This window comes from Scomber japonicus, chromosome 1 (assembly GCF_027409825.1).
Source record: "Scomber japonicus isolate fScoJap1 chromosome 1, fScoJap1.pri, whole genome shotgun sequence".
Classification (NCBI taxonomy): Eukaryota; Metazoa; Chordata; class Actinopteri; order Scombriformes; family Scombridae; genus Scomber; species Scomber japonicus.
The window spans coordinates 36889327-37031010 of record NC_070578.1 but is presented as its reverse complement, the minus strand read 5'-3'; the positions used below and the strand labels follow the sequence as shown (position 1 = coordinate 37031010).

At 41.3% G+C, this 141684-nt stretch overlaps 7 protein-coding genes across 9 annotated transcripts; 2 read left to right on the top strand and 5 right to left on the bottom strand.

Annotated features, from left to right (window-relative positions):
* Positions 1 to 11011: 11011 nt before the first annotated feature.
* kiaa0895l lies at positions 11012 to 24651 on the top strand. Its single transcript, XM_053314796.1, has 7 exons — positions 11012 to 11184; positions 13311 to 14074; positions 16066 to 16209; positions 18854 to 18986; positions 22412 to 22717; positions 24095 to 24192; positions 24360 to 24651. Exons 2-7 carry the CDS (start codon positions 13349 to 13351, stop codon positions 24519 to 24521), a joined length of 1569 nt encoding a protein of 522 aa, XP_053170771.1. The 5' UTR covers positions 11012 to 11184; positions 13311 to 13348; the 3' UTR covers positions 24522 to 24651.
* A 7811-nt stretch (positions 24652 to 32462) lies between these two features.
* LOC128354993 (casein kinase II subunit alpha'-like) lies at positions 32463 to 54691 on the bottom strand. The gene is made up of 13 exons (XM_053315131.1): positions 54500 to 54691; positions 49322 to 49698; positions 47534 to 47645; positions 46449 to 46550; positions 45779 to 45829; positions 45524 to 45583; positions 44217 to 44300; positions 42754 to 42864; positions 41045 to 41146; positions 39024 to 39124; positions 38020 to 38168; positions 34371 to 34458; positions 32463 to 32995 (listed from the first exon to the last, which is right to left on the bottom strand). The coding sequence occupies exons 2-12, from the start codon at positions 49426 to 49428 to the stop codon at positions 34385 to 34387; spliced, it is 1053 nt and encodes a 350-aa protein (XP_053171106.1). The 5' UTR covers positions 49429 to 49698; positions 54500 to 54691; the 3' UTR covers positions 32463 to 32995; positions 34371 to 34384.
* Positions 54692 to 61814: 7123 nt separating this feature from the next.
* Positions 61815 to 65438, bottom strand: LOC128354332 (zinc finger protein 319). Its single transcript, XM_053314603.1, has 2 exons — positions 65271 to 65438; positions 61815 to 64226 (listed from the first exon to the last, which is right to left on the bottom strand). Exon 2 carries the CDS (start codon positions 64069 to 64071, stop codon positions 62293 to 62295), a length of 1779 nt encoding a protein of 592 aa, XP_053170578.1. The 5' UTR covers positions 64072 to 64226; positions 65271 to 65438; the 3' UTR covers positions 61815 to 62292.
* Positions 65439 to 75320: 9882 nt separating this feature from the next.
* jph3a (junctophilin 3a) lies at positions 75321 to 107209 on the bottom strand. 3 transcript variants are annotated; one of them, XM_053344128.1, is made up of 6 exons: positions 106828 to 107209; positions 86443 to 87223; positions 84624 to 84752; positions 79782 to 79797; positions 78482 to 79720; positions 75321 to 75401 (listed from the first exon to the last, which is right to left on the bottom strand). In XM_053344128.1, exons 1-6 carry the CDS (start codon positions 107207 to 107209, stop codon positions 75321 to 75323), a joined length of 2628 nt encoding a protein of 875 aa, XP_053200103.1. The 3 variants fall into 3 exon arrangements, with proteins under 3 accessions (XP_053200103.1, XP_053200174.1, XP_053200032.1); XM_053344199.1 differs by lacking the exon at positions 79782 to 79797 and having other exon boundaries at positions 78482 to 78860; positions 79248 to 79728; positions 84628 to 84752; XM_053344057.1 differs by lacking the exon at positions 79782 to 79797 and having other exon boundaries at positions 78482 to 79728; positions 84628 to 84752.
* Positions 107210 to 115886: 8677 nt separating this feature from the next.
* Positions 115887 to 118886, bottom strand: LOC128364638 (fucolectin-1-like). The gene is made up of 5 exons (XM_053325243.1): positions 118823 to 118886; positions 118002 to 118287; positions 117575 to 117729; positions 116224 to 116506; positions 115887 to 116038 (listed from the first exon to the last, which is right to left on the bottom strand). Exons 1-5 carry the CDS (start codon positions 118884 to 118886, stop codon positions 115888 to 115890), a joined length of 939 nt encoding a protein of 312 aa, XP_053181218.1. The 3' UTR covers position 115887.
* A 4074-nt stretch (positions 118887 to 122960) lies between these two features.
* psmd13 (proteasome 26S subunit, non-ATPase 13) lies at positions 122961 to 132487 on the bottom strand. The gene is made up of 13 exons (XM_053315085.1): positions 132309 to 132487; positions 130301 to 130379; positions 129310 to 129344; positions 129109 to 129164; positions 128980 to 129023; positions 128806 to 128892; positions 126610 to 126781; positions 126421 to 126500; positions 125727 to 125852; positions 125276 to 125338; positions 124477 to 124557; positions 124091 to 124207; positions 122961 to 123282 (listed from the first exon to the last, which is right to left on the bottom strand). Exons 1-13 carry the CDS (start codon positions 132407 to 132409, stop codon positions 123187 to 123189), a joined length of 1137 nt encoding a protein of 378 aa, XP_053171060.1. The 5' UTR covers positions 132410 to 132487; the 3' UTR covers positions 122961 to 123186.
* An 894-nt stretch (positions 132488 to 133381) lies between these two features.
* On the top strand, positions 133382 to 139880 carry sirt3 (sirtuin 3). The gene is made up of 8 exons (XM_053315096.1): positions 133382 to 133654; positions 133758 to 133812; positions 135030 to 135227; positions 136043 to 136275; positions 136733 to 136833; positions 137565 to 137726; positions 138673 to 138888; positions 139828 to 139880. Exons 1-8 carry the CDS (start codon positions 133558 to 133560, stop codon positions 139852 to 139854), a joined length of 1089 nt encoding a protein of 362 aa, XP_053171071.1. The 5' UTR covers positions 133382 to 133557; the 3' UTR covers positions 139855 to 139880.
* Positions 139881 to 141684: the final 1804 nt, after the last annotated feature.

Here is a 141684-nt window from a genome sequence, read left to right as displayed (position 1 = left end):
CCTTCCTCCCTCCTTTCCTTCCATCCTCCTCCCTTCCTTCTTCCTTCCTTCCTTCACTCCTTCCATCCTTTCTTCCTTCCTTCCTCCCTCCCTCCTTTCCTTCTTTCTTCCTCCTTTCCTTCCATCTTCATCCCTTCCATCCTTCCTTCCTCCCTCCTTTCTTTCCTTCTTCCTCCCTTCCTTCTTCCTTCCTTCTATCCTTCCTTCCTTCCTCCCTCCTTTCCTTCCATCCTCCTCCCTTCCTTCTTCCTTCCTTCCTTCACTCCTTCCATCCTTTCTTCCTTCCTTCCTCCCTCCCTCCTTTCCTTCTTTCTTCCTCCTTTCCTTCCATCTTCATCCCTTCCATCCTTCCTTCCTCCCTCCTTTCCTTCCTTCTTCCTCCTGTCCTTCCTTCCTTCTCATGATTACAGTCATCTTCCTCCAGGTGTCTGGCTTCTACTTTACAACCTTTTCATATCTAAGCCATCTAAACATTTTCCAAAAACTGATAAAGGCTACAACTTTATCAGGACTTTTTTCTGCCGTTTGACCTGAATGTGGAATTCATGATAACGGGTGCGGGTCGTAGAAATGTGGAGATGGTAAAAATATGAACCATTCAAGATTCAAGAACTTTATTTGCCATTTGTGCTAACACACATAGGAGAGAGTCAAGTCAAGTTAAAAAGAAAATATACTTCTATAGAAATAAAAAGAAAGTGCATAAAGCCCTATATATATATATATTGTAAATTGTACAGGTATATTTTTAAACGTTCTCTCTGATCCCCCTTCTTTCCTTCCATCCATACAACAACAACACACACACACACACACACCCACGCAGGATAGATAGACAGGCAGATGCATCCAGACGACACCAAGTCTTCAATTTAGAAAATCTCAAACAATTTCAGATCGGGGACACTAGGTTTTTTTTAGTCGTAGTCAATTGTCAGAATTTTGAGTCAAACAGGCTTCTGCTTACCTTATTTTTGGCCGGCCTGTGTCCCGTTTCTTCTTTGTTGAGAAAGTTGATCGAATTCTGTTTTTTATTGCTCTTTCTGCATCCCGGACGAGCCCCCAATTGTTGAAGCCCCCCTTGACTGGCTTCCCCGAAGTTGGTTGATGCAGAAAGAAGCACTCAGAAGACCGGAGTTGTTCAGAAAAACACCTGTTTATTACGCTGTATGCATAAAGCGGAGAACACTCAAATACACAGTGCAACAGCACTTCCCCTTACACCAGAGTGTTCTGGTAAGCAGTTCGCTATTTCCCGTTTTTATACACAGTTCCGCGCTCCCCCGCCTTTACCCAGGCACGGACTGGTAATCTGGCATACCGGGCAAATGCCCGGTGGGCCGACGTGCTATTTGGGCCGGTCGGACTGGCAATTAGGCAGAGGTCTAGACCGGCCGAACACGCCAAATAGATCACAGCGGCCCCTAGTGGCACTGACGCGGCCCACTCTCTCTTGCATGCTGAACAAGTTCCCAACGCGTTTCTAGGTTTAATGTCTCTTATGATTTTGCATGCAGTCCTTAACACTGTTGACCTGATTGGTATTTATACCACACATACCTGTATACATCATAGTCATGGTGTATTTCAAGTTTTACATCAGCCTGCTTTACTTTTGAAGGGAAATTTCTTGTTATGATTTTAAAAAATGTTCATGGTTTGAAATAAAACAAATCTACTGGTATTTTGTATTTGGATGTTTGAGAAAATTAAAATGAAGCAATGCCTTCTTGGAATTTCATGGCAGTGTAGTAAATCGCGTCTGCGCATTTGTGTGTTGGAAGTTGGACTAATGGTGGTCAAGTCATTCAGTAGATTGGTTGTGGTGGTGATTATACGATTAACTGGTTAGAAAAAATGAATAGAGGCACTAAGCGACAGAAAGGGGGAGCGGAGAAAAAGAGAGACAAGATCAAGAAAGCGCTGCTGTTTGAGGGTGAAAAATGCGCCAAATCGGATTCATTTTTTTGTTGCGGAAAAGAGCAGGCTCCTTCGCAATTTGTTAACTGCATGACGGTAAGACAAATGTTTTTATTATGGAGCGGCTGGCTCTAACAATCTATTCATAATGGTTTATTTGTGCATTGATATGACAAATTTCTTATGCAGTTGTTGAAAGTATGGGAGTTTATCTGCACCATCATTGGGGCTATCAAAAATGCTTCTCTTTCCGTGCGTTGGGTCTGCATCTGCGAGTTGGGCCGCTTGTGGGTGCAAATGCCAGGGCCGTTTTTTTAACCCAGTCCGTCACTGCCTTTACCCTATTGTTTACCACAGCAACAACATAATCAATCTTATCATCTATGCACATTTTCATATCAGCTTCTTTGCACATGTTGTTTTCCTCTCGTCGGACGACTCTTTCGTAAGATTGGTTCCACTTTTCTCTTGAAGTGTGTTGATCTTGTCATGGTATCTGCACTTTCAATCGCACCCTGCCATATCCTGTTTTCCCGAGAACTGCACTTATAGAACTTACTAACATCTTTGCATATTAGCATATCAACATCCTTGCACCTGTTATCTTGCTTTCACAAGAAGCCTCTTCGTATGGTTGGTTCTTCTTTCTCTCGAAGTCGAGCGCAGTTCTTGAGCAAGACGTCCTGTACCTGCACAACAACAGCTCAAGCATTTCTGCAAGTCATCCTGGCTTCTGGCAGTACGCACTTATATGCTGAGTCAAGTTGCACAAGTTTTGTACACGTGTCTGTACTAGCTAGTTATGTAAGCGCTGCCTTGTATAGTGGCATTAATGCAAGCTTATAATATCAAAAACCTGAGACTATCTTATTCTCTCACTGGCAGCGTCTTTTAGTGAAGCATCAGTGTTAGAGCAGCATGTTACTGTTGTAGCTGCTGGAGGTGGAGCTAGTTTATACTACTTTATATACAGTTAGCTAGTTTACACTACTTTATATACAGTTAGCTAGTTTACACTACTTTATATACAGTTAGCTAGTTTACACTACTTTATATACAGTTAGCTAGTTTATACTACTTTATATACAGTTAGCTAGTTTACACTACTTTATATACAGTAAGCTAGTTTATACTACTTTATATACAGTTAGCTAGTTTAAGCAGAAGTTCAGAGTAGTTTATTTCAATATATGTTAATTCATATGTTGCCTTCAATACTTACAACAATGAAAGGCTTTGGCAGTCAGTAGTGATGCAGCAGATAAGATTCCAAACACATTCATTTGTATTTGTGTAATGTGGTTAACGTGTGCGTGTGTTTGCATGGAGAGCAGGGATGCATGAACAGAACTCTACAGTCTGTAAAACAAATGTGAAGTTGAAAGCATGAGGGCTAAAGGAGAGTTTGAGATTGCTGAATCAAGATAACGATTCGGTATTCAAGATTACTTTACTATTATTCTGTTTCTCCCAGACCAATTCAAACAAACTTAACTATGAATCCTAGAAATATCCCCAAATATAAAGAAGTACACAAATGTATAAAAGTCTTAAAATAGTAGTAATGGTTTCATCCCTCTGATTGATATATTATTATATATGACATCATTAGATTATTAATAGTGAAGCATCAGTGTTAGAGCAGCATGTTACTGTTGTAGCTGCTGAAGGTGGAGCTAGTTTATACTACTTTATATACGGTTAGCTAGTTTATACTACTTTATATACAGTTAGCTAGTTTATACTACTTTATGTACAGTTAGCTAGTTTACATTACTTTATATACAGTTAGCTAGTTTACACTACTTTATATACAGTTAGCTAGTTTACACTACTTTATATACAGTTAGCTAGTTTATACTACTTTATGTACAGTTAGCTAGTTTACACTACTTTATATACAGTTAGCTAGTTTATACTACTTTATATACAGTTAGCTAGTTTATACTACTTTATATACGGTTAGCTAGTTTATACTACTTTATATACAGTTAGCTAGTTTATACTACTTTATGTACAGTTAGCTAGTTTACATTACTTTATATACAGTTAGCTAGTTTATACTACTTTATATACAGCTAGCTAGTTTATACTACTTTATATACAGTTAGCTAGTTTATACTACTTTATATACGATTAGCTAGTTTATACTACTTTATATACAGTTAGCTAGTTTACACTACTTTATATATAGTTAGCTAGTTTACTACTTTATATACAGTTAGCTAGTTTACACTACTTTATATACAGTTAGCTAGTTTATACTACTTTATATACAGTTAGCTAGTTTATACTACTTTATATACAGTTAGCTAGTTTATACTACTTTATATACAGTTAGCTAGTTTACATTACTTTATATACAGTTAGCTAGTTTATACTACTTTATATACAGCTAGCTAGTTTATACTACTTTATGTACAGTTAGCTAGTTTATACTACTTTATATACAGTTAGCTAGTTTACACTACTGTATATACAGCTAGCTAGTTTACACTACTTTATATACAGTTAGCTAGTTTACACTACTTTATATACGATTAGCTAGTTTATACTACTTTATATACGGTTAGCTAGTTTACACTACTTTATATACAGTTAGCTAGTTTATACTACTTTATATACGATTAGCTAGTTTATACTACTTTATATACGGTTAGCTAGTTTACACTACTTTATATACAGTTAGCTAGTTTATACTACTTTATATACAGTTAGCTAGTTTACACTACTTTATATACAGTTAGCTAGTTTACACTACTTTATATACAGTTAGCTAGTTTAGTTACACAAGTTTCCCCTCAAATCCTTTAACCATCTCTTTTGACTGTTCCTTCCTTCCTTCCTTCCTTCCTTCCTCCCTCTTTCTTTAATTGTTCTTACGTTCTTCCCCTCCTTCCCTCTTTCTTTGCTCCCTTCCTCCTCTCCTTCCTTCCTTCCTTCCTCCTTTCCTTCCTTCCTCAATCCTTCCTTCCTTCTTTCCTCCCTTCTTTCCTTTCCTCCCTTCCTTCTCTCCTTACTTCCTTCCTCTTTTCCTCCCTGCCTCCCTCCTTACTCCTTTCCTTCCTTCCTTCCTTCCTTCCTTGCTCCTGTCCTTCCTTCTGCTCTTCCTTCCTTAACACTTAGGACAACAGGAGGGTTGTCAGTCTATTCTGTTATATATAATATCTGTTTTATTTGTCATCTGATTTCTTTGGGTTTTAAATCTTTAACTCAACTTAGTTCCTTTTTAAATGTAAGCTCCTTTTTAGCATGTCTGTGCCCTGCCTTAGTGCTGTTTGCTTTTTTATCAAGCTGTATAAATATAAAATAAACTTGAAACTTGAGAAAGCAGGTTCGTCAGGTTTAAATTCACCTCAGAGAGTTTCACAAACTGTACAACATTCAACAACCAGTCACACTTGTTCATTGGTATCCTGGGCACCAACTGGCAGCGTCTTTAAACCACAAGACTGTTCAGCTATGAGGAAGAAGAGACTCAGCGGAGAGGAGTAGGCGATTCCCTCAGGCTGCTTGGCTCTGGATCAAAGGACAGAGGTTGCAAAGGTGAGTCAGTAAAACACCTGACACCTGTTTGACACCTCCCCCATCCGCCACACACCAGGGGACAGAAGTCAAACTCCGTGTGCACACAGGTGTGTTGGTTGTGTACTTTCTCTCCAGCATCGGCTTCATTCACAGGTGTCTCGTGGTTACACCAGCTGACGTGGACAGACCTTTAAAACAGGACGCTGAAGCTGCCTGTGGGATTATTAACAGGGTTGGGTCTTAAATCAGTGATAAAACGCACTGACAGTCATTTTTACAACCCTAACCTCATTAGGTGGTTGATTATTAATCTTCCACTGTATTGATTATTTCTCTTATTGCTGTTTTTGGGGCTCTTTATGTTTTATTTATTATTTATTTTATTTTGATAGGTACATTTCATATCCACAAAGCACCAATATCAAAAACAACCCCATAATTTAAATAATTTTTAATTGAAATAAAATATTATTTTGAGTCTTTATACTGTATTAAAAGTAAGAAAGATTTGATGTTATCCAAATGTATTCAGAATATATCTTTCTAATTAAGGTCTGGCAGAGTGTGGAACTGAAAATGATAAATAGAGTAATCTGATTCTGAATCATTTAAAGTAAATGGGTTTACGGTATAATTACTGTACTGTATGTAACACAATATTGATTCAATTTTCAGTATACACATCCATACCAACAGGGATTTCAGCTGCTCTATGAGAAATCCAATAACAGAATCTATACTTTAATGAATGGAAGTTCGGGGAAGGAAGGAATGTTGGGAAGAAAAGGCAAAAATGTTGTTGTCAAAATAAAATTTAAAAAAAAGCTTGAGTTAGAGTTAAACTTCTAGACATACAGTGTAAGCCACACAGCTTCCCCTGCGCTCACACACGGTGTTAGCTGTCCAGCAGTGAGCACTACAAGACCTGAATAGACACACTGTAACACAAAACTGGCTTTTTTCTGAACTCTGAAACACAGGAGGGTTTTTTCTTCATTTTTTAATATTTAACATGTTACTGAATACATATATTGCTGTTTTTAATTCTTTAAAATCAATATGTTTTTATATATTTAGTAAATAAATCATGATGTGGGTTTTTTTTGAAACACACATGGATTTAAATGGCGTCACAGTACCAATTAAACCCACTTTATTCATCAAATATCTTTATTTTATATTCCAAAATCTACATGAACTAATGAATACATTTTACAATGAGAGATAAATGTTGCTTTATAAGAAATTATCTCCCTTATAAATCATGTCAGTAACCATGAAACACAGCTGGACTTAGTTTTTGGTGCTTAATGGGAACATTTACCCTAACAGCTGAAACCTTCCTAACACTGTAACAGTCACAATGAAGCACTTTTATAACAATGATCATGTTATTCTTGTTGTTTTCATTCAGTGCCGTAGGCCTAACTTTTAATAATGTGACCCAACCAGTCTGATCTGATCAAAGAGGAAGAGGAGAGAGTTGAAAACCAGCCAAGGGAAAGTTAGTTACTTAAAATAAGCAGCAGTTCAGAGTAGTTTATTTCAATATATGTTAATTCATATGTTGCCTTCAATACTTACAACAGTGAAAGGCTTTGGTGCTGCAGTCAGTAACGATGAAGCAGATAAGACTAAAAACACATTAACTTGTATTTGTGTAATGTGGTTAACGTGTGCGTGTGTTTGCATGGAGAGCAGGGATGCATGAACACAACTCTACAGTCTGTAAAACAAATGTGAAGTTGAAAGCATGAGGGCTAAAGGAGAGTTTGAGATTGCTGAATCAAGATAACGATTCAGTATTCAAGATTACTTTACTGTTATTTCTCAGTACTCGCATACAGTGAAATTAAGTTCTGTTTCTCCCAGACCAATTCAAACAAACTTAACTATGAATCCTAGAAATATCTCCACATATAAAGAAGTACACAAATGTATAAAAGTCTTAAAATAGTAGTAATGGTTTCATCCCTCTGATTGATATATTATTATATATGACATCATTAGATTATTAATAGTGAAGCATCAGTGTTAGAGCAGCATGTTACTGTTGTAGCTGCTGAAGGTGGAGCTAGTTTATACTACTTTATATACAGTTAGCTAGTTTATACTACTTTATATACAGTTAGCTAGTTTATACTACTTTATATACAGTTAGCTAGTTTACACTACTTTATATACAGTTAGCTAGTTTACATTACTTTATATACAGTTAGCTAGTTTACTACTTTATATACAGTTAGCTAGTTTATACTACTTTATATACAGTTAGCTAGTTTATACTACTTTATATACAGTTAGCTAGTTTATACTACTTTATATACAGTTAGCTAGTTTACACTACTTTATATACAGTTAGCTAGTTTATACTACTTTATATACAGTTAGCTAGTTTATACTACTTTATATACAGTTAGCTAGTTTACACTACTTTATATACAGTTAGCTAGTTTACACTACTTTATATACAGTTAGCTAGTTTATACTACTTTATATACAGTTAGCTAGTTTACACTACTTTATATACAGTTAGCTAGTTTATACTACTTTATATACAGTTAGCTAGTTTACACTACTTTATATACAGTTAGCTAGTTTATACTACTTTATATACAGTTAGCTAGTTTACACTACTTTATATACAGTTAGCTAGTTTATACTACTTTATATACAGTTAGCTAGTTTACACTACTTTATATACAGTTAGCTAGTTTATACTACTTTATATACAGTTAGCTAGTTTACACTACTTTATATACGGTTAGCTGGTTTACACTACTTTATATACAGTTAGCTAGTTTAGTCCAGTGGTTCCCAACCTAGGGGTCGAGGCCCTCCAAAGGGTCAGCAGATGAATGTGAGGGCTGGTGAGATGATTAATGGGAGAGGAAAGAAGAAAAAACAAAGTTCTGATACACAAATGTGTTTTCAGTTTTTGGACTTTTTCTCTAATCTTTGATTTTTGCTGAAATATTGGATCATTTGAACATTTATTGAAATGAAAGCATGTGAGAAGTTTAGAGGGAAAAATCAGTATTTGGTGGAGCTGTTAACAACTCATAGACATCTGAAATGTGAGCCGACTACACACTGCTTTCTGGTTTCATCTTTAACAATGTGTTGTATTTTAAAAGCTTGTTATATTATCCATTGTGTCAAATCAACTTCATTGGCTCCCTATCAAATCATGTATTGACTTTAAGATTCTGCTCCTCACTTTCAAGGCCCTTCGTGACCTCGCACCGTCGTATCTCTCTACACACCCTCCAGCTCACTGCTCTATCTGCCAGCTTAACCACGATGAGGTCAAGAGCTCTCAGCCGATCTGGCCGCCCCGTATTTGAACTTCCTCTCACCAGATATTTCACACTTATGACTCTGTCTCCACCTTTAAATCTCGCCTGAAAACGCACTGACTATATGATCACATTCATCATGTTTAACTATGGTACCATTGTACTGACTTCTACTTCAGTGTTTGCTGATGTTATGATGTTTGATGTGTCTTGTAAAGTGTCTTTGAGTGCTTTTTAAGTGCGCCTATAAATAAAATACATTATTATTATTAAATCTTCATCTGAAAAGTAACTAAAGCTGTCAAATAAATGTATAGAATAGAATAGAAAGCCTTTATTGTCATTGTACAAGATATACAATGAGATTTGGAGAGCTACATCTGAAAAAAATGCTCAGTAGTCAACAGAGATGTATAGTAACGAAGTAGAACTACTTCACTACTCTACTTAAGTACTGAAATGCTGTATCTGTACTCTACTGGAGTATTATTTTTTTCTCCTACTTCCACTTTTACTTCAGTACATATTTTCGATGAGTTTAGTACTTTTACTCCGATACATTTTTTATGTGCTGCATCGTTACTCGTTAGTCTACCGCCTCGTTCAGAGTTTATGGTTGCTATAACAACCGTTGCATCCAATTTTACTGTGGCGCGAACAAGATCTACATGACGTAATGTGTGCAAAGGGTGAGAAGACCGCTCGTTCTGCTCCCTGCTCAGCCTCTTTCGCTCTGCTGCCTGCCTGCCTGCGTCGAGAGTAAGTGCTTTGAACCAGAGATGGAAGAACCAGAAACAACACCTTCAACTTCACGTGATCGTGGTGGTGGCGGTGAGGAAGAAGACCACCCCTGGCCCTACTTACAGTCCATGTTTTCATTCGCCGGAGTGAAAGACAATTCATATAAAATGAAGTGCCTACTCTGCCTCCCGAGAGATTGCACCTGCACGCGCACACACATAAAAACGCACACTCATTCATACACAAACACACCCACACGCATACAAACACGCAAACACACATATAAAAACACACACACAGAGACACACAAGCACGCACACAGTTTAAGAAGGGGAAAAGTTGTAGAGAAAAAAAGAGAGGGGAGGGATGCTTTAAATGGAGAGGGGACATGCTTGATCTGTTTGTTCACAAAGAGTTAAGCCCAGTGTTTTCAGGTGTTCCAATCACTTTTTGTTTTTACATATGACATTTGTATTTGTATGTGGCCTACTGGCCTTTGAGATTTTTTTAACAAGTTGAGGATGAAAAGAAAATGTGTAATGTTTGAAGTGATGGGAGATGCTTTAAAGGGGGAAGGGACATACTTGCCCCTTTACTTGCCAATACATATTTTTTTGTTCAAAAGAGTTAAGCTCAATGTTTTAAGGTGCTCTTGTACATTACAGCCAAACATTTGGAATAATATAAACAATATGATTTTCACACTTTCGACTGATTTCTTTAATAACTACATTACACAATAGTTTTACTTTTACTTTCAGTACTTGAGTAGTAATTTTAAAAATAAACTACTTGCAATACTTAAGTACAAAACATGTTTAATACTTTAGTACTTCCACTTAAGTACGGTGCTTAAAGAGCACTTCTACTTCTACTCAAGTCACTTTTTTGATAGAGTACTTGTACTTCTACTCAAGTCTGGATCGCTAGTACTTTATACATGTCTGGTAGTCAACAACACAAACAGTAAAAAACAACCAGCAGGACAGACAACATGCACAATCACACAAGGGGAATAAATAGTTTAATAATAAGGTGTAAAAACAAGAGAATGATGTAAAAATATGTAAATGAAATAAAGAGTATTGCACATTTAAGTAGTCTGAATATTGCACTTCAGTCAGAGCAGACTCTACCAGCTCAGAAAAATAATAAACAGGGGAAATAAAAAAAACTAACGAAACACAAAAAATATATATATTTAAAAATATAGAAATATCTATATTGCCCACTGGTGTTGTCAGCTACGTTCAGCAATATATATTGAATAATATTTTAAATAACATACAAATCTGAGCAGAAATAGCATCCATAACATTTTATTTATTCATTTTTTCTCAATAAACTTTATTTTCATTTCCATAATATACAAAAAACTCTCTTCTTTTTAACATCCATAACATTTCGGAGGTGAACCGGGGCCATCTGACGTGATGAGGTCACCACTACTACGCCGTCGAGGTTCGTGCGTGATTACGTCGTATCCGGCGTAACGCGTCATATCTTCCAACACAACCTCCGTTTCCTGGCCGGCCCGGGCAGCAGCCTCAGGCCCCGCTGCACGCTGTACAGTTACCCGCATATCATCTCCATCCTCCGGCCCAGAGACAACCAAGCAGCTCCCCCCTCTGCCCAGTCTGTGTGGAGCTGCAGCCGACATGAGTCCATGAAAAGACCCTCCCTGGAAGAGCTGCTGGTGAGTGTTACTGACACTTTATAATGTTTATTTTGGTGTTTGTGTTTAATTTAGAGGAGAAAAAAATCACTGCAAACTGTCTCTGATGTTTGTTCTGGTGTCTTTATGTTCATCACTGCAAATTATTAGATGTTTGTTCTTTTATGTTCATCACTGGAGACTGTTAGATGTTTGTTCTGGTGTCTTTATGTTCATCACTACAAACTGTGTGTTAGATATTTGTTCTGGTGTCTTTATTACGGTGGTCAGGAGGTTCAAACCAAGATTACAACATGTGAAACACTTTTACAAAGCTTGAGACACATTTACATTTTTGGAAAACATTTTTAAATATCATAAAACAAAATGACATCACCGTAACAAATGGGAGTCTTTAGGGAGTGAAAATAAAGATGTTTTAAGGTGTGACGCTGTGGTTAATGTCTAGTTTACTTGATTAGAACTATGTAAAGATCATGGTTTGGGTTAAAATGAAGGAAGGGAGGAAGGTAAGGGAGGAAGGAAGGAAGGAAGGAAAGAAGGACAGAGGGAAGGAAGGAAGGAGAGAAGGAAATGAGGAGGGAGGAAGGGAAGACGGGAGAACAGAAGGAAGGGTGGAAAGGAGGAAGGAAGGGAGGAAGGAAGGAAAGAAGGACAGAGGAAAGGAAGGAGGGAAGGAAAGAAGGAGGGAGGAAGGAAGAAAGGAAAAGTGGAAGGAAGCTGTGGTTAATCTGTCTAGTTTACTTGATTAGAACTATGTAAAGATCATGGTTTGGGTTAAAGTCATCAATGGAGATATGCAACCTTTGTTGTCATGGCAACAGTGAACACCACAATTAATTGACATGAGCAAGATTAAGTTGATTAGAGTTTCTAAATGTCGGTTTGGATTATTTTTCGATTAATTGCCCAGCCCTACGTTCATCACTGCAAACTGTGTCCAGATGTTTGTTCTGGTGTCTTTATGTTCATCACTGCCTCTTTTTTTTTTTTTACTCATCATGGACAGTCCAGCTTTCCTGTTGTCTGTCTCTCTGATGTCTGTCTCTGTGTGTCTCTCTGTGTGTGTCCTCCACTATCACAGACAGTCTGACACTAACTCTTGACACGCTGCCCAGCTGCTGTCCGTCATTTTCTCAGCCAGCTCTAATCGCATTAAAAGCAAGCAAATCAGTGATGCCAACCCCCATTTTTCCTTTCTCTTTTCACACTCACACACTCACCGCTAGCACCAGCAGAGAGAAAAGCAGTATATATATTAACCTCTTCCCACGTTGGATCCATTAAAATGTCTGAATCACTCCCAAAAGTTTAATGTGGCAGTGTTAGAAATACTCCAGAGCAGCTGGTTTTTGAAGTAAGGGGGTGTAAATCAGAAAAGTTTATTCATGATATTGTAATGATTCGATGTTTGCCAAAGTTTGATTGTCGATTCGATCTGATTCAGGAGTTTCTATTTATATCAAATCACACAAAAAAACTGAAATATCATTTGATGTTGGTATTTCTAAAGCTCAACCAGACATTTAAATGATTCCTGTTCACTATAACGTGCCACATTTTGATATATTGAGCTTTAAAATCACTGTTTTATTATCTGCCTTTATCCAATTAGTCATTATATCCACATTACTGATGATAACTTATTAAAAATCTCATTGTGTAAATATTTTGTGAAAGCACCAATAGTCATCTCTACAATATTGTCACAATATTGATATTGAGGTATTTGGTTAAAAATATCGTGATTAGGGCTGTCAAACAATTATTATTTTTTAATCGAGATTAATCGCAGAATTTCCATAGTTAATCGCGTTTTGAATTGCATGTTTAAAATCCTGTTATTTTACATTTCAAGGCAGTTTTAAGCCCATAATGTAAAGCATTTCTTACCAGAGTGTCTTAACTGGGAATCAATCACGGCTCTGCTGCGACTCCCACACTCCAAAATGGTCCTTTGGTGGAGCTGAGGCTGGCTTGGCTGCACCTGGGTGTTTAGCGTGGAGGCGCTAACTCAAACTCGGATTGTGTTCATGTTGTTGTACTATCGAAAATCCTCAATAAACACAATGTAAAAAAAACAAAAATCATGGTCTCTGGTGTCCCTCTTGGAGTTGTTTACGTTCATCTTTCTTCTCTGTTCTCAGCGTTGGGGTCGGAGCTAGCTGCAGTCTGAGGCGTGGTGATGGTGTTGGACTCAGGAGAAGTCTTCATGGATCAGGTTGAGGGTAAGAGCGTCGGGAGCAGCAGGGAACCGGGCAACCGAGTCCCCAAAACCACTGCCACCAATCCCAGACCGCCGGCCAGAAGGAGCAATGTCGCCAAGAAGGAGAAAGAGAAAGAGAAAGTGTCCCACAACGGACTTCCTGCCCAGACCAACAGCAGCGGCCAGCTAGTAGAGAGGAGGTCATCGTCATTAAAAGGCGGCGCCACACCCAGACCGCCCCTCCGCCGCCCTCTCAGCCTGGAGATGACCCCCCAGCGCCTGCGGGGGTCTCAGGAGCAGATGGCGGACAGGCGGATCGTGCAGCCTCCGTGGCGCAGCGGTTCGGCGGCCCCTTCGCCTCCGGCTCGCAGCCTTACCAGCCCCAGCCTGGGAGCGGGCGGCTGGATGCGCCGCAGCGAGAGCACCTGCTCCGTCAACTACTCCCTGGGGCTCCGAGCCGGCAGGGGCCAAATGAGACCGGCCACGTCCCTGCCGCACATCGCTAAGGGGACGGGGAGCACGACGATGCCCGGATCCGCCAGGCCCTGTCTGCTGGTCGCACTGCGGCCTCTGAACTTGGAGCAGGAGAAGCAGGCGTTCTTCCAGTCGGACTACAAGTACGAGCCGCAGTTTGAGTACGCTCAGCCTGAGCCGAGGAGCGTGCTGGAGAAGTACAGAGAGGGATCGGGACTCTTCCTCGAACAGGTACGTCAAGATCAAAGACCGATGGTGATGATGATGATGTTGGTGATGACGACAGTGATGATGGTGATGGTGGTGACTATCCCCTTTACTAAGGAGGCCCAGGGCCGTCACAGTGATGATGATGATCATGATGGTGATGACGACGGTGATGATGGTGGTGATGGTGATGATGGTGATGACGACGGTGATGATGGTGATGGTGGTGATGATGATCATGATGCTGATGATGCTGGTTGTGATGATGACGATGGTGTGGTGGTGGTGATGTGATGATGGTGATGTTTCTGTAGTCCTGTAGGCGGTCGGGATGATGGTGATGATGATGATGATGATGATGATGGTGATGATGGCGATGTTTCTGTCGTCCTGCAGGCGGTCGGGATGATGATGGTGAAGATGGTAATGATTGTAATAATGGTGATGATTGAGATGATGATGATGATGACAGTGATGATGGTGAGGATGGTGATGGTGGTGATGATGGTGATGATCATGATGCTGATGATGCTGGTTGTGATGATGGTGATGATTGAGATGATGGTGGTGGTGGTGGTGATGTGATGATGATGATGATGATGGTGATGATGGCGATGATGATGATGATGGTGATAATGATGGTGGTGGTGATGTGATGATGATGGCGATGATGGTGATGTTTCTGTCGTCCTGCAGGCGGTCGGGATGATGATGATGATGATAGTGATGATGGTAATGATGGTGATGATTGAGATGATGATAGTGGTGGTGGTGGTGATGGTGGTGATGATGGTGGTGATGATGATGATGATGGTGATGATGGTGATGGTGGTGTTTCTGTCATGCTGCAGGCGGTCGGGATGATGATGATGATGTAATGATGGTGATGATTGAGATGATGGTGATGATGGTGTGATGATGGTGATGGTGGTGATGATGGTGATGATTGAGATGATGATGGTGATGGTGATGATGGTGATAGTGGTGGCGATGGTGATGATGGTGGTGGTGGTGGTGGTGGTGATGATGGGATGATGTAATGATGGTGATGATTGAGATGATGATGGTGATGATGATGATAGTGATGGTGGTGATGATGATAGTGATGGTGGTGATGATGATGGTGGTGATGTTTCTGTCGTCCTGCAGGCGGTCGGGATGATGATGATGGTGATGATGGTAATGATGGTAATAATGGTGATGATTGAGATGATGATGATGACGGTGGTGATGGTGATGAGGATGGTGATGGTGGTGATGATCATGATGCTGATGATGCTGGTTGTGATGATTGAGATGATGATGATGGTGGTGGTGATGATGATGATGATGATGGTGATGATGGCGATGATAATGGTGGTGATGTTTCTGTTGTCCTGCAGGCAGTCGGGATGATGATGATGATGATAGTGATGATGGTAATGATGGTGATGATTGAGATGATGATGGTGATGATGATGGTGATGGTGGTGTTTCTGTCATGCTGCAGGCGGTCGGGATGATGATGATGTGATGGTGATGATGGTGGTGGTGGTGATGATGATGGGATGATGTAATGATGGTGATGATTGAGATGATGATGGTGGTGATGATGGTGTGATGATGGTGGTGGTGATGATGATGATGATGATAGTGATGATGGTGATGATTGAGATGATGATGGTGATGGTGGTGTTTCTGTCATGCTGCAGTCGGTCGGGATGATGATGATGTGATGGTGATGATTGAGATGATGATGGTGATGGTGATGATGATGATGGTGGTGGTGGTGATGGGATGATGTAATGATGGTGATGATTGAGATGATGATGGTGATGATGATGATAGTGATGGTGGTGATGATGGTGGTGATGATGATGGTGATGTTTCTGTCGTCCTGCAGGCGGTCGGGATGATGATGATGGTGATGATTGAGATGGTGATGATGGTGATGATGGCGGTGTTTCTGTCATGCTGCAGGCGGTCGGGATGATGATAATGATGGTGATGATGATGATGTTTCTGTCCTCTTGCAGGCGGTCGGGATCATGGAGTGCGTCCTGAAGAAGTTTGCCTCCTATGAGAACTTCGAGGATGTGACGGGCGGCAACGTGCTCCCTAAAAGTCAAGTCTGGGCTGCCGTGCGTAAATACCTGCAGAAGGAAGGCTGCGTGGGAGAGGTGAGCTCAGACTGGAGCTGAATAATCATCCAGACTTTAATCTGTGTGTAAAAAGAGAAGAGTGGGAGGGAGGAAGCTTTTGGTTTTTATTTATAGTTTTTCATCATATACCAAAAAACCCCTCACCACATCCTAGTAAGGGAGAAAAATGAAAATAACAAAATAAAAATAGATTTTTTTACTTCATTGTGAGACAGGAGATTAATCTCGAGAGATCGATTAATCTGCGATTAATCGAGAGAGAGATTAATCTCGAGAGAGAGATTAATCTGAGATTAATCGAGAGAGAGATTAATCTCGAGAGAGAGATTAATCTGCGATTAATCGAGAGAGAGATTAATCTCGAGAGAGAGATTAATCTGCGATTAATCGAGAGAGAGATTAATCTCGAGAGAGAGATTAATCTGCGATTAATCGAGAGAGAGATTAATCTCGAGAGAGAGATTAATCTGCGATTAATCGAGAGAGAGATTAATCTGCGATTAATCGAGAGAGAGATTAATCTCGAGAGAGAGATTAATCTGCGATTAATCTCGAGAGAGATTAATCTCGAGAGAGATTTTTCTGCGATTAATCTCGATTAAAAAAATTAATCGTTTGACTGCACTAGTTTTAACCCTTTAGATTTAAACTAAACCACATGGAGACACAAGAAACCCTCATTAACCCAGTTTGTTTTTACACCGACATAAACAACGACCGAGCCTGAAGAACTAAACCTGTTTAACTGTCTGCTTCAGGTCTTAGTTTAAAAACACATTTAGGGAGTTACGAGCCTTTACTACTACAGACTTCATCACCTCCCAGTAAATAAACAAATCATCAGGAATCAGGTCTTCAAACAGAATCAGGTTCTTCTGAACGAGGAGCGGGCTCTCGTAGTGTTTGCAGGTCTGTTAGTTTTAGTTAATGCGCCAGCAGGATGTTGACTCTGCCGTCACATGACACGACGCTCCAGTAGAAAGCAAACAAGGGTCTCCTCCCCCTAACAACAAAGACACGGGAGTGGTCTATTGTGTGTGTGTGTCTGTCTCTCTGTGTGTGTGTCTCTCTCTCTCTCTTTCTCTGTGTGTGTGTGTGTCTCTCTCTCTCTTTCTCTCTGTGTGTGTGTGTCTCTCTTTCTCTCTCTCTGTGTGTGTCTCTCTCTCTGTGTGTGTGTGTCTCTCTCTCTCTGTGTGTGTGTGTGTCTCTCTCTCTCTTTCTCTCTCTCTGTGTGTGTCTCTCTCTCTGTGTGTGTGTGTCTCTCTCTCTGTGTGTGTGTGTCTCTCTCTCTCTGTGTGTGTGTCTCTCTCTCTCTCTCTGTGTGTCTCTCTCTGTGTGTGTGTGTGTGTGTGTGTGTCTGTGTGTCTCTCTCTCTCTGTGTGTGTGTGTCTCTCTCTCTCTGTGTGTGTGCCTCTCTCTCTCTCTGTGTGTCTCTCTCTGTGTGTGTGTGTGTGTGTCTCTCTCTGTGTGTGTGTGTGTGTGTGTGTGTGTGTGTGTCTTTGTGACTATGTGTGTGAGACTAACCCCTCTCTGCAGGTCTCTGAAAAGGCCAAAACAAAAAACATTCCTGTTCTGCAGTGTTGAGAATCAGCACATTTATTACTGGAGCTCAAAGAATTCATCCATTTGTCCAAAAATTATTATTTTCTTATCAAGCTTTTTAAATTGGACTGAGATTTTAAGGTGAGCTCAAGAGAAACTTTGCTCCTTCAGCTGAAGAAGACGAGTTCAAAACCTAAAACATATGGAGATACAAGAAATATAAATATAAGAAATTGCAGCCATTATGGTTATTTAACTTTTTACATCAGAAATACAGATTTTTAGACATATAGTCGTTTGTACATAGAAGCAGCTGTATGAACATGTAATTACATATATACACACTTTACATCAATGTACCCAAGTATACATATAAAAATAATAATAAATAAATATATCAACCCAAAAAACCCCCAGAAACACACACACACACACACACACACACACACACACACACACACTCAGAACAAGAGTGCTCCTCCTATTTTAACAAATGGTAATCTATATAATCTAGAGTTAAATACTTCCAATATACTTAAATTACAACAAGTACTAAAATAGGAAAATCATTTTTTTCCTATTTGGGAACTGCGTTAATCCCAGAAGTTATTCAGTCTGGTATGGTTACACCACTTAGACATTTTTACCATAATCCTCTAATATATTCTCTCAAAATGGATTAAAAGCAGAAATTTTGATCCACAAATAAAGGATGTGTGAAAGTTATTCATACGTTTATAAAACACACCTCCGAGTCCTCTGTACTCTCAGCTATCGGACATATTGACACACAAACCTGAGACGGCTATAAAACCATTAATGAGAACAGTAGCAGCGGTTATTTGATCCGTTTGTTTGCGCTGTAATTATAGCTTTAGTGCAAATAATACAAACACAATGGACTCATAGGAAGATGAAGGAAGTGTCTGTTTAAACTGACACTGATGAATATGATGATGATCTCCTTTATGTTTGCTCTGGTGTTTCATGTCATGTGTTACAGCTTCTCCGCCTGTGCTCAGATTCATTCCAGCAGTCTAGAGAAAGGAAGCGTAACTTGATCTGTGTCTGTGTGTGTCTGTGTGTGTGTCTGTGTGTGTCCGTGTGTGTGTGTGTCCAGGTCGTGGTGCGCCTGTCTGACGAGCTGCTGTCTCAGGCCGTCATGGTGGTGGAGAGCTGTCGTCCCACTCTGACCATCAACCTGGCCGGAGCTCGACAGCACTGGCTGGAGGGGATGCTGAGACATGAAATAGGTGGGAGCAGATATTCATATAGTTACGGTAATAAGTATAAGTCCACAATTTGTAAGTATGTCTTAAAGCGATAGTTCGGCGTAATTTCGACCTAGCGTCATATGCACCATGAGGTCTATGTAAACCCCACCTCAACCATTTATTTTCATTTGGTCGGAAAATAGTGGAGTACAGGCGCTAACGGGACCACCTGTGTATCTGGTACATGACCCCACTAATAATGTCTGGATTGTTATCAAACTTCTACAGTAGTACAAATAGGGTCTTTACTCATAAATCGATGCATTGGAAAGTTTATAAGTACACCAGGAGTTTATTAAAATAACACTTACCTGGTGGCTTTTACTCTACTGCTACTGCTAAAGCTGTAAACATTGTTGAAATATCGTGTGATCACTGAAATACTGCAAGGTCTCGCAAAGCACATCTAGAGATCTGTGCGTGATCGCGCCATATTTCAACAATGTTGAAATAGCAGCTTTAGCAGTAGCAGCAGAGTAAAAGCCACCAGGTAAGTGTTATTTTAATAAACTCCTGGTGTACTTACAAACTTTCCAATGCATCGATTTATGAGTAAAGAGTCTATTAGTACTACTGTAGAAGTTTGATAACAATCCAGGCATTATTAGTGGGGTCATTTACCAGATACACTGGTGGTCCCGTTAGCGCCTGTACTAAGCCATTCGGCTGATGGCTCTAACTCCTAATTTCCGACCAAATGAAAATAAACTGCTGAGGCGCTGATTAGATAGACCTAATTAAATCTTGCTGTAATGATTCCTCCTGTTCATACTGACCATTAGAAGATCCTTCATAATAAACTTACAATGGACGTGATGGAGGACTAAATCCACAGTCCTCCTCCTGTGTGAAAAAAAAAGTATTTAAAAGTTGATGTGAAGCTAATATGAAGCTTCAGTGTCCAAATGAGTCAAATCTTCATCTTCTATGTTTCAGCGTTACAGTGTTTTTAGTAGCAAAGTCTTTTTGTTACTATACTTCCACCACAGCTCAACAGGAAACACTAAGAGGGAATCTGATGCTAAAAAGAATGTAAATGTGGCTGATTTCACAATACCAGACAATCCAAAATCCTCCCCCACCTGAGATTGTCTGAGGATTTCTAAACGCGGTGTAGTTAAATGACTGCAAACAAACCTAATTCCACACAGTGATTAGCGCATTTAAAAGTAGACGTGAAGCTTATATTGAGCTTCAGCAGTCTGAGTTAGTCATATCAAGTGATATCTGACACATTTACAGTCTTTTCAGCATCAGATTCCCTCTTAGTGTTTCCTGTTGAGCTGTGGTGGAAGTATAGTAACCAAAGCTGCGTTCACACTTCAAGCCAAAATCCGATCTTTAGCCAATCTAGATTGGAACCGGATGTCTCTTATGAAGTCTGAACAGTCATAAATCACATGAGATCTGATTTTTGTAAACCAGATTGAAACTACCTTTGGGAGGTAGTTTCAAATCTCATGTGGACAGATGTGTCTGAGTCTGAACAACTCCAAACACTCATATTGGATTTGACTGTCCGTGACGTCTCTCTACGTCTCTACGCTACGTCACTCTATGCGAGACCAGACCCGCCTATTCCAGTTGTTGTTGCTAGGTGATATCACTGGAGGACTTATTCCAGTTGTTGTTGCTAGGTGATATCACTGGAGGACTTATTCCAGTTGTTGTTGCTAGGTGATATCACTGGAGGCAATGGAGGACGTCGAAAACATCAGTCCAGATTCAAACCAGATTCTTAATCTTTGGGGAGATGGCTCGGTTCAAGCGAAGCTCGAGGTTTTGTTGTTGCTGTCACTGTCGCAATTATATGACCTCACACAATACACACTAGATGACGCCTCCGCTCTGACGACGTTGCCATGGCAACCTGTCAGATTGGTCATTAATGTGGCCCAGTCTGAACAGAGCCAAATCCAAGTTGGACACTTGCTAAAAACAATGTGGACAGTCAGGCCTAAAAATCCGATTTGAGAAGGAATCCGATTTGAATCAGATTTGCCTGCAGTCTGAACGCAGCCTAAAAGACTTTGGTACTAAAAACACTGTAACGTTGAAACATAGAAGACTTGATTTGACTCATTTTGAACAGCTGAAGCTTCATATTTCCACATTTATTTTGCACAGAAGGACGACTGTGGGTTTAGTCCTCCATCGCTTCCATTATAAGTGCATTATGAAGAGATCTTCTAATGGTCATGGTATTCTGGTCATTGATGTTTTTGGAGCTGAATGGGAGCAAATCTCAGCAGTCAGGCCTGAACATCTGGAGTAAAGTCTGAATTCAGATGAGTGGAGGGTGTGAGAGCAGCAGATTAATGTCCAACAGTCACATAATGTGGGTCATTTAGCTTCAAGCCTTCATAAAAAAGAGAGAGAGAGAGAAACAGTTTGAAGGCAAATAAAAAATGAATGTATTGTAACAAAGAGCTTAAACTGCATAATGCACTGAGATGTGGCAACAGGTAGAGTAAATAGTGAAGGGTGTGTGTCTGTTTAAAGGAGGTGAGGTTTGAACGGCACGATGTCAAACAAACGAGGAAGGTAAAGTATTTATGGTGTGTGTGGATCGCAGCTTCTTGCTACATAAAAACAAATAAAACACTGTGAAGCTTGATTTTTTTCATTTTCCTCCCAGTGAGGTTTTGATTACTCTGCTGTCAAATGTGAGATTATTATCTGGGTCGGTTCAGTCATCTACAGGGGGGGAAAAACTGACCTGATGTCTATAAATACCCCCCAAAATATCAAAATATGCAGAATACAAGAACTTTCACAGCTTTTTAAAGTTTTTAACCCTTTACATACTGTTCAATTCTGATTCATAATTAGTCTTTATACCAATTCCCATTCATAAATTCCCCATCAGTCTTTAATAAATGTTTGATTAAAAGACATTCACAATCACTATTTTATGGTCTCTTATTTTTAGCTTGAAATTGAATGACTTCTCCTTAAACCAGGGGTGTCAAACATGCGGCCCGTGGGCCAGAACCGGCCTGCTGAGGGGTGCAATCCGGCCCACTTTCCTTCCTGGGTTCTTTTCCTTCCTTCCGTCTGTCCTTCCTACCTTTTTCCTTCTGTCCTTCCTCCCTCCTGGAAGGGAGGGAGGAAGGAAGGAAAGAGAGAAGGGGGGAAGGAAGGAAGAAGGAAGGAAAGGAGGGAGGAAGGAATGAAAGAGAGAAGGAGGGAAGGAAAGGAGGGAGGAAAGAGAGAAGGAAGGAAAGGAGGGAGGGAGGAAGGAAGAAGGAAAGAAAGAGGGAGGAAGGAAAGAGAAGGAAGGAAGAAGGAAGGAAAGGAGGGAGGAAAGAGAGAAGGAGGGAGGAAAGAGGGAAAGAAGAAGGAGGGAAGGAACAAGGAAAGAAGGAAGGAAGGGTTAAATATTACTCTATTAATTTCTTCAGGCACACATTATCTACGAGGAGTGAACAACAATCTGCAGCCGTGGGCCACCACAGAAGGCAGGAAGCAGTACGGCCTCAAACCGGCCAACCCCACCGAGGAGGGTCTGGCCAGCCTGCACAGCGTGTTGCTACGGAAACAGCCCTACCTGTGGCGTGCGGCTCTGCTGTACTACACGGTTTACCACGCCACCAGCATGAGCTTCAGCCAGCTCTTCAGTCACATCTCACGCTTCGTCCAGGACCCGGACGTCCGCTGGGAGTACTGTCTGCGAGCCAAGAGGGGACAGACGGACACCTCGCAGCCTGGTGAAATCTCACACACACACAAACACACACACATTCCCCATCACTTCAGAGGACATTATATTGACCTTAAACATACCTAAATCTAACCATTACCTCATATAATCTTAACTTTAAGCCAAGTATTCAGTCTAAAATTAATGATTTACGTTATGTGAACTTGCTTTTTGGCGAGTCCCCAAAACATCAGTAAAACAAGCACAAACACACACACACATTCATGTTCATGTTGTCACTTCAGAGGACATTACATTAATCTTCACCCTAAAATTAATGATTTATAATAAGGAGAGTTGCTTTTTGTCCCCTTAAAGGAGACGAGTCCCCAAAACATGAGTAAAACAAGCACACACACACACACACATTCATGTTTCCATCACTTCCGAGGACATGAATCTTGACCATAACCACCACATGTCTAACTCCAACCCTAACCTTAATATAAACTTAACTTTACACAAAGTCTTCACCCTAAAATTAATGATTTGTAATAAGGAGCGTTGCTTTTTGTCCCCATAAAGTAGACGAGTCCCCAAAACATTGACTTTCATTTATGTCCTGGAGATTCACTCTAACCAAACTCTAATTCTTACCCTAAATTTGATTGATTTACGTTATGTGGACTTGCTTTTTGGTGAGTCCCCACATGTCACTGTATTATCTATGTCCCCAAAACATGAGTAAAACAAGCACACACACACACACACACACACATTCATGTTTCCATCACTTCAGAGGACATTAACCTTAACCATAACCACTACATGTCTAACTCTAATCCCTAACCTTAATATAAATTTAACTTTACACAAAGCCTTCACCCTAAAATTAATGATTAATGACTCTAACTAAACTCTAATTCTAACTAAATTTGATTGATTTACGTTATGAGAACTCGTTATTTGGCGAGTCCCCACATGTCACTGTGTTATTAATGTTCCTGAAACATGAGTAACGCAAGTACACACCCACACACACACATTGTGAACAGTGATACAAAGGTAACACGGCTGTAGAGAAAGTATTAGATTCTCATTAGATGTGGTCTGGTCTCTTTCCAACTCCCTTGACTTTAATTTAACACCTCGGTCTCACGTCTAATTAAACTTCTGAGTCACTTTTCCGCAAAACTCACGACTGAGTGCTGTCAGATTAATATGAAGACCAACACTGTTATAACTTAAATTTCTCAATCAGCATCTTATTCTGCACAAAATCAGTTTAATAAAGTAAGAAACTGTGAATTTTATCAGCTCAGTATATAAAACAAACTTTTCCTTCACGTTAAAAATCTTACAAACTTACAAACACTGTAATAACCGGACCAGCACGTCGTGTCTTATCTTCATGCCTCCTGTATGCTGCGTGTTTCTGGTCCAGGTTGCTTCAGTAAAGATCAGGTCTACCTGGACGGGATTCTCCGGATTCTTCGGCATCGAAGGAACATCGACTTCAAGATGTTGACCTCCTTAGGAAAGGTCAGTGTCACTAATTTAAACCCTATTTTAACACATACAGATACGCAGCTCAGTAGGTAAACTTTATTTCTATAACGAGGTGTTTCACAGCTGCATATAAAATACAGTATTACTAAATTTTAGGAATGGTCAAACATGATAATGATAAAACCTCTTTACCTGCGCAGGTGTCTTTCGAAGACGTAGAGAGGCTTCGACATCTGGCTGTGCTCACCCGGACCAGAATCCCACACTTCATGCGAGACCAGGTGCGTTACCTGCAGCACCTGGATCACATCGTCGCCGTAAACGAACTGGACGATTCGTCGCTGCAAGAACTGCTACCTTGACCTCCTTTAACCAGAGGACGCCGGTACACGGACTGTATCATGTGGTGCCCCCCCCTCCCTTTCCCCTCTCCTCCTCTTCCCCCCTTCCTTGATATATCACTTAAAAATATCAGTATTATCAATGCTTTATTTGAGCGATTTTTTTTTTTTTTTTTTTTGTAAAACTTGAATGATAACGAACAAAAAGGGACGTACACACTAACACCTCTATCTACATTTTCACTCTTGTCCAGTGCATGTCTATGTGGCTTTTTCACAGAGCCAAGTACAGTTCAAGTGCTCCCCCTCCCCTCTTTTCCTCCTCCAAAAAAAACCCCTAACCTCCCCCTAAACCCCCCCCCCCCTTTACTCCCACTATGACGTTACCTCAATACTCTACGATGTAACCAACATTATATATGTAGACTCATACATAATCACTGCATTCAAACGCCTGTACAGGACGACGCTAACATGTCACGTACAGATTCAAACATTCATAACCACTTCGCTTTATTTATGCAATTTATTTAAGTTTTTTTTTTTTTTTACTTTCGAGCAAACAAAACTGAATGTCTCTCTGGTATTAGCTTTATACCTTTTACTCCTTTTTGTAGACGCCATTGTTTTAATGCCTTAGATTGTTTGCATTTTTTTTAAAAAAAAGGACACCAAGGACACACCATCTCAAAACTCTTCTTTGACGGGGGGGTGGGGTGATAACTGAGGCCATGAATCTTTAACATATCAAGTGCCAGTGGACTCAGTGAAGTATTAAAAAAATATATCAGTGTTACTAAGAAGATAATCAGCTGTCTTAATAGTGTCCTTGGTGGTCTTTTGGATATCAGTAAAAGCTACTGTGATGTGATGTGACCCGTCCACCCGAGCTCCCCCTCTCTGCGCAGCAACCAAACTTTCTTTTGCAACAGTTAAAGGAATAGTTTGACCTTTTGTTTTATTTTATTACGACGCGCACTTATTCGATTTCTTGCCGATTTTTTTAGATGAGAGGATTGTCCATATCTGTTAGTTCAGGATGTAGCTGAAGCAAGCAGAGAGGCTAAGAAACTGTTTAAAAATGTAAAATCAACAGTTGAAATAAAACCCCGAACAGCAATTAACTGATCGTAGCTTAGCAACCGTTACATGGCACGAAAAGCCTGTTAGCCTTTTAAATTTTCTCAGATGATGAAGCTTTAGTTAACAGAGATACTCTTAATTTAAAGAGGTTCATATATTTTTCTTCTTGTCACGATAACTACTTTTATCGGATGATATATTGTCTCAGAAATAATCGCAATAAACGATATTATCGTCATTATAATATCGATAATATCATAATAATAATGTAAAGAGGGGCGGGGGTGGGATTAGGTTGTTTAGTAGTAAAGTAGCCACAGGAGAACAAAATCGCAAAATCAACATGATTAAAGGAACACAAATACATTTTGGAAGTAGATAAAAAAAAATGTATTAGAGGGCATGAATTCAGTGATTGGGACTATAATTAATGATTCATTCGAAAATATGACTTTTCACGAGAAGACCTGTCATAACTACTTTTACTGTTGGTTAGTTACTGTTGCTATGCTTGCTAAACTAGTGTAGGCCTGTCACAATAACTACTTTTATTGGACAATATATTGTCTCAGAAATAACCGCGATAAACAATATTATTGTCATTTGAATTTCAGTTAATACCACTGATATAATGATAATATGATAGCATAATGGGATTGTAGAGTGGGCGCTACACTTCAGTAAAAACCCAGACTGCCATTGTGTTTGGGGACTCCGTGATTCCGGAATTGTGTCGTGATTCCGGAATCGCGGCCAATTCCGGAATCATGGAAATCTTAGGGCCCTATATTATGTTTGGGGACAGAGTTATTTACCTTTAATTCTTCTGCAGTCTCCACTCAGGACGAGCACAGTGAGGAATGGAGGACACTACTCACTTAGCCAATGTGACATGAATAGCCTCTTAGCTGCTAATGTCAAGTGTGGCAATACTGAGGTCAAAGGTCATGTCCATGTATCATATGTTAAGTCCATATATAGACATGATGATGCTGATAATTACGTTCGATAAGTCGATAATTATTAAGAAAGGGCTACAGTACACTTGGATGTTCAGCGATTCACCGTACAGAATAATGTATGTTCAGAGTTTAGTTTCATAAGTTAAAGAGAGAGTTACAAATGCTTAATTAATGGTCAACACTATAAATGATTCACTACTTCCACTACAAGTTAATCTGTGAATAAGTTAGCTTGCCGAAATCAACAAACTGACAAAAGTAACATTAGCTTTGTAAAATCTGAGCTGTTTAACATTAAATAGTTAAAATGGTCAACATGTCTGACCTTTTACACGCTTTACATTTCACGGAATAAAATAAAACACTAAACCTCAAACTACAAAACGTTTATTACGATAATGTTAAAACTAAATTACCGAGCATCTGCTTAAAATGACAAGTTATTCAGATCATTTATAAGCATGCAGAGCAATAATAATAATTTAAAAAGAGGAGAATATCAATGAGAATGTAATAATAAGTTGCTATTTTTTACATCTCAGAACAGCTGTTTTCTCTTATTTGTAGTCTTCATGCTAAAGCTAAGCTAACGGCCTGCTGGCTGTATTATCAGATTAGTTTTTTAGCTTTTGCCCTCATGAAATATAAGTTTTTAGGGGCATTTTTGATAATTTATCCTGTATTTCTGTTTTGTGTGACAGACCCATATATTCAAATGGCAGTTGAATTTATAATGCAAGAACATTTAATGGCAATATTTAATGGTTATAATTAGTTACAGATGATATTTTACCCATTTAATGCTTAAATATTAACGAGTTGCACTTTCAATACAAGCAAAGCCTATTTTAGCCTTTAACTGTTTATATTACGAAGGTTTAATTCTACATTTTTAACCGTTTTCTGCTCATTTCAGACCCTGCTAACGTACAGAAATGTGTGTGGTATCAATCTTCTCATCTAACTCGGCAAGACAGATACTAAGATTATCGTCCAAAAAATGTCAAACTACTCCTTTAACACGTAGATATAAAGTGCCAAGTGGCATCGTTAATCCACTGTTGGGCTCTTCGATTAGCAGCCAAACTCGGCCAGTCACTGTGTCGGTCACTGGCCGAGGAGGAAGTGGGGGTGTTGTGGCTTCGTGCCTTCGATGGGTGTCGAGCTCATCTGCTGTAGCTAGCCGTGTGTTTGTAGGCTGCTTTTTACTGTTTTTCGACACTTCAGATGTCAAGTCAGGGCATTCATTTTGGGCCAAGCCGCAAAAAAAAAAAAAAAAAAAAAAACAAAAACAAAAACAACAATCCAGGTCACGGCACGGAGGATGTGAGCGAAGCATCACAGCCGGCCCCAGTTTTTAACTTTAAAGAAAAAACACTTGACCAAAATGTGAACTCTGAATATCTGTGATGCATTTTGAAAACAACAGATTTAACGTGTAATAATAATTGAAAAAAAAAAAAAAGGGAAAAAAAAACACAGAAGGAAAATGTTTACAATTTTAGCCATTTGGTAAGCAGATGTGTTTTAAATTTGGGCAGGTTGTCGTCTGCTGACCTCATCGGCTTTCAAACCCGAGTGGTGAAGACGAAACCTCCGCCGGGATTCGCCGAAACGAATGCACCTATTTGTAACGCACGAATGTTGCACAAGTGTTTTATGTTCTGGAAAAACACCTTGAATTTCCAGTTTATTTATTAAAAAGTACACACACTAGATGAAGTCTCTGCTTCTGTTTCATGACGCACCAAAAAACAAGCTAACAGACTTTTTATTTTGACTTTATTGCATCTTCACCTTCTTTTAAATGCTAATTACAGTGAATTTGGATCCTGTCACTCTTATTGGAGATGTCAGAATTATGATTATTGTGTGTTAGAGACTGACGTTTAACCTACTGTTTAAATTAATTCAGCAGGAAATTTGTCATAACTATAAACTGACCAAAAGTCCTTCATGAGCTTGTACGATATTTATATTAAAACCATTTTTTTTTTACTGACTTATGACTATTAAACTATGAAGAGTTCTTTTGACTATTTACTTGTATCTTGTAGGAAAACACAGACTTTGAAGCGTTGACCACGTTGAGCTAACACATATCTGATGCAACAGTACATAAATAACAGGAAACCAGAAAAAAGCGGAATATGTTTTTCTTTTAAAAGCCAGACCAGACAAGCTAATGTATTCACACTTCACCACAGATGAAAAACAGAAACAGTCTGGACACAAAAACTACTGAAGAAATAGAAATGTAATTTCCTCTATTGTGAAGAGGGTTATAGGGTTGCATCAAACTGACCACAAATAGCACAACATGAGAAACCTTATTGACACAGACTACAGAACAGATGCATATCGTTTTGAAACGTTGACTGCGTCTAGCTAACGCATACATCTGAGTTAACTGTATATAAATAACATGGAACCAAAAAATACTGAATAAGTCCAGCGGATTCTCACTTTACCCTAAATCAAGAACAGGAACATGGCAGTCTGACCGCCATTGATAATAACTGGTAAGTAAAAAATGTCACTTCTTCTTTCTTTCTTTTTTTTTTTTTTTTTGAGAGGAAATAAAACTTCAAGCCTTTTACGGGCAATGAAGACGAGCAGATGGACGGACAACAGGAAACCAGATAAAGATGAACGTGTTCCTTTTAAAAAAGCCAGATAACACTTTACCATAAGTTTAGAACAAATGTGTAGAAACCTGGACTGATAACAAAAGGTAACACTTCTCTCTGTTGTGAGCAAAGAACACGTCAAAATGTTCCCCAAATTAGCCCAACAGGAATAACGTTAGCAACAAATGCTACAAAGCAGATGGCCATTTATGGGCATCTGAGAAGGTAAAAAAAACTATTTGACTTATTAGGTATGTCATGTCTAGCTAACAAGATATCTTCTATAACAGGACATACATAACAGGAAACCAGATAAAGCTGAAAGTGTTCCTGTAAGATGCCAGATAAGCTAACAGATTCACACTTTACAACAAGTTTAGAACAAATGTGTAGAAACCTGGACTGATAACAAAAGGTAACACTTCTCTCTGTTGTGAGCTAAGAACACGTCAAACTGTTCCCCAAATTAGCCCAACAGGAATAACGTTAGCAACAAAAGGCTACGAAGCAGGTGGCCATTTATGGGCGTCTGAGAAGAGCAGCTCTTCAGTAAGGTAGAAAAAAACTGTTTGACTTATTAGGTACGTCATGTCTAGCTAACAAGATATCTGATGTAACAGGACATGAATAACAGGAAACCAGATAATGAATAAGCTGAATAAGTTCCCTTTAAAAGCCAGATAAGCTAACGGATTCACACTTTACCACAAGTTTAGAACAAACATGTAGAAACCTGTACTGATAACAAAAGGTAACACTTCTCTCTGTTGTGAGCAAAGAACACATCAAACTGTTCCCCAAATTAGCCCAACATGAACAACGTTAGCAACAAATGCTATGAAGCAGGTGGCTGAGAAGAGCAGCTCTTCAGTAAGGTAGAAAAAAAACAGTTTGACTTATTAGGTACGTCATGTCTAGCTAACAAGATATCTGATGTAACAGGACATGAATAACAGGAAACCAGATAAAGCTGAATAACTTCCCTTTAAAAGGCCAGACAGTGTTATCAGTCTGTATTCAATTGATAACATTACAAATAAATCTTTATTTGTTGTTTACTTTTAAACGTCATCCTCCGTCAGAGTGCGCACACCTCCCAGACCAACTGTAAGCGTTGCCATGGTGATGTTATCGTTTGAAAAACCACAACTCTAAAAGAGTGACGAGTTTTACTGCTGCAGCTGGCTTATAGAGACGAGTCATCAGATGCTTCAGACTATAAACTGATGTGTTTATTATTTATCATTATTATCATCAGATGCTTCAGACCGACTATAAACTGTCTGAAATTTGTTTATTATTATTATTTATTATCATTATTATCATCAGATGCTTCAGACAGACTATAAACTGTCTGAAATGTGCTGCTGTTTTTAAAGAGAAGCAGAAATCTCCTGCTATAATCTATAAAAACAGTAAATGAATGTTCTTTACAGTTTTCTTTTATAGCATGTGAACATTTTTAAAGCTCAATATATCAAAATGTGGTGCTTTATAGTGAACAGGAGGTCTATGTGTATATATATTAAAACAAGAATAGGTTCATTTTCATTTAAATGTCTGGTTGAGCTCAGAAATAAAAGGCATAAAAATGATATTTGAGTTGCTTTTAGTGATTTTGATATGAACGGAAGTGATTGTGTTAAATCAGCATGTGATAACGTCCCATATTGATCTCTGGCTCCCGAATCTAAATCCTATCGTGGCCAACATCGACTCGTTGTCCATTGAATATTACTCAGTCCCAAATACTCTTCATCAGAGCTGTCGCTGTGCTCAAATAGACTACTGCACCCGAGTCGTGCTTCAACATCAGTTTGGTCTGTAGATCAATTCAATGCCATCCTGTGCTTGACGCCGCTGTTTATAGGACGTTATAGTTCATAAGAGCATAAGACGCTCATCGTTATGACCACGGGGTCCAGGACTTCTTCCACTCGTACCACTGCTCTATTCCCATGTCGTATAGGCTGAAATGCGTACGCCATTGGATTTATCACAAACTCAGTTGGTCTTTCAAGTTCATCTTCTTCCATTTTCCAAATTCAGTGTGCTCAACCCGGTTCAGTAACGCTTCACTGTCTTCACTGACCCACAGAACCAACCGTGACGTAGACAGTGACGTCATTACAAAATGTCGGCTCGCTGGCTAGATAACCAGGTAGAAATTACGAAATAAATGTGTTGTATTTATGGCTTTAGCAACTTTTTTGATTCAGATTTTCGGCAGGGTGTTTTTTATAACGTACTTTTTCACCACCAGTGCCAAAATATGCCCGTTTCACTTCCACTTTAAGGCTGATTTATGCTTCTGCGTCGGACTGATGGCGTAGCTACTTGTAGCCCTCTGCGTCGACCCCTACGCCGTAGCCTGACGTGCACCTCCAAAAAATCCTAACTACGCGTCACGGCAACGCGGACCGCAAGGGCTGTGATTGGTCCGGTCAAAGCGTCAGTTCCTCCGGCAGTTGCTTTATTCATTAATAATGAACAAAAGGTATGTGCTTTCTGTTATTAGCGCACATAGAGCAATGCTACATGCTACTGTGACCGGGAGATAAACAAGGATACAGATAGAGACTCCTCTGAAACCACACACACACACACACACACACACATACATACAGTCACACCCCCTAGCAACACATTACTGTTATAGTTATTGTTCTTAGTGTGGACGGCCCTTTGCATACCTATAATCATATCCAGATCCAACCTCTCTCTGTATTTTACTGGTAATAGGACACACTGGTGTATAAGACGCTTCCCACTTTTAAATGAAGAAATATTGCGTTAAAAGGTCCATCTTATACATATAAGTATATCAGCTTTTTACAGTAGATGTGGGGAAAGTGTTGCAGTTTCTCCATGTAGGTCTGTCACAATAATAATAGTAAGCATGTCTATATATGGACTTATCGTATGATACATGGACATGACCTTTGACCTCAGTATTGCCACACTTCACATTAGCAGCTAAGAGACTATTCATGTCACATTGGCTAAGTGAGTAGTGTCCTCCATTCCTCACTGTGCTCGTCCTGAGTGGAACGTGACACACTGGTGTATAAGATGCACACACCTCACTTTTAAATGATCAAATATTGCGTTAAAGGTGCGACTTACACACCATTTTTTACGCTATCTGACATTAAACAACGGGAAACCAGAGAAAGCTTAAAAAGGTCAGACCAGCTAATTCACACTTTATTGTAACTTAAGAACAGGAACGCAGCAGTCTGGACTCGACGTCGTGAGGAAATAACACTTCAACACACACCTTTTTGGGTTTTTTTGTTTTTTAAATAAAAATGGTTTATTCTCTTTCAATATAGCTTTTGTTCAATCCATAGCAGAAAAGAGCCTCCATGTCACTCAGTGCTAATACCTGGAACTGGATCTCAGGTCACCGCCGTGTCGTAATGACGGACAAACGTCTGTACAGCACGACACCGGCTCGATAACGGATCCAACAGTCACTTTGCTCATTTTTAAAAACAGGTTGAGGGAGATGTTGGGAGGAAGAGGAGGATGAGGAAGGAGGAACAAGGTGGAGGAGGAAGAAGAGGAGGAAGAGGAGGAGGAGGAGGAGGGGAGTCAGATCTGATTTCAGACCCGATTCGTCTGTGACTCGGATCGAGCAGCGTTTAAAGATTCCCTGGGCTTTTTTGTTGGGATAAGTTTTTTAAATCCGTGCTTGTTTGTTTTTTGTTTTTTTATATGCTGCAAAAATTGACATCTTGCTCCAGTATGGCTGTTGATGTGGAGACAGAGGTTTCTGCCACGAAAAGGTCACAAGTTGAGGTAACAAAGATTCTTCCTGAACAGAGAGGAGAGAGAAAACACAGAGAAGTTAGAGTTAAAAAAAAATAAATACATATAGTACATCTATGTAAGTTTATTGTTGATAGACATCATATGCTCAGGAAGTTTAGTAATGTGGTTCACGCCTGGGCTATCAGATCTGAGTTACCACTGTGAGAAAGACGTCTGACTCTATTTAAACCTCACATAGCATCTTTGCCTCACATCTACAACCCTCCAGCGCCCTCTTGGGGACACTTTTGGTTTTTACTCTTCATGTTTTAAACCAGTAGTCAGGTTTTCCTCTCTGTAATGATTCCTCCTGTTCATACTGACTATTATAAGATCTCCTTCAAATGTGATTTCAGTGGAAATGATGGAGGACTAAATCCACATCTAAAAAGTCTCTGATCAGCTTCTATTGAGCTTCATCAGTGTGAGTTACTATAGTTACTATGGTAACAGTGTGAGTTAGTCATATCAAGTGATATCTGACACATTTACAGTCTTTTTAGCATCAGATTCCCTCTTAGTGTTTCCTGTTGAGCTGTGGTGGAAGTATAGTAACAAAAAGACTTTGCTACTAAAAACACTGTAACGCTGAAACATAGAAGATGAAGATTTGACTTATTTGGACGCTGATATTAGCTTCAGATTAAACTTTTAAATAGACTTTTCCACAGAAGGAGGACTGTGGGTTTAGTCCTCATCACTTCCATTATAAGTTTATTATGAAGGATCTTCTAATGGTCAGTATGAACAGGAGGAATCATTACAGCATGAAAAACAACTTTAATGTCCATTTGGGCTCCTGACTGAAGTTTTAAGACTGAGAACTTGTCCTTTAACCCTCCTGTCGTCCTCGAATCAAGGAAGGAAGGAAGGGAGGAAAAGAAAGAACGAAGGAAGGAAGGAAGGAAAGGAGGGAGGAAGGCAGGAAAAGAAAGAAGGACAGCAGGAAAGAAAGGAAGGAAGGATGGAGGAAAGAATGAAGAATGGCAGGAGGGAGGGAGGAAAAAGGAAGGAGAGAGAAAGGAAAATAAGAAGGAAGGAAGGACAGAGGAAAGAAGGAAGGGAGGAAGGTAGGGGGGAGGAAAGAAAGGGAGGGAGGGAGAGAGAAAGGAAAAGAAAGAAAGAGAGAAAGAGGGAGGAAGGGAAGGAAGGACAGATGGAAGGAAGGAATGAAAGAATGAAGGAAGGAAAGAAAGAAAGAGGGAGGAAGGGAAGGAAGGACAGATGGAAGGAAGGAATGAAAGAATGAAGGAAGGAAGGGAGGAAGGAAAGAAGGAACAGTCAAAACAGATGGGGTCAATTTGACCCGGGAGGACGACAGGAAGGTTAAGAAGAGGAGAGAATAATCACAGCGATGTTGAGACTCGGTGTGTGTTTACCTGCTCTCTGGTTATCATGTTGCATTCGAGCTGCTTATTGCCTTTGTGCCGTCTGTGTTGGCGTTTGCGTGTTCCTTCACCACTGGATCTAAAAAAGACAAAACGCTCACCGTCACTTTCATCTCCATCATCATCATCATCATCATCATCAGTAAAAAGGACAAATTCATTCACATTAACGACACACAGTCAGTTTATCTGGTAACAGCGGGGGGGTCAAACTCATTTTAGTTCAAGGGCCACATACAGCCAAATTTGATCTCATGTGGGCCGGACCAATAAAAACATGGAAGGATGGATGGACGGACGGACGGACAGAAGGAAGGAAAGAAAAGGGATTAGGAAGGTAAGGAAGGAGGGAAGGAAAGACAAAAGGAAGGAAGGAAGGAAGGAAAAGAAGATGAAGAAAAGATGGAAGGACGGAGGGAAGGAAACAAAGACGGAAAGAAGTAAGAAAGGAAAAGAATACAAGGAAGGAAGGAAAGGAAGGAAAAGGGATAAGGAAGGAAAGGAAGAAAGGAAAAGAAGACAAGGAAGGAAGGAAAAGAAGATGAAGGAAAGATGGAAGGAAGGAAGGACAGAGTGAAGGAAACAAAGAAGTAAGAAAGGGAGGAAGGAAAGAAGGACAGATGACAGAAGGGGAGAAAAGAAAAGAAGATGAAGGAAAGATGGAAGGAAGGAAGGACGGAGGGAAGGAAACAAAGAAGGAAAGAAGTAAGAAAGGGAGAAAGGAAAGAAGGACAGATGACAGGAGGGAAGGAAAGAAAAGAAGACAGGAAGGAAAGTGAGCCGGATTGGACGCCTTGGCGGGCCGGTTCTGGCCCACGGGTCTCATGTTTGACACCCCTGAAGTACAGTATGTCTGAAGGCTCCACATGTGTTTGTTTTATCAGGCTGTGATGGAAAGTCTCATCAGGTGTGGCATGTCTGCGTGGTGGTACGGCCATCTCTCTCTTCAAGTCAAGTCTAAACTTAACCGTCTGGTCCAGGCAGCAGTGAAAGTGAAAGTGAAAGGGAGGGCTGAAAACAAGAGTCTGTCCTCGGACTGGCACAGAGAGCTTCTTCCGATTCGGCCCACATCCTCAATCCAGAATACCAACTGTTACCATCCGGTGAACGTTACAGGACCCCCATATGCAAGTTTAACAGATTTAAGTATTCATTCATCCCTTCCTCCATTAGAATAATAAATAGTCAAATTGTCCCCGTCTGTTTTGACTGTTCCTTCTTCCTTCCTTCTGTCTGTCTGTCCTTCCTCCCTCCCTCCTTCCTTCCTTCTTTCCTCTGTCCTTCTTTCCTTCCTCCCTTCCTTCCTTCCTTCTTTCCTCTGTCCTTTCCTTCCTCCCTTCCTTCCTCTTTTCTTTTCTAACTCCCTCCTATCTTCTTTCCTTTCCGTCCTCCCTTCCTTCATTCCTTCTTTCCGTCTGTCCTTCCTTCCTCCCTCCATCTCTCTTTCTTTCCTTCCTCCCTTTTTTCCCCTGTCCTTCTTTCCTTCCTCCTTCTTTTCTTTTCTCCCTCACTCCTACCTTCTTGCCTCTGTCCTTCCTTTCCTTCCTCCCTTCCTTCTTTCCTTTCCTCCCTTCCTTCATTCATTCTTTCGTTCCTCCCTCCCTCCATCTCTCTTTCTTTCCTTCCTCCCTTTTTCCCCCCTGTCCTTCTTTCCTTCCCCCTTCTTTTCTTTTCTCCCTCACTCCTACCTTCTTGCCTCTGTCCTTCCTTTCCTTCCTCCCTTCCTTCTTTCCTTTCCTCCCTTCCTTCATTCATTCTTTCCTTCCTTCCTCCCTTCTTTCCCCTGTCCTTCTTTCCTTCCTTCTTCTTTTCTTTTCTCCCTCACTCCTACCTTCTTGCCTCTGTCCTTCCTTCCCTTCCTCCTTTCCTTCTTTCCTTTCCTCCCTTCCTTCATTCATTCTTTCCTTCCTTCCTCCCTCCATCTCTCTTTCTTTCCTTCCTTCCTTTCCTTCCTCCCTTCTTTCCTTTCATCCCTTCCATCATTCCTTCCTTCCATCTTTCTTTCCTTCCTTCCTCCCTCCCTCCCATCTTTCTTTCCTTCCTTCCTTCCTTGATGCGAGGACGACAGGAAGGTTAAAGTTTCTAACCAACTCTCACAACCTTTCCTCAGAAAGTTCCGCCATTGTTATTTCTTCTTCGTGTCTCACCAGAGCTACGTATCGAGTAGTTCATTAGAATAATAAATAGTCAAATTGTCCCCGTCTGTTTTGACTGTTCCTTCTGTCTGTCCTTCCTCCCTCCTTCCTTCCTTCCTCTGTCCTTCTTTCCTTCCTCCCTTCCTCTTTTCTTTTCTCACTCCCTCCTACCTTCTTTCCTTTCCGTCCTCCCTTCATTCTTTCCTTCCTTCCTCCCTCCCTCCATCTCTCTTTCTTTCCTTCCTTCCTTCCTTCTTCTTTTCTTTTCTCCCTCACTCCTACCTTCTTGCCTCCATCCTTCCTTTCCTTCCTCCCTTCCTTCCTTCTTTCCTTTCCTCCCTTCCATCATTCCTTCCTTCCATCTTTCTTTCTTTCCTTTCTTCCTTCCTTGATGCGAGGACAACAGGAAGGTTAAAGTTTCTAACCAACTCTCACAACCTTTCCTCAAAAAGTTCCTCCATTGTTATTTTTTCTTCATGTCTCACTAGAGCTACGTATCGAGTAGTCCATTAGAATAATAAATAAGATTTTGTAAACAGGGTGAGGTGCATTGCTGTCATGTTGATGCTGCTCTGATCGGTGTAACCCCCTGTGGGAATGTGCAATATGTGTACTTATTATATTTATGTATTCATTGAGTCAACAGCTAGCATTATATCACTTATTGTTGTGCAAATGTGCAACTTTACTTTTATTTCCTTTGTTCTTTTAACTATGGCGGCAGTGGTCTCAGCACTTAGAGCCCAAGACAAATTTACCTTCGGGGATTTAACGTTGAGCATAAATGGGCCTTAAGAAGATTTTTACGGAGGCAGTGAATGTTGAGGGAGGAATTTCGGTCGCAGCTTTACTCGCCGACTACAATTCACGTTCAGCGGTTTGTTGCTATGGTGACAGTCGTATAATTGACGTCATGTTCGACTTTCTGTGCCCAGGTTCGGAGCGATCACACTCGTCAAACAAACCTGGGGAAATGAGAACTATTTATTCTATTTTATTGTATTTGTTTTGATGTTTTCAATGTATCTTTTTTTTCTCCACTGTAACTTTTAATAAACCCTTTGTCTTATTCTCTCTTATTTTACTTCTTTATTTAATTATCTTATTTATTTATTTTACTTTGTATCATTCTTATTCTCTCTTGCATGCATAAGTCTCATTTTTTGTCTTCATTGTGATTCAAATAAAGTAAATTGAGAACATTTCGGAGTAGAAACGTCTGTGGTTTATAAATGAAAAGTTACTGGTGTATTCAAATAAACCTTTAAACCTTTACGGACATCAATAAGATAAATTCACGTACGAATTAATGAAAATAACGCCTCCCTCCCTCCAGCGTGTAAAGACCTTTATATCCTGGAGACTCAACTTAACTGCTGATTGATTTAATTCCCCTACACACATATTAACACAATCTAAAAACAATATGAATATAAATTAGTTAAAATACACAAAGATTAAAAAGGTCTATTCATATAATGAGTTGTTTTCCAGGTGCGACTCACAGAAGTACGGGTGCTGCATGGCCTCGGCTGCCGTCAGCCTCTGTTGGTGATCGTAGCGCAGCAGCTTGTCCAGCAGGTCCAGAGCCTCCGGACTCACCAGGTGCTGGTTCTCCGTCTGGATGAACTGCTCCCAACGCTTCCGTGTTTGTCTGGAAAACACACACAAGAATAACCCCGGCTTTTAATTACTTCTAGTTTTATTATATTATATAAGAATGGTTATATAATACAAGTAAAGTTATTATTATATTTGTTTTGATGTTTTAAAATGTTCTTTTATTATTATCGTGATCTGCTGTAATGTGCTGTTTCTACCACTAGGGGGCATAAACAAGTGTTTATGAATGAGGACAACAGGTCAAAGTTAAAGCAATGGTTCAGTTTATTTTATGCTGCTGCTTCGTAGCGCCTCCAACAATGAAGCTCAGTTTGAATACATTTAACCCTCCTGTTGTCCTCGAGTCAAGGAAGGAAAGGAGGAAGAAAGAAGGAAAGGAGGAAGGAAGGGAAGGGAGCATGGAGGAAAGAAGGAAGGAAAGGAGGAAGGAAGGGAAGAAAGAGGAAGGAAGGAGGGAGGGAGGAAAGGAAAAAAGGAAGGGAAGAAAGGAAAGGAGGTAGGAGGGTGGGAGGAGAAAGGAAAAGAAGAAAGAAGGACAGAGGAAAGAAGGGAGGGAGGAAGGAAGGAAGGGGGGAAGGAGGGTGGGAGGAGAAAGGAAAAGAAGGACAGAGGAAAGAAGGGAGGGAGGAAGGTGGGGGGAGGAAAGAAGGAGAGAGCAAGGAAAGAAGGAAGGAGAGAGGAAGGAAAGAAGGAAGGGAGGAAGGAAAGGAAGGATGGAGGAAAGAAGGCAGAAAGGGAGGAAGGAGGGTGGGAAGAGAAAGGAAAAGAGGAAAGAAGGAGAGAGGCAGGAAAGAAGGAGGGAGGGAGGAAGGAAAGGAAAGAAGGGAGGGAGGAAAGAAGGAAACGTTAAGTTTATCTTCCCCCCCGCCTCGCCGCTGATACTCACTGTCCCAGCAGGTCTTTGAAACGAGTGTCCAGTTCTATGTGATATTTGTGCAGGTAGCCGAAAAGCTCGTCGGTGCCCAGGACCTTAGCGATGCGCACCAGCTGGGACGGAAAACAGATAACAAGCAACATTTAATACACCAGTTATATTTATCTCATATTCATTTTATTACAATTATTAAATCTAATATGTCATTTAATACATCATACAAGCAGCAGGGAAGACAAAATATTAAAGAAATTAAAGACTTCTTAATACTTTAACCTTCCTGTTGTCCTCAGGTCAAGGAAGGACAGAAGGACGGACAGGAGCAAGGAAGGAAAGGAGGAAGGAGGAAAAGAGGAGGTGAGGAAGGAATCAAAGGAGTAAGCACAAAAAGAGGAAGAAATTTAGGAGAGAAGGAAGGGAGGAAGGAGGGAAGGAAGGAAGGAAGGAAAGGAGTAAGGAGGGAGGAAGGAAAGGAGTAAGGACGAAAAGAGGAAGAAATTTAGGAGAGAAGGAAAGGAGGAAGGAAGGAAGGAAGGAAGGATGGAAGGAAGGAAAGGAGTAAGGACAAAAAGAGGAAGGAAGGAAAGAAAGAAAGGAGGGATGGACGAAGGAAGCAAGGAAGGATGGAAGGTGGAGGGAGCAAAGAAAAAGGGGAGGAGGGGAAGAAGGAAGGAAGGAACAGTCAAAAGAGAGATGGGGTCAATTTGACCCGTGAGGAAGACGATAGGAGGATTAAGGAAGTTTTTTTTTATTTGAGTGCCAGCAACATGTTTTAATCTTCCATTGAGAGGAAGATGGATGAGTACGGGACGTTAGGTTACCTGGTCATAGTTACGTTACCTGGTCATAGTTACGTTACGTTACCTGGTCATAGTTACGTTACCTGGTCATAGTTACGTTACGTTACCTGGTCATAGTTACGTTACGTTACCTGGTCATAGTTACGTTACGTTACCTGGTCATAGTTGTCGTAGTTACGTTACCTGGTCATAGTTACGTTACGTTACCTGGTCATAGTTACGTTACGTTACCTGGTCATAGTTACGTTACGTTACCTGGTCATAGTTACGTTACCTGGTCATAGTTACGTTACGTTACCTGGTCATAGTTACGTTACGTTACCTGGTCATAGTTACGTTACGTTACCTGGTCATAGTTACGTTACGTTACCTGGTCATAGTTACGTTACCTGGTCATAGTTACGTTACGTTACCTGGTCATAGTTACGTTACGTTACGTTACCTGGTCATAGTTACGTTACGTTACCTGGTCATAGTTACGTTACGTTACCTGGTCATAGTTACGTTAGGTTACCTGGTCATAGTTACGTTACCTGGTCATAGTTACGTTACGTTACCTGGTCATAGTTACGTTACGTTAGGTTACCTGGTCATAGTTACGTTACCTGGTCATAGTTACGTTACGTTACCTGGTCATAGTTACGTTACGTTACCTGGTCATAGTTACGTTAGGTTACCTGGTCATAGTTACGTTACGTTACCTGGTCATAGTTACGTTACGTTACTTGGTCATAGTTACGTTACGTTACCTGGTCATAGTTACGTTATGTTACCTGGTCATAGTTACGTTACCTGGTCATAGTTACGTTACCTGGTCATAGTTACGTTACGTTACCTGGTCATAGTTACGTTACCTGGTCATAGTTACGTTACTTTACTTGGTCATAGTTACGTTACGTTACCTGGTCATAGTTACGTTACCTGGTCATAGTTACGTTAGGTTACCTGGTCATAGTTACGTTACGTTACCTGGTCATAGTTACGTTACGTTACCTGGTCATAGTTACGTTACGTTACTTGGTCATAGTTACGTTAGGTTACCTGATCATAGTTACGTTACGTTACTTGGTCATAGTTACGCTAGGTTACCTGATCATAGTTACGTTACGTTACCTGGTCATAGTTACGCTAGGTTACCTGATCATAGTTACGTTACGTTACCTGGTCATAGTTACGTTACGTTACCTGGTCATAGTTACGTTACGTTACTTGGTCATAGTTACGTTACGTTACCTGGTCATAGTTGTCCTGGCCGTGAAAAAAAGGTTCCTTCAGAAAGATCATGCTGGCCAACATACAGCCTAGACTCCACATGTCCAAACTATAGTCATACATCTGTAGAGGGGGGGGAAACAAAGGATGATGTCATAGAGTGAGGATGATGTCATACAGGGTTCCGGCAGCTTAATGCAAGTTCAATTCAAGACTTTTTTAATGTCACTTGAAATGAAATTGAAGACCAACAACAGAATCAAAACAAACGCGTCCTTGTTAGCATCTGCAACAAGCTGCTCTGAAATGTACGGGGCTATTCCAAACTTGCTGATGTAGGCCGTCTTGTCGGAACCGCACGCAAACGAGTGGGCATTATCAGAGTCTGGGAACATTGAGCGGAATAATGGCGCTTTTCCACTACACAGTTCCAGCACGACTCGGCTCGACTCGTTTTTTTTTACGTCTCCACTAGGGATAGTACCTGGTACCTGCTACTTTTTTAGTACCTGCTCTGCTGAGGTTCCAAGCGAGCCGAGCCGATACAAAATGTGACATCATCAGACTGCCGGCCGCTGATTGGTCAGAAGAGTTGTCGCTGGAAGAGTCATGAGCCGTTCCACACAAGAATCAAACCCGCCATTTTTAAATACCGGCAACAGCGTTACAGCGATTCGGTTTCTCTTCTCTTTGCTTTATGTGTGACAGAAAGACACATACAGCAGCAAGTACACCATCGCCTCCATGTCCTCCATTGTTTATGTGTTTGTGTCGCGTATAAAACGAAGTCACGGCAATTTTGCGGAGCCGTTGCTATGATGACCCCGCCCATGTTGAGTAGGTACTTCTCTGTAATGGAAAAGGTCGTTCCTGGAATCGAGTCGAGTCGTGCTGGAACTGTGTAGTGGAAAAAGCGCCATAAGTCTCCAACTCCCTCATTTGAGTTATATGACTGGTGTTTTGTCGCGGTGTTCAGACACCACAGTACCTCTGCTTTCAGCGTAGGGTTGGACCTGAACATTGTCCAGAGATTTGGTGCTGCTGTTCCGGTTGTTGATATCGGAGAAGGGGCTGGAGGCACGGTAGAGACGAGAGTGGAACAGAACTGGGAAATACCTGGCGTTTGTTGACAGCTTGATTTTGAGGCTTTGTGTTTCGCTCTGTGCACGTGGGACTCCACTGCCTTGATTCCCATCGTGCCGAGTTTAAAACATTTCTTGCACAAAATGCACTGTACCTCGTATAAAGTGCCTGGTACCGGTTTCAGGCATCCACAAAATTCTTTATTGGACAGCCAATTCTCATTAAATTTACACTTTCCCATACTGTGGCACTGCTACCGGAATGACGTGGGAGTTTGGGAGCCGCAAACGCATCACTGTTTTGTTGGTTCCGCTCTCGTGACTACTATTCGGCAAATTATTATTAAAAAATAAATAAATGTTACCGATTATTTTTAGAATTGAGACTAATTATACTGTCATAAAATCCTACTTACCATGTGTTAACATTTTTAAGACTTTTGAAAGATTGATTTATGACATTTTAATGCCAATTAAGGCCTTATTTTAAGATTAATGAATTCAATGCTTTTTAAGACTTTTTAAGGATCCGTGGGAACCATGAGTGAGGATGATGTCATACAGTGAGGATTATGATGATGATGATGATGATGATGATGGTGATTCAGATGAAGATAAAACACCAGGGAAGTGTTTGTGGTTCAGTACCTGATAGTCCACTAGCAGCTCCGGGCCTTTGAAATAGCGAGAGGCAACCCTCACGTTGTATTCCTGAGCGGGATGGTAAAATTCTGCCAAACCCCAATCTATAAGACGCAGCTGTGGAGAGAAAAAAAAAAACTAATTTAATATCTTTTTAAAGACCTTGACAGAGAAAATGTAGGTTACACTGCTTGAAATCCATCTGATATTAATATAAATATAAATATTAACAGGGATGTTTTTGTATCTCCATATAAAAATATAAGTAAAATCACATTTAGTAGTGTTTTTTAAAAAAGCATTTTAATTTGAAATTCAGTTTTTTTTTTTTATTACAATTTTCTGGGAATTGTTAATTTTGACAATACTCACACACTCACAGAGTCGGTTATATTTGTAATGAAAGCAGGCATCATCTTTAAAATTTAAGACTTACCATAGTTGAAAATAAGACTTTTTTTTTAAATGACCTTTTATTTTGAAAATCCTTCCTAAAGACTTAATCATCTGATATTAATATAAATGTAAATATTAACAGGGATGTTTTTGTGTCTCCATATAAAAATATACATAAAAATCACATTTAGTATAGTAGTGTTTTTTTTAAAAAGCATTTTAATTTGAAATTCAATTTTTTTTTAATTACAATTTGCTGGGAATTGTTAATTTTGACAATACTCTAAAAGAAGAAACTCTCTCACTCAAGCATCATCTTTAAAATTTAAGACTAACCATCGTTTAAAATAAGACTTTTTGACCTTTTATTCTGAAAATCCAATATAAGACTTAATGCATCAAACTGGTTTTACATCACAGAGTAAAAATGCTGCTATTCTTTTTTTATTCACTTTTTCTGAAGGAAAGAAAAATGTCAATTTCAGGAGTCAAATTGTCCAGTTAAATTTATATCAATGACTCATAACGACCAGATTAATACCATTTGTTGTTCTTGTAAGATTTAAATGTTCATTTATTTTTAAGATGTTTTGAAGATTATAGCTGAATTAGTTTGATTATAATATTAGTAGCATTTCAATCAATTTGAGTGCTGGTTAATGCTTTTATTTTGAAGGTACTGGGCAGCTTGGACAGACAGTATGAAGCGAGAGGGGCATGATATAAAGATTTTCGAAATTCAATATCAAAACTTGGGACTTTAAAATAGATGAGTAGAGATGAATAAAAGAAAACTAACCACCAAAAACTACCAAATGTGGCTCCATCTTTTCCCTGTGTAAGCTTTATTCCCTATAGATGCCTCAGTGGACGTTTGATTTTGAGTTATTTTATTTTCTTATTTTTTTTTATTTTATTTTGAAGGGACAAATTGCCACTACACCTACAGATGTATTTTCTTCCTTTCTCTATTATTCAGCACTTGTTAGACTTCTCTAAATAATAAAAATAGACCCAAACACTCATCATGTTGGTATTTCTCCTCCTTCAGTGTGTGAGAGGCTCGGCCGTACCTTTCTCATCTGGTGGTCGATCATCACGTTGTGCGGCTTCACGTCCCTGTGCATGATGCCCATACTGTGACAGTAGTCCAGAGCCTGCATAATTTGCATAATTTTTAACCAAAAGTAAGACTGAATGCTGCTGAAAATGTCAAATGGTGTAACCACATCATCATCACCTACAGTGTATTTAAGTGGACTTATACTAATAATGATCCTTCCTTCCTTCCTTCCTCCATCCCTCCTTCCTTCCTTCCTTCCTTCTTTCTCCCTTCCTCCCTCCTTTCCTTCCTTCATTCATTCATTCATTCCTTCCTCCCTCCCTCATTCATTCCTTCTCTTTCCCTTCCTTCCTCCCTCCTTTCCTTCCCTCCTTCCTACCTTCCTCTTTTCCTTTCTTTCTCCCTCCTTCCTTCCTTCCTTCCGTCCTTCCATCCTTTCTCCCTTCCTCCCTCCTTCTTTCCTTCCCTCCTTCCTCACTTCCTTCCTTCCTCCCACTCCTCCCTTCATTCATTCATTCCCTTCCTTCCTCCCTCCTTCTTTCCTTCCCTCCTTCCTACCTTCCTCTTTTCCTTTCTCCCTTCCTCCCTCCTTCTTTCCTTCCCTCCTTTCTTCCATCCCTCCTTCCTCACTTCCTTCCTTCCTCCCTCCCTCCCTTCATTCATTCATTCCCTTCCTTCCTCCCTCCTCCTTTCCTTCCCTCCTTCCTACCTTCCTCTTTTCCTTTCTCCCTTCCTCCCTCCTTCTTTCCTTCCCTCCTTTCTTCCATCCCTCCTTCCTCACTTCCTTCCTTCCTCCCTCCCTCCCTTCATTCATTCATTCCCTTCCTCCCTCCCTCCTTCTTTCCTTCCCTCCTTCCTACCTTCCTCTTTTCCTTTCTCCCTCCTTCCTTCCTTCCTCCCTCCCTCCCTCCCTCCCTTCCTTCCTCCCTCCTTCTTTCCTTCCCTCCTTCCTACCTTCCTCTTTTCCTTTCTCCCTCCTTCCTTCCTTCCTCCCTCCCTCCCTCCCTTCCTTCATTCCTTCCTTTGTCCATTCCTTCTCTTTTTCCCTTCCTTTCTCCCTCCTTCCTTCCTTCCTCCCTCCTTCCCTTCCTCCATTCCTTCTCTCTTTCCCTTCCTTTCTCCCTCCTTCCTTCCAGAAATTTGATGTGTGCAAGTTATTCATACTTCAAGTTATTTTCACATTTGAACCCCTTTAAATTTAAACTAAACCACATTAACACAGAAAAAACCTCATTGACCCAAATATAAGATAAAAAATGTTGAATAAAAACATTTAAATAAAATAAACAGAAGAAAAAGAAGAAGATGTTTTTTTACCTTGAGAAGCTCATACATGTAGTAACGGATATCATAGTCTGTCAGCTTCTGGTAAAGCTCCTGAGGGACAAATGGAAGACGTATGAAAAGTTGATCACATGACGTCAGCGGACATGTACTACAGTAACTGCCGGGTTATGCTTTGTATTAATGATGGATATCGATGCCTGGTGCATGGATGGTAAAACTCGCTGGTAGTAGTTCTGCGTGTATGAAACTTTTTCGGCCAAACTAACTAACAAAAAAAAAAAGTACCTTAAAATCTGTGTTATTGATGCACTCAAAGACAAGCGCTGGTGTTCTGGACTGCGAAGAGAGGACAAACACGAAGGCTTAAAAAACTCAGGTAGGTGGAGATCTTTATCATACACACACTAAGGCTGCTCAATTAATCGAAATTTGATCATGATTACGATTTAGGGGCCAAATGATCTCAAAACTAATAAAATCGAGGGGAAACGATTTTTAATAATAATGAGATAGGATTTTATTTTGAAAAGCTTAGACAGGAAGTGGCTGCAGCACCGTTAGTTTGACAGAAGCTGAAACACACGGTGAAATGTTTTTAACTGTAAATAAAAGTGCAGAGTTTCCAGCCTGCGTCAGACGATGCTGAGTTTACTGACTAATTATTAAAAACCAGGAAGTGATGTGTGAACTGTCGTCATGGTAACCCGCTCAGCTCTAATATCCCTGCACATTTTCTGCTGTGTGTTGCGTTAAGCGGCAGATAAGAGACTTTTTAATAATCGTAATTATGATTTTTTCCATAATCGAGCAGCCCTAATTTACACACACACACAGACACAGACACAGACACACACACACACACACACACACACACACACAGTTACAAGCATGGACTGGATTATAACTGCTGGCGTGCCGACATGCAGGAGGAGGAAGTGACCCCCCCCCCACTCACCACCGGGTCTTTGACGGTGTCCACGAGGCGGATGATGTTGGTCCCTCCGCGCAAGTTTTCAAGAATCTTAATTTCACGTTTGATCTTCTTCTTCTTGACGGGCTGCGGGAGAAAAAGTTTAAAACACAGCGAGGATCTGTTAATATACAGCAGGGAAAAGACCAAACTCTTCACTATCTAAGCTGTATTTGTAGTTGGTTGTTGCTTCTTTCTCCCTCCCTGTAATCATTCCTCCTGTTCATACTGACTATTAAAAGATCTGCTTCAAATGTGATTTCAATGTAAAGTGATGGAGGACTGAATCATTATAAAGTCTTTGATCAGCTTCTACTGAGCTTCATCAGTGTGAGTTACTATAGTTATTATAGTTACTATGGTAACAGTGTGAGTTAGTCATATCAAGTGATATCTGACACATTTACCTTTGTGTCGTCCTCCTGGGTCAAATTGACCCCATCTGTTTTGACTGTTCCTTCCTTCCTTCCTTCCTCCCTCCCTCCTTCCTACCTTCCTTCCCCCACTCCCTCCTCCCTTCCTTCCTCCTTTCTTTCCTTCTTCCTCCCTCCCTTCCTCCCTTCTGTCCTCCTTTCCTTCCCTCCTGCCTCCTTCCTCCCTTCCGTCCTCCTTCTTCCTTCTTTCTCCCTTCCTTCCTCCTTCCTCCCTTCCTAACTTCCTTCCTTGACTCGAGGACAACAGGAGGGTTAAATACATATTTTTTAGCACAGAAGGAGGACTGTGGGTTTAGTCCTCCATCACTTCCATTATAAGTTTATTATGAAGGATCTTCTAATGGTCAGTATGAGCAGGAGGAATCATTACAGCAAGAAAAACAACTTTAATGTTCATTTAGGCTCCTGACTGTTGGTTTAAGGCTGAGAACTCGTCCTTTAAGAAGAGGAGAGAATCTGTTTTTTAGCAAAAAGCTGACCATACTTGTGAAAACTATTGAATATAACTTTTTTAATTTAAATCTAGGAGAATCACAGAGCTGTTGAGATTCGGGGGAAACAACACTGTGTGGATTTACCATGAACTATAATCACCACAAACATTATAAACACATAAATAAGAAATAAAAAACTCACTTTGAGGATTTTCACCACCACTTTTTCATTGTTGGTCACATTTATGGCCTCGAATACTTCGCTGTACTTCCCTCGACCCAACTTACGCACCAGCTGATAGTTGTCTTGATTGCTGGAGAGAGAGAAAAAAGAGAAAAGAGAAAAAAAGAGTGGAAGAAAGAAGAAGAAGAGAGAAAATTCAATGTTTAATAAACATGTTTGGACTGTAGGAGAAGTTTCAGCCTTTTATATAACAATTATTATTATTAAAGGATGAGTTCAAACATTTTTTCAAGTGTGTGTTTTATATTCTGTTAAATCTGGCTTTCAATTGAATTTTATTTTAGGGAAGCAGCTCGCTAAATATTTTTAAAAGAAAGCTACAAACTAAAAGCTAACCTCTTCATTTTAGCCTTTAACAGCTTTTCTATCCGTCATCTTCACACTGATGCATTTCTTTTCATATGTTGTATTTTACATATTGTATTTATTCTATGATTTAGCTACTTGTACTATAATATTACGTACTACTTTTACTTGTTTAACATTGTTTAATGCTATTTTAATATGAAGCACTTGGTGTATGTAAAGCACTCTGAGCTGAAGTTCTTGTATGAATCATTATTATTATTATTATTATTATTATGCAACTAAGAAAACCTCCACTGACTAATCAGGTTTATTCGTGCACATTAAACTTCCTGCAGAACATCTATAATGTGATATAATGTTTGTCTTTTACCTCCAAACAGTTTTATTTAAAAGTCTCTGATCAGCTTCTATTGAGCTTCATTAGTGTGAGTTAGTCATATCAAGTGATATCTGACACATTTACAGTCTTAGTGTTTCCCTGTTGAGCTGTGGTGGTAAACTATCCATCAAAATGTCCCAGAGCTCAAGTTGACACATCTAAATGAAGTCCACAATCAAAAGATCTTCGTTTAAATATCACACAAGATCATCGAAGAACAAAAAAAGCTTCAAACTGAACCTGGAGACAAGAAATGGACTAAAAATGTAATCTCTATGTGTTTGTAACTGTATCTTCCTGTTCATGCATTTTAACTGTATATAGGTGATTTAAACACATTATAAAGTCTCTGATCAGCTTCTATTGAGCTTCATCAGTGTGAGTTACTATAGTTATTATAGTTACTATGGTAACAGTGTGAGTTACTATAGTTATTATAGTTACTATGGTAACAGTGTGAGTTAGTCATATCAAGTGATATCTGACACATTTACAGTCTTTTTAGCATCAGATTCCCTCTTAGTGTTTCCTTCCTTCCTTCCTCCCTCATGTCCTTCCCTTTTCCTTCCTTCCTCCCTCCCTCCCTCATTTCCTTCCCTCCTTTCCTTCCTTCCCTTCCTTCTTCCTTCCTCCCCCCTTTCCTCCCTCCCTCCTTTCCTTCCTCCTTCCCTTTACTCCCTCCTTTCCTTCCTTCCCTCATGTCCTTCCTTTTTCCTTCCCTTCAAGACCAACAGGAGGATCTGATCAGCTTCTATTGAGCTTCAACAGTGTGAGTTACTATAGTTATTATAGTTACTATGGTAACAGTGAGTTAGTCATATCAAGTGATATCTGACACATTTACAGTCTTTTTAGCATCAGATTCCCTCTTAGTGTTTCCTGTTGAGCTGTGGTGGAAGTATAGTAACAAAAAGACTTTGCTACTAAAAACACTGTAACGCTGAAACATAGAAGATGAAGATGAAGACTCATTTGGACGCTGAAGCTTCATATTAGCTTCAGATTAAACTTTTAAATCCTTTTTTTTTTAAAGCACAGGAGGAGGACAGTGGGTTTACCTCCAGTTTGGCACGTGTGCGTCATAGTCCCAGTATTCTCTGTTCTTCTGTGTGTTGACATCGGTGTAAACCCGAGCCTTGCTGCTGGCCGGCGTTGATCCGGGCATCGCTAGCTTTGAGGCTCCGTGTCGAGGACCTTGGCCTAACGCTGAATACCTCTCGGCCCGGTACTGGAAGGCGGAGCAGCGACTCTCCACGATATGCGGCTCTAAGACCTCTGTGCCGTGCTTACCATTGGCTTTGGCTGCTTGTGCTTTGTGATGAAAGGCGTCAGGCCGGTCTGACGCAGCTGCGGTGCAGACGGAGAGCGCGACGATGACGGAGTGCGTGAAGCCCCTGAGGAGGAAGTTAGGCAGGAAGGGATGAAGACCCGCCAGCTGCAGGAAGACAAGAGGAGAGGAGAGAGAGTTAGAGTTAGAGAGAGAGAGGAGGGAGAGAGTTAGAGAGAGAGAGTTAGAGAGAGAGGGGAGGGAGAGAGAGAGAGAGAGAGAGAGAGAGGGAGAGAGGGGAGGGAGAGAGAGAGGAGGAGAGAGGAAGAGGGAGAGAGAGAAAGAGGAAGAGAGAGAGAGAGAGAGAGAGAGAGAGAGAGAGAGAGAGAGAGAGAGAGAGAGAGAGAGAGAGAGAGAGAGAGAGAGAGAGAGAGAGAGAGAGAGAGAGAGAGGAGAGAAATGCAAATAAAAAGGATGCAACAACAGTGTAGATGGCTTCCAGACTACAACAGACCAGGTCCAGCTGTCAGACCTGGACTACATCATCAGGGAGACTCTTTAAACCCAGTTTCTAAGTCTGGGAAAATATTTTATTATGAGAACAGAATTTAGTGTGATTTCACTGCTTTTCTTCACTCTGAAAACACAACTTTTTAACACTCAGCAGTGTTTCCTCCCTCCACTCCGATATGTGGTGGATAAAAACTAGACTTTACCGATATCCGATCACGTCTTCTTTGTCCACGCTCCTTTTCTTAACCCTCCTGTTGTCCTCAAGTTAAGGAAGGAAAGGAGGAAGAAGGAAGAAAAGGAGGGAAGAAGGAAGGGAGGAAATGAAGGAAGGGAGGAAAGGAAGGAAGGATGGAAAGGAGGGAGGAAGGATGTGAGGAAATAAGGAAGGAAGGGAGGGAGAAGGAAAGGAGGGAGGGAGGAAAGGAAGAAGGAAGAGGAGAAAGGAAAGGAAGGAAGGACGGAGGAAATAAGGAAGGGATGGAGAAAGGAAAAGAGGAAGGCAGGAGGGACGGAGGAAAGGAGGGAGGGAGTGAGGAAGTAAGGGAGGAAAGGAAGAAGGAAGATAATAAAGGAAAGGAAGGAAGGATGGAGGCTATAAGGAAGGAAGGAAGGAAAGAAAGAGAGAAGGAGGGAGGGAGGAAGGACAGACAGAAGGAAGGAAGGGAGGAAAGAAGTAAAAGTCAAAACAGAAGGGGTCAATTTGACCTGGGAGGACTACACGAAGGTTGTGGTGTTGAAACATTTAGCAGATGCTTCCCCACGAGGTTCTTTAGTGTTTTATCTGTCTGCCCACAACACCCACATGTTTGTTTGAATCCGACAGCTCATGATTTAAGATTCAAAAAACTTTATTGTCCGTCACATCGTTTCAGCTCCAACATGTACGGCTGTGATTTGAGAAATTGAAGATTTGGAGTAAAGAAGGAGAAAAAGAAGTGAAATCCTGCTGCTATAGTTAGTTGATGTAGAAGCTTTGGTTGCTAAGGTGGTTGCTAAGGGCTGTGTTCCGTGGTTGCTAAGGTGGTTGCTAAAGGCTGTGTTCCGTGGTTGCTAAGGTGGTTGTTAAAGGCTGTGTTCCGTGGTTGCTAAGGTGGTTGCTAAAGGCTGTGTTCCGTTGTTGCTAAAGGCTGTGTTCCGTGGTTGCTAAGGTGGTTGCTAAGGGCTGTGTTCCGTGGTTGCTAAGGTGGTTGCTAAGGGCTGTGTTCCGTGGTTGCTAAAGGCTGTGTTCCGTTGTTGCTAAAGGCTGTGTTCCGTGGTTGCTAAGGTGGTTGCTAAAGGCTGTGTTCCGTGGTTGCTAAGGTGGTTGCTAAGGGCTGTGTTCCGTGGTTGCTAAGGTGGTTGCTAAAGGCTGTGTTCCGTGGTTGCTAAGGGGGGCCTTAAAGAGACAGGAGCTAAAACAGCGTGTTTCAGACAGAGGCTGAACTGAGCGGCTGCATAAAAGGACCAGTAGAAGATAAATAGGAGTTTTTAACTGGAAATCATGTAAATATATTCCAGTAGAGACACAGATTATTAATATAGAGCTGGAGATGAAACTTAATAGTCAGTCTTCAAAACTAACGGTCGGATTCAAACAAACATGTCGGTGGTGTGGAACTTCTTCAGAGTAAATGAGATAAAACACAAACCATCTGCAACCTATCCTTCCTTCCCTCCTTCCTTCCTTCTTCCTTCCATTCCTCCCGTCCTTCCTTTCCTCCCTTCCTTCTTTCTTTCCTTCCTTCCTTCCTTCCTTCCCTCTTTTTTTCCTCCCCCCTACCGTCCTCCTTCCCTTCTTTCCTCCCTTCCTTCTGTCCTTTCTTTCCTTCCTTCCTTCCTCCCTCCCTCCTTCCTCCCTTCCTTTCCTCCCTCCCTCCTTCCCCCCTACCTTCCTCCTTCCCTTCTTTCCTTCCTTCCTTCCCTCCTCCCTTCCTTCCTTCCTTACCTCCTTCCTCCCTCAGATAAAACACAAGCCATCTGCAATCTATGCAACGGGAGCATCTGCAAAAAGTTTCAACACGACAATGACAACATTGATCGGATCGGTGAATTAAGACATTACAGCCGATCTCACTAATTGCATAAAATGCCAAATATCAGCCGATCAAAACACTGACGGGGGGGGGGGGGGGGGGGGGGGGGGGGTTAGGGTTAGTAAATGTTGGTTTTGTTAGATGTGATTATGAGGTGGCCTTTTTGGAGATGACCAATCATCATTTAACCCTCCTGTCGTCCTCCCGGGTCAAATTGACCCCATCTGTTTTGACTGTTCCTTCCTTCCTTCTTCCATCCCCCTTTCTTCCTTCCTTCCCCTTTCTGTTCTCCCTCCCTCCTTCTCTCTTTCCTTCCTTCTTTCCTCTTTTCTTTTATCCCTCCCTCCTACCTTCCTTATTTCCTCCGTCTTACCTTCCTTCCTTCCTCCTTTCCGTCCTTCTTCCTCCCTCCTTTCCTTCCTTCCTTCTTCCCTCCCTCCTTCTTTCCTTTCCTTCCTCCCTCCCTCCCTCCTTCTTTCCTCCCTTCCTGCTTTCCTCTGTCCTTCTTTCCTTCCTCACTCCCTTCCTCTTTTCTTTTCTGGAACTAATAATTATTTTCATTATCAATTAACATGTCAATGATTTTCTTGATTAATGAGTCTATAAAATGTTAGTAAGCGTTTCCTAAAGCTCGAGCTGATGTTCTTAAATGTCTTGTTTTGTCCAGACACAAACAATCAACAACCAATAAACACATTTAATAATTTATTTCTTTAAATGATTAATCAATTATTAAAATAGTTGTCCTCTTCTGCTAATCGACTACTCTGTTAAACTTAATGTTGCAGCTCTAATCTGTCATTTCCATAGCAAGACTAAATTATTATGCAGACTGCAGTCTAAACGATAATACTTAATGGTTTAATTAATCATTTTACCAATAAAATATCCAAAAATGTAAGGAAAAACCCAAAGATATTAGTTTAATAACATGTATGACAAAGAAAAGCATCAAATCCTCACATTTGAGAAGCTGCAGCCTGCAAATTTTGGGCTTTTCATCTAGAAAAAATATATCAAATATCAATAATAGCTGCCAATAATTGACTAATCGTTGCAGCTCTGCTAAAAAATATTGATTTATTGATAATAATAAAAAATTATCCAACAACTATTCTGATAATCAAAAAATGATTTTATTCCATTAACTATTAAAGTGATTAAATTATTGTATTATTGTTGTTGTCGTTATCATCATGACCATTTCATGTCATTATAGGTATCATTCATGACTACTAATATAATTACGTCTTATAATTGGGGATGATGAATAGAGGAATTATGTTTTATGTTTAGTTTTTTCTCTCGTTTTTCTTTCATTTCTTCATTTGTCTTTGACTGGTGCATGTCTTTCATTTTGTCTTTTTTTTAATTTACATGTTCGAAATAAACTAAATAAAAATAAAATTAAAATAAGTCATTTTATTTTTAAGGATAAATACTAAATACATGCTGGTTGAAGCTTGTAAAATGTGCCAAAGTGTTAAATAGGTGATAGAAAAGTCACATTTTGCTGCTTTTCTTACATTTGAACCAACATCTGGATGACAGAAAAACACAATATATTTAAGATCTGTCACATTTGTCCCACACTGGTGTAAAATATCTCGCATGCAGAATAAAACACTAGTTTAACAGATGTTACGTTCAATTTCGTCTCCCTATCAGAATCAGCTCTTTTATCAATACTATTAATGATCATTTCTGTCACGACACAGGCTCCCAAAGGCCATTTCCACCCACCAAAAACCTAATATTTTACCAAACAACTATTCTGATAATCAAATTATGATTTTGTAATTTTATTTATAGGGGGAAAATACTAAACACGTGCTGGTTGCATCTTGTTAAATGTGCTGAAGTGTCAGATTAGTGACAGAAAAAGTCAAATGTTGCTGTTTTTCCTTACATCTAAACCAACATCTGGATAAAAAAACCCCAATGCATTTAAAGATTGGTCAAATCTGTCCCACACTGGTGTAAAATATAACATCCAATAAAACACTAGCCTAACAGGTGTTACGTTATATTTCGTCTCCCTGTCAGAATCAGCTCTTTTATCAATACTATTAATGATGATTTCTGTCCCCGGGGCCATTTCCACCCACCAAAACCTACTGTTATACAAACCTAAAAACCATGTTAACATTATACACACATTTATACACATTATTTACTAATTCCTATAAAGCTATCTCCAAATTAAAACCTCTAATTCCTTCATCTTTTCCGACCCCTGCACACAGCTAGCTTAATAACCTAGCTTCACTTAGCATGAATAAAAACATCAAACTCATAAAAAAGAAAGCAGCAAGATACATAAATATATACATTGTTAGATTCGTATGATTGTGTACATTGAACATGTGTCGATAAAACACAGTTAATCCCAGTAGAAATAGTGAAATAGTGAAATGTTTAAGGGTTAAAGTTAGCCGGCTAACCTCGTCTTAGCTCCGCAGCAGCAGCCTCCTCTTCCTCACTGTTCCCTCCTCTTCCTCCTCTCAGGGTTAGAGATACTGTGTGTGTGATGATGTCTAATTAATCCAAATTAGATATGGTGGTGGTGAGACATCTAGCAGCAGAGGTTTTTAGGTTTTATAGCAAAGAAAACAGGAGGGTCTTCCTTTCTGCGGTAAACATCACCCGGAAGTGAATCAAATAGCTCGGTGACCTGAAAATCCATAACCGGCTAATGATCGATTAATAACCGACTGTGACGTGAAATAACACAATGATGGAAAGTAACTGAGATAATTTTGAGGTACTTGTGGTTTACCTTAATATTTATATGTTATGCTATTTAATACTTACACTCCACATAAGTACTGCAGTATTATGAGTGATGTAGTATGCAGTATTACAGTAAAAGTACTACAGTATTATGAGTGATGTAGTATGCAGTATTACAGTAAAAGTACTGCAGTATTATGAGTGATGTAGTATGCAGTATTACAGTAAAAGTACTGCAGTATTATGAGTGATGTAGTATGCAGTATTACAGTAAAAGTACTGCAGTATTATGAGTGATGTAGTATGCAGTATTACAGTAAAAGTACTGCAGTATTATGAGTGATGTAGTATGCAGTATTACAGTTAAAGTACTGCAGTATTATGAGTGATGTAGTATGCAGTATTACAGTAAAAGTACTGCAGTATTATGAGTGATGTAGTATGCAGTATTACAGTAAAAGTACTGCAGTATTATGAGTGATGTAGTATGCAGTATTACAGTAAAAGTACTGCAGTATTATGAGTGATGTAGTATGCAGTATTACAGTAAAAGTACTGCAGTATTATAGTGATGTAGTATGCAGTATTACAGTAAAAGTACTGCAGTATTATGAGTGATGTAGTATGCAGTATTACAGTTAAAGTACTGCAGTATTATGAGTGATGTAGTATGCAGTATTACAGTAAAAGTACTGCAGTATTATGAGTGATGTAGTATGCAGTATTACAGTAAAAGTACTGCAGTATTATGAGTGATGTAGTATGCAGTATTACAGTAAAAGTACTGCAGTATTATGAGTGATGTAGTATGCAGTATTACAGTAAAAGTACTGCAGTATTATGAGTCATGTAGTATGCAGTATTACAGTAAAAGTACTGCAGTATTATGAGTCATGTAGTATGCAGTATTACAGTAAAAGTACTGCAGTATTATAGTGATGTAGTATGCAGTATTACAGTAAAAGTAGTGATATATTATTATATATGACATCATTAGATTATTAATAGTGAAGCATCAGTGTTAGAGCAGCATGGTACTGTTGCAGCTGCTGGAGGTGGAGCTAGTTTATACTACTTTATATACGGTTAGCTAGTTTATACTACTTTATATACAGTTAGCTAGTTTATACTACTTTATATACAGTTAGCTAGTTTACACTACTTTATAGACAGTTAGCTAGTTTACACTACTTTATATACAGTTAGCTAGTTTACACTACTTTATATACAGTTAGCTAGTTTATACTACTTTATATACAGTTAGCTAGTTTATACTACTTTATATACAGTTAGCTAGTTTATACTACTTTATATACAGTTAGCTAGATTACACTACTTTATATACAGTTAGCTAGTTTATCTTACTTTATATACAGTTAGCTAGTTTATACTACTTTATATACAGTTAGCTAGATTACACTACTTTATATATAGTTAGCTAGTTTACACTACTTTATATACAGTTAGCTAGTTTATACTACTTTATATACAGTTAGCTAGATTACACTACTTTATATACAGTTAGCTAGTTTACACTACTTTATATACAGTTAGCTAGTTTATACTACTTTATATACAGTTAGCTAGTTTATACTACTTTATATACAGTTAGCTAGTTTACACTACTTTATATACAGTTAGCTAGTTTATACTACTTTATATACAGTTAGCTGGTTTAGTCCAGTGGTTCCCAACCTAGGGGTGGGGCCCCTCCAAAGGGTCAGCAGATAAATGTGAGGGCTGGTGAGATGATTAATGGGAGAGGAAAGAAGAAAAAACAAAGTTCTGATACACAAATGTTGTGTTTTCAGTTTTTGGACTTTTTCTCTAATCTTTGATTTTTGCTGAAATATTGGATCATTTGAACATTTACTGAAATAAAACCATATGAGGGATTTAGAGGGAAATATTGTACTTTCTACTCCACTACTATTTGACAGCTTTAGTTACTTTTCAGATGAAGATTTGACACAATGGATAATATAACAAGCTTTTAAAATACAACACATCGTTAAAGATGAAACCAGCTTCCTCTCTCTTAAAAAGTCTTCCTCGTGGCTCTTGCAGTCTTGTTTTGTATTTGCATTTTAAATTTGATAATGAGGCCAAATGATCAAATATGTGGTTAATGTGTAGCAGACACACAGAGCTCTACACCTTCTGGACCAGATCAGGGCAGAGCTGGACTGTGCTGGTACTGCTCCGGGTTGTTTTGTACCCATCTGTAGAAACTCCCAGAAGACTCTCAGCTCTTTTAAATCTGAAGCCTGATAATACCTCACACTGCACTGTAACCTTTATCTTCTCCTGTTGTATCTGTCTTATTCTACTTTAGCTTAATTTTACCCCTCCTGTTGTCTTCAGGTCAAGGAAGGACAGGAAGAAGGGAGGAAGGGAGGAAGGAAAGGAAGGAAGGAAAGAAAGGAGCAAGGAGGAAACGAGGAAGGAAGGAAGGAAGGAAATGAGTCAGGAGGAAAGGAGGAAGGAAGGAAGAAAAGGAGTAAGGAGGGAGGGAGGGAGGAAGGAAGGAAGGAAGGAAAGGAGGGAGGAAGGAAAGAAGGAACGAAGGAAGGAAAGGAAAGGAGTAAGGAGAGAGGGAGGAAGGCGGAAGGAAGGAGGGAAGGAAGGAAAGGAGGAAGGAAGGAAGAAAAGGAGGAAAAGAGGAAAGAAGGAAGGAAGGAAGGAAAGGAGTAAGGAGAGAGGGAGGAAAGGAGGACGGAAGGAGGGAAGGAAAGGAGTAAGGATGCAATGAGGAAAGAAGTATGGAAGGAAGGGAAGAACTAAGGAAAAATTAAAGAAAGAGGGAGGAAGGAAGGAACAGTCAAAAAGAGACAGGGTCAATTTGACCCAGGAGGACGACAGGAGGGTTAAACGTATTTAAACATCATTTTAAATTTTCCTTCTTGCCTTTTATTTCTTTCTTTCTTTGCCTCGTTAGTATCTTCCAGGGCTGAGAGCAGATGGTGTACCTGCGTCTGCTCATTTCAGATTACAAAGTGATCTGACGGAGCTGTTTGAAGTCTCCCAGAGAGGTTCGGTCCAAATCTGTTAATAGCATAAATCAACTGTGTGACTGTCCAAAGGAGGAGTCCCCTCGCTGCTTTATTAATGATAACCTACAAACACAAAACTCTGAAAAGCTGCTGTGAGACTCATTTTCTGCTATTGATTGTTAGGAAGGATGGATAATTGTCAAGGAAGGAAAGAAGGACAGAGGAAAAAGGGAAAGGGAGGAAGATAGGGGGGAGGAAAGAAAGAGATAAGGAGGAGGAAGGAAGGAATGAAGAGAGGAAGGAAAGAAGGAGGATCCTTCTTTCCTTCCTCTCTTCTTTCCTTCCTTCCTCTCTTCTTTCCTCTGTCCTTCATTCCATCCTTCCTGTTATCCTTTCTCCCTCCTTCCTTCCTTCCTTCTTTCCTCCCTCCCTCCTTCTCTCTTTCTTTCCTCCCTCCCTCTCCCTCCTACCTTCCTTCCACCTTTCCTTCTTTCCTCTGTCCTTCTTTCCTCCCTTCTTCTTTTCCTTTCTCCCTCCCTCTCCTATGTTCCTTCCTTCTTTCCTCCGTCTTTCCGTCTTTCCTTTCCTTCCTTCCTTCCCTCCTTCCTTCCTCCCTTCCTTCTTTCCTCCGTCCTTGATTCTTTCCTTTCCTCCCTTCCTCCCTCCGTTCGTTCCTTCCTCCCTTCCTTCTTTCCTCCGTCCTTGATTCTTTCCTTTCCTCCCTTCCTCCCTCCGTTCGTTCCTTCCTCCCTCTCTCCTTTCCTTCCTTCCTTCCTTCTTCCCTCCTCCCTTCATCCCTTCCTTCCTTGACTCGAGGACAACAGGAGGGTTAAAGTGATACCCATCGTGTGAATAGAAGCATTAAATTGGATAAAATGCGTCCACTCCTCCACATGGCAGTGGGCCAATGACACGCCTCATTAAATCCAAGAAGGCTTGTGTTGATTGGCTGTGAACTAGTCCGTATAAATACTCATATTACTGCAGGTATTGATTGACGGGAGTCGTTTCGATACTATTTGGTATCTATTTTTTTCGGTTCATACTTTAACCCTTAAACAGACAGCGTGCACCAGGAGATACAGACTCTTTAACCTTCCTGTTGTCCTCCCGGGTCCTTCCTCTGTCCTTCCTTCCTTCCTTCCTTCCTTCCTTCCTTCCTTCCTTCATCTGTCCGTCCTTCCTTCCTTCCCTCCTTCTGTCCTTTCTTCCTTCCTTCATCTGTCCTTCCTTCCTTCCTCCCTCCTTTCCTTCCTTCTTCCTCCATCCTTTCCTTCCTTATTCCCTCCTTTCCTTCCTACCTTCCTCCCTCCTTCCTTTCCTTCCTTATTCCTCCCTCCTTTCCTTCCTTATTCCCTCCTTTCCTTCCTACCTTCCTTCCTTCCTCCCTCCTTCCTTTCCTTCCTTCTTCCTCCCTTCCTTCCCGTCCTCCCTCCTTTCCTTCCTTATTTCCTCCTTTCCTTCCTACCTTCCTCCCTCCTTCCTTTCCTTCCTTCTTCCTCCCTTGCTTCCCTTCCTTCCTCCTTTCCTTCCTTCTTCTGTCCTTTCCTTCCTTCCTTCCTTCTTTCCTTCATTCCTTCCTTACTTGAGGTGCAAATGACATAACTAGTAAGGTCTGTTTAAGGGTTAAAGGTATTGAGTACTGATACCCAGACCTAACAGGCAGGTTGAGATTGGAGCCTTTCTTTCTCAAAACTGAATTAAAAGCTGCAAGTAACTGAATTATATGTAAAACGTCTCTCATGACATCATAGAGCACAAATTCACCCTGTCCGTTTTGAATGTTCCTTCTTTCCTCCCTCCCTCCCTTCCTTCTTCTCTCTTTCCTTCCTTCCTCCCTCCCTCTTTCTTTCCTTCTTCCTTCCCTCTTTCTTTCTTTCCTTCTTCCTTCCCTCCTTCTCTCTTTGGAGGGAAGGAAGGAGGAAAGAAAGAAGGAGGGAAGGAAGAAGGAAATTCCTTCCCTCCTTCTTTCCTTCCTCCCTCTTTCTTCCCTCCTTCTTTCTTTCCTCCCTCCCTCTTTCCTTCTTCCTTCCCTCCTTCTCTTTCTTTCCTCCCTCCCTCCTTCTTTCCTTCCTTCCTCCCTCCCTCCTTCTCTTTCTTTCCTCCCTCCCTCCTTCTCTCTTTCTTTCCTCCCTCCCTCCTTTCCTTCTTCCTTCCCTCCTTCTTTCTTTCCTCCCTCTTTTCCTTCTTCCTTCCCTCCTTCTCTCTTTCTTTCCTCCCTCCCTCCTTTCCTTCTTCCTTCCCTCCTTCTCTTTCTTTCCTCCCTCCCTCCTTTACTTCTCTTCCTTCCTCCCTCCTTCTTCCTTCCCTCCCTCCTTCTCTTTCTTTCCTCCCTCCTTTACTTCCCTTCCTTCCCTCCTTCTATTTTTCTTTCCTCCCTCCCTCCCTCCTTCCTTCCTCTCTCCCTCCTTTCCTTCCTTCCTTAACTCAAGGACAACAGGAGGGTTAAACAGATTTGTGCTTCAAAATGTGGTTCAGACACTCTTCCATAAAGTATCTAAGGGTTAAAAAGACCTTAATTAATTAACTACAGTCATTATGAAGACTTCAGGAACGTGTGAGAATCATTATTTTAAACTATTCTTATAAAAACCTTTTCCAGCCTTCCAGACAGCCGAGAACAATCTGAACGAGCTGCTGTGATAAAAACAATGTAGACCTTCGTTTCCATAAGGGTGGTTTATTTTACTTGTCTGTATACAGTATGAACAGGAGTCTATATTGATATCCATATGTGTAAATCCAACGCTCATTTACACTCCTTCCTTCCTTCCTCCCTCCTCCTCTTCATCATCATCAACCTCATATCACATCGGAGGCTTTTTGAAGCAGACTCACCAGGACTTCAACACACAGTCTCCGTCCATCGTCCATCCCAACCCCCCCCCCCCTTCCCTCCCTCCCTCCCTCCCTCACACACTGTTATTCCCTTTGTCCGTGATTTCATTTCTTTCTTTCTTTCGTTCTTTTTTTTTTTTTAAATATACTGCAAAGATTGTACAGAATATAGAAATCCACACAGTAAACTAAAAGTACACACATTTCCCCCCCTCTCTCCCTCCCTCCCTCCCTCCCCTCCCCTCTTTCTTTTTCCTCCCCGGCATCATTAAACAACACATAAGTTGCAACTTTGAGGCTATTGGGATTAAAATCTGCTGAAGTCTGGACCAGGAGGAGGTTTGAATCCTGTGAGGATTATTAACAAGGCCAAATCTTCCACAAAAAAACAAAAAAAAATAAAATACTTATTTTTAAATCTATCGCACAGTAACTAATGCTGCTAATTTGTGGCAAAGTGAGAAATATAATGCTTATAATGAAGTTTTTTTTTTCTTCTCTTCTCTTCTTCTTCTTCTTTCTTCCTCAGGGTTAAACTTTTCAATGTAATCCAACTCCAAGTGAAACTAAAAGTGCTCGCAAAATAGCAAGCATTCATTCATAGTGAATACAAAAGCAGGTAACATAAGCACTATACAGTTTTTCAATGTTTTACATAAGCATATACACACAATCTATAATAACAGAGTAGACTATGCCATTAATCAGTAGTCATAAATATTACATTGTGCATGTTCTATTGCACAGGTCAAGTGTTTGTATGACACGATAGGTATGGGTTAGTTACCTATACACGTCATTTGTTTTAATACAAAGATGCAACGACACAGATTTCATAGGACACAGGCTATACATTTTTCACAAATCCACTTTTTTCATTTTTTCTTCTTCTTCTTCTTCTTCTTCTTCTTAGGATGTTTTTTTCCTAAATAAATCAAACCTATAATACAATAGTGATATTAAAGTGTGATAAATATTCATGCACAAACAGATGATAACTACCTAAAAGGATCTAAGTAATGTTGAAAAAAGATACTGCTGCACGAGCCGGCCGCTGTGTTTTTACGGGATGGGATGGGAGGAGGGTTGTTTGTCTTTTTCGTTCCAGGTTTTATATACTTGGATGTGAAAATTTTAACCAGAAAAAAAAAAGACAGAGAAAAAATGAGTGATTGATTTAAAAAAAAAAAAAAAAAAAAAAAAAAAAAGGCACATGGATTTTTAGAGGAGTTTTACACATGAGCACACACACGTACGTATCCGACGACTGTCTGGAGGTTCTCGCCGACTTTCTCAACAACAGAATCAACAGTTACAAAAAACAGACGATCACATGCAACCACAGAAGAAGGTCCCAACACTCAGTACTAAACAAAATCAAGATCTTGCCACATTTTTACATCACAAGCCTTTTTTCATTCAGTTCTGTTCAAGTTTTTTATAGTTTGAAACTAAATAAAGGGTTCCTAATCCCTCCTATCGATTTTAGGGTGTTTTGCCTTTTTACTCAAAGAACAATGAGGATGATTTAAAGTCTTAACTTACTAAAAATTATTAAACATAATTAGCGGGTGCATGTTAGAAACTAGAAATGGGAGAGCGGAGGCTGGCACACGTTACTTTCAGGGCGAATGTCATGTCTGCTGCCCCATGGACTGACAGAGCAGTGTAATTCATGGGATGCAGGGAGCTTCGGGGAAACTCTCCCCTTCGGCGGTGTGCTGCACCGTGTGCTCCTGCAGCGCCGTGAGGTCGACAAAGCGCTCGCCGCACCACACGCACTTAAACTGCGTCTCCCGCGAGTGCACGCTCTGATGCTTGGCCAAGTGCTCGCGCTGCTTGAAACTCTTGTCGCAGCTGGCGCACTTGAAAGGTTTCTCCCCGGTGTGAACGCGGCGGTGGCGCTGCAGCTCCGACGAGTACCTGAAGCGCTTTTCACAGTCGGGACACTTCAGCGGCTTCTCGCGGGTCGGGTCGCAGCGGTGCTGAACGAACTCGGAGGACGACACGAAGCGCTTGTCGCACAGCGAGCACTTCAGCGGCTTCTCTGTGCAGTGCGAGTTTTGGTGGCGCTGCAGAGTTGAATTCTTTTTGTATCCTTTGCCACACACGTCACACTTGTAGGGCTTCTCCACTTCGCCGCCGCATTTGTGCCGCAGCAGTTCTCCCGACTGGCTGAACGACTTCTGGCAGGACGCACACTTGAACAGACTCTCCATGCCGTGAACCTGCTGGTGGTAGAGCAGGTGGGATGGCTGCAGGAACCCTTTATCGCACAGGTTACACTTAAAAGGGCGATCGGCCGGGTTTTTGTGAGTACGCCGGTGGCGAACGAGGGCGTACTGCTGCTTGAAGCTCATCTGGCACTCCTCGCACTGGAAAGGTCGCTCCTCTGAGTGGGTGCGTTCATGCTGCCGCAGGTCAGACGGGCGCTTGAAGCTCTTTCCGCAGGAGCCGCAGCGGAAAGGCCGTTCCCCTTCTGGCTGGCATTGATGGTGCAAGAGCTCAGATGACTCCTTAAAGTGCATCTCACACAAATTACACTTGAAAAGGTGCTCGCCCGAGTGAGCGTACATGTGCCGTACGAGGTGAGAGCGGTGCTTGAAGCTCTTCTCGCACACAGCGCACTTGTACGGCCGCTCAGAACTGTGCGTACGCTGGTGGTGCGCCAGGTGGGAAGACTGGCTGAAGCTTTTATCACATGTGTCACATTTGTATGGCTTCTCACCAGTGTGTACTCTTTCGTGGCGGGTCAGCTCTGACAAATGCCGGAAGGATTTATGGCACACGGAGCACTTGTATGGCCTGTCGGGTGCAGAGGCCTCAAACGTAGGAGGAGACGAGGCACTGATGGCCGCACCGCCACCGGACGTCTCACCGGTGGAGGGCTGCTGGGGATTGGCAGCCGACGAGGTCGGGGTGACGTTTCCAGAGCCGGGTCGGTAGGTCTTCTCACAGATGGAGCACTTCATCGGGTTGTTGCCGTTGCCGTGCGAGTTGTGATGCTGCGCCAAAGACGTGAGTAACGAGAAGCCCATCTTACACACGCCGCACACGAACGGCTTCTGCTCCACCTGCACACACTGATGCTCCAGGAGGTCCGTCGCCTGGCTGAAGATCTTCATACACTGCGTGCACTGGAAGGATCGGTCTTGGTTCACCATGCACTGATGCTCATGAGGGTTGGCCAGGTGAGATATATCATGGCCACAGGCTCCACACTTGTGCCCTCTCTCGCCCCCTACCTGCAAGGAGGGCTGCTGGGCTTGCACAGCGTGCTGCTGGCCATGCTGGGTCTGCTGCAGCGAGGTATCTGGCTGCAGGACGACTCCATACACAGTGCAGCCCAGAGGGTTGTCGGCCCCTGGGGGGAGCGTGTGCACTACAGAAGGTGGAGCCACTGCATGCTGCTGCTGCTGCTGCCACGCCTCCGTCATCCTTCCACTTCGCATGCAGGGATTCAGTGCGCAGGAGATGTGCGGGGAGTTTCAGTGCCCAACTTAAGACGATGGATGTGGTTTTTAAAGTCTAACCAGAAAACACACAGAGAGAGGAGCCGAGTGCTTTTTCTGTGATTACACACGTCCTCAGAGATAGCCGTAAACACCTGCAGGGAAAAACAACAACAAAAACAACTCAGTAAACAAGCAGATAAATGAGATGTTGCTTTTTCTTTGCAGGATGTGAAAGTGCAGAGCTGCTGTTTCCAAACCAGAGTTAATGTCACTGAAACAAACAGAAACAGCAGCTTATAAACATTACTGTCTGCTGACTTCATCTCAGCCGAGGGGGGAAGGTAACTTATAATAAAGTTATCTACTGTCAGATTGATGTGTCTGTTTGCTTATAATGTGATAAGTACAGGAATAAAAAAAAGTCGACCAGCTAAAACTCAGCTGGAGCAAGAAAAAAAAAGCATATCTCGATACATGTCAAAAAATTAAATAATGTGTAAATACCATAATATCACATATTATCTAAAATGCACGTAATAAAGGTGACATGTATACATCCTTAATAAGAAAACCCCTCTTAGCTGCAGAGCTCCATCAAGGGAGAGGGGAAAAAAAACAGAGAAACGGGCTCCGTCTATTTCCTGAAATGCAAATCTGAGCACCTAGCATTTTAGCTTTAACTGGGGCTCAATTTATCAGTTTAATCTCTTAAATACGAACAACGACACTGATATAAATGCTCCACACACACTCATTGATAGAGACAGTAGATGATATAATGTGTTTTAATGGGTTTAGTTTCTATTGCAGGATGTAGTTGGCTACACCGACATTAGCTTCTGCAGCTAAAACAACCGGACTTCCTTTTTTAAAACGACTACAGCTTCTTTTTTCTGCACATTAGAGATATAAATGCAAATATGAACAGTACACATGTTGGTTGCGTGTCACAATACGCTGCAGGAATGAACCAGATGATTTACAACAAGGTCAAAAAAAGGGGAAAAAACACACCAGGAATTAACCGGAGTCTATCACCATGAAAGCCTTAAAAACGGACCTCAGATCAGACTTCGGGCCTCCTGCACACACCGAGCCTCTCACATCTGCACACACACACATACACATACATATATACACACACGTACACACACATTAAAACACACACACCTCCTCTATAAAATAACACAACTCACCCGAGCGTCCTTTTTTCTTGCATCCAAGCCTCGTAGTCGACAATCTTCGGTGTGTTTTTTTTTAGGGGGCTATGGAGGACTGGTGGTGGAGGTGGAGGGGATGTGTTGGGTGAAGCCGGACGCCATCCTCCTGCAGACGGACGGACACCGGAAGCCGCCACGCAGAGAGCTGAGCTGCCTCCCCGCTGCAGCCGAGCAGGAGAGGAGAAGCACGAAGATGGTTAGGCAGGAGGTGGATGAGGATAAAGATGAGGATAAAAACAGGCTACCCGAGTTTGTTAGATATGCAATTCAGATAAACACAAGAGGTGAAAGCGAGCTGGTAGGATATTAGGAAATTATATGTATTAAATGTGACACTAGGGGGCGCTGTTTCACCCGGTGGATGCATGTAAATACCAAACACTGACTCTCTTCTCCTCTAACATGCAGTTTTAAAAAAATATATATATGTATTTTCTACTTTTAACTCCAGTTCATTCATTTGACAGTTTTAGTTTCCTTTTAAGAGAAATGCATTTAAACAAACACAAGCTGGTAGGATATTAGGAAATTATATGTATTAAATGTGCCAGTAGGGGGCGCTGTTTCACCCCGTTTGTGCATGTACACTGACTCTCTTCTCCTCCAAACTGCAGTTTATTTTAATATTTTATCTTCTCTACTTTCTACTACTCTGACTGTATTTGACAGCTTTAGTTACCTACAAGATAAATGCATTTAAACAAACACAAAAGGTGAAAGAGAGCTGGTAGGATATTAGGAAATTATATGTATTAAATATGCCAGTAGGGGGCGCTGTTTCACCCGATGTATGCATATAAACACAGACTCTCTTCTCCTCTAACCTGCAGTTTATTTTAATATTTTATCTTCTCTACTTTTGTACTACTCTGAATTTAGTTACTTTTAAGATAAATGCATTTAAACAAACAAAAGGTGAAAGAGAGCTGGTAGGATATTAGGAAATGATATGTATTAAATATGCCAGTAGGGGGCACTGTTTCACTCTCTTCTCTAAACTGCAGTTTATTTAAATATTTTATCTTTTCTACTTTCTACTCAACTACATTTATTTGACAGTTTTAGTTACCTATAAGATAAATGCATTTAAACAAACACAAGAGGTGAAAGAGAGCTGGTAGGATATTAGGAAATTATATTGATTAAATGTGCCAGTAGGGGGCGCTGTTTCACCCGGTGTGTGCATATAAATACACTGACTCTCTTCTTCTCTAACCAGCAGTTTATTTTAATATTTTATCTTCTCTACTTTTGTACTACTCTGAATTCAGTTACTTTTAAGATAAATGCCTTTAAATAAACACTAAAGGTGAAAGAGAGCTGGTGAGATATTAGGAAATTATATGTATTAAATGTGACAGTAGGGGGCGCTGTTTCACTCTCTTCTCCTCTAACCTTCAGTTTATTTTAATATTTTATCTTCTCTATTTTCTACTACTCTGACTGTATTTGACAGCTTTAGTTACCTACAAGAGAAATGCATTTAAACAAACACAAAAGATGAAAGAGAGCTGGTTAGATATTAAGAAATTATATGTATTATATATGCCAGTAGGGGGCGCTGTTTCACCCCGTTTGTGCATGTACACTGACTCTCTTCTCCTCCAAACTGCAGTTTATTTTAATATTTTATCTTCTCTACTTTCTACTACTCCTGAATTTAATTACTCTTAAGATAAATGCATTTAAACAAACACAAAAGGTGAAAGAGAGCTGGTAGGATATTAGGAAATGATATGTATTAAATATGCCAGTAGGGGGCGCTGTTTCACCCGGTATATGCATGTGAATACACTGACTCTCTAACCTTCAGTTTATTTTAATATTTTATCTTCTCTATTTTCTACTACTCTGAATTTATTTGACAGCTGTAGTAACTTTTAAGAGAAATGCATTTAAACAAACACTAAAGGTGAAAGAGAGCTGGTTAGATATTAAGAAATGATATGTATTAAATGTGCCAGTAGGGGGCGCTGTTTCACCCGGTATATGCGTGTAAACACAGACTCTCTTCTCCTCCAATCTGCAGTTTATTTTAAGATTTTATCTTCTCTACTTTCTACTACTCTGAATTTATTTGACAGCTTTAGTCACTTTTAAGAGAAATTCATTTAAACAAACACAAGCTGGTGAGATATTAGTAAAATTATTAAATGTGCCAGTAGGGGGCGCTGTTTCACTCTCTTCTCCTCTAAACTGCAGTTTATTTAAATATATTTTCTTCTCTACTTTCTACTCTACTACATTTATTTGACAGTTTTAGTTACTTGTAAGACAGCTCCAGGTTTTTTGGAAATGCATTCAAACAAACACAAGCTGGTGAGATATTAAACAGATATTAGACATATGTATTAAATATACCACTAGGAGGCGCTGTTTCACCCGGTTTGTGCATGTAAACACTGACTCTCTTCTCCTCTAGCCTGCAGTTTATTTTAATATTTTATATTCTCTACTTTTACTGTAGTAGGACTTATAATGGAGTATTTTTACATTGTCTTGCTATTTTTTACTGAAGTAAAGGGTCTGAATACTTCTTCCACCATTTAAGTACTACCCTAGAATTTAAACAAATGTAAGTCTGTAGCCGTACTATATTATACAGAATCACAGCGAGAACAATCACTCACCCAGCTTTTTTCTCCTGTTAAACAATAGGAAGCTTCATATTAGCTTCAGATCAACTTTTAAATACATTTTTGCACAGACGGAGGACTGTGGATTTTGTCCTGCATCACTTACATTGTAAGAGCATTATAAAGGGATCTTCTAATGGTCAGTGTGAACAGGAGGAATCATTACAGCAAGAAAAACAGGTTCAATGCTAATTTGGGTTCAGAATGTTGTTTTAAGGAAGACTTGGAAAACTGTAAACCTGTCCTTATAAATTCTTTGGTTGTGGAAATCCTCATACACCTTAACCCTCCTGTTGTCCTCAGGTCAAGGAAGGAAGGGAGGAAAGAAGGAGTGAGGAAGGGAGGAAAAAGGGAAGGAAGGAAGGGAATAAGGGGGGAGGGAGGGAGGAAAAGAGGAAGGAAGTAAGGAGACAAGGAAGGGAGGAAAAGAGGAAGGAAGTAAGGAGAGAAGGAAGGAAGGAATGAGGAAGGAAGGAAGGAAGTGAGTAAGGAAGGAAGGAGGAAAAGAGGAAGGAAATATGGAAGGAGGAGGGAGCAAATAAAGAGGGAAGGAGGGGAAGAATGAAAGAAAAATTAAAGAAAGGGAGGAGGAAGGAAGGAAGGAAGGGAGGGAGGGAGGGAAGATGGAAGGAAAGAAAGAAGGAACAGTCAAAAGAGATGGGGTTAATTTGACCCGGGAGGACAACAGAAGGGTTAAAGTAAAGGGCGTGTCTTTATTTGAATGATAATGCTCAGCCTGACTGAACGACCTCTGAGGTTTCAACCTAACAGGAAACTACAGTTTCATTGTAGTTTGGTGTCAATAGGTGTGCAGTCAAAGGCTAGAGGGATCACTTTTATTTGTTTGACAGATTTCCAATGAGCACTGTCTTCCTGTTGAGTTATAAACTTCATCAAAATTTGATATTTTACATGTGGATCTAATTTTCTGGTTATTATGCTTTTTAGTTAGTTAAGGTGATGTGGAATATATCTCAGTGGTTTCTATATTGTAGGATGGATTCATGTTGTAAAGTTAAAGTCTGTCTGTTGGGTCTTGTCTTCATGTTTCAATGATAAAATCTTAATTTTCACGCAGCACTTTTATTTTTACAATGTCTCTTTAATCAGAGCTCAGTGGTTTGATCGCCGTGAGCGTGTTGCCTTCACTTACCTCCATTATTCAGTACAGCTGTTGAACTCAAGATGTTTATTTCCTGTGAACAATAACTTGGCGATAGAGAGGCTCCAATAAGAGAGGTGAGGGTCCAGTCATTTTTCAACTCCTTCCCACTCAGGATAAAAAGGTCAATGTACAGTTACTTTATTGTAAAACACAGAAACACCATAAAAAACAAACTAATCTTTAACATCACACTGTCTGACTAATGTTTAATGTCAGCACTGAGTTGGTTGTCATGTTAAAGTTTTATATCAGTTACAAAAGTTGTTAAGACTGAAGATATAATGATATTAACCCAGTGTTACTAAAATATAACCTGCTTAAATATAACCCAGTAATACTTTTAAACAAGCTATATTAACCATAAATGATTGAGGTTAATTTAGCCATTAATGGCCAATAATATTAATAGACTGTACTCCATAAAACTAGATGTCCAAATATTTATGGTATTATTTATTATACTTACTCAATGTTTCCAAACAGCTGAAATTAAAGTGTTAAATTTTGTGGAGGCCGAAGTGCTGAAGAGATGAAAACATGCCAGGAAACACTAATTCACACTAAACAAAAATTAACTTGTTTTAATAATGACAGGCTTATCTTAATATTCTCATATTTGCTTCAACCTTTTCATTTGCCATTCATAACTGAAACTGTAATTTAAGTATTTTAATGCAGTGTTTAAACGGTTTCTTTCAGATATTTGTGACTCATAGTGTTCAAAAACAAGAAGTTGTCCTTTTATTCACTCTTTTTTTAAGTCTTGAGTGAATATGAGGCTCTTCCTCAAGTTTAAATCCAATAACTAATAAAAACAGTAACATTACATTTGCCACAGTGAGCAAATACAATCTGAGATATTTTAAGATTAGATAGATTTACATCACGTCACAGGCAGAGCTGTAGCTGCCTCTGCGGAGGTTTTATCCTCGGGATTTATTCTGGGACTTTTGGGGTTTTTTAGTCTCTTCTATAGTTAAATACCTGCACCTTTTCTTTTTTTTTTAAACCCTGTATTTTCCCATCGGAGCTGTATTTCTGGCAGTGCTGAGAAGGGCTTTGAAACAGCATTCAGACCTTCATGTTGGGAAGTTAAAAAAAAAGAAAAAAAAAAAAAGATAAAGCTTTATTTCACAATGTTGTTGATTCCCTGGAAGTTTCTTGGAGAAAAATATGTCATATGGTTGTAATTATTGTGCAACACTGAGGCAAAGTTTTGTGTTATTTTAGAGTTTATAAGCAGATTTTTCTTTTGTTGTCGAACAAAGCAATGTCGTCCCAATAAAAAAAACACAGACAGCATGAGTCGTTTCAGCAAATGTACAACGTATGTTTAAACTGAAATGAAAAAACCCTCTAAGCTGCTATAGGAACTATGAAGGCAGGAGTATACGTCACCAGAGATGCTTGTTGGATGGTCAAACAGCGTCTCAAGCCTGCTGCCCAACACCTTTGTGACTTTAGACAATTTCTATAACCTTCTAAAACCAACAATCCCACCTTTACACCCATGTCACACAAAGATTGGCCAGGCAAACTCTCTTTTTTAAAATATCATAAAATCACTATTTGTCACTTTTTAACCGAGTGCAATTCTATAAATGGCTTTCAGGAGACTCTAAAATGTGCACAGATAGTTAAACTATATCTATGACAGCCGTTTTTGCCTTGTGAGCTGGGCTGGGCTGCACTTGTGTCTCTACTTCACCAGAAAGAGCTTCTTATATTTATCTCTTATCTTAATCCAAGCTGTCTAATTGCTTCCAAACAGCCGGGAAATATTGGCTGTGTCCGAAATCACTCCTATTCAGTCATATTCATTAATCCCTGTATAATAAACACGAAATAATTCAACCAGTAGTGAGCAGCAAATTCAGATTTTGTGCACATACTACCCGTCATCATTTTGTGTTGTCACCGTCTGCTGTAGAGTCATGTGATGATAGTTTTCACATCTTTAAATTGAGTATTGCATTGTGGTATTGTTAGCAGAAAGCAATATACGTGACACGGATGCTCCTTTTTTGTTCCATGGTGAAATATTTGAGGTCAAAATATAGTGGTTCTATTTACACACTCGGCATTCAGACACAAATTAAATGGCAGAGGACAAATGTAGAGCACTGTATAGTGAATAGAGAGTCATTTCAGAGTCAGACTTTCTATTTCTTACAAATAAACATAATCCAGACTTAAAATTCACTCCTGTCCTGTCAAAAAATGTTTGTGTCCTTCCCGAATCCTGAAAAAGAAGGTTAAACCTGTACTATCCCATCCCAAAATGTTCCATGATTGCAGAAAATCTCTCATAGCTTGAAACAACACACATGTGCGTCAGATGCACGCTCTCGACTGGCCACTGTATAATAAACTCACCTCAGCTGATGAAGAATATGAGAACCGGACAGGAAACATGCCTCACATTTACCCCCTGGAACCACATAGTGTGAATTAGGTGCTTTTTGAAAATGAGTGGGATGATACATGGCGTGGACTGACTTTAAAGGGAGCCCTTCCAACTCAGAAATCCAACTTCAGGGGGCATACCAGTTCAATTTTACAACTGGGAACTTGGACTTCTGAGTACAACTGGAATGCACCATCATTTTTGGTACTGATAAGAGTTTCCACAAGCTCAGCAGATGCCAACATCTATACATGGATCGCACATTCAAAAATTCCCCTGAGGCCATATTAGCAATTTATGATAATTCATGGCGTGTACCTGGGAAGAGCAGTACCACTGGGTTAGTGCTTGTTGACCAGTGAAATGGTTGGTTGATACGGGCAGGTACTGAGTAGAGCTAGGTATCATTTAAAAAAATTACAATACCAGTACCAATCCAAGTACCCTTAAAGTGATACCGATACCAATTGAGTACTTCATTCAATACCCATATTGTGAATAGAAGCACTTATAAATCCACGTGTATAGACCTGCATAGACCTGTACTCTGGTAAATAAAAGTCATGAAAGTGCAAAAAGGATTGATTGCAGGTATCGTTTGATGGGAGACGTTTCAGTACTACGTGGTATCAATTTATTTCAGTCAATACCTCCAAGGTATTGAGAACCGATACCCAGTCCTAGTACTGACGCGTGTGTAGTTCAAGAGAGTTCGCTGCTGCTGGTAATTCAGATCAAACTGCCAAATAGTCGGTCATCAGGCTGATATTTCCACTTTTGGCAGAGCTTATAGAGGTGAGCAAAGGAATTGGGCCTTTCCAGGTCTGTACCTGAGGCATGGCAGGCTACGGAAATGCGTGCAGAAATCCATGGCCATTTGGATAACTGCCATTGGCTTTAGTGAGATGCAGCTGGCCAAACACAGTGCTTTCCTGTTCTGGTTTGTTTTCTCCATTACACTGAGCAAAAACTACAATAATGATCAGGTTATTTTGATTGGTACTAGCCAACTCGCTTACTCCATCATAATCACCTGACAGCTGTTGGATAACGTTAAAAGATAAATACGAGAAACATTTCTGGTGAAGGACACATGACATTCTCACAAGTGCTTTTTTTAACATTATACCTATTCACCTATTCCTTTGTAATGCTGCTTAAGCTTAATGATGCAGATTACTAGGAGATATCTGCATCAAACTCAGGAATTTCAATAGGTAAGGTATAAGTATCACATTGTATATTGTATTCTGTAACTTAATTGATCTCCTTTTAAAATCCTTGACATTTTTAGCCAATGTTCTTACTAAAAGAATGAGCATTTTGTAAACGGTGTCCTTGTGGTTGCACGTCAAAATAAACTAAGACATTAAAGGTGAAAAAAGAGCATTGGGCTTTTGGAGCAGTGGGTTTTTTGTTTTCAAGGTAACTGACCTTCAGACTAATGGGCTTTTGGTCCAATGGGAAGTTTTTCAAACTGTTGGGCTTTGGGAGTAATGGGCTGTCAGACGCCATCACTATGTGGGCACACCTGAGCAAATGAGAATTGTATTTTAATACCAGGTGTAAGAAGGTGCCTAAACTCCTGGTCACAGTTTATTTCACCATATTTTCATCATTTCTTTTGCTGCAATACGTATAGTTTTCGTCACCTCTTTTATGAAACTGAGTCATTTGATTAAAATAAAAAAAGAAGGGGGAGACTGCAGCAATAACCACACCAAACTCATTAATTTCAAACATTTCATTATTTTCTCCACATTAAGTTCGAAACAACCTCATAAACCAAAGAGTAAGAAAAAGCATGCTCGGGCATGCAATGATGTCACAACATGATGATGCCACTGGGTGCGAAGTATAAAACATACAGTAGCAGAGAGAGTTTCTTTTTATATCATTCATTAAACTCAGGACATTTTTCGGTATCCACTGAGAGTTAAAAGCTAGCGTTTATTTTACACTGCTCTCCATTGTCTCACTTAGCCTTGTGTTGCTGGATAAAAGAGACGAGAGGGAGAAACTCACAAACTGACACCAGATTTGAGCAGGCTAAACAAACATGCTGAAAAAAATCTCATCCGGCCCAAAAAAAAGTGTCTGGAAATGACACCGTTAGAAACCCCATTTTCCCTTTTTGACTGGTCCAAAAGGGGGACTAGGAGAGAGAGAGAGAGAGAGAGAGAGAGAGGGAGAGAGAGAGAGAGAGAGAGAGAGACAAAACAGTGCATGCCATTTCAGGGTGAAGAGGGGAGTGTGTCAGGGGAAGGGGGAAGGGAGGGTGGAGGAGGGGAGGAGGGAAGGTGGAGAAGGATAGGGGGGTTGAGGGTCACCTTTCTTTAATGTTGAAGGTTATTCGTCTCGTCTTAGCCTGCCCACGTGGGGTGTTTTATCTAGAGTCTGGGGGTTTTTTGGGGGGGGTTAAATAAATTTGAGACGGAAAAATGAATAAATACGAGGCACTCAGCATTCTCTCTGTCTTGCAAACTGCAAAAAAGTAACAAACTTGGAATAATAATAATGACACATACACATATATAGTAGAATTAGTGGTTATAACATAACAGTCTCAAGGCTGTACAAAGGGGCAAGGCTGAATCCTCCTCAGTATGTCAGCAGTTAAATGTGTAGTATGTGTTTTTTTTGTTCGTTTTTTTTTTTCTCTTGTCTTTGTTTTTTGCGTGCGAATGTGTGTGGTGGTGGTGGGGGGGGGGGGGGGTCGACATGAAAATCCACTTCACTTCACAATAAAATTCAGGATAGTTCTTAGAGACTCTGACTCGAGTGGAGGTGTGTGTGGGGTGTGTGGAGGGGGTGGGAGTGGTCTCGGAGCGTGTTGGTGGCTTAACCATTTGATTTCGCTCATCGATCAAACGTGAATCTGATTCACGGTCAGATTCTTTGTGATTTGGTTTTGGAGGTGAAGTGGCGTTGTGTGTTGGTGGTGGTGGTGGTGGTGGTGGCGTGTGGCATGGCGCTGATTTCCAAATTTCTGCCAACAGGTTGCCAAAGTGACAAGAAGGTGATAATCAGGAAGGAGTGCATATAAATGAAGACAGAACAGTGATGTTAAAGGGATAGAAAATGCACTTTTAAAACCCCACACAGCCTCATGCAATGGTTGCGTGTGTTTGTGAAGTTCGTAGTGAAAAAAGAAAAAGAAAAAAGAAGAAGAAAAGAATAATGACGGAGCCCTTTAAAATGGATCTACTCTTGCAGCATAGTTCTGTATGTAGCGCATAGTGCGAATAAGGGTTGGAGACTGGTGGATGGGACTGAAAGGCGGGGGAAAGGGTTAAAAGGCAAAAAGGAAGGGGATGGGGGAGTTATTGTCTGTGTGGTTGAGGATGGAGTGTTGGTGCCATGCTCTTGGTTAGCATGTTCAATATTTCTCATGATAACCAAGAAACAAAGGTTGCTATATTTTTTTTGACTAGAGTGGTGGAAAAATGGGCAAAACTGCCTGTGCCATCTCCAGTCCGTGTATCAGTATCCATGCATGTGTGTACCGATACACCACGCTATAAGTTTAAAGCTGCGCTCTGTACTTTCTTGTGACTCTTTAATCAATCACCTCTCCTTTCCTATGGTTGCAAGCTCAACGTAAGCATTTTGAAAAAGGAACAGCGGCTCGCATTAGAAACTCAAATGGGCTTCAAAACAGAGGTGAAAAGACCAGTAGCAACAATAGAAAGGCTCTGCTGTGTCCGTCACTCGGGCTGTGGGCTCCAGTCGAAATAGGCAGAATGTCCGTCTCAGTAAGTAATAATATAATATACCGTAGTTATCAATAAGTCTTAGTAGATCATACCTGTATAAGCTTAAATAAAGAAGTGAATGAAAAGAATGGCTACTCCAATATTGAGTAAAATGACCATAACCACCAGAATAGAGCTGGAGCCCTGTAGGAGACAAGAGAGGAAAAAAAGAAAGAGGTTAGTCGAGTTCAGCACAAAAAAAAAGCATGAAGGTAAACTATCTGGAGTCAAAGATCACACTACGGCAGAGGTGTCAAACTCATTTTCATTCAAGGAAAGAGAAGGAAGAAAGGAAGGAAATAAGAAGGGAAGGAAGGAAAGAGAGGCAAAAGGAAGGAGGGAAGAAATGTAGGAAGGACAGATGGGAGGAAGGACAGAAGGAAGAAAGGGAGGAAGGACAGATGGAAGGAAGGAAGGGAAGAAGGACAGATGGAAGGAAGGAAGGGAAGAAGGACAGATGGAAGGAAGGACAGAAGGAAGAAAGGAAAGATGGAAGAAAGAAAGGATAAAAGGAAGTAGGAAGGACAGATGGAAGGAAGGACAGAAGGAAGAAAGGGAAGAAGGACAGATGAAAGGAAGGACAGAAGGAAGAAAGGGAAGAAGGACAGATGGAAGGAAGGACAGAAGGAAGAAAGGGAGGAAGGACAGATGGAAGGAAGAAAAGAAAGAAGGAAGAAAGAAAGGATAAAAGGAAGTAGGAAGGACAGATGGAAGGAAGGACACAAGGAAGAAAGGGAAGAAGGACAGATGGAAGGAAGGACAGAAGGAAGAAAGGGAAGAAGGACAGATGGAAGGAAGGACAGAAGGAAGAAAGGGAGGAAGGACAGATGGAAGGAAGAAAGGAAAGAAGGAAGAAAGAAAGGATAAAAGGAAGTAGGAAGGACAGATGGAAGGAAGGACAGAAGGAAGAAAGGGAAGAAGGACAGATGGAAGGAAGGACAGAAGGAAGAAAGGGAAGAAGGACAGATGGAAGGAAGGACAGAAGGAAGAAAGGGAAGAAGGACAGATGGAAGGAAGGACAGAAGGAAGAAAGGAAGGAAATAAGAAGGGAAGGAAGGAAAGAGAGGCAAAAGGAAGGAGGGAAGAAATGTAGGAAGGACAGATGGGAGGAAGGACAGAAGGAAGAAAGGGAGGAAGGACAGATGGAAGGAAGGACAGAAGGAAGAAAGGGAAGAAGGACAGATGGAAGGAAGGGAGGAAGGACAGATGGAAGGAAGAAAGGAAAGAAGGAAGAAAGAAAGGATAAAAGGAAGTAGGAAGGACAGATGGAAGGAAGGACAGAAGGAAGAAAGGGAAGAAGGACAGATGGAAGGAAGGACAGAAGGAAGAAAGGGAGGAAGGACAGATGGAAGGAAGAAAAGAAAGAAGGAAGAAAGAAAGGATAAAAGGAAGTTGGAAGGACAGATGGAAGGAAGGACAGAAGGAAGAAAGGGAAGAAGGACAGATGGAAGGAAGGGAGGAAGGACAGATGGAAGGAAGAAAGGAAAGATGGAAGAAAGAAAGGATAAAAGGAAGTAGGAAGGACAGATGGAAGGAAGGACAGAAGGAAGAAAGGGAAGAAGGACAGATGGAAGGAAGGACAGAAGGAAGAAAGGGAGGAAGGAAAAGAACACAGGAAAGAAAGTGGGCCGGATTGCACCCCTTGGCGGGCCGGTTCTGGCCCACGGGCCGCATGTTTGACACCCCTGCACTACGCCAACCCAAAAAACATCAGACGGCAAATAAAAAGTGATTAAGTATGTGTGATAAACATATCTCCTTAACCCTGTAATGCCAAGTGAATCATATTTAATGCATAATGAGTTTTAGAGAGCTCTACATCATCAGTATAAAAGCCTGATATCAGATAGATGTAATACACAGATAAACCACCAGGGGGCGTTTTATGGTCATGTTGTTCGCTCCATATGTTTAGGCAAAGAGAGTCAATTTAAGGTTGTTAATTACCCTACTGTTGTCCTTGAGTCAAGAAAGGAAGGGAGGGAGGAAGAAGGAAGGAAGGAAGGAAGGAAGGAAGGAAAGGAGGGAGGGAGGAAGGAAGGAGGGAAGAATGAAGGAGGGAGGGAGGAAAGATGACAGGAAGGAGGAAAGAAAGAAAGAGAGAAGGAGGGAAGGAAGGGAAGGAAAGAAGGAAGGAAAGGAGGAAGGAAAGGAGGGAGGGAGGAAGGAAGGAGGGAAGAATGAAGGAGGGAGGGAGGAAAGATGACAGGAAGGAGGAAAGAAAGAAAGAGAGAAGGAAAGAAAGAGAGAAGGAGGGAAGGAAGGAAAGAAGGAAGGAAAGGAGGGAGGGAGGAAAGAAAGAGAAGGAGGGAAGGAAGGGAAGTTAATAAGGAAGGAAAGGAGGGAGGAGGGAAGGAATGAGGAAAGAAGGAAGGAAAGAAGGAACAGTCAAAACGGACGGGGTCAATTTGACCCGGGAGGACGACACGAGGCCTTTAACAAAAAAACACTATTTCCCATAAAACCTTGGACCAAGTTTTTAGACAGCAGCGATTAAGACCAAGTTAATGATAGCGTAAGTCATGGCACTGCTGCACTATTAACCCTTCCTGTCGTCCTCCCGGGTCAAATTGACCCTGTCCGTTTTGACTGTTCCTTCCTTCCTTCCTCCCTTCCTTCCTTCTTTCCTTCTTCCTTCCCTCCTTCTCTCTTTCCTCCCTCCCTCCTTCTTTCCTTCTTCATTCCCTCCTTCTCTCTTTTTTCCTCCCTCCTTTATTTTCCTCCTTCCCTTCCTTCTTCCTTCCCTCCTTCCACCCTCCCTCCTTCCTCCCTCCCTTCTTCCTCCCTCCTTCTTTCCTTCTTCCTTCCCTCCTTCCTTCCTCCCTCCCCCCTCTCCTTCCTTCTTCCTTCCTTCCTTCATTCCCTCCTCCTTTCCTTCCTTCTTCCTTCCTTCCTTCCTTCCTTCCTTAATTCCCTCCTCCTTTCCTTCCTTCTTACTCCCTTCCTTCCTTCCCCCTTTCTTTCCTTCCTTTCTCCAATCTTTCCTTCTTTCCTCCCTCCTTTCCTTCCTTCTTTTTCTTTCTTTCCTTCCGTCTTCCTTCCTCCCTCCTTTCCTTCCTTCTTCCTCCCTTCCTTCCCCCTTTCTTTCCTTCCTTCCTCCCTCCTTTCCTTCCTTCTTTTTCTTTCCTTCCTCCCTTCCTTTCTTTCCTTCTTCCTCCCTTCCTTCCTTGACTCTAGGACAACACAAGGGTTAAGGAATTACAGAAAACGTGCAGAAGACTTACTGAGTTTGATTTGAGGGTGAGATGCTCTCCTTCCTGCTCCAGAGTGATGGGCTGAGACTTAAGGGGAGGGGAGAGGGTGAGGTCCCTGTGCAGCGGCCACTCCTCCAGCTCCGCCCCCACATTCAGGTTGTCCAGCATCTGTACAGAGTCCATGGATCCCTCTCTGACCGGCCGGAGGCCTCGGGACCGCAGCCTGTTGTTCTTGGGGGCCGGAGAGTCCTGACCCAACCCCCGAGACGACTGCGAGTCTGGACACTGTAGCCTCATATCAACCGTATAGTCATTCATCCGCTCCTCGTCCTGCTCCGTGAGGCGCGAGTGGGCAGGGCTCCACCTAAGGGTGCTTTCAGCAGTCCAGCCCCCGGTGAGGCCATCTAGCCTTTGGTCAATTACAGCATGCTCGTTAAGCTTGTGGTTGGATGGGTTGTGCTGCTTTGGATGGTGGTTGGAGTAGACATGCTCTCGAGGGTTGTAACTAGAAGAGACGTGGTCCTTTGCATTGTGATTGGAGGAGATATAATCTTGGGACTTGTGATTGGAAGAAGCATGCTCAGAAGTCTTGTGATTGGACATGTTATGTTCCAAGGCCTTGTGATTGGATAAAATGTGCACCTGCGGCTTGTAGTTGGAAGAGGCATGCTCGCAGGCCTTGTGATTGGCGGAAGAATGATCCCATGTTTTGTGATTGGACGACGAGTACTCCCTCGACTTGTGATTGGAAGAGGCATGCTTGGAGGGCTTTTGGTTGGACAAGGAGTGCTCCCACGCTCTGTAGGAGGAAGCGTGCTCCCGGGACTTGTGATTGGACGAGGATTTCTCCCGTGGTTTGTGGTTGGACAGAGGGGCTTGCTCGTGGCCGTTAACTTGGCCCTCTTGCTCCTCCAGGAGGGAAGGTGTGGTGGAGCGGCTGCTGCCTCCTCGGTCCGGATACATGTCATCAGTCCAATTGTTCGCCCCTCCCCTCGGCAGATCCATACCCCGACCCTCCACCAGCACCTGGATCTCGGCCCCGCCCTGATCGTCCACGGCGCTCTGACGCATGAAGCAAGCATTTCTGGGGCGATGGGCGTGCTTGGGCGGGCTGTGGGGGGGCGAGGTGGGTACGCTCAGCACGGGGCTGAGATCAGGTGTTATTACAGGCGGCGTGGTGTCCGGCGTGCACAGCTCCGGACTGTCTGTTCCCGTGGAGATGACCTCGTGGTCTTTGTCCTTGGCGTCCTGGTGCTTGGGCCTCTGACACTCGAGCCCTATGAAAACAGTTGGAGAGTAGCACCAATGAAGTGATCTGGCAGCAATCCACATCGAGCCCATCAGACCTACAGTGTGTGTGTGTGTGTGTGTGTGTGTGTGTGTGTGTGTGTGTGTGTGTGTGTGTTGCAGTGTTATTAGCATGCAGAGTAACAAAAGGAGGGAAACAAACTGAATCTTGTACAGTTGGCTCAGAGAGGATTACGGAAGTGAACACACTCGATTCATTTTAAATTCACAGACACTAATCCTCTGTAGTTTGCTGTTTATAATGAGATCAGAATATGAATGGAAAACACTGAGCCTCGCACGCACCGTAACTACACATACTTTATATACATTTTTATTAAATCTGTAAAAGCTCAGATACTTATACATGCTTTCATGCAGATTTAAAATTAAGATAATGAGAGAAACCTGGATAGAAATTTGGCTATGAAGTAAATCAGTTGTATAAGATCTTTAACTTTAACTTACATACACCAAATATTGGAGAGTGAGGGATCAAAGGTGAGGTACAAATATATTTCTGAATGTAAGCTACTTCCTTTCCAGAAGTATGGCATCATTACACAAACAGTACTATAGCTGATGACTTACAGTATAAAGCATCACTTTTTTATACTTTTATCATGATTTTAACTATTTATTGTATCCCTCTGGGCATGCTTAATTTTTTTAACCCTCCTGTTGTCCTCAGGTCAAGGAAGGACAGGAGGAAGGGAGGAAGGAAGGAAGGAATGAAGGAAGGAAGGAAGGAAGGAAGGAAGAAAGGAAGGAAGGAAAGAAGGAAGGAAGGAAGGAGGGATGGAGAAAAAAAGGAAGGAAGGAAGGAAAGAGGGAACAGTCAAAAAAGATGGGGTCAATTTGATCCGGGAGGACGACTGCTCACTTTATCTATCTATCTTTTTACTTTATTTACTGACTCATTATGTCAGATGTTCTTTATTTTATAATATATCATCTTGTTGTTACTACAATCACCCAGACTTGGTGAATGACAAGTTATATAATTTAGTTTTTCATGTTGTAGCTATAATATTTATATATGAACTTGCAGAATAACAACTATAATGGTGGATAATTTTAAAGCTGAACTAATCAATAGTTTTACATTAATAATTGATGACATGAGGTTTCACTGTTAGAGATGAAACCACAGAGAAATATCACCCAACCTTACAGCTCTCCTAAACTCTATGAAGCATTTTACCATCTTTCAACTCTTTGTGTTATTAGGGCTGTCAGCGTTAACGCGTTAATCGCGATTAGATTAATGCAATCCACAACGCGTCAATTTTTTTAATGGCATTTTAATTTTGCAAGCCTTTTTGTCCCTTCTACTCACCCGTAGACGGCTCCTCTAGCTGTAGCGCTATGCTTTGAAGTGGCCTCCTGCAGTAAACCTACCGCGCTGATGGAAAGTAAGAGAGCTACTGGACTTTTGAACGGCTTGTTTAACTTTAAAACACTTCCAGACGCTTCAGTTGACAAGTCAAAAGTAAAATGCAACCTGTGTCAAACGGAGTTTAACTACCACCGGAGTACGTGGAGTTTGAGTTAGCACCTCCACGCTAAATACCCAGGTGCAGCCAAGCCAGCCTCAGCTCCACCAAAGGACCATTTTGGAGTGTGGGAGTCGCAGCAGAGCCGTGATTGATTCCCAGTTAAGACACTCTGGTAAGAAATGCTTTACATTATGGGCTTAAAACTGCCTTCAAATGTAAAATAATAGGATTTTAAACATGCAATTCAAAAGCAATTAATCGTGATTAACTATGGAAATTCTGCGATTAATCTCGATTAAAAAATTAATCGTTTGACAGCCCTATGTTTTATTATTATTATTTTCTTACAACCTGCTTTTTACCATTTCTGTTCCCTTTCTCATCAACTAAACTCTCAGCAGCAGCAGCAGCTTTCTCTCTCTCTTTAGGTCCAGACCTTTGAATCTGCACGCTGCACTGGAGTTGGCTGATCCTGGTCTGGCATCATGACATGAAACAGCAGTTTTCTCGGTTGAAATAAAAAACGATCGATCCACAGTGAGAGCCGCGAGGGGAATAACAATCAGCCAATCAGCATCACGGCAGAGCTAACGCAAGTTGTCAAGCTGATGTCAAACGCTGTCAGAAGCCGTGTGCCCGGAAACAAGAAGAGAATAAAAGCTTCTGGCCCTGAATCGTCTCTCTCTCTCATCTCAGACACAGATTTTAGTGCTCTGCTGTTATATGAGAAGGTTTGTGATTCCTTATTTCCTTCCTTCCTTTCTTTCTTTCTTCCTTTCCTCCCTTCCTTCATCTTTTCCTTCCTTCCTTCCTTCCTTCCTTCCTTCCTTCCTTCCTTCATTCCTTAATTCCTCCTTTCCTTCCTTCCTTCCCTCCTCCTTTCCTTCCTTCTTCCTCTCTTCCTTCCTTCTTCCTTCTTTCCTTCTTCCTTCCGTCCTTCCTCCCTCCCTCCTTTCCTTCCTTCCTTCCTTCCTTCCCCTTCCTTTCCTTCCTTCCTTCATTCCTTAATTCCTCCTTTCCTTCCTTCTTTCCTTCCTTCCTTCATTCCTTCATTCATTCTTTCATTCCTTCTTTCCTTTCCTCCCTTCCTCTTTTCCTTTCTCCTTCCTTCATTCCTTAATTCCTCCTTTCCTTCCTTCCTTCATTCCTTCTTCCATCCATCCTTCCTTCCTTCCTCCCTCCCTTCCTTCCTTCCTTCCTTCCTTCCTTCCTTCCTTCCTTCCTTCATTCTTTCATTCTTTAATTCCTTCTTTCCTTTCCTCCCTTCCTTAATTCCTCTTTTCCTTCTTCTTCCATCCTTCCTTCCTCCCTTCCTTCTTTCCTCTGTCCTTCTTTCCTTCCTTCCTTCCTTCCCTCCTTCCTCCCTTCCTCTTTTCCTTTCTCCTTCCCTCCCTGCCTCCTACCTCCCTTCCTTCCCTCCTTTCCTTCTTTCTTTCTTTCTTCCTACCTTCCTTCCTTCCCCCCTTTCCTTCTTCCTTCCATCCTTCCTTCCTTCCATCTTTCCTTCCTTCCTTGACTCGAGGACAACAGGAGGGTTAATTTTCTTTTTATAAACTACTTTTATCTTAACTGGATCTCACTGCTGTTGATGGTGGAAGCTTCATTGCTCCATATTTAGTTTTGGACTTACTTTGGTTTATAACAAGCAGCCATCATTATTTTTCTTTTATCATTAAGTGTCCCTTTCTCTGCTCAAGGACTATTTGGCATTTGCCCAGATTGCCCGTATGGTTGAGACAATGTCAGACAGAAAATGGAAATGGAGTGTAATGAGTTAGCATTTCTGTCAGATATCAGGTAAGCCAGCAGACAGAGAAAAAAGCTCCAAAAAAAAAAAAAAAAAAAAAACCCTACTGTGCAGCGTCCAAACAGACTAACTGGAGAACATAGTGGAGTATTTAGCAGCTAAAGAGCCAGATATTTCCCTCAGGAGTTGGTAGAGAGAAAAAAAAACACCCAGAGCTAAAAGAGAGTGAAAATTGGACTTATATTCAGCAGGTGGACAGAAACACGACTCAAAGACTTTCACATATAAAAGCACATGAGAGTTGGGAAGCTTCAAGCAAATACCTCTCCTAAAAACTCAAGACAAGACAAACAGAATTAACCCTCCTGTTGTCCTCAAGTCAAGGAAGGAAAGGAGGAAAGGAGGGAGGAAGGAAGGAAGGAGGAAGGAAGGGAGGAAAGGAAAGGAAAGAAGGAAGGTAAGAAGAAGGTAGGAAGGGAGGAAGAAGGAAAGAAAGGAGGAAGGAAGGGAGGAGGAAGGAAGGAAAGGGGGGGAGGAAGGAAGGGAGGAAGGATGGAAGAAGTAAGGAAAGGAGGGAGGAAGAAAGGAAGGTAGGAGGGAAGGAAGAAAGGAAGGAAGGAAAGGATGGAGGAAGAAAGGAGGGAAAGAAGGAAAGAAAAGAATGAAGGGGGGAAGGAAAAGAAAGAAGGAAGGAAGGAAGGAAAAGAAGGGCAGAAGGAAGGAAGGAAAAGAAGGGCAGATGGAAGGAAGGAAGGAAGGGGAAGGAAGGAAGGAAGGAAGGAAGGAAGGAAGGAAGGAAGCTCAACACAAGGGTTAATGTGAAGCAGCACTTTGAGTATGACAGCTGCTATACGAATACAGTTATTATTATTAATGTTATATAACACACATGAGTCCGTCTGACGAGACAAGAAAAGAAAAAAGATTTGGTAAATGTATTTTTGTCTCTTCATTCGTTTATCTGACGTTTTTATTGCCTGATGTGTCGCTGCGTAAGTCTCAGTGTAATAAAAAACAGACACTTTCCAGCATCATTGAACATTAAAATAAAGGAGGGAAGGAAGGAGGGAAGGAAGGAAAGATGGAAGGAAGAAAGGAAGAAAAGAAGGAAAGAAATAAAGAAACAAAGGAAAGATGGAAGGAAGAGAGAGAGGAAGGAAAGATGGAAGGAAGGAAAGATGGAAGGAAGAAAGAGAGGAAGGGAGGAAAGATGGAAGGAAGGAAGGAAGGAAGGAAAGAAAGATGAAAGGAAGGAAGGAAGGAAGAGAAGACAGGAAAGAAAAACAGAAAGAAAAGAAAGATAGAAGGAAGGAAAGAAAGGAAGGAAAGATGAAAGGAAGAAAGAGAGGAAGGAAGGAAAGATGGAAGGAAGGAAGGAAGGAAGGAAGGAAGGAAGGAAGGAAGGAAGGAAGAGAAGACAGGAAAGAAAAACAGAAAGAAAAGAAAGATGGAAGGAAGGAAAGAAAGGAAGGAAAGATGAAAGGAAGAAAGGAAGGAAAGATGGAAGGAAGGAAGGAAAGATGAAAGGAAGAAAGGAAGGAAAGTTGGAAGGAAGGAAGGAAGGAAGGAAGGAAAGATGAAAGGAAGAAAGGAAGGAAAGATGGAAGGAAGCTCCTGAGTCCTGCCTCCGTGTGTCCACTCACCGTTCCCATAGATGTGAAAAGAGGGGGAGAGCTCTTTGGCAGCTATCCGGGCCAGTCGACACTCCTCCGTGGCCTTCTGCGCCACTCCTTCAGCTGCCTCCGCCTTCCCACGAGCGTGGCTCATCCTGAACGGGACAGGTAGAAACGCTGCAGTGAAAACAGCCTTTAAAGGTTATTATCGACTGTGGAGCTACAGTATGTTGTTCAGACTCACAATTACACCCCCAGCTTTACACGGATAAAATTTAGGGCTGTCAGCGTTAACGCGTTAATCGCGATTAGATTAATGCAATCCATAACGCGTCAATTTTTTTTAATCGCATTTTAATGTTGCAAGCCTTTTTGTCCCTTCTACTCCCCCGTAGACGGCTCCTCTAGCTGTAGCGCTATGCTTTGAAGTGGCCTCCTGCAGTAAACCTACCGCGCTGATGGAAAGTAAGAGAGCTACTGGACTTTTGAACGGCTTGTTTAACTTTAAAACACTTCCAGACGCTTCAGTTGACAAGTCAAAAGTAAAATGCAACCTGTGTCAAACGGAGTTTAACTACCACCGGAGTACGTCGAGTTTGAGTTAGCACCTCCACGCTAAGCACCCAGGTGCAGCCGAGCCAGCCTCAGCTCCACCAAAGGACCATTTTGGAGTGTGGGAGTCGCAGCAGAGCCGTGATTGATTCCCAGTTAAGACACTCTGGTAAGAAATGCTTTACATTATGGGCTTAAAACTGCCTTCAAATGGAAAATAACAGGATTTTAAACATGCAATTCAAAATGCGATTAATCGCAATTAACTATGGAAACGCTGCGATTAATTTCGATTAAAAAAATTAATCGTTTGACAGCCCTAATTTAATGTGTTGGTTTAGTTTGTTTTCTTGTTTCCGAGGTTTCAGTGGGTAAGTTTTAAAAGAAGAAAATGGGCTGATGGAATAAAGAAGTCTAATTAAGAGGTGGTTAGGGTTAGGAGAAGTCATTTTAGCCTTTATATGAATAAAAAACATATTTAAGCTCATGTTAAAAGTCACATACTGTATCAGTATTTCCCTTAGACTGTATAAAAGAAATGGACGTAACATCCGTGACGTCACCCATTGGTTTGTGGACTGCTGCTCGGAAGCCAATAGTTTCGAATCTAGGCAGCGCCATCTTGAAAATTTCAGGTGCATGCTGGGAAAAATAAAAACACGGATTCTACTTATATGGGCATGAGGCGGGGCCATGGGCGGAGCGGGGAGGTTGCTATGGTTGCGAGGGCTGGATCTCGAGGATATTGGTCAATCAACCTGTCAATCAGGACGTAGCCACGCCCTAATGCATACCCTGCTTTATCGTCACATATAAAATCAGGGAGGCCAAAATGTCCCAAATGAACATCATACTGCATTGAAGAAGGCTTTAAACTAGCGATTGAGACCATAAACACATTTTGAAAACGTTTACTGAGGTTAGAAATCACTTGATTTCTAACCTCAGTAAACGTTTTCAAAATGTGTTTATGGTCTCAATCGCTAGTTTAAAGCCTGGTGAATTCTCCATTGACTTGTATAGAGACGATCGCCCCCTGGTGGCCTTTTGATAGAATGCAGTTCTAAGTTACTTCCGCGTTGGCCTCATTTCAGAGGACCAGAACTCCCCGCCTGGTATTTCCAGAGACATTACACAGAGTGTGTTAGACGTACTCTCTGTTTCACAAAATGAAAGTTCGTGATCTTCAACGTCAATCTGACATCAAACCTTAATGAAAAGAAGTGTAGTTGTTCTACTTTAAGGTTTTTATGGTTTATTGTTGTTTTGTTCTCACCGGCTGTAACGTCTCACCTCGACATGGCGATCACTGCTTTCTGCTTGGCGCTCTCTGCGGCCTTCTCAGCAGCCTCCACGGCTCGGTCCACCTTCTCTCTGATCTTACTGGCCCTCAGTGGAATCAGGTTCTTGCGTTTGCCGCTCACCAGCACGTTCTGCTTGTACTTTCCCTCCTCTTTGGTGCCATCGGGGAAGGTGGTGCACCCATATCCGTGCCTCTTGTTCGCCGACCACTCACCTGCATAATGCAGGCCGTCCGAGCGCCTGCTGATGCCCCAGCCAGCCCTCTGGTCACTCCGCCACTCCCCAGCGTACATTTCTGTGACAGTGGCGTCCACGGGTGCGCCCTGTTCACTCTCGCTGGCGTTGGAGTGGATGTCAGAGGCTGCAGAGCTGACGGTGCTCATGCCCGCCTCGCTGCAGAAGGAGCTCTGCTTACTGAGCTGACTGGCCAGAGAGCTTTTAGACTCGGAGCGCCGCAGCTTCAGGCCGCTCAGGATGGACTGGCGAAAGCGGCCTTTCCTCTTCCTCTGGCGTTCGGCCTCGCTCGGAGCAGTCAGAGCGAACCCTCCTCGACCCACGGGGCTGCCGGCCAGCCCGGCCACCACCCCGTCTGTGGGGGTGGTGGCCGCGCCGTCCTCCAGCACAGCGGGAGGGCCGTGGCTGTGCTCGGAGCGCAGGGAGTTTATGGATGTTCGCAGAGGGAAGAGAATGACGGCCGCCATGCCGTACGGCACACTCTGCCGCACGCCATATCCATGACGCATCCCGCCCAGCCACTGACCTTGGTAGGTTCCTGAAACACAGAGAAAGACAAGAGTCAGAGGGAGACATCCGACAAAAGCTCATGGGAGTTTTCTCCTTGTTTTTATTGAAGGTTCCCTCATGTCGTATGAAGCGTTTTAAAGGTTTCATGAATGTAATCATCACCATCTTAACCCTCCTGTTGTCCTTGAGTCAAGGAAGGAAGGGAGGGAGGAAGAAGGAAGGAAGGAAGGAGGGAAGGAAGAAAGAAGGGAAGGAGGGAAGTAAAGGAGGGAGGGAGGAAAGGAGGCAGGGAGGAAGGAAAGGAGGAAGGAAGGAGGGAAGGAGGGAAGGAAGAAGGAAGGGAAGGAGGGAAGTAAAGGAGGGAGGAAAGAAAGAGAGAAGGAGGGAAGGAAAGGAGGGAGGAAAGAAAGAAAGAAGGAGGGAAGGAAGGAAGGAAGAAGGAAGGAAGGAGGGAAGGGAGAGAGGAAAGAAGGAACAGTCAAAACGGACAGGGTCAATGTGATGTATTTCAGGTCATTGAAAGGTCAAACAAATGAGCTGTTACAGTATGAAGAGAAAGATTAATTGAGGAACAGCTGGAAAGATGGAGGGATGAAAGGTTTGTGATGCTTTACTTTTAAGACTTTTAAGTTACATCTGCTGCAGCTTATAATTCTCCTCTCAGTGTTTGTCTTATATATCTATATTGTTTAAAATTACAGTGATAACATTTTATTTCCACTATTCCTAAAGTATTTCTAACTAAAATTAGACTTGTTTTGATCAAAGTTATTTCCAGTCTGACCCAAACTACTGCGACCATGACAAAATCTACTTTAACGTTATAACTCTGTAAAGTATTAAATGCTCAGTGATACAGTTTTGTGATATAAAAAGAGATAAAGTGAGATGTTGTTGCCAGGAGGAAATTTATCATTTTTGTGCTTTTTTTCCACCTTCAAATGCAGAATGAGTGTTCTTACTCTCATTTAAAACTAAAATATCTTTTTTTTTCCCCACAAGAAATTAATTTATCGAACAGGGAAGCCGTTCTGCTGCAACTGCAAAGCAAATAAATAGTTTAAAACAAAGGATAAAATAACATTTAATTTCAGCGTAAATCAATCACCTTCATCAACTGTATCATCAAAAACTGAATAATTTAGTATCTCGTAATAAAATAAGTCATAACATGAAAAATATCTTGTTATAAAGTGGTCATGTTAAAATGATGATGATAATAATATTCTGCTGTAACAATCAAACCATAAAAACTGAAATTAAAAATGTGACACAGTGTCAGGACACCAGACATGAAGCATATTGGAAGGAAAGGAAGAAGGAAGGAAAGGAGGGAGGAAGGAAAGAAGGAAAGGAGGGAGGAAGGAAAGGAAGGACACCAGACTTGAAGCTTATTGGCACAACAATAAAAGCTGTGTGGAAATAAATGATCAAAAGAAAGAAAGGAGTTGAAATGAACCCAGAATACGACGAGACGTTTGGCGTTTCTAATCCTGCAGAAACGTACACATGTACTTTCTAAAACTGGCCGAGAACAACCAGCATTTATGGAGTGGATGTGAATCTGTCTTTATCCCTGAGCTGGTAGGATCTGGCAGGTGGAAGACAAACTAACACAGTACGGTACACTGGGAGAGAGAGAGACGACTACATACTGTATATATAATATATATGGGAGATAATTCCTTCCTTCCTTCCTTCCTTCCTTCCTTGATCCCCTTTTCTTCCTTCCTTCTGTCCTTCCTTCCTCCCTTCTGTCCTTCCCTCCTTCCTTCTTTCCTTTCTTTCCATCATTCTGTCCTTCTTTCCTTTCCTTCCTTCCTTCCTCCATCCCCTTTTCTGCCTTCCTTCCTCCCTTCCTTCCTTCTGTCCTTCCCTCCTTCCTTCCTTCCTTCTTTCCTTTCTTTCCATCATTCTGTCCTTCTTTCCTTTCCTTCCTTCCTTCCTTCCTCCATCCCCTTTTCTTCCTTCCTTCCTAAATCAATCACCTTCATCAGCTGTATCATCAAAAACTGAATAATTTGATATCTCGTAATAAAATAAGTCATAACATGAAAAATATCTTGTTATAAAGTGATTGCGTTAAAATGATGATAATATTCTGCTGTAACAATCAAACCATAAAATCTGAAATTAAAAATGTGACATAGTGTCAGTCAGACAGCGGAGGATTGGTTGAATGTTGAGACGTCTCATCTGTAACGAGGGAATACTGCTTCATTTACTCAGTGAGTCACAAGGACTGGACCTGGACCTGGTTTTCCTCACGGCAGGAGATGCAGACAGTGAGCAGGACTCAGGCAGACACCGGTGATGATGACGACGATGATGATGATGATGATGATGATGATGATGATGATGATGATGATGATGATGATGATGATGATGATGATAATGACGAGGAGGAGCAGGAGGCAAAACAACAAAATGGCCACACAGGTGAAATGTTGTGCATCGTCAGGTCTTTTTTTAAATGAGCAGCATCAGAAGATTTTGAATAGCAGGTCAGGATTTCTTTGTGTTTGGTCTCATTTACAGCTGCTTTTGGTTTCTTTACTGTTAACTGATAAAACTCTGATATCAATATATTTGATAACTTATGAAAAAGAAACCAGCCAGCGTGTCCATGTGGGTCCCATAAGGGTTAAATTTGGACTGCAAATATGGTCCCAAGTGGGTTTGTCCTCAGTTTCCATGGTGACCCCAACTGTGTTTGCCCATATGGGCTTCAAGGAAGGGAGGAAGAAGGAAGGTAGGAGGGGGGGGGGGGATAGGAAAAGAGGAAGGGAGGAAGGAAGGAAAGAAGGACAGAGGAAAGGAAGGAAGGTAGGGAGGTAGGGAGGGAGGGAAGAAGGACAGAGGAAGGGAGGGAGGGAGGGAAGAAGGACAGAGGAAGGGAGGAAGGAGGGAAGAAGGACAGAGGAAGGGAGGGAGGGAGGGAAGAAGGAAGGAAGGGAGGAAGGAAGAAGGAAGGTAGGAGGGAGGGAGAAAGGAAAAGAGGAAGGGAGGAAGGAAGTAAAGAAGGACAGAGGAAAGGAAGGATGGAAGGAAAGCAGGAGGGAGGGAGGAAGAAAGGAAAAGAGGAAGGAAGCTGTGGTTAATATCTAGTTTACTTGATTAGAACTATGTAAAGATCATGGTTTGGGTTAAAATGAAGGAAGGAAAGACGGAGGAAGGAAGGAAGGGAGGAAAGGAAGGGAGGGAGGGAGGGAAGAAGGAAGGAAGGGAGGGAGGGAGTAACTTTTGGGTCCTTTATCTGCAGTCTTGTTTCAGCATCATAAATTTAAAGTATCTCTGTCGGTGTCTCTCAGTCTGCAGGATTTCAGAGGTCTTTGTTGCACATGTGGCTCAGCTGGAGAGGCTCTTTAGGGTCTGATTGCTGCAGCGTTTTTGACTTTACTCCAGTTGGCAGAAACTAATTTTGACTTGCCAGAGATCCAGAGAGCTTCTAATCCAGACTCAGACTCATTTTTCATCATCATTTCAGCTTCTTTTTTTTTTCATGCATCATTTTCAAACTAGCAGCGTTCATGTATATTCTCGGAAGGTACAACACTGCACTGCAGAAAGAAGGAAAGAAGGGAGGAACGAAGGAAGGAAGGAAAGGAGGGAGGAAGGTAAGGAGGGAGGAGGAAGGAAGAAGGAAGGAATGGAGGGAGGAAGGAAAGGAAGGAGGAAGGAAGAAAGGAAGGAAGAAGGAAGGAAAGGAAGGAGGAAGGAAGGAAGGAATGAAGGAGGAAGGAAAGGAGGGAGGAACGAAGGGAGGAAGGAAAGAAGGAAAGAAGGGAGGAACAAAGGAAGGAGGGAAGAAGGGAAGAAGGAAGGAAAGGAGGGAGGAAGGAAAGGAGGGAGGAAGGAAGGAAGAAGGAAGGAAAGGAGGGAGGAAGGAAAGGAAGGAGGAAGGAAGGAAGAAGGAAGGAAAGGAGGGAGGAAGGAAAGGAAGGAGGAAGGAAGGAAGGTTAACTCTTTAAAATTGACCAGGAAATGAAATCTCTCTGAAATATTTCAACACCAGACTTGAAGCATATTGGAAGGAAAGGAGGAAAGGAGGGAGGAAGGAAAGGAGGGAGGAAGGAAAGGAAGGACACCAGACTTGAAGCTTATTGGCACAACAATAAAAGCTGTGTGGAAATAAATGATCAAAAGAAAGAAAAGGACTTGAAATGAACCCAGAAGATGTTTGGCTTTTCTAATCCTGCAGAAGAGTACATGTGTACTTTCTAAAACTGGCCGAGAACAACGAGCATTTATCGAGTGGATGTGAATCTGTCTTTATCCCTGAGCTGTTAGGATCTGGCAGGTGGGGGTGTGAGGAAGACAAACTAACACAGCACAGTGGGAGAGACGACTACATATAAATAAATATCTATAAAAAAAGTCTTAAAAGTTTTAGTATTTTTGAAATTTTGACATTTGCACCATTTTTTATCAAAAGTAAGACTGAATGCTCCTGAAAATGTCAAATGGTGTAACCACAGTAGAATGATGAATATTAAATATTTCATCACCTACAGTGTATTTAAGTAGATGGAAGGAAAGAAGGAAGAAAGGAGGGGAGGGAGGAAGGGAAGAGAGAAGGAGGGAGGAAGGAAAGAAGGGAGGAAAGAAAGAGAGAAGGAGGGAAGGGAAGGAGGGAGGGAGGAAGGAAAGAGAGAAGGAGGGAAGGAAGAAGGAAAGAAGGAGGGAGGAAGGGAAGAGAGAAGGAGGGAGGAAGGAAAGAAGGAAGGAAAGAAAGAGAGAAGGAAGAGAAGGAAAGGAGGGAGGAAAGAAAGAGAGAAGGAGGGAAGGGAAGGAGGGGAGGGAGGAAGGAAAGAGAGAGGGAGGGAAGGAAGAAGGAAAGAAGGAGGGAGGAAGAAAGAGAGAAGGAGGGAAGGAAGGGAAGGAGGGAGGGAGGAGTAGGAAAGAGAGAAGGAGGGAAGGGAAGGAGGGAGGGAGGAAGGGAAGAGAGAAGGAGGGAAGGAAAGGAGGGGAGGAAAGAAAGAGAGAAGGAGGGAAGGGAAGGGAAGGAGGGAGGGAGGAAGGAAAGAGAGAAGGAGGGAAGGGAAGGAGGGAGGGAGGAAGGGAAGAGAGAAGGAGGGAAGGAAAGGAGGGAGGAAAGAAAGAGAGAAGGAGGGAGGAAGGAAGAGGGAGGGAGGAAGGAAGGAAAGAGAGAAGGAGGGAAGGAAGAAGGAAAGAAGGAGGGAGGAAGGAAAGAGAGAAGGAGGGAAGGAAAGGAGGGAGGAAAGAAAGAGAGAAGGAAGGAAGGAAAGGAGGGAGGAAAGAAAGAGAGAAGGAGGGAAGGGAAGGAGGGAGGGAGGAAGGAAGAGAGAAGGAGGGAAGGAAGAAGGAAAGAAGGAGGGAGGAAGGAAAGAGAGAAGGAGGGAAGGAGAGAAGGAAAGAAGGAAGGAAGGAAGGGAGGGAGGAAAGAAGGAACAGTCAAAAACGGACAGGGTCAAGTTGACCCCGGGAGGACGACAGGAAGGAGATTAAATTTAAACTAAACCACATGGACACATAAAACGTCACTGACTCATTTATAAAAAAAGATCCTTTGTCAGTTCTCTTTAAAACTTGTGTGAATGGTAAGGAGCTAAATATCATGTCCTCCTCCTCGTCTCCTCCCCCTCTCCTCTCCTCCTCTCCTCCTCTCCTCCTCGTCTCCGTCTGCATGAAAAAAAAAAACTGCAATCGACACCCAGACCTCCAGGAAGGAAGGAGATCTCCCCTGAGCTGAACTTAGCTAATGCAGAGAAGAGATCTCAGTCTTCTAGCCTCCATCCTCTCATCAAGGACAGAACCTCCCTCCCTCCTTCCTTCCTTCCTTCCTTCCTTCTTTCCTTCCTTCCACCTTTCCTTCCTCCCTTCCTTCTTTCCTCACTTCCTTCCTTCCTTCCTCCCATCCTTCCTTCTCTCCTTACTTCCTTCCTCTTTTCGTCCCTCCCTCCTTACTCCTTTCCTTCCTTCTGTCCTTCCTCCCATCTTTCCTTCTCTCCTTACTTCCTTCCTCTTTTCCTTACTCCTTTCCTTCCTCTTTTTCCTTCCTTCCTTCCTCTTTTCCTCCCTTCCTCCTTACTCCTTTCCTTCCTCTTTTCCTCCCTTCCTTCCTCTCTTCCTCCCTCCCTCCTTACTCCTTTCCTTCCTCTTTTCCTCCCTTCCTTCCTCTCTTCCTCCCTCCCTCCTTACTCCTTTCCTTCCTCTTTTCCTCCCTCCCTCCTTCCACCTTTCCTTCCTCTTTTCCTTCCTCCCTCCTTCCTTCCTTCTCTCCATCCTCTCATCAAATCCCCGAGCAGGACAGTACAAGAGGTGAAGCAGATCTCGGGTTTCATATTTCAGTCTCAGACTCATTAGATTCATTTACAGAGAGAGAGCTCAGCAGTGGTTCTCCTCCTCCTGCAGCTGTGAGGTGAGTTCTAACATCTGTCTGTCTGCTCTTCAGTCTGCAGCCGGGACTCAACCTGCAGTACGACTGACTCAGTGGAAAAAAAAAGGAAGGACAGGAAAACTCAGCGGGCTCATCGATCAAACGAAGTGTCTGAAAGTGGAAAGACGATCAAAAGAAAAGCGAGGTGTGAAAAAGGAGAAAAAAAAAGAGAAAGGGCTGAACTTTGTTTTAACCCTTTTTACACTTTAGAGCTGTAAAAACAACATATACACATTTATTTTAGCCAGGTTATTTAACCCTCCTGTTGTCCTCGAGTCAAGGAAGGAAGGGAGGGAGGAAGGAAGGATGGAAGGAAGGACAGATGGAAAGAAGGAAGGAAGGATGGAGGGAGGAAGGAAAGAAGGACAGAAGAAAAAAGGAAGGGAGGAAGGAACCTGAGACCTGTGTGTACTTAAAACAAATTCAAAAATTAGCATTCAAACATGTTATATCCTTCATTCTTTACTTCCTTCCTGTCTTATTTTCCTTTCTATCTTCCTTCCTTCCCTCCCTCTTCCCCTCCCGTCTTTGTTTCCTTCCTTCCTCCCTTTCTTCTTTCTTTCCTTCCTTCCTTCCTTCCTTCCTTCCTTCTCTCCTTCCTCTTTTCCTCCCTCCCTCCTTAATTCCTTCCTCTTTTCCTCCCTCCCTCCTTACTCCTTTCCTTCCTCATTTCTTCCTTCTGTCCTTCCTTCCTTCCTTCTTTCCTCCCTTCCTTCCTTCCTTCCTTCCATCCAGTCAGCTGAATATTCATGAAATCTTTTGCTTCTTTCGTCATATAACCAACCTCACATGGCTCTTTCTTTCCAAACTACGCTCAACAACACTGCTTCTAAAGAAAAAAATTAACTGATCATTTTCTCAGTTACAAATGTTTCATGTCCGACGCCCTGAAGTCTCCGTTACGAGCATTTCCTGCAATTATGCTTCACATGTGGATAAATATCAATGATCTGCTCTGTCGGAGGTTCGGGAACATGCAGCCTCGTAATCGTACAATTACAGCCTTTAAATAAATGAATGTGGAGATTACTCTGCAGGAAATTACACAATTTTGGGTGGTGGCTCCATCAATAAAGGAATGAATGGGCAGTCAGCAGGCTCTCAGTGTCCGTGCTGTTCTCCGAGAAGAAGCTTACAGTCTACAGTTTCAGAGTGAAAACCGTTAAAAAGATTCAATAACTTAACGGTTCTCAGTCACTCTGACATTTACACGGAGCTTTAAAGCAGGTAAATGTATGTTTCTGTGGTTATTTAACCCTCCTGTTGTCCTCGAGTCAAGGAAGGAAGGGAGGAAGGAAAGGAGGAAGGAAAGGATGGAGGAAGGAAGGAAGGGAGGAAAGAAGGAAGGAAAGGAGGGAGGAAGGAAGGAAGGAAAGAAAGAAGGACAAGAAAAAAGGAAGGGAGGAAGAAGGAAGGAAAGGAGGGAGGAAGGAAGGAAGGAAGGGAGGAAAGAAGGACAGAAGGACAGAAGAAAAAGGAAGGGAGGAAGGACAGACAGAAGGAAGGACAGATGAAAAGAAGGAAGGAAGAAGGGAGGAAGGAAGGAAGGAAAGGAGGAAGGAAGGAAGGAAAGGAGGGAAGAAGGAAGGAAGGGAGGAAGGAAGGAAAGAGGGGAGGAGGGGGGTAGGAGGAAGGAAGGAAAGAAGGACAGATGGAAAGAAGGACAGATGGAAAGAAGGGAGGGAGGAAGGAAGGACGGAAGGAAGGAAAGAAGGACAGAAGAAAAAAGGAAGGGAGGAAGGAAGGAAAGGAGGGAGGAAGAAGGAAGGAAAGGAATGAGGAAGGAAGGACAGAAGAAAAAAGGAAGGAAGGAAGGAAAGAACAGTCAAAACAGACGGGGTCAATGTGCTTGCAGCTTTAATTATTATTATAAGTGGGACCTAGCTACAGATTGGCGGAGCTGTCCATGGTGCTGAAACCAACCCCTACAGTTACTGTACACACAGTGAGGTGGAAGGTAAATGGCTGCATTAATATCTAAAGCATTTTACAATGTGTCTGCTGCTCACTTGTCCATTCACACACACACACACACACACCCCTTCCTCATTCCTTCCTTCTGTCCTTCCTTCCTTCCTTGACCTGAGGACAACAGGAGGGTTAAGGATCATTAGAGACAACAAACTTGATATTTCATCTTGCAAAAAATGAGCTCTACACATGACATCATCCAGTCAGCCGAATATTCATGAAATCTTTTGCTTCCTTTGTCATAAAAGGTTTAAATGCAAAGACGTTCTTAGTGTAGATCCCACGCTTGGAAAAATGGGCAGGGTTGCATCGGGAACAGCGTCTGCCTTTAAAAACCTACGCCAAATCCAATATGCAGATCATAAATCACATGTCTGTACTGATGGAGGCTTGAGCTAGCAACAGCTGCCAGCGGTAACTATGCTATTGTTACACACAAAGGAGAAGGAGGGGGAAGGTATGTCAGGAGGCAGGAAGGGGAGGTGTGTGAAGGTTATAGAGAGCTGGTTGATATGATGGAAAGAAGGGAGATAGATCTGCTGTCTGTGCATAAAGACCAAGGGGGAAGGGGAGTGAAACCAGGATGATAGGAGGTGGGTTCAAGCTGGTCTACCATGGTGGGGATCGGAGGGGAAATGTGGTCGAGGTCCAGAGTGTGTTGGAGGTGAAGAAGAGTGTCAGAGCTGGATATTGAAGGTGTGGTGATGAAGGTTGAGTGTGAGATGGAAGAGAAAGAGTTTTGGAGTGAGTTGGATGAAGTGATGGGGAGAGATGATTGGAGCAGACTTCATTTGATGTGTTGGTGAAGATAACAGAGGAGGATGAGGAGATGATGGTGTGGTTGTGTTGATGCGGTGATGCCGAGGGTCGCCAAACCGAGCAAAGGAAAGACAAGTTCAACCAAACAATCAAAGTTAACCGTCTACCGCCCCAGCTCGGAAACAGGGAAACGAAACATTGGCGGATATCCAGCGCAGAGGACGAGGTGATTAAACAAATGTACCTGGATAGGGAACACGAGGAGGAGAAGCCGAGTTTAAGAAACGGAGCTTGGACAAAGAAGACGTGATCGGATCTGTGATCGGTTTATTTAAACTCACTGATCGGTGATCGGCCCCAAAAATCCTGATCGTGTAAAGCAGAGGTGTCAAACTAATTTTCATTCAAGGGCCACATACAGACTAATATGATCTCATGAGGGCCAGATCATTAAAAAGATGGAAGGAAGGAAGGAAATAAGAAGGGAAGGAAAGAAAGACAGACAAAAGGAAGGAGGGAAGAAAGGTAGGAAGGACAGACAGACAGAAGGAAGGAAGGGAAGAAGGAAGGAAGGGAGAAAGGACAGATGGAAGAAAGGGTGGAAGGAAGGAAGAAAGGAAGGACAGATGGAAGAAAGGACAGAAGGATGAAAGGGAGGAAGGGAGGACAGAAGGAAGGAAGGAAGGAAGGAAGAAAGGAAGGTAGGAAGGACAGATGGAAGGAAGGAAGGAAAAGAAGGAAAGTGGGCCGGATTGGACCCCTCGGTGGGCCAGTTCTGGCCTGCGGGCCGCATGTTTGACACCCCTGGTGTAAAGCCTACTTCTAGGCAGCAGCATCAGATAGTGGTCTGTAGGAGACCCAGAAGAAGAAGAAGGAAATGAAGGTAAAGCCAAGGATGAAATGGTGGAAGTGGAAAAAAGGAAAATGTGTGTGGATTTCAGGAAAGGATTTAAAACAGGTGCTGGATGATAGTGAAAGTAACTCATGAAGAAGAGATGTGGAAGGAAGTAAAGAAGGTAGTCAGTGTGTCATCTGGACAGAGGACAGAAGATGAGAAGACTCTGTGTTGGAATGAGGACGTACAGGAAAGGAAGGAGAAGTCAGACAGCCAGAGAGAGATGAAGAAAAGTAGACATGAGTGAAAGGAGATGCGATTAAGGAAAGAGGGCATATGATGAGTCGTATGAGAGGTTGGACACTAATGAAGGAGGAAAGGACCGGTGCAGATTAGCTAGACAGAGAGACGGAGCTGGGGAGGATGTGCAGCAGGTTTAAGGTGATGAAGGAGATGGAAATAAAGAGCGTGTTGAGAGGGAGGAAGAAGTACTTTGAAGGGGATGAAAAAAGAGAGAGAGAGAGAGAAGATTGGATAATGTTGGTGTAGTGAATGAAGAAGTGTGGTGGATTAGAGCGGAGGAATCTATGAAGAGGATGAAAAGTGGAAAGGCGGATGGTCGAGATCAGAGGTATTCAATTAAAATTCACTGAGATCCAATTTGTGAACATTTCCTCCAGTAAATGTTCAGAACGTCATAATGTCCGTTTTATTTTCAGGACCTTGAAGTAGCATCGTAGTTACATCAGCATCTGTGTCTAATGGCTAGATTAGAGACTATCAGATAAATACAGTACAATTAATTTATTAGTATTTACACTGAACTGGTGGGACTCAAATAAATAAAATAAATGAAATAAGAACAATAAATACATGTACTTTTCTTATATCAAATAAAGATGGCATTTTAAAATAAAGCTTTTGATTGTGCTTCTTAAATAAAGTGATTAGTTTTAGAAAAATAAAATGAATCCCTTTTTACTTTTAAACTTAACTTAAACTTAAACCATTAACTTAATTTCACATCTAATAACTTAATAACAAAACATCTCAACATATATTAATTAGGGCTGTCAGCGTTAATGCGTTAATCGCGATTAGATTAATGCAATCCATAACGCGTTTTTTTTTTTTTTTTTAAATCGCATCTTATTGCAAGCCTTTTTGTCCCTTCTCCTCCCCCGTAGACGGCTCCTCTAGCTGTAGCGCTATGCTTTGAAGTGGCCTCCTGCAGTAAACCTACCGCGCTGATGGAAAGTAAGAGAGCTACTGGACTTTTGAACGGCTTGTTTAACTTTAAAACACTTCCAGACGCTTCAGTTGACAAGTCAAAAGTAAAATGCAACCTGTGTCAAACGGAGTTCAACTACCACCGGAGTACGTGGAGTTTGAGTTAGCCACTCCACGCTAAACACCCAGGTGCAGCCAAGTGAGCCTCAGCTCCACCAAAGGACCATTTTGGAGTGTGGGAGTCGCAGCAGAGCCGTGATTGATTCCCAGTTAAGACACTCTGGTAAGAAATGCTTTACATTATGGGCTTAAAACTGCCTTCAAATGTAAAATAACAGGATTTTAAACATGCAATTCAAAACACGATTAATTGTGATTAACTATGGAAATTCTGCGATTAATCTCGATTAAAAAAAATTATCGTTTGACAGCCCTAATATTAACTATTTTTTCCGTGTGTATTTTACTGACAGTTGAGTCTCTCCGCTTGTCCCAATGCATGGATTTGATTGGCTTATTAGCGTCACATGAGCAGATTGGCTATGCTCAGCGGTCTGTGACTTTCCGAAGGCCACTCCATTTTTACCGTAATAACTGGAGAAGCTGCAACCGTTAAAACAGAAACGCTCAGACAAAATTTAACAATCCTCAATATTAGTAACCTCTGGTCTAGATGACATAGATGTGGAGGCATGAGAGAGCAGTCAAGATGGCTGAGGGGTAAGAGAGGACGTGTAATAAAACATAAAGCTGATCAGCCACAGCATGAAGTTATTGGAAAGAGTCGTGGAAGCTAGATTGAGAGGAGAGGTCAGACAATGATGGTCGAAATGAAGCAGGAGGTCTCTGTGGATTACGATGTTTGCAGATGACGCTGTGATATATAATGAGAGTAGGGAGCAGGTGGAGGACAGCCAAGAGAGGTGGAGGAATGAAATGTGTGAATGGGAGGGGGGGGGGGGGGCAGAGACAGACAGAGGAATGGTTGGAAGGATGCAACAAGGAGGAGAGGTGTGGGGGGGGGGGGGAGTTTAAATACTTGTGGGGTCAAATGTTCAATTCAAAAAGGGCGTGAAGAAGAAGATAGAGAGCAGAGAGACTGTCAGGAGTGATCTGAGACAGGAAGGTTGCAGATCAAGTAAGAGTGAAAGTGAAGGTTTACAAGAGGTGGAGTGAGATCAGTGATAGTGATAGTGACAGGAGGAGGAGGAGGAGGAGGAGGAGGAGGAGGAAGAGGAAGAGGAGGAGGAGATGGAGTTGGAGATGCTAAGATGAGTGATGATGAAGGGACATGATTAAGAATTAGGACCGTCCAGCAGCTCAGGTGAGAGAGAGAGAGAGAGAGAGATAGAGATAGAGAGATAGAGAGAGAGAGAGAGAGAGAGAGAGAGAGAGAGAGAGAGATGTTTGGACATGTGTGAGAGAAGGAGAAGAAGAGAGCTGCTGGTTATACTGGGAGAAGGATGCTAAAGAGGAAGGTTTATGGAAGACATGCAGGTGTTTAATGTAACAGAAGAAGATGTAGAGGACAGGAAGAGATGGAAGAGGAGATGGAAACAGACGGGAGCAGCTAAAAGAAGAAGAAGAAGAAGTAGATGCAAAGACCGATGGATCAGATGTCATTATCTAGGTAATGTATCTAGATGGACAGATAGATAGCCGGCGGAAATCAACTGACAGCAAAACTCATACTATCAAACCATTAAATACAAAGCGATAAAAACACAAGACAAATAACTTAAAGCAGGGGTGTCAAACATGAGGCCCGTGGGCCAGAACCGGCCCACCGAGGGGTGCGATCCGGCCCACTTTCCTTTCTGTCTTCTTTTCCTTCCTTCCTTTCTTCCATCTGTCCTTCCTTCCTTCCTTCTCTCCTTCCTACCTTCCTGTTTTCCTTTCTTCGTTCATTCCTTCCTTCCTTCCTTCTCTCCTTCCTACCTTCCTGTTTTCCTTTCTTTGTTCATTCCTTCTTTCCTTCCTCTGTTTCTTCCACCTGTCCTTCCTTCTTTCCTTCTTTCCTTCTGTCTGTTCTTCCTACCTTTCTTCCCTTTTTCCTTTTGTCATTCTTTCCTTCCTTCTCTTCTTATTTCCTTCCTTCCTTCCTTCCTTCCTTCCTTCCTTCCCTCCATCTTTTTAATGATCCGGTCCACATGAGATCAGATTGGTCTGTATGTGGCCCTTGAATGAAAATGAGTTTGACACCTCTGACTTAAAGAATAGAAAAAAAACCCCAAGACATTACACAGGATCAAAGCAACCACTGTTAAGAAAAACTCGAGCATTCATTCTATAAATCATCGTTCAGAAGAATCTTAAAATGTGCTCGAGACAAACGGATGAACTGCACCAAACAAGAGAGGCAGAAAGATGGAGAGGTAAATGCAAAGCTCTGTGGATCATTATCTAGGTAATGTATCTGGATAGAAATCAACTGACAGCAGCAAATCAAGCTCTCATTGTCCGATAGTGCCCTAAAAACTACACAACTAAAAACACCACATAATAAAAGAGTCAAATCAACAATCCAATACAAAGAAATATAAGATAAATGAAACAGAAAAAAGCAGCCAAAAGAAGAAGACCCATGGATCAGATGTCATTATCTAGGTAATGAATCTAGATGGACAGATAGATAGCTTCTTTTTTTTTAGCCGGTGGAAATCAACTGATAGCAAAACTCATACTATCAAATCAAATACAAAATGAAAACACGATAAAAACTCAAAACAAATGACTTAAAAGATAGAAAAAAACCCCAAGACATTACAGAGGATCAAAGCAGCCACAATTAAGAAGAACTCGAGCATTCATTCTATAAAACGTCGTTCATAAGAATCTTAAAATGTGCTCGAGACAAACGGATGAACTGCTGAAGGCTTCCATCTTTCCTTCCTCTCCTTTTTTCCTTCCTTCCTTCCATCTGTCCTTCCATCTGTCCTTCCTTCCATCTGTCCTTCCTCCCTTCCATCCATCCATCCATCTGTTCTTCCTCCCTTCCTTCCATCTTTCCTTCCTGTCTTCTTTTCCTTCCTTCCTTCCTTCCATCTGTCCTTCCTCCGTTCCTTCCATCTTTCCTCCCTGTCTTCTTTTCCTTCCTTCCTTCCTTCCATCTGTCCTTCCTTCCTTCCATCTGTCCTTCCTCCCTTCCATCCATCCATCTGTCCTTCCTCCCTTCCTTCCTTCCTTCCATCTGTCCTTCCTCCCTTCCATCCATCCATCTGTCCTTCCTCCCTCCCTTCCATCTTTCCTCCCTGTCTTATTTTCCAACCTTTCCTTTCTTTCTTTTCTTTCTTCCTTCCTCACTTTTATTCTTTCCTTCCTTCCACCTGTCCTTCCTTCCTTTCTGCCTCCCTTCTTTCGTCTTTCCGTCCCTCCTTCCTTCCATCTTTTTAATGGTCCGGTCCACATGAGATCAAATTGGGCTGTTTGTGGCCCTTGAATGAAAATGAGTTTGACACCCCTGTCATAGTGGGTGATGGTGGTATATTAGGGTGCTTTATAATGTCCTCTCCATTAACATACATGAAGAGGGGCAAAATATTAGGAACACCATTCAATATAATACACCTCAGTTTGCCGCCATCACTTAGTACGACCTCAATAATAAACATAAAGTAGAATTATCACGTTTTTAGGACAATGTTAACAAAAACTGAAAATCTATAAACGTCATAAATGTAGAATTTAAAGCAAACTTGTTGTATTGGATTGAGTTAGTTTGCACATGTGTTCCTAATAAAGTCTTAAAAGTGTTGATAAATAAAATGCTATCTCATTTAGGATGGCTTTATAAATAATAAGACAGATAAGTGGTAAGTGATGTCCAGCCCACTCCCTCATATAGAGGACACAAATGATGGTCCTTAATCTGTCACCTTTAATAACTCTAAAGAGGAATGACATCTACATCCTACGTCTGCATAGTCGAGCACTAGTTAAAAATATATACAGGTCACATGTTAATATGAGGTGTAAACGGGGTCCTTGAACGTAACATGTTGCATTCACAGTGCACAGAGAGAGCTGGGGGAATGTGGGGGAGGGGAGGGGTGGAGGAGGAGGTGGAGGTATGGAGGGGGGTTGTCTTCGTTCCTTCGTTCCTTTCTTCCTTCTATCTGTCCTTCCTCCGTTTCTTCCATCTGTCCTCCCTCCTTTTCTTCCTTCCTTCTGTCCTTCTGTACTTTCCTTCCTCCCTTGCTTCTGTCCTTCTTTCCTTTCCTCCTTCCTTCCTTCCTTCCTTCCCTCCCTCCCTCCTTCCTTCTTTCCTCCCTCCTCCCTTCTTCCTTCCTCCCTCCCTTCCTTCCTTCCTTCCTTCCTTCGGTCCTTCTGTCCTTTCCTTCCTCCCTTCCTTCTTTCCTTCTTCCCTCCCTCCCTCTTTCCATCCTACCTTCCTTACTTCCCACCCTAACCCTCCTTTCCTTCCTTCTTTCCTTCCTTCCTTCAATCTGTCTTTCCTCCCTTCCTTCTTTCTGTCCCTCTTTCCTTTCCTTTCCTCCTTCCTTCCTCCCTCCCTTCCTTCCTTCTTATTTTTCTTCCTTCCTTCCTTCCTTAAAAATATATACAGGTCACATGTTACTCAATATGAGGTGTAAACGGGGTCCTTGAACGCAACATGTTGCATTCACAGTGCACAGAGAGAGCTGGGGGAATGTGGGGGAGGGGTGGAGGTAGGGGTGGAGGTGGAGGTATGGAGGGGGGGTGTCAGAGGAAGTGGGCAGCTCCTTTTTTTATCCCCCTAATGAGTTAATTCGGCCATGCCAGTAAGAGCACACTATATTTTAAAAACTAGAATATAATTAGTATGTAGTGTGGAAATGGGTCACTTCCTGTGCCCCATTTACTACATATCAACTGCATGCAGCATCTTTATGTACTGATTTTAAATATATTAATATTAATAAAATCAAACATAATTTATAGTTTTCTCTGATTGACAATGAAACATCGTTCTCTATACTGCTGCTACATGATTCCCCCCTTCTATTGAAATGACTTTAAAACACACTTTTACTTATTAGACTTTAAACTTTATAACAGGGGTGACAAACATGCGGCCCGTGGGCCAGAACCGGCCGGCCAAGGGGTCCACTTCGGGCCACTTTCCTTCCCTGTCTTTTTTTTCTTCCTTCCTTCCATCTGTCCTTCCTTCCTTCCTGTCTTCTTCTCCTTCCTTCCTTCCTTCCACCCATCCTTCCATCTTTCCTTCCTGTCTTCCACCCATTCTTCAATCTTCTCCTTCCTTCCTTCCTTCCTTCTTCCTTCCTTCCTTCTTTCCTTCCTTCCTTCCTTCCTGTCTTCTTCTCCTTCCTTCCTTCCACCCATCCTTCCATCTTTCCTTCCTGTCTTCTTTTCCTTCTTTCCTTCCACCCATCTTTCCATCTGTCCTTCCTCCCTTCCTTCCTTCCATCTTTCCTCTCTGTCTTCTTTTCCAATCTTTCCTTTCTGCCTTCCTCACTTTTATTCTTTCCTTCCTTCCACCTGTCCTTTCTTCCTTCTCCTTATCTTTCCTTCTCACCTTCCTTCCTTCCTTCCCTCCTTCCTTCCTTCCTTCCTTCCTTTTAATGATCCGGCCCACATGAGATCAAATCAGGCTGTTTGTGGCCCTCGAATGAAAATGAGTTTGACTCCCCTGCCTTATAAGCTCAGGTGCTTCTTATAAATCAAGATATAAATAATGTAGAGTTGAACTTTTTCCTTAGTATTTTCTTAACTGTCTTGCAATTTTTTTGAATCTTTTGCAGCTCCCGCTTTTCTTTTGTGCATTGTGAGAAAATAGTTTCCTTTAACAGCACAACTAAAATAAACATGGCTCATATTGCTGCAGGTTGTTTGGAGTATATTTTATTGTCACTTCTCCAGCAGTGTGAACAAACTACAGACTGAAAACCTGCTTAGAATCAGTGAGTAGTTCAGATTAGAGACGGAGCTGACCGTGGTGCTGAAATCAAACATACAGGTGCAGTACTAAAGTATAGGTATAATTTTACTTAAATACTATTTTGACACTTTACTGTAGTATTTCCATGTGATGCTACTTTCTACATCTCAGAGGGAAATATTGTACTTTCTACTCCACTACATTTATTTAACAGCTTTAGTTACTTTTCAGATGTAGATTTGACACAATGGATGATATAACAAGCTTTTAAGATACAACACATTGTTAAAGATTAAACCAAAACGCAGTGTGTTGTTCGGCTCACATGTCTATGAGTTGTTAACAGCTCCACCAAATACTGATTTTTCCCTCTAAACTTCTCACATGCTTTCATTTCAATAAATGTTCAAATGATCCAATAAACTAGCTAACTGTATATAAAGTAGTATAAACTAGCTAACTGTATATAAAGTAGTATAAACTAGCTAACTGTATATAAAGTAGTATAAACTAGCTAACTGTATATAAAGTAGTATAAACTAGCTAACTGTATATAAAGTAGTATAAACTAGCTAACTGTATATAAAGTAGTATAAACTAGCTAACTGTATATAAAGTAGTATAAACTAGCTAACTGTATATAAAGTAGTATAAACTAGCTAACTGTGTATAAAGTAGTATAAACTAGCTAACTGTGTATAAAGTAGTATAAACTAGCTAACTGTATATAAAGTAGTATAAACTAGCTCCACCTCCAGCAGCTACAACAGGAATATGCTGCTTTAACACTGATTCTTCACTATTAATATTATTAAAAATAATAATATCTTATATAATAATATATCAGTCAGAGGGATCAAACCACTACTTTTACTGTAATACTTGAACTACATCACTCATAATACTTGTGTACTTTTACTGCAATATAATTTTTCATGCATTGCTTTTACTTATAATGAAGTATTTTAACATGTTGTATTGCTCCTTTAACTTCAGTAAATAATCTGTGTATTTCTTCCATCGCTGTCCAGACTAAACACACTCAAATCTTACATCTTTATTTATTTTCTTTTGCTTTTTGCTAAATTCATATTTTCCCTCTAAATCATCTCAGTGATCCACATCGAGCCCTTTAAGGCTCCAGAAACTAAAAACCAGGACCAGGAGCTGTCCGCGGTGCTGAAACAGACCCGGCCTCTAAACATGATCCTAATATCAGGTTATGATCATTTTTTAATGAGCACTTGTTCTGTTGACAGGCCTCCTGCACATTTATTGGGTTGTGGAAAATGTGTCAGCTCGTGCGTGCTATATTCATCTGTCGGCGGTCTTCCACGTGAGCGGAAGAGAGAAGGAGCAGAGCTGTCGCGTGACGCAGTCTTTTTTTATTTTTTACATTTCTCATGTTTTCCTCTGCTCAACATCTCTGTATTTTTTTTTCATATGTATTTTTAGACTCTCGTGTTAAAACAGCACGGGGAGTCTTAATAATGCGCGCGCCAGGAGCCGGTAAACAACCATTCAATGCAGCACCGACACACACACACACACACATACACACACACGCGCGCGCGCTCCCGCCGTGTTTTCATCCCACCTGCATCCCGTATTGACCTCGCTCTCCATCATCCGGGTTCCTGCAGCATCGCTTATCAAACGGCCTAGATTAAAAGCCCCCGAAGTGAGGAGAGGAGAGGAGGAGGAGGAAGAGGAGGAGGAGGAGGAGGGGGGAAAAGAAAAAAAAAAACACGAGACTGACAGAGCAAGACAGCCAATCAGAGAGCAAGAGAACCGCGCGAGCTGGTCTCTAGTGACACGCTGACCTGCTGTCTCCCGTTACCATGGCAGCACGGAGGGTGTGATGCAGAGGGGATGAGAGAGATGGAGGTGGGGGGGGGGGGGGGGGGGTGAAGGTGTGTTTGTATAGATGTGTCTCCAAAAAACAAACAAAACTGAGCTCGGTTTAATTTCTAATTTCTAATTTTAGACTCGCCTCCCACGTCGTTAATAAACTGATCATTAGACTACACCGAGTGATTTTATTGATGTAGAGCTCATTTAAAAGCAGTAAAAGTTGACTGAAAGTGCTTCACAGAGAAAACACAGACAGAAAATGAATAAAAGTGGAGAATAAAATAGTGTCAGTGTCGAGTCTTAGACATTTTCAGAATATCAGCTGATGGAGGGCAAAAAAAATGCTCCAATCACCTCCGGATTTTAACAGGGAACGTGTATTGACGAGCAGTGATTGGTCAGCAGATGCGAGCGGCGTGGCCTGAAGGTGAAGCTCTCCCTGTGATCGTCTCGCCTCTCCGATATGCGCGTGTGGATGTGACCTACATGTTATTTATGTAGCCTACGGTGGAGGCTCTGTAAGCAAGTTGCTCCACTTGCAGCCTGAGAATCAGTTAAAGGAGCGAGGAGCGAGGAGAGGGAGGGAGGAGGAAGAGGAGGAGGAGGAGGAGGGAGGGAGGAGGGTGTTTTTCGGCTTTCAGTTTCAGCTGTGAATCTGAACTCTTAAACTGAGTGAGATTAAAAGCAGAGGAAGTGATTTCTTACCTCCATCAGAGTAGGTTTCAGTGCCATATCCATCCTGCAGACCGTTGCTCCACGTCCCCTCGTAGCGGGCGCCGCTGGCCGTGCTCTCCAGCTGCCCGTAGCGACCTTTGAACCCCTGCGTCCACTCCCCTCTGTACTCCCAGCGGCCCTTGCTCTCCACCCCGATGCCATGCCGCTTGCCCTGCGCCCAGGTGCCCTGGTAGCTGTTCCCGCTGGGCCACGTGTACACGCCCAGGACCTCGAAGCCGTGGCTCCAGGCCCCCGCGTACTCCCCCTGACCCTGGGGCCCCGTGCACACCCCTCGTCCATGGGCCTTACCCTGCTCCCACCCCCCGCAGTACGACCCCCCGTCATCAAAGTCAAACCTGCCTCCAGTGGACATGCATGAAACAGGTTTAGGCAAATCCTTAGAACGTCAAGAAAAAGAAAAAACAAGGGCCTGGTTCACTCAGGAGCAGCACGGAGGGAGGAGGCCTCGTCTGAATCAGGTAGCATGGAGCTGCAGGCCCCCCCCAGACTCTCCCCTTCCTCCTGTTAGTTTAGGATGTGGTGAAAATACCGGCTCCAGACAGCAGGACGAAGCGGCCCGAAGAGCATCACCTTACGATGTAGAAGCAATCTAAGCCTCAGCGGTGGGTCTGGAGTGACGAACGCAGCTGCCGTGCATGCTGCTTCCCATGGGCATGCAGGCTCAGAGTGCTTCTCATCCTCCTCCTCCTCCACTTCCTCCTCCACCTTCCTGCTCCACGCAGCCTGGCGAGCCGGCCCGTCGCCTGCCTGCCTCGGCCGTGCAAGCGGGGCGCTCCAGACAAGCGAGGCCTAGGCTTTTTCCAGCAGTCCCAGAGGCCCACACAGCGGCGGCGGCGGCGGCGGTGATGATGATAGTGGCAGCAGCAGCAGCAGCAGCAGCAGCAGCAGTGGCGGCAGCGACCGAGCTCAACTCAATCAGACATTACAGCATCTCCAACATCCCTGCCGCACCGGCACACAGAGAGGCACACAGGGGCAGGGATGCTACCGCGCTGGTACGCCATTAGAAAAAAAAAAAAAAAAAGGAGAGAGAGGAAAAAAAAAGAAGAGGAGCAGTAGAAGTTGAGGATATTTCTCTTATAGCATGGCCTGGAAACGAGCGATCCAGGCTACGAGCAGACACACACATCCATAATCACATCAGCGACACACACCTCAGAAGACATAACGGAGTGTGAATATCTCTCCTCCTCCTCTTCTTCTTCTTCTTCTCCCTCTTCTCCTTCTTCTTCTTCTTCTTCTTCCTCCTCTCTCTCTGTCTGTGTGCTCTGCTGTGATCTAAAGATGAGGCTCCTCTCTCCTCTCTTTTCGGTCTCCCTCCTGATAAGAAGGAAGGAAACAAGAATTTAAAAAATGTAAAAAAAAAAAGAAAGATTATTCCTCTCCTCTTCTCTTTGTCCTCTCCATTTCAGCGCTCGCTCGCCTAAATCAGGATTGTTGTTGTATCCTCAATTCCACCAAGTCATCTGTCCTCCTCTTGTTTTTCGGCCTCTCTCTCTCTCTCTCTCTTGCTCTTTCTATGTCTCCCTCTCTCTCTCTCTCTCTCTCTAAAATCTGCTCATTACAGGACTGTTCCACCCCAGCCAATACCCCTCCCCCACACCCACACACACACACACTCAAACACACACACACACACACACACACACGCTCCTTCCCTCGGCTCTTTAAAGAGATAGAGACGGAGGGATGGTGCGAATAGCTGCATGTACGGAGCTGCTCGATGCTCTTTTTTCCCTTTGGGGATACAGCCTGCTTTTCCTAATTATCCAGCCTCATTTCTCTCGCTCTCTCTCTCTCTCTCTCTCTCTCTCTCTCTCTCTCTCTCTCTCTCTCTCTCTCTCTCTCTCTCTCTCTCTCTCTCTCTCTCTCTCTCTCTCTCTGTCTCTCTCTCTCAGTCGCCTCCTCCCAGACTGAAATCTGTGAGCAGTGAGCAATCTGTTTTCCTGATAACTGGTGGTTTGTGAGCTCATTGATCCTGTGCCACCACTCTCACTCTCTCTCTCTCTCTCTCTCTCTCTCTCTCTCTCTCTCTCTCTCTCTCTCTCTCTCTCTCACTCTCTCTCTCTCTCTCTCTCTCTCTCTCCCCCCAGCTAGTTATCGTTAAGCAAACCAAACGTCACATGAGTAAGCTTTAACTGAAGACCACAGAGACCCTGAATGACCTTTTCTTTAAAACAACAGCAAATAAACCACAAACCTCTCTGAGTCTCTGAGATGGTTGTCTCTACTTTCAGAGCAGCGTTCATATTACACAGTCTGCTCTGATCGATCGCTGGAAGGATAACGATATTGGAAATCATTCGGTTATTGAACACAATCTGCTGGATTGTATGGTGACCAGAAAAATAGTGTCAAAGAAGGACAAACGCCCGCCTGTCGGGTTTTCCTGCATTATTTATTGTGTGTGTGTGTGTGTGTGTGTGTGTGTGTGTGTGTGTGTGTGTGTGTGTGTGTGTATGTGTGTTTCTCTGTGTGTGTGTGTGTGTATGTGTGTGTATGTGTTTGTGTGTGTGTTTGTGATAACTGAAGCTGCAGGAAGCACACGGGTACATAACATGCACATAAAAAATTCCACTTTAAAAGCTTCATGTTGTCCCCTGTGACATTATAACTGTTCTTATTTTGTGTGCCAGTGTGTCAGAAGATAAACAATATGTATATTGTTAATTTTTAATTTTTGTAATTTTAATTTTAATTTTTAAATTATATATATATATATTTTTCAGATTTTTTTTTTTTTTTTTTAATGTTTTAGCTTTATTATTACAGTTATACAGTAACCCTAACCCTAGGATGTTGTAAACTGTGTGGAGTATGTTGTGGGCAGTGTGTGTGTGTGTGTGTGTGTGTGTTGTAGGATGATTTAATAAGTCCATGGTATATAATGATAATAATAATAATAATAAAGATAATAATAATACCATTAATAATAAAAAGAAGAAGAAGAAGAAGAAGAATATTTATGATAATAATCCAAGCACGCTATAGGAATAGTGAATACAACGTATGTCAGCTAAACAATATGTATTTTGTTAATTTTTCATTTTTGTAATTTTAATTTTAATTTTTGAATTTAAAAAAATAAATATATATTTTTAACCTCTTAACGCACGCTGTTCCGTCTACGGGACGGGACGGATGTTAGGAGGTAACCACCACTTCTGAATGTTTTAAACACCAACCCTTAAACATATATATTCATGTCGTACATTGTTAGAAAGCTTAGATTGTCCTGATTCATTCAAGACCACTCACTAATTATATGGTTGCTCACAGCTGTAATAATATTAGCGGTTAGCTCGGCTAGCCCCTGAGCTAAGTAAGAACAGCTATAATGCTACATACCTTCAAAGTCTTCCCTTTATCCACAACGATCATCTTATGACTCAGCACTTTCTGTACAGCTCGCCAAGTATCCATTCTGCTGAAATATGAAATCCGTTTCCATAAAACCGGAATACTTTCTTCAATATGTCAACATGTATTTAGTCCAACACGTAAGGTAACCATAGGAACGTAACACACAGAACAAACCATATACGGTCCGTTTACGTCATTTCCTGACCTGCACGTTCCATCTCAGAGTACACGTGACTAGATGTTTACGACCGTGAGCCTCTTCTGCTTCTGACGACACCACACACCAGCCAATCGGTGTTTAGGATGCAGCTGAAACATTTGTTACTTTCCTTCATTCAAATAATTTATAAAAAAGTCAAATGTGAACTTAAAATCAGTGTGAAGCCATGTTGACATGTTACAGTAAAGAAAAGGTGTGAGTAATTAAATTAAAGCTTCTGAGTCGTGGTTTCATGGCTGCTGACTCACTGTCATGACTCACTGGGACACTTTAATAAATAAGCGGAGCCATGATTAATGTTATTAGTAACGCCTCAACCTCTTTCCTACTATCACAATATGTCAGCATGTCCGCTGGGAAGGATGCCTGTTTGTTACTGGGAGAGTGAACCAGTTTACCTTCAACTGGTTTGATGAGAGAGTGAACCAGTTTACGAGGGTTAGATTAACCCTTGTATCGTCCTCCTGGGTCAAATTGACCCTTTCTTCCTTCCTTCTGTCTTTCCTTCCCTCCCTCCTTCCTTCCTCCCTCCTTTCCTTCCTTCCTCCCTCCTTTCCTTCCTTCTTCCTCCTTTGCTTCCTCCTTTCCTTCCTTCCTTCCCCCTTTCTTTCCTTCCTCCCTCCCTCCTTTCCTTCCTTTCTTCCTTCTTTCCTTCCTTCCTTCCTGCCTTCCTTCCTTCCTTCCTTCCTTCCTTCCTTCCTTCCTTCTTCCTCCCTTCCTTCCTTGACTCTAGGACAACAGGAGGGTTAAACAACAGAATTGTGTTTTATTATGATCAATACATCATTAAAAGAAAGTTACATTTGCTGCTTTCTACTTCTCATATTTAAGAACTGACTGATTAGTAAGTTGAATATCTTTTTGGGGTTTTTGACCAAAACAAACTCAAATCGACATCCTGTTGAGCATCTTCACAGTTTCCTGACATGTTACACAGAAAACAGGTTAAATGATTAATATAAAAGCTGACCGACCAGACTGATTGATGATAGAAATAACAGTTTGTTGCAGCGCCGAGCACCTGAGCGCCGGCTGCTGACAGGTGCGGAGAAGACCAAAAGGTCAAAGAGGTCAAAGAGGTCACAGAGCACCATCTGTAACTCACAGAAATGGTTCATTACCGAGACCGTCGGCAGGTTGTTCCTCCTATAACACAGAAACACACACAGGAGCCAATCAGGTGGCACGATGACAGCAGCTGTATATATATATAACGCATGAGAAAGGAATAAAAGAATGAAAGGGAGGAGGAGTGAATAAAAGAGGGGAGGAAAGGGAACACCTGAATAAAAGAGAAGAGGAAAGGGAACGAGTGCAGATGGACAACAGATCTCCAACCAGTTAAACATGAGAACCAAATGATTCCTTCCTTCTCTCCTTCCTTCCTACCTTCCTTCCTCCTTTCCTTCTTTCTTTCTTCCTTCCTCCCTTCCTTCCTCCCTCCTTTCCTTACTTCTTCCTTCCTTCCTTCCTTCCTCCCTTCCTTCCTTCTCTCCTTCCTTTCTACCTTCCTTCCTCCTTTCCTTATTTCTTCCTTCCTCCCTTCTTTACTTCTTCCTTCCTTCCTTCCTGCCTTACTTCCTCCCTTTCTTCCTCCCTACCTCCTTCTCTTTCTTTCCTCTGTCCTTCCTTCCTCCTTTCCTTTCCTCCTTCCTTTACTTCTTCCTTCCTTCCTTCCTTCCTTCCTTCCTTCCTTCCTCCCTCCTTTCCTTCCTCCATTCCTTCCTTACTTCTGCCTAAACGTGCAGAAAGCTCATGAATATTTGCACAAGCGTCAGATCTGAAACAAAAATTAGATATTTTATGATTTGCATAAATTGCTCAACAGCACCACCTATTGGCACATTTTAATAAATGTAGCCCTTCGCTCCAGATTGACGTAGCCAAATGAAATTCGGTATGCATATACATCATGTCCAGACACACAAAAAAGTCTCTTGGACCCTAACCCTAACTCCAACTGGAAGTCGGCCATTTTAGTTTCAATTTTCAATTTTGGCTCCATTTTCGCTATTTCCACGCCTCGTACTTTAACGAACTCCTCCTAGAAATTTAATCAGACTGACTTCAAATTAATTCAGAAACATCTTCAGAAATTGGAGATGAAAAGTTAGCAAAATCTTTTTCCTCTGTTATACCTGGTTGCCATGGCGATGTGAGGAATTTTGATGTTTCGCCATTAAAAAGCAACTACTGGCCAAGTGACGCCATTGCACCCTTTAGAAAATTAGTTAAATCGAGCCCCTCCCTCCAGATTGACATAGATGAATGAAATTGGGTACACATATGTATCATGTAAGGACGCACAAAAAAGTCTCTTGGACCCCCAAATTGCTCCCAATGGGAATCTGCCATCAGTGTATGAATATGTGTGAATCAGTGAATGTGGTTTGTAGTGTAAAAGTGATTTGACTGGTCAGAAGACTAGAAAGGGGCTATAAAGTATAAGTGCAGTCCATTTACCATTTACACCAGTGACACCGGCCTGCCGACCCCGACTGATAGTGTTTACAGAACACAAGTGACGGGTCCAGTTTTATTTTGTCATAGTCCACCAGTTTTGAAAATAATAGCATATTCCTACTAAATACTGTAAGTGACCTGGTTTTATAATGATCATTACAGCACTAATATTCCTTTTTAAGTATTCCTCATGAATCATCTTGCCCTTAAATCTTAACCTGTCCGGTACGCTGTTTTTTTTTTTAAAAGCTCAAAGGGGATAGAGCCTTTTCCGTAGCTGCTCCTAAATTATGGAACGAGCTTCCTTTAAATATTAGACAAGCCTCCTCACTGTCCATTTTTAAAACTCGTCTTAAAACCCATTTTTATTCCTTGGCTTTCAATCGTGCATGAGACTCTGCTCCTGTTTTGGTGTTTTATGGTTTGTTTGTTTCTTAGTTATTGTTTTATTGTTTTTAATTTGTTTTAAAAACAATAAACAATTATCTTAGTATTTATTTCCTGTTAATTATTTTAAGTTCCTGTGATGTTTTATCTATTTATGTACAGCACTTTGTTTCAGCTGTGGTTTGCTTAAAGTGCTTTATAAATAAAGTTGAGTTGAGTTGAGTTGAGTTAAATTTTAATACTGCACCTGAATTATCCTTGTGTATCAATGTGATATTAATTAACTTGCCATACAGGATCCAGGATCAGGTTTACTGGTCGACAATAATAAAGGAGCAGGTATGTTTACATAATGGAGTTATCAGGTGATGACTGTTGCAAGTCCAGAGTTACTGGAGAGGTCACTGGGAAAGATGGGAAGGCCTGAAGGCATCTGGTGGCCAGGTGATGAATGGCAAGGAGTGAGAAAGAAATACTATATAACTTATTGTATATTATATTTATTTTATATTACATTGATTACAACATTTATACATAAAACATGTCAGTTCATTTCAGTAAAAAAAAGGCTAAATTGGCTTCCTTATAGCCATTTAAAATTTTAAATAAATCTATAAATAAAAATAAATGAATATAATTTTTAAAAATTGCATAACCTTTGAATTATTGTATGTGAGATTTAATTGCATCTAGAATTATGAATATATGTTGAGATCATCTCGTATTGCCTACAGCTGACCTGAGAGGTGTAATTGTTGCTGAATAGCAGTCACCTGGTCATGGCTGCAGGGAATCAGTCTGTCAGTGTCGGATGAGTTGAGGCTGTAGTTCAATGCAAATTTTGACTTTATTTTGTCCTATATCTTTTGAGTTTAATATGAATTGTGGAACATCTGTTGTCTCCGTCCGTCTTCTTGCCGTTTATCCGGGGTTGGGTCGCGGGGGCAGCAGCCTAAACAGGGAAGCCCAGACTTCCCTCTCCCCAGCCACTTCGTCCAGCTCTTCCCGGGGGATCCCGAGGCGTTCCCCGGCCAGCCGAGAGACAGAGCCTCTCCAGCATGTCGAGGGTCTTCCCCAGGGTCTCCTACCGGTGGGACGTGCCCTGAACACCTTCGATCGCTTGTACCCGCGATCTCTTTCTTTCGGTCACTACTCAAATCTCATCACCATAGGTGTTAATTTATTTTTAAATTATTGGCTGTGTGTCATCTAGGCAGTGGCCACTAGGTGGTGCCAGACGTCCACCATCACTCCTACCCTCGAGCAGCAACCTGTGTAGGTGAAAAAAAGATAAAAACCAGAAGAAGTAATTAATGGAAAACCCGCTCTTCTTGCTAAACTGAACCTAATGATCTGGCTCACTCAAAAGAGTCATGATCCCCATCACTAAAAGGTCTGAGAAGATAGAGAGCAAGGAAACAAAAAAGGAGAACTTGAGGAAAAAATCATAAGTCTTCAAGGTTGATGAAATTCTCTTCCAAAATGGCAAAGAGGTTGTCTGTGTGAAACCACAATGTAAGAGTGATATTTATCTGCAGTATTTATCCTTCATGCAGCACTTCACGCCTTCCACGTCATAATCAGACAGACCAATCAGCTTGGATGTGCTCTTTTTATGGTGGGAGGAGGGTGTGACTTCATTTGTCAAGCTCACTGAGCAAGAAAGACCTGGGTTAGTTGCTGAAAATCCCTTAACATGATTCATGGCATCACTCATAGTGACAAACACATAATTAGTGCCAACAGAGCTTTTAACTAGTTTTGCCTCTTGTTTGGTTTTAGATAAGACTCTGATAAACCCACAGTACACTCCAGACAGAAAAGACAGGAGCACACTGATTGATATGCAGCCTTTAATAATGCAAGCAGATTAATGTTTCAACACTACTGACAGAATCAAAGAAGGACAAAGGCGTAAGGCAAACACACATATGTAGTCAGCGTATGATAGGTGTACATCTGTTATCGGGTCGAAGGTTGAACATGAATTCAAACATAGTGATTAATAGATGAAAAGGTGGGAATTGCCAGGGCCAATGTCCAGGTGCCAAACCCAAAGATTAAAAACAGAAAAACAAGAATTCTGTGGAATCAGGAACAAAAGTACGTTTTGTAGATGACATTACATCATGTATGGGAGGAGGTATGACTAATTCAGCTCTTCATCCAGCATCTAGTAGCTGTCGAACAAATATTTTCACAGGAGTCATGAACCGTAGAACTAAAAGAAGATTGAATAATGGATTCACATCCATCCTGCAAGCAGATACATGACTCCTACTGAATGTTAATGTTGTTGTTGACAGGATGTGTGAATGGGCAACTTTTTGCTAACATATTAGCCATAACAATTTTATTGATTATACTAGATTATGATGTTGTGGTTGTGTTTGTCACGTTTTGGAATTATTCTGCCCCCTAGTGATCAAACATGTATTAATGCAGCTTTACTGTCATCTAACTATAATATGTTGTCTCTAATGATGTCAATGTCATGAAACTTAAGATATGATTTCTACCATCAATCTATAAAAGAGCATCAGCTAAATATCGGCTATGTAAATTGCCATTGTAACTCATTTTGAACTTCATCAGATCTAGTCCAATCTAGAGCCATACACCTCCACCTCACACAGGGTCAGGTACTCTTTTCTTTCAGGAATGACTATGTTAACGTAGCGACCGTCCATCCCGTTACACTGGAATGGTTGGGTAGAACCTCCAGAGATGCGTGTGATCACAGCACACCTAGGAGAAAAAGAAAATACACTGTTAACTTATTGAATGATCAGTTCAATGCTCATTTGATACTCATTTTTTGTTTTCAAAAGTTAATATGAATACAATTCACTGCTAACAAACATAATGATAAATATCTTTTAATGACAAACTCTTGGTCATAGTATTATTTTAATGAATGGACTGTAAACTACCGGGGATTGTTGTTGCCATTGTTTGCAAGAGAATCTCCGATGCGGATCTCAGCTCCATTGAGTCGTTCTGAGACAGTATCTCTGTTGGTTATCTTAACAGAAAACACTTTATGGGTTTTCTGCAGGTCCAGTCGCCACCAGGGACTTAAGTCGTCGTTTGTGTGAGTGCAGGAGGCCTTACTCAAGCTGCTGGCACGATTCCCATCAATAGCATGATATGCATTGCCCAGAAATGAATACAATGATGATTGTGTGGCTTTTCCTTGGAGTGCCAGATTCACTCCTGTGTAAAAGGACACATTTGCAAACATCAGCACTGATACCTAGTTTTCCTTTTTATCTGCAGAACAACATGGCTCAAGTTCATGGATGTCTTGAACTTAACAGTCACAACTATTTGTACATTGTTGTTTCCAGTAGTGAGAAACAGCAGTGAAATATGGAGAGTTTATATATAATCGTGCAGGTGCATGTTGCAAAACTTTTAAGACGCACCAACAGTTGACAGAACAAAATGTGCCAGATGTTAAGTTGTGTATCACAACCCAATTTGTTTATTTTTATTATTATTATTCAACACATTTGCATTTTTTTAGCAACAATCCAGAATCCCAGGAACTTTTGAGAAGTTGTTTCTTCATATAATTTGTAAATTCTCATCTCATATGAATATTTTACTGCTGAGTCTATGTTCCAATTTACACCCAGTATTAACATGTGTTTTGAGTCTGGTTGTATTATCTGAATAATGACATTCAATTCATGGGTTTTTGCATTTACACCTGGTATTAAAATGTGTTACGGTTTTCTTACTTGTGCCGCATTATGATTACATTTTAATTTGCAAATTAGCTAAGAATATCTGTCAGACTTGTGCCTGGATGAGAGCTGATCACAAGATGAGCCAAAAGCCTCTAAATGTTAAATGACTGATCCGATCACATTCTAATCACAGTGTGATTCTGAGTTCATTAACACACTGATTTAACATGCGTTTGCCTTTTCCAGATACACCTGTCATTTTTAAAGGTCTCTTAGCTCTTCTTGCCAGTGAAAGCAAGCTCTGTGAAGGCTTTCTGCCAGCTCCACTGAGAAGAGCTGATCTCTAGACAGGAACAGCTGCGAGAACAAGAAGACATTTTAACAACAGGTGTAAATACAAAGATCAACTGATTGATGTCATTATCCAGAAAATGTATCTAGATCCTGAACACATTTTAATACCAGGGGTAAATGGAGTCTCAAGGTTCAAATAGATACCAGACTGCTAAGCATAGATGTATTTGCAGCAAGAAGTGAGTGAGGTGTCGACATCACGTAGTAAATCAAATTCGTGTGGCTTCATTCTCACCAGTTGGAGCACGATACCCATAGACTTCCACTTCACAGAGTGTGAGGACCCTTCCTCGACCAGGTAAAACCACAGTCACATAACGTCCCTCCACATGTTTGGTAACAGTTACTGTGTAAGATCTGCCTGCTGGGATACTGGGAATTACAGCAGCCCTAAAAAGAGAGAGGAAACAGTGTATGAATTAAGTATTTTATAGACTAAAACATTTCTAAAATAAGATCATTCATATTTTTTGTTACATATTAATTATAATTAATTTGTCTCTGTATTTCTGCTGCCTACATAACTGAGCAATATGTTGCCCCATCTACAAATATTCAGGGTAGACGGGCTACATGAGGATCTGGATGGTTTACAACGTCTGCTTAACAGTTTTCAGGCAGACGTCCTGTATTTAAAGAGTAATTACTGTATGTTCACTTACACTGGGTTTGCAGCACCATTGTTTCGTAAAGAGTTTCCAATATGAATCTCTGCCCCATTGATCCTTTCTGCACAGCAGTCTCTTCTGTTGGTGATGACGACAGAAGTGACCACGTAGGACTCCAGCAGGTCCACCCTCCACCAGGGGTTGGTCTGTCCATCAGTGTGGGTGCATGAACCAGCGTCATAATTAGATTCATGGTTTCCATCAATAGCGTTGGAAGCAGATCCAAATATATTCGCCAAACGATCTGACTGTGTCGCTTTTCCACGCAAAGCCACGTTTTCTGTCAAAGAAACACACACATTTTCTCCCCATTTTATATTTTTATCTATTTTATTTTATTTAATTTTTTTTATATTTTAAGTTGTCTGTTTTTATGGTATGTCTATCTGTCTTTTAATGTGAGGACTACGGGTGGAAATGAAATGTAAGTTTCCTGATCGTTACTTTCTGTCTATAGCATATACATTCATTTAGTTTTTTAAAAATCACTGTTTTTGTCAACAGTGCATTATACAAACAACTAAATATAACATATTCTGTTTGATTTATTTTATAGATAAAACTAACCATCTGTAAGTATAGTACACGTCACCATTTCTCTACAAAAATAAACTTGCATGAGGTGTAGTGACCCCTTTTTTGTACATTTATTGTTTTGTTTTTTTGTTTGAATTTAAAGCTTTGGAATCAAATTGAAAGAACATTTTCAAGTCACATTAATCTTTAGCGTTTTTATCACTTACAAAACTACTTATCCATTCAGGGCAGTGATTTTTTTCTTTTTGCATATCTACTTTTTGACGTTTTATACTCACCATACGTGTACACTGAGCATGTCCCCACAAAGAGCAGCAACAGCAGAACTGAAACGTGCTTCATTGTTCTGGTTGAGAAAAATTAATGATAGAATTACACTAACAAACCTTTACATAGTTATCACACATTATGAAAATGTAATGTTTGGTCCAGAAGTTGGATATCCAAAATGCATAAAAATAAAATTACTTTTCTAAAATAAATTACTGATGGATATTAAGTAATTATATCAATCTGACAACTTACATGAAAATGAAATATTTGAGAGCATGGCTATTAAGCTACAACCACATACCTTGACATGCAAAACAAAGTCAGAGGAGGATGAAGAGCCGCTGCTTGAGCTGTGCTGTTCAATATGATTTGATGTTGAGCACCAAGGGGTATTTATGTGAACATCTTATCGGGCATGTGCTGTTTATTGATGATATGCACCAGTCTGATATTTAGATAAGACTAAGTTCAGTTACTGGGTGGTGCAGGGTGTCGTAAAATAGAAGTTGACAGCTGTACATCCATTGATTATGTTTGATGTTTTGTAACAATGAATATGAAATACTGCATCAAAGTTTACAGTTATTAGACAGCTGTTGTACTGCACTCATAAAAACATACAGCCATAAAAACAGGGCGCAAAGACAACATAGCAGCTCATTTTTAGGTGTATGAAACATAGTAATGCTTAGCCAAAGCCTTGTGACTCATGTAGACTGCAAACAGCTGGATAAGCATGAGACAGGTAGGTGAGTAGGTGGGTGTGGGAGTGAGTTGACTGTAAAAGGTGTTAATGGAGAGTTTCATGAAAATTTAGAGGCCTGGAGAGTGTGTGAGAGTGGCTGAAGGCAGGGACAGAGGCAGGATGGGAAAAAGGTACTGATCAGCAGTCTATGGAGAGGTTTCCTTCCCCTAATTAGATATTTGGGTCCAATTAAGAGGATTAGATCACCTTTTGCTCAATGCTGACTGTAATATTTAATCATCAATGAGGAAAAATTGTGCCTAGCTGGTGAACAAGTTCAACTATTTAAATCGATTACAGTACTCCAGTTTGGCTGTTGAAGTGTCCTTGGGCAAGATACTGAACCCCAAATTGCTCCCAATGGGGGACTCTGCCATCAGTGTATGAATATGTGTAAATCAGTGAACGTGGTTTATAGTGTAAACGTGATTCGACTGGTCAGAAGACTAGAAAGGGGCTATAAAGTATAAGTGCAGTCCATTTACCATTCACACCAGTGACACCGGCCTGCCGACCCCGACTGATAGTGTTTACAGAACACAGGTGACGGGTCCACATCCAATGCATTCTGGTTGATTTCCCTAGTTTTATTTTGTCATAGTCCACCAGTTTTGAAAATAATAGCATATTTCTACTAAGTAAATACTGTAAGTGACCTGGTTTTATAAATAATCATGGCCGCACTAAAATTCCTCTTTAAGTACTACTCATTAATCATCTTGCCCTTACATCTTAACCTGTCCTGTATGCTGCTCTTCTTTTTTAATATTTTAATACTGCACCTGAATTATCCTTGTGTATCAATGTGATATGTTAATAAACTTGTCATACAGGATCCAGGATCCAGGATCAGGTTTACCGGTTGAATGCCAAGACACACAGCAACATTGGCAATCTGGCAGAGGACAATAATAAAGGGTCAGGTATGTGTACATAATGGAGTTATCAGGAAAATTAAAAGCATGTGTGCTGGCAGGTGACCATCAGGTGATGACTGTTGCAAGTCCAGAGTTACTCTAGAGGTCACTGGGAAAGATGGGAAGGCATCTGGTGGTCAGCTGATGAATGGCAAGGAGTGAGAAAGTGGATGAAATGCAAGGAAGTGGAGAAGCGACATTGTGGTTGAAGTCAGAACCGGATAGAATAGAATGAATGGAATACAATGGAAAATAATAGAATAGAATAGAATAGAATGGAATAGAATGGAATAGAATAGAACATAATAGAATATAATGGAATAGAATAGAATGGAATAGAATAGAATAGAATGAAACATAACAGAATAGAATAGAATAGAATGGAAAATAATAGAATAGAATAGAATGAAATAGAGTGGAATGGAATAGAATGTAATAATAATATAATATAGTGGAATGGAATAGAATGGAGTAGAACAGAATACAATACAATACAATACAATGGAAAATAAGAGAATAGAATGGAATGGAATAGAGTAGAATAGAATGGACTAGAATAGAATAGAATGGAATGGAATAGAATGAAATGGAATAGAATGGAATGGAATAGAATAGAATGGAATAGAATAGAATAGAATAGAATGGAATGGAATAGAATGGAATGGAATGGAATAGAACGGAATGGAATAGAATAGAGTAGAATAGAATGGACTAGAATAGAATAGAATGAAATGGAATAGAATGGAATGCAATAGAATAGAATAGAATGGAATGGAATGGAATAGAATAGAATGGAATGCAATAGAATAGAATAGAATGGAATGGAATAGAATAGAATGGAATGCAATAGAACAGAATAGAATGGAATGCAATAGAACAGAATAGAATGGAATGCAATAGAACAGAATAGAATGGAATGCAATAGAACAGAATAGAATGGAATGCAATAGAACAGAATAGAATGGAATGCAATAGAACAGAATAGAATGGAATAGAATGCAATAGAACAGAATAGAATGCAATAGAACAGAATAGAATGGAATGGAATAGAGTAGAATGGAATAGAACAGAATAGAATGCAATAGAACAGAATAGAATGGAATAGAGTAGAATGCAATTGAATGGAATGGAATAGAATCTATTCCATTAATAATGGAACAGAATAGAATCATAGACTGTATATAAGAAAAGTCCGACTCTGCTGGAGACACAACAGCTGAGAGGAGCGAGTGAGAGGACGTACCTGTAATAAAGGTCCCGCCTCCAGAAACGGGGCTCATGTCTGTGGTTAGTGTTTCCTACGGATAGTAAATGATGCAGAGCAGCGTAATAAATACAGCAGTGACATATTGGCTCTTTTCCCCATAACTTAAGTTGAAGTAGTTCTCTTATTTTGCACAGACAGACATTTGGAAAGCCATGTTGCATTTATGTTTGCATCCAGTGAGGCATCACAATAAAAGTAGGCATAATGTGTTAATTCCACAATAGGAGATATATTATGTTGTTATCTAACAGTCTTGGTGTAAAAAGCCTGCATATACCGATATCGGAAATTAAGAGTTGGGGAATATCGGATATTGGCAGAAAAGTTAATATCGAGCATCCATACTATTTTTAAAGTTGTTTTTGAATTGTTCATCTTGCCGACTCTTATTTATCACTGACCTATTTAGGAAAGACAGAAAAAAATTAGGGCTGTCAGTGTTAACACGTTAATCGCGATTAGATTAATGCAATCCATAACGCCTTAATTTTTTTTTAATGGCATTTTAATTTTGCAAGCCTTTTTGTCCCTTCTACTCAGCCGTAGACGGCTCCTCTAGCTGTAGCGCTATGCTTTGAAGTGGCCTCCTGCAGTAAACCTACCGCGCTGATGGAAAGTAAGAGAGCTACTGGACTTTTGAACGGCTTGTTTAACTTTAAAACACTTCCAGACGCTTCAGTTGACAAGTCAAAAGTAAAATGCAACCTGTGTCAAACGGAGTTTAACTACCACCGGAGTACGTGGAGTTTGAGTTAGCGCCTCCACGCTAAACACCCAGGTGCAGCCAAGCCAGCCTCAGCTCCACCAAAGGACCATTTTGGAGTGTGGGAGTCGCAGCAGAGCCGTGATTGATTCCCAGTTAAGACACTCTGGTAAGAAATGCTTTACATTATGGGCTTAAAACTGCCTTCAAATGGAAAATAACAGGATTTTAAAAATGCAATTCAAAACGTGATTAATCGTAATTAACTATGGAAATTCTGCGATTAATCTCAATTAAAAAAATTAATCGTTTGACAGCCCTACAAAACAATCTTACAACTTTACTTTCAGGATCAGTGCACTTGAGACACTTAATTGTAAAAAAGAGGGACTTTGGTACTAAAGACACTAACATCGAAACCTACCTACTTGATTTGACTCATTTGGACGACTGAAGCTTCACATTAGCTTCAGATCCACTTTTTTAAATGATGATATTCAGCCATGTTTATTAATCCATTTGTGTATTTATTAACCCATACTCTGAGGTTACAACCAACTGCTTGTGTGTAAAATACCTCAGTGTAATTTACAGATTGGTGATAAACAATATGTCATTTATGAAAGAATGAACAAAACAAAAAAAAAAAAACGCAACAAAAAACAGGAGTTGCTTGTGTGCCAGGAAGGAGGAGGAGGAGGAGGAGGAAGAAGGAGGTGTTGTCCCGTTTTAAGGTTTTAGGTGAGGATGTCGTGAGCCTGCTGCTCCACCAGCATGGCCATGTTCTTAACGTCTCCGCACCAGGAGTCCAACCGCTCCTTCATACCTTTGATCTGAGACAGAGAGGGAGAGAGAGAGAGAGAGAGAGTTAGACCATCAGTCAAATCAGAGGGAACATAAGGAGGTATTGTTCTTAATTCAGAGTTGAGTTTTAATTCTCACTTAAAGAAGGTGATAAAAGCAGCTTTTTATCACTTTCTGCTCCTCTCTTATTCTAATATATTGGATTACTTACAATGCCATATTTACTGGAATACCAAAGCAGGCCATGTTTTATGTGTATTATTAATTATTATTATTTTATTTAATATATATTATATTTTTATTTATTATTATTTTAATTATAGTGCTTATTTGTATTTATTTATTTACATTTTATATATATTATGTTTATTTTTACAATTTTTTTAAGTTACTTTAATATTCTATTTGTTTTAACCTCATCTAGTTTTAGTCTAGCTTTTATTAAACTTAATCTTTTATTTCATTTTTACTTTTGTTTTATTTTTTAAATCTTTTTTAAATCTAGTTTTTTTACTTTAACTTTCAATAAACTTTGTCTCTTATTCTCTCTCATTATTATTTATTTATTTGTATATATTTTATGTAATTTAAATGTTCTAAACATTTTTATAAATCCTTAATTTCTCTTGCATGTATTGGTCTCAGTTTTTTCCTTTTTAATTTCTTCTTCTTTTCTTTTTGTTCTGTATTTGTTCTGTCTTATTATCAGCTTGTCAATCGACTGTGAAGCACTTGAACTAAATTAACCTGTATGAAAGCTGCTATATAAATAAGGTCTATTATCATTATCATCATCATCATCATGATACACAGCAGAGCAGGAAACGTGTCACTAACCTGCTGCAGGTCCAGCACTCGGGGCTGCACCCAAGTCATCTGCACCTTCTGGTCCACCTCGTCAATGTTTCCTTTAATGAGGCCGACAGAGAGAGCCTTCATCACCAGCAGCTCCACCTGCAGGGACGAAAAACCACCGTCACATCACAGGGAAACATATTCTCTCATCAGTTTTAGTTTATTTCTGTCATTAAATGTTTGCAGCCGCTCAAAACACACATAAATGAAATCATATGTCCCTGTTTTCTTCTTCTATGGTTATAAAAACATCATCACTCTGTCTGGTAGTAAAAAGTTAATCATGCTCATCAGACTCAAAAAGAAAAAGGGATTTATTGGATTTATTTTCGGATGCATCGATGTTGACATGAAATGGACTGACTGACCTCGTTAACGGGGATTTTGGCGCTCTGGCCGATCTCGGTGAAGGTGAGCTGCCTGTGGTTGGCAGGACGAGTGAAAGTCATCTGGAAGACGAAGGAGACGGTCGTCATTTTCACATATGAAGATGTAAAAGTCACGCTTAATCTTAAAACAATGTGTTTTTAGATTTGACTGAATTATAACTTAAAAAAGGAAGAATCTAAGGCAGGGGTGTCAAACTCATCACTGACAAGGAAAAGAAGATAGGAAGGAAAGATGGAAGGAGGGAAGGAAGGAAGGAAGGAAGGAAGGGAAAGGTGATAGGAAGGAAAGTAAGGAAGGAAGGAAAGACAAAAGGAAGGAAGGTAGGGCAAGTGAAGAAAGGAAAAGAAGACAGGAAGGAAGGATGGAAGGAGGGAAGGGAAGGAATGATGGAAGGAAAGAAGGAGGGATGGGAAAGATGAAAAGAAGAGAGGAAGGAAGGAAGGAAAAGGGAATATGAAGGAGGGGAAAGGAAGAAAGGAAAAGAAGATGAAGGAAAGATGGAAGGAAGGAAGGACAGAGGGAAGTAAACAAAGAAGGAAAGAAGTAAGAAAGGGAGGAAGGGAGAAAGGAAGGACAGATAACAGGAGGGTAGGAAGGAAAAGACGACAAGAAGGAAAGTGGGCCGGATTGGATGCCTTGGCGGACCGGTTCTGGCCCACGGGCCGCATGTTTGACATCCCTGATCTAAAGGGAGGCTCATTCTTTACGTCTGTGTGAATGAAAATGGAGAAAAACCCCCCCAAAAAAGTAACAACACAACTGTTCGGAGGATCTCACCTCCATCACACAGAGCAGCTGGATCTTCTGCATGAGTTTAGCTTCATGTGCTGCGAGGTCAGGCTGGAATCAAGACAGAAAAGTATGTTAATAAAAGCAGACAACCCTATTCCTGACATTTCTTAAAACCCCAAATTCTTCTAAAACTCTTCACTCCCACTATTAAACATATACTGTGGGCCATGCATGTAGGCAAGGAAAGTATTGTATTAGAACCAATATCACCATGGTAACCTGCATAAAAAGGTCTTAAAATGACAATATTGTTTTTCTAATATTTATTGGTCTATCGTCCAATTAAAGTAGTTATTGTGACATATGAATTGAGAGTCATGTTTCCCCCATTTCTAACAAACTACTAATGGTTTAAATTTGGTACACTTCACCTCATCAGAGTGACTAACCTCTGATGTTTTAGTATACGTTGAATAGTTATATGAATGTGAATCACCTGTTGGCCCCAGGCGGACTTGAAGCCCTGGAACTTCTCCACGTTTCCTCCGTTGAAGGCGTATAGTGTGTCGATGAGCCACTGCTTGTCTGTGTTCCTCAGCGTCTCCAGCACGGGATGCATCAGCTGCAACAACACACACACACACTCATTAACACACTGAGCTTCACATGAGGAAGGAAAGAAAGGAGGGAGGAAGGAAGGAAGGAAGGAAGGAAAGGAGGAAGGAAAAAAGGAGGAAGGAAGGAAAGGAGGGAGGAAGAAGGAAGGAAGGGAGGAAGAAGGAAGGAAAGAAGGAGGAAGGAAGGAAGAAAGAAAGGAAGGAAGGAGGAAGGAAAGGAGGATGGAAGGGAGGAAGAAGGAAGGAAGGAAGGAGAGGAGGGAGGAAGGAAAGGAGGGAGGAAGGATGGAAGGGAGGAAGAAGGAATGAAAGGAGGAAAGAGAAGGAAGGAAGGAAAGGAGGGAGGGAGGAAGGATGGAAGGGAGGAAGAAGGAAGGAAAGGAGGAAAGAGAAGAGAGGAAGGTGGGGGGGAGAAGGGAGGAAGAGAGGAAGGAAAGGAAGGAAAGGAAGGAAGGAAGGGAGGGAGGAAGAAGGAAGGAAAGAAGGAAGGAAGGAACAGTCAAAACAGACGGGGTCAATTTGACCCGGGAGGACGACGGGAAGGGTTTAAATAAAAAAAGAAACAAATCTCACCAGCTCTCCGAAGTTGTAAACTCCTTCTCCTAAGAGTCCGGCGAGCCCCAGCGTGAACGCTCTCTCCTGCTTCTCCGACTCTGGGAAAAAAACAAAAAAAAACAAACAACATAATTCATCAATTTCAATTTCTGACATGAATAAAATGGTCTTGTTCTTGTTCCCGGTCTCCGTGGTGCCGTCGCTCACCTGGCAGGTCTTTGATGTCCACGCAGCCGAGGTAGCGCAGAGCGTCCTTGTAGTAGGAGGCGTGGTTCCCGATGATGCGGTAATATTTGCTGGACAGGTCGTAAAATCTGCCGTGGACCGACGTCACACCGGGCAAGTTATTCAACATCTCCTCCACATCTTCGATTAGTTTCTGGAGAAGAGAAGAAAAAGAAAGGTGTGAGACAATAATGTTTTTTTTGGTCTGGTTTAGCTTCAAATATCGTATGTCATCATTACTTTCAGGATAAGTTACGCTGCTTAGAAATGACGATATCTGACAGGTCAGTCGTACTTAGGTTTTATCAAGCCCAATTACTTTTTTTTTTTAGGGGGGGGGGCTTTTTACCTTTAATGTACAGGTTTAGTAGATAGAGACCGGAAACTGGAGGCAAAGAGGGGGGAATGACATGCAGGATAGGATTCGAACCGGGGTCGCCTGCAGCAAGGACTATAGCCTCAACACATAGGGCGGGTGCTCTACCCACTGAGCTAAACACTGCCTCTATCAAGTCCAACTTCCACCTGGTTTTTCTAACTCGTGACAAGCTCAACAGAGCAGATTGCACCAGACAGGAAATCTGACGCAGAATTGGCATAATAAAACTTCTGTCTTTCAAAATAAAACAACCCGTGCAGCCTCCCGATCGTATTTCAGCAGCAAACACGAATAAAATAGACAAAGACTCCATCTAGCTACGTAGCTACTGACACATGAGATAAGCACAAAAATCAAAGAAAATTACCAAATCAACTAAATTTGACCAAGTTAACAAAATTGGGCCGTTTAGTTGTGCTGCTACTACAGTAATTACGGTAGACAAAAGGTACTCATTGGGATTTGATTGGGCTGCTACTACAGTAATTACGGTAGACTAAAGGCACTCAGTCAGGTTTGATTGGGCTGCCATAATTACTGTATTGAACAGTGCAATTTTATTTTAAAAGGCAGATTTCTCTCCCAGAACATGCTCCGCAGCTGTTCTGCGCCACTGACGGACCTGGTGGAAACCCCCAGTTAGTCTTACACTAATAAGATTTGCTCGACACATAAGCACATAAGCTAAAAAAAAAGGTTCCAGGTTTACTTCTGCATTATTCGGTCCACTGCACATGCTCAGTAGTGTTTCTCACAGTCGGCCCACAGACTTTACATTGTGATGACGTCATGAATTTAAAATCTCTTTTCTCTGCTGGAGGAAAGTTTTACAAATATAAAAACCTCAATGGATCAAAAAGTCATAACATAAGGAGTCATAATTGAGCGTCCTGTCAACACTTTTACAATGGTGGTCTATGGCTGGTGGTCAATCGCAATACCGCGATTGACCACCAGGAGAAATCGGCTGATAGTCTGAATGGTGGCGCCCTTCCTGCTCTTATAACACATCCGTGATTCAGATACTGAAATAAATCTGCTGGTGGTGATATTATGGTGTTAATAACTGAAGCTGCAGAGGCTGAATGAATGTTTCTATTCTCAGTCAGAAGAAGTCAGTCTGCACAGATTGTGTTAAAAAAAAAAAACCCAACCACACACACTTTAACTGTTTTGTTACACAGCTGTTGGTTTTTAACACCGTCTTAACAAATCAAGTGTGAACAGTAAAAAGCAGCTTGACGTTTCAGCACAAGCCTCAACGTGTGAGATCCGAGTGATGTCAGCGACTGTAAAAAGGGAGGTAGAATTTTTTTAGTTTTAGGACAGGGGTGTCAAACATGCGGCCCCGGCCCACTTCCTGTCTTCTTTTCATTGTTTGTAACTTAATTCCTTCCATCTTTCCTTTGTTTTCTTTTCCTTCCTTCCTTCCTTCCATTTGTCCTTTCTGTCTTCTTTTCCTTCCTTCCTTCCATCTGTCCTTCCTTTCATCCTTCCTTCCTTTTCTTTCTTTGTTCCTTCCTTTCAGTCTTTTTTTCTTCCTTCCTTCCACCTGTCCTTCCTTCCTTCCTTCCTTCCACCTGTCCTGTTTTCCTTCCATCTTTTCTTCCTGTCTTCTCTTCCTTCTCCTCTTTTTTCCTTCCTTCCTTCCATTTGTCCTTTCTTCTTTCCTTCCTCCCTCCCTCCCTCCCTTCCTTCCTTCCATCTATGTAATGATCCGGCCCACATGAGATCAAATTGGGCTGTATGTGGCCCTTGAATGAAAATTAGTTTGACACCTCTGCTTTAGGAGCTCTTACCTTTGTTGCAGGAAGATCGTTGATCTCCAGTTTAAGACTGCCGATAGACGTCTTGCAGAGGATGACGGCTTCATCGCTGCTTTTCACCTGAAACACACAAACACACACGTTAACAAGTCGGTTACATTTCAAAACCTGATGATAGTAATAATGATGCTTTATACGTTAACATACTTTTTCCTTGGTCTTCTCGAGAAAAACGATGGCATCTTTAGGATCTGGGAACAAAAAAACATTAAATTAACACCCAAAAAATAATATTCAGCAGAGAAATATTCCTCTAGTGCATCTCAGCGTCTTTACCTGTCATCTGTCTGGCAACATAGAGGATGATCTCCATGAGGGACAAAGGGTTGATTCTGTTAGAAGAAACAAGAACAAGTGAATTAGCAGCAGAAGTAGAAGTATATATATGTATATATGTATGTATGTATGTATATATATATATATATTTGTATAACTTAAGTACATTACTGTGTGTGTTTCAGTCATTTTTAAACTCACCGGTGTTCAAAGTCACAGAGGAAATTATCGTAGAGCTGGAAGAAGAAGAAAAATACAATAATGACACATCTCATCAGTTTAATTTTACTTAAATTTGTTGTCGTAAAACATGTCAATATCCTATAATAAATAATAATAAATTAATATTAGCAGTACAAGTATGTTCCTTTTCCTAAAGCACTGCACTGAATTTTAGAGTTTAATGGCAACAAAATAAAAGTAGCTGTTTATGATTCCTAACATGTAATCATATCAGGATTAGACCCCAAAGAGCAAAACCAAACTCAAATCATCTGATTTTCAAGGCTTTTAAAAGCAAAACAACAGTATTCATGTGTTTTTTAAGCATCTCAGAGTTGAACTATTTTCTTGTGGTGTGATCAATACGGACGTTTGACAGAGTGATTCAGTCCTCAGTAGAAGAAACTGAAACACAACGACGTAATAGACTTTCCCACGAGAGTTACATAAAAATGAGAAAAGCTTCATTAGTGATTACATATCTCACTACATGATATTAAATTAGTATTAAAGTACTGTATAGTTATTGATCCCCTAGGGAGACATTTAAAAACTGACACAACAGTAGCCTAGTGTAATGGTCAAAGTGATAAAAACAAATAAAACTAAATAATGTAAAATAAAATACTATATACAATAAACAATCTCTAAGATAAGCTGCAATTATATAAATCTGCATTATACAGTCCCCTCTTGTGTTGCCATTCCAATACTTTTGGAGGAGACTGAACATAAATACCTGATATTACATACAAGTGTGCAATATTCCCTGGATTAAACATTAAGGACAGCCTCAGTCTGTTTTAGTGGGAGTGGGAGGTACTGGGAGCTGTGGTGTTGTGCAGTCTGATGGCTGATGGTATGAAAGAGCCCCCCCTAACCCTAACCCTAACCCGAAGGGCTTTGAGGCATGTGGCGTGTGGTTGAACGTGCATAGAGAGGATGAGAGGTGTGACCATAGTGTCTTTACCTGTATGAGGCCATCTCCTGTTTTGAAGCACGGGTCTTTAACGAAGTCTGTCAGCTTCAGAGTCAACTGATGCCACAATCTGTCAATTAAAAACACACACACACACACACACACACACACACACACACACACACACACACACACAGTCAGTATCAATCATAAGATCACCATGTTGTATCACTACATCATGAGGATAAATGAACACTCAGAGATAATGTAGCTTACATTTAAAATACAGATATTGAGTGATACTGATGGATAGTGAGTGAGTAATGATGATGTAAGTGCATGTTAACACAGAGGAAACTCTAAACTGCACACACAGCATTTCACCGACTCCATTTACATGCACAAAATATTCAGATTTCTGCCTTTTATTCCAAAAATGTCTGTAGCTGCATGTCAGGAGAATAATCAATCCCATTTCTTCCTGTTGTAGAGAAGCCAGACTCTGTTTTCCCAGCCGGCCCTGAACAGCTCTTCACCCTCCTCTTCTTCCTCTCCAGTCTGCCTTCATCCTCCAGTATGTGATATTTGGCTATCACTGGGTAACCCCCCCCCCCCCCCTAATTAAGACACATATTCTGAAATTAATAGTATAAATGTCCAAAGGATGCTCCTAAACCAGGAATAATATCTGCATTTCACAAATGTCTTAAATGGAAAATGCTAACTTTGTAAAAGGACCTAATGCAATATATCCAAAAGGAATAAGCTGTTTACATTTTTATCCAAATATTCAGAATAATAGAGGAATATTACTGTGCATGTAACTGTACGCAATAGATCCTGACTGATATATTGGTCAACTGATTATTGGCCGATATTGATGGATATATCGATAGCAGTGAATATGTTGTCCAATATATATTTAATTTTTCTAAGTTATACAAGTAGAATTTTATGTATACTTATTTCTTAATTCAGGTTTAATACATGCATGTTTTTTTTGTTCTGTGTGATTTTTTTAATATACATAGTTAATGTATAATTATTTAATTCCCAGTGTAGTATACTGTTTCAGAAGGTCCTAAGAAGAAGAATATAAATGTACCATTGATTGTCAAGGTGTTAAATGACAGGTCCATGATTTTTTCACGTATCTATATGAACACCTGACTGTAATCATTCATCCTGTTTATACTGACTATTACAATATCTCCTTTGAATATGCTTTTAATGTAAGTGATATGAGCCAAAAACCACAGTCTGTCCACACAGTTATTTAAAAGTAGATGTAAAGCTTCTTCTATAAATGAAAACCAATAACACTTGTATGTGCTGTGTGATAGTTTGCCCCATGAAACATATATATATAAACATGAATGTCCATAACTTGACTTAACGATGAGCATAGACAGTATTTAATGCACTTTAAGTAAATTAGACTTGCTCACAATTTCTCAAGTCTGTCTTAAAACAACAGTTATACTGACCATTAGAAGATCCTTCATGATGTAAGTGATGAAGGACTAAATCAGCAGTCCTCCTTCTTTGTAAAAGCAGTATTTTAAAGTTGATCTGAAGCTAATCTGAAGCTTCAGCGTCCAAATGAGTCAAATCTTCATCTTCTATGTTTCAGCGTTACAGTGTTTTTAGTAGCAAAGTCTTTTTGTTACTATACTTCCACCACAGCTCAACAGGAAACACTAAGAGGGAATCTGATGCTAAAAAGACTGTAAATGTGTCAGAAATCCACTTGATATGACTAACTAAGACTGCTAAAACAATGAACTCTGCTACTGATGCTAGAAAAAACAGCAAGAACAACTATAGTCATATAAACTTTGCCATCCACAAGCTGGGTTATTACCCTAATATGACTATTTTACTCAGAATATAACATTATGTGTGAAGTTACTGATGTGATTGATAAACAGGGAACTATGCTAACCTGAGCTAATGCTAACACCGCACATGACTCAGCGTTCATTCCCATTGACCGAGCTAGCTTAAGTTAGCTTAGCCGAAGCTAGCAGCATTTTTCTTTCCTTTCTTTTTTTCCTACCTTTTATTGTGCAGTTCCTCCAACGTGTGCCACTCCGACGCCATCTCCGGCGTTGAGCTGTTGCTCTGCTGCTGCTTGAGAAACCCGCTGACATCTTTCATGGTAGCGACAAGTTTAAAAGGTAGTTTTTATTCAGAGCTGCTGAGTGACTGGACTGAATGATCTTTACGCTACCTAGCTAGTTGCCCTGTCGTGTTGTTGGGTGGACGTAAAGCATTATGGGAAATGTAGTTATAGTAGGCTTGTCCAATGGTTACCGGCTCGCTCAAAAATATGATGTAAACTTGTTGTTTTCTATTAGTTAGATTCATGTTTTTATAGTGGCACATGCGTTGTTAAACATTAAATAGTTAAAAATGAAATTAAATAAGATTTGTGACAAAGTTAGATAGTTAACGGCCGAACTGTTCTGTGTAGTTACGGTTCGGCTACATCAGATATTACGGTACTTCAGCATCAGTTAGCTTAAAAATAGGATGTACCTATGGTCTATATACCAATAGCTGTTTTGGGTATCTGCCTTTAGGCTATAACCAGAGACATTATAATAAGCCTTAGAAGGACTTTGCTATAACCGACATTACGGTACATGGTACTCCAGCGGGTGTTTCGGTTTAACTGGTGACCGTGTTATCTGGTGACTGTCTCACATTTTAAGATACGTTACGAGAGGTGAATGCATCTTCTGAACACAATTAAACTTATATAAATGGTTAGATACTTTAGATATTAAAACGCAGATGAGTATGTCTTTAATATGGATTAAACTACAAAGACTTTTTAGGAGAACCGTGAAAGTCACCGTTTAACATGGTCACCAGTTAAGCCGTAACACCAGTGATGGAATATTACAATAACATAGATTTCAGCACTGGTTAGCTTATGTTCGCTCAAAAATATGATGTAAAGTTGGTGTATTGACAGCTATACACGCAATAGATCATTCCCAGTGAGTTATTTATTCATATCATTTACAAACGATGGATAATTAAACAAAAAGTTATCTACCATTAAGCTATACCAGACATTACGGTAAGTGTGGCGCGTCATAAGGAGGTCAAAGGACTACAACAACATGGATTGCAGCAGGCTGACATTAGTTTCCCTTTTTATTTGACTTTAACAGGACCAAATGAGTCAGTATTTAGCGTTTTTGTTCAATAATCTGCTTCTATAAAATAAGAGTGACGTAATGAAAGTGTGCAGGACCAGGTAGTTTAGTCTGCAGTCACACAGCTGTGTTGTTATTATGGCTTCTGTAGTGAGCTCCTCTTTAATGTCACCTGTCAGGTTTTGTTTGCATCGCAGTTTGTGCTCAAGAGCAAACAGGACGGTGTCTGCAAACTGTAAGTAAAGTTAATCAGACTCACCTGACCTTAAGCAGCATTATGAGTGATAATATATGACACGTGCATTGGTTTTTTTTTCTTCTTTCTTTTATTTAAATAGGTTTTGGTGAAAGGAGTTTGTGTCCAGCTCAAGGTGCTGCAGCAGCTTTGTGCAGGTATCTCACCAGGATCCTGACATTTCATCAGTGGTGTCTGGGTTAAGGGTCATATCACAGCCATCACAGATTATTATGTCCATTCAGGGTCACACTCAGATGTGTTGGAAAAGTAAATAAAGTATTGTCCTTTATTACAATTTATTTTAAGGTAGGGTGGATTAGGATAATGTGGGACAGCCAGGCTCCAGTGCATTTATCTCTTTTTCTATTCAGTTATTTTAAAGCTAACTAGTGTGTTATATTGTTTAACATTACATGTGAACATTAAGGCCACAAACCCCCAATATTATACAGTAACTACAAAAGGTGAATGAAGTGTTGATAATGGAACAAGTTACGGCTAAAATACAGTTGAAAATGAATGTTTTTGTTGATGTTTGGACACTATTGATGTTAGCCATGCTTAAAAGAAAATATTAGATTATGACTGCTATGTCTCATGAGAGTATGTGTTTTTTTTTTGGGGGGGGGGGGGGGGGGGGTTCTGTCTTTCCTTCCTTTTTTCTTTTCTCTGTTATTACTAGGGCTGGGCCGATATGCTTTTGTGCCGATTCAATTCTCTAATGATTTTTGGGTTCTGATTCGATTTAAATTGCCATTCTGATTAAACAAGTATTATGATTTTCTATTTCAATTATTGTGGTTTTCTTTCCTTAAACAAGAACAGGTTGAACCAAACACTTGATAATACATCATAAGTCATATTTACACACATCACATCAGTTTGTGAGATTTATTTTTAAAACTGTGAACCTGCCCTCACAAAAAACACTCTCATCCGCCAACATCTTACAATAAACTAAACTGTTACATTTAGCTGGTCTTTAGAAAAAATTAAAAATAAAATAAATACTACTACTAATAATAATGATAATAATCGATTAATATAAAAATCGATTTTTTTATGGCCCAGCCCTAGTTATTACTAGTGCATGTACTTCCTCTAGCTTATTGCTTTTTTTTTTCTTCTGTAGTTTGTGGCTCTTTTGGATGGATGGATGGATGGATGGATGGATGGATGGATGGATGGATGGTGTTTTAAAGTGTCAGAAATAAGATGTGCTTATTATAAAAAGTGATAAGACTATTTAAAGTACCAGACTGACAGCTGCGTCTACTCTTAGTTTAGTCAGGAAGTAACAGATCCAGCCACTGATTCTCATGTTTCTGTTCATCTCAGTGGAGTTGATGATCACACTCGTTCATCTTCACAGACAAACAAACTCTCCCCGGTGGGATGGAGCTCGGGGGCTTTTCTCCCGTGGCGGCGGAGGAGGTGGAGGAGGAGGTGCGGCCGTGGAGCAGCAGACTCTGGAGAGCATCGCTAAGAGCATCAGAGAGCAGCGCTACAAGAGAGTGGTGGTGATGGCTGGAGCTGGGATCAGCACTCCCAGCGGCATCCCAGACTTCAGGTTTAAGAATTAAAAAACCTAGATGTGGTTTTCTGTCTTATTCTAAGCAGGAGAGTTTTGTAAAAAAAAAAAAAAAAAGCAATGCAAAACTAACTAAAACTAAACTAAATTGCAGGTAAAATCAGATTAGTTTTAGTTTTCTTTTCATTTTCTCCATTGTTACTGTATTGTGTTCATCTACTTCATCTTCTTCTTTGTCTTCTGCGTCTTCTCCTTCTTCTTCCTCTTCATCTTCTTTTTCTTCTTCTTCTTCTCCTTAACTTTCCTCCTCTTCTCCTTCTTCATCTTCTTCTCCTTCTCCTTCTCCTTAACTTTCTTCTTCATCTTCCTCTTCATCTTCTTCCTCTTCTTCTTCTCCTTAACCTTCATCTCCTCCTTCCTCTTCTTCTTCTTCTTCTTCTTCTCCTCCTTAACCGTCTTCTTCTTCTCCTCCTTCCTCTTCCTCTTCTTCTTCTTCTCCTTCTCCTCCTTCCTCTCCTTCTTCTTCTTCTCTTTTTATTATTATATTTTAATTTAGATCATTTAAAGCAAACAATCAGACTTTCAAATATGAAATAAAAGTTTATTTATTCTTTTTTTTATGTTCAGTTTGACTTCCTGAGATAACGGTCTAGTACCAGTAGAGAGACAAACACACACACAGCTCATCTGACCTTTCCTCCTAATACCTGAAAACCTCAAACTACGACTAAAACTCAAACTACTTCATCGAAAAACTAAATAAAGATAAAAAACTAATGAACATTTTGATTCTGACATTTCTCTATAAATATAAACCTCCTGTAAATATCAGCTGAGTGTTTACTGGCTCTCAGGTCTCCAGGCAGCGGTCTCTATGACAACCTGCAGCAGTACAACCTGCCGTACGCCGAGGCCATTTTCGAGATCAACTTCTTCCATCACAACCCCGAACCCTTCTTCGCCCTGGCCAAAGAGCTGTATCCTGGCAACTACCGGCCCAACGTGACGCACTACTTCGTCCGGCTGCTGCATGAGAAAGGTTTGCTGCTCAGGATGTACACGCAGAACATCGACGGCCTCGAACGACGTGGGTACTCATTTATTTATAAATCACCTTATTCAGATTGGGCTGGTGTTCAAAAGCCATCGTGCTTAGTGTGTGTGTGTGTGTGTGTGTGTGTTTGTGTGTGTGTGTGTGTGTGTGTGTGTGTGTGTGTGTGTGTGTGTGAGTGTGTGTGTGTGAGAGAGAGAGAGAGAGAGAGTGTGTGTGTTACTGTGTGTGTGTTACTGTGTGTGTGTGTTACTGTGTGTAACTCTGTGTGTTACTGCGCGCGCGTGTGTGTGTGTGTGTTACTGTGTGTGTGTGTGTATGTGTGTTACTGTGTGTGTGCATTACTGAGTGTGTGTTACTGTGTGTGTGCGTGTGTGTGTTACTCTATGTGTGTGTGTGTGTGTTACTGTGTGTGAGTGTGTGTTACTGTGTGCTTGTGCTTATTCACTTACTGTGTGTGTGTGTGTGTGTGTGTGTGTGTGTGTGTGTAAAGTGGCAGGGATTCCTCCTAAGATGCTGGTGGAGGCTCACGGTACGTTTGCGACGGCCACCTGCACCGTCTGCCGGAGGAAATATGAAGGAGAAGATCTACGAGTGAGTTAGAACCTGAACACTGACTCTAAACATCTGGTCGAGATTTACATGAACTATGTTATGATTGTTTTCTTGATTCATCTATAAATTTAAAATGACCATAATATTCTGTAATAATTTAAATCTGTAATATAAATATTTTTACTTTAACTAATCGCTATATTAATAAAGGGGGGGGGGAAAGAGGAAGGAAGGAAGGAAGAAAGGAAAGGAGTAAGGAGGGAGGGAGGAAAAGAGGACGGCAGTAAGGAGAGACGGAAGGAAGGAAGGAAGGAAAGGAGTAAGGAGGGATGGAGGAAAAGAGAAAGGAAGGAAGGAAAGAAGGAAAGTAGTAAGGAGGGATGGAGGAAAAGAGGAAGGGAGGAAGGAGAGAAGTAAGGAAGAAACGAAAGGAGTAAGGAGGGAGGGAGGAAAGGAGTAAGGAGGGAGGGAGGAAAAGAGGAAGGGAGGAAGCTGATAAGGAGGGAGGGAGGAAAGGAGTAAGGAGGGAGGGAGGAAAAGAGGAAGGGAGGAAGCAGATAAGGAAGGAAGGAATGAATGAAGGAATGAGGAGGAAAAGAGGAAGGAAGGAGAGAAGGAAGGAAGGAATGAATGAAGGAAGGAGGAGGAAAAGAGGAAGGAAGGAAGGAGAGAAGGAAGGAAGGAAGGAAGAAGGAGGGAGCAAAGAAAGAGGGAGGAAAGAAAGACGACAGGAGGGTTGATAGAAACTTAAATGATTTTGTGTTTATCAGCCAGACGTGATGAAGGGGGCGGTGCCAAAGTGTCCGACCTGTACGGGCGTCGTAAAGCCCGACATCGTCTTCTTCGGGGAGGAGCTGCCGCAGAACTTCTTCAAATACCTCACAGACTTCCCGCTGGCGGACCTGCTGATCGTCATGGGAACCTCACTGGAGGTTAGCGCCGCCGGCTTCTAACGCTCGGGAGGAAACCGCATCAGGGGCCGCTGCTGTCTGACAGATTTCCATTAGAGAGGAAAAGGTCGAGGTGGGAGATAACATGAGGAGAGACAGGTCACAGCTGGGTGGGCTTCGACATGAGGAGAGACAGAGAAACGGACTCAGGAAGGAAGGAAGGAAGGAAGGAAAAGGGATGGAGGAAAGAAGGACAGAGGAAAGAAGGAAGGGAGGGGGAGGAAAGGAAGGAAGGAAGAAAGAGGGATGGAGAAAGAAGGACAGAGGAAAGAAGGAAGGGAGGGGGAGGAAAGAAAGAGAGAAGGATGGAGGAAAGGAAGGAAGAAAGAAGGGAAGGAAAGAAGGAGGGAAGAAGGAAGGGAGGAAGAAGGAAGGAGGAAAGAAGGAAGTAAGGTAGGAGGGAGGGAGGGAGGGAGGAAGGAAGGAAGGTAGGACAGAGGAAAGAAGGAAGGATGGAGGAAAGAAGGAAGGGAGGGAGGGAGGGAGGAAGGACAGAAGGAAGGAAGAAAGAGGGATGGAGGAAAGAAGGAAGGGTCCTCCCAAGGGAGGAAGGAAAGAAGGAAGGTAGGAGGGAGGGAGGAAGGAAGGAAGGAGGAAAGAAGGAAGGAAGGATTGAGGAAAGAAGGAAGGAAGAAAGGGAGGGAGGAAGGAAGGACAGAAGGAAGGAAGAAAGGGAGATGGAGGAAAGAAGGAAGGGAGGAAGGTGGGGGGAGGAAAGAAAGAGAGAATGAGGGAGGGAGGAAAGGAAGGAAGGAAGAAGGGAAGGAACAAAGGAGGGGAGGCGGAAGGGAGGAAGAAGGAAGGAGGGAAAGGGAGGAAAGGAAGGAAGGAAAGGAGGAAAGGAAGGAAGGAAAGAAGGAAAGAAGGAAGGAATATTAAATATATATAATTTCAGCCATACTGTTGCACTCCTCTCTTTGTCCTGCAGGTGGAGCCGTTCGCCAGCCTGTCTGGAGCCGTGCGGAGCTCTGTTCCTCGTCTCCTGATCAACAGAGACCTGGTGGGTCCGTTCGCCTGGCGGAGCAGCCGACCGCACGACGTCGCTCAGCTGGGCGACGTGGTCAGCGGCGTGGAGGCGCTGGCCGACGCTCTCGGCTGGACGAAGGAGCTCAAGGCTCTGATGGAGAACGCTGCTGCTGAGAAGGTGAGTCTGACCCTTCTACAGCGATTCATCTAAAGCAGGGGGGTCAAACATGAGGCCCGTGGGTCAGAAACGGCCCACCAAGGGGACCAATCCGGCCCGCTTTCCTTCCTTCTTTCTTTCCTTCCTTCCTCCCTTTCTTCCTTCCTTCCTTCCTTCCTTCCTTCCTTCTCATCTTCTTTTCCTTCCTTCCTTCCTCTTTTCGTTCTTTCCTTCCATCTGTCCTTCCTTCCTTCCTTCAAACTATCCTTCCTTCCTTCGTTTTTCTTCAAACTGTACTTCCTTCCTTCAAACTGTCCTTCCTTCCTTCCGTCCTTCTGTCCTTCCTTCCTGTCTTCTTTTCCTTCCTTCCTTCCTTCCTTCCTTCCTTCCATTTGTCCTTCCTTCCTGTCTTCTTTTCCTTCCTTCCTTCCTTCCTTCCATCTGTCTTTCCATCCTGTCTTCTTTTCCTTCTTTCCTTCAAACTGTCCGTCCTTCCTTCCTTCCTTCCTTCCTTCTTTCCTTCCTTCCTGTCTTCTCTTCCTTCCTTCCTTCCTTTCTTCCTTCCTTCCATCTGTCTTTCCTTCCTGTCTTCTTTTCCTTCTTCCTTCAAACTGTCCTTCCTTCCTTCCTTTTTGTCCTTCCTTCCTGTCTTCTTTTCCTTCCTTCCTTCAAACTGTCCTTCCTTCCTTCTTTCCTTCCTTCCTTCCTTCCTTTCTGAGACCAATGCACACAAATTTAAATAAAGTAAAATAAATAAGAGAAAAGTTTATTAAAAGGTAAAAAAAAAAAAAAACAGGTTAAAATTGATTTTAAAAAAAAGATAAAAGTAAAATGAAATAAAAGAGAAGAACAAAGCTTCTTGATTTGGTCATAAATGAAGTGAAAGATGTTGTGATTTAGATAAGGAAAAGTGAAAGTTCCCTTATTTTTATGATTGTGCTTTTTTTTATTTCTCTGCAGGCTTCTACATCAAAGAGTGAAGAGTGAATCCATCTCACTAAAATCAAGCTGGAGGTTTGACTTCACTGCCAAAACCCAAACTGAGCGACTAAATCCAGTTCAGACTTCTTCTTCTGCACTTTTCCTGTTTTCACTGAAGATCAATAAATAAATAAATAATAAATACTGGACGGAAAACGACGGAAATTCACAATCTGGTAAAATATGAACTGCTTGAGATGGAAATGCAGTGTAACAGAAGAGTGTCTCAGTTAGAAATAAGATTAACCCTCCTGTCGTCCTCCCGGGTCAAATTGACCCTATCAGTTTTGACTGTTCCTTCTTTCCTCCCTCCCTTCCTTCCTTCTTTCCTTCTTCCTTCCCTCCTTCTCTCTTTCTTTCCTCCCTCCTTTCCTTCCCCCTTCTCTCTTTCTTTCCTGTCTCCTTTCCTTCCCTCTTTCCTTCCTCCCTCTTTCTTTCCTTCTTCCTTCCCTCATTCTCTCTTTCTTTCCTCCCTCCTTTCCTTCCCTCCTTCTCTCTTTCTTTCCTCCCTCCTTTCCTTCCCTCCTTCTCTTTCTTTCCTCCCTCCTTTCCTTCCTCCCTCCTTTCCTTCCCTCATTCTCTCTTTCTTTCCTCCCTCCTTTCCATCCTCCATCCTTTCCTTCCCTCCTTCTCTCTTTCTTTCCTCCCGCCTTTCCTTCCCTCCTTCTCTCCTTCTTTCCTCCCTCCTTCTCTTCCCTCCTTCTCCCTTTCCTTCCTCCCTCCTTTCCTTCCCTCCTTCTCTCTTTCTTTCCTCCCTCCTTTTCTTCTTCCCTCCTTTCCTTCCCTCCTTTTCTCTTTCTTTCCTCCCTCCTTTACTTCCCTCCTTCCTTCATCCTTTCCTTCCTCCTTCCCTCCTTCCTCCCTTCTTTCCTTCCTTCCTTCTTCCTCCCTCCCTTCCTTTCTTGACTCAAGGACAACAGGAGGGTTAATTAAAAAGTGATGATTACAGTAGAAAGCCTTGAACTGCTGTGGACTTTTATAACAAAGATGTACAATGAGATGTATTTTGTTTATTAGTGTCTAGTTTATTAAAATGGTGTGTAAATATATTCTTTTCATTGTGGCCTTTGTGTGAAGAATCAGTCATCTGAAATCTCTGAAAATCAACAGTTCAGTAGAAATAAACTTACAACTTAAGATGTGACTATATATATTTATTAGGGCTGTCAAACGATTAATTTTTTTAACCGAGATTAATCGCAGAATTTCCATAGTTAATCACGATTAATCGCGTTTTGAATTGCATGTTTAAAATCCTGTTATTTTCCATTTGAAGGCAGTTTTAAGCCCATAATGTAAAGCATTTCTTACCAGAGTGTCTTAACTGGGAATCAATCACGGCTCTGCTGCGACTCCCACACTCCAAAATGGTCCTTTGGTGGAGCTGAGGCTCGCTTGGCTGCACCTGGGTGTTTAGCGTGGAGGTGCTAACTCAAACTCCACGTACTCCGGTGGTAGTTAAACTCCGTTTGACACAGGTTGCATTTTACTTTTGACTTGTCAACTGAAGCGTCTGGAAGTGTTTTAAAGTTAAACAAGCCGTTCAAAAGTCCAGTAGCTCTCTTACTTTCCATCAGCGCGGTAGGTTTACTGCAGGAGGCCACTTCAAAGCATAGCGCTACAGCTAGAGGAGCCGTCTACGGGGGAGTAGAAGGGACAAAAAGGCTTGCAACATTAAAATGTGATTAAAAAATATTAACGCGTTATGGATTGCATTAATCTTTTTTTTTTGTCAATAAAAAAAGAAAAAAAGAATATCACCAGACTTACTTATTTACTCCTGTTGTCCTCGAGTCAAGGAAGGAACAAGGAAGGAAAGGAGGATGGAAGGGAGGA

Coding starts and splice junctions, on each gene's coding strand:
- sirt3 (XM_053315096.1), top strand. CDS start 133,558: ATGGCTTCTGTAGTGAGCTCCTCTTTAATGTCACCTGTCAGGTTTTGT. Junction 133,813..135,029: donor GCTGCAGCAGCTTTGTGCAG/GTATCTCACCAG, acceptor TCATCTTCACAG/ACAAACAAACTCTCCCCGGT. Junction 136,276..136,732: donor CATCGACGGCCTCGAACGAC/GTGGGTACTCAT, acceptor GTGTGTGTAAAG/TGGCAGGGATTCCTCCTAAG.
- LOC128354332 (XM_053314603.1), bottom strand. CDS start 64,071: ATGCGAAGTGGAAGGATGACGGAGGCGTGGCAGCAGCAGCAGCAGCAT.
- jph3a (XM_053344128.1), bottom strand. CDS start 107,209: ATGTCCACTGGAGGCAGGTTTGACTTTGATGACGGGGGGTCGTACTGC. Junction 84,753..86,442: donor GCAGTGATCGCCATGTCGAG/GTGAGACGTTAC, acceptor TGTCCCGTTCAG/GATGAGCCACGCTCGTGGGA. Junction 75,402..78,481: donor TCACCCTCAAATCAAACTCA/GTAAGTCTTCTG, acceptor TGTCTCCTACAG/GGCTCCAGCTCTATTCTGGT.
- kiaa0895l (XM_053314796.1), top strand. CDS start 13,349: ATGGTGTTGGACTCAGGAGAAGTCTTCATGGATCAGGTTGAGGGTAAG. Junction 18,987..22,411: donor GATGCTGAGACATGAAATAG/GTGGGAGCAGAT, acceptor TAATTTCTTCAG/GCACACATTATCTACGAGGA. Junction 24,193..24,359: donor TGTTGACCTCCTTAGGAAAG/GTCAGTGTCACT, acceptor TTACCTGCGCAG/GTGTCTTTCGAAGACGTAGA.
- LOC128364638 (XM_053325243.1), bottom strand. CDS start 118,886: ATGAAGCACGTTTCAGTTCTGCTGTTGCTGCTCTTTGTGGGGACATGC. Junction 118,288..118,822: donor ATGCTCAGTGTACACGTATG/GTGAGTATAAAA, acceptor TTTCTTTGACAG/AAAACGTGGCTTTGCGTGGA. Junction 116,039..116,223: donor AATGGCAACAACAATCCCCG/GTAGTTTACAGT, acceptor TTTTTCTCCTAG/GTGTGCTGTGATCACACGCA.
- LOC128354993 (XM_053315131.1), bottom strand. CDS start 49,428: ATGCCCGGATCAACGCCGGCCAGCAGCAAGGCTCGGGTTTACACCGAT. Junction 41,147..42,753: donor AGCTGCTAGTGGACTATCAG/GTACTGAACCAC, acceptor CCCCCTCTACAG/ATGTATGACTATAGTTTGGA. Junction 34,459..38,019: donor CATGCAGCACCCGTACTTCT/GTGAGTCGCACC, acceptor TGTCTTTTTTAG/ATCCAGTGGTGAAGGAACAC.
- psmd13 (XM_053315085.1), bottom strand. CDS start 132,409: ATGAAAGATGTCAGCGGGTTTCTCAAGCAGCAGCAGAGCAACAGCTCA. Junction 126,782..128,805: donor ACGATCTTCCTGCAACAAAG/GTAAGAGCTCCT, acceptor TCTCTTCTCCAG/AAACTAATCGAAGATGTGGA. Junction 125,339..125,726: donor AGTCCGCCTGGGGCCAACAG/GTGATTCACATT, acceptor TCTTGATTCCAG/CCTGACCTCGCAGCACATGA.